The sequence below is a fragment of the Mugil cephalus genome, chromosome 11 (assembly GCF_022458985.1).
Source record: "Mugil cephalus isolate CIBA_MC_2020 chromosome 11, CIBA_Mcephalus_1.1, whole genome shotgun sequence".
In the NCBI taxonomy this organism is placed as follows: Eukaryota; Metazoa; Chordata; class Actinopteri; order Mugiliformes; family Mugilidae; genus Mugil; species Mugil cephalus.
In genome coordinates, this window is record NC_061780.1 from 19442353 (window position 1) to 19586531 (window position 144179).

At 41.8% G+C, this 144179-nt stretch overlaps 5 protein-coding genes across 5 annotated transcripts in view; 2 read left to right on the plus strand and 3 right to left on the minus strand.

Annotated features, from left to right (window-relative positions):
• The first annotated feature begins 1043 nt into the window (after positions 1 to 1043).
• On the plus strand, positions 1044 to 75578 carry me1 (malic enzyme 1, NADP(+)-dependent, cytosolic). Its single transcript, XM_047599316.1, has 14 exons — positions 1044 to 1260; positions 28271 to 28404; positions 31898 to 32047; positions 53324 to 53399; positions 55028 to 55189; positions 62574 to 62677; positions 71657 to 71766; positions 72715 to 72812; positions 73139 to 73252; positions 73456 to 73561; positions 73668 to 73810; positions 73886 to 74059; positions 74657 to 74755; positions 74831 to 75578. Exons 1-14 carry the CDS (start codon positions 1132 to 1134, stop codon positions 74996 to 74998), a joined length of 1767 nt encoding a protein of 588 aa, XP_047455272.1. The 5' UTR covers positions 1044 to 1131; the 3' UTR covers positions 74999 to 75578.
• A 41867-nt stretch (positions 75579 to 117445) lies between these two features.
• prdm13 (PR domain containing 13) lies at positions 117446 to 122935 on the minus strand. Its single transcript, XM_047598233.1, has 4 exons — positions 122917 to 122935; positions 122588 to 122784; positions 122338 to 122458; positions 117446 to 120243 (listed from the first exon to the last, which is right to left on the minus strand). The coding sequence occupies exons 1-4, from the start codon at positions 122933 to 122935 to the stop codon at positions 118757 to 118759; spliced, it is 1824 nt and encodes a 607-aa protein (XP_047454189.1). The 3' UTR covers positions 117446 to 118756.
• Positions 122936 to 130265: 7330 nt separating this feature from the next.
• On the minus strand, positions 130266 to 134548 carry zgc:172323 (uncharacterized protein LOC564165 homolog). Its single transcript, XM_047598873.1, has 11 exons — positions 134198 to 134548; positions 133930 to 134089; positions 133608 to 133757; positions 133171 to 133290; positions 132979 to 133074; positions 132753 to 132887; positions 132539 to 132649; positions 132347 to 132457; positions 132130 to 132254; positions 131856 to 132033; positions 130266 to 130633 (listed from the first exon to the last, which is right to left on the minus strand). Exons 1-11 carry the CDS (start codon positions 134419 to 134421, stop codon positions 130625 to 130627), a joined length of 1419 nt encoding a protein of 472 aa, XP_047454829.1. The 5' UTR covers positions 134422 to 134548; the 3' UTR covers positions 130266 to 130624.
• Positions 134549 to 136483: 1935 nt separating this feature from the next.
• Positions 136484 to 139316, minus strand: tstd3 (thiosulfate sulfurtransferase like domain containing 3). Its single transcript, XM_047599875.1, has 4 exons — positions 139033 to 139316; positions 138779 to 138946; positions 137856 to 138015; positions 136484 to 137514 (listed from the first exon to the last, which is right to left on the minus strand). The coding sequence occupies exons 1-4, from the start codon at positions 139169 to 139171 to the stop codon at positions 137457 to 137459; spliced, it is 525 nt and encodes a 174-aa protein (XP_047455831.1). The 5' UTR covers positions 139172 to 139316; the 3' UTR covers positions 136484 to 137456.
• Positions 139317 to 139933: 617 nt separating this feature from the next.
• The window catches only part of usp45 (ubiquitin specific peptidase 45), a 27818-nt gene continuing 23572 nt past the window's right edge, over positions 139934 to 144179 (plus strand). The window contains exons 1-5 of the mRNA XM_047599586.1: positions 139934 to 140237; positions 141270 to 141380; positions 141683 to 141852; positions 142518 to 142618; positions 142993 to 143093. Coding sequence (XP_047455542.1) covers positions 141278 to 141380; positions 141683 to 141852; positions 142518 to 142618; positions 142993 to 143093 — 475 coding nt within the window. The 5' untranslated portion in view covers positions 139934 to 140237; positions 141270 to 141277. The remainder of the gene's footprint in view (positions 140238 to 141269; positions 141381 to 141682; positions 141853 to 142517; positions 142619 to 142992; positions 143094 to 144179) is intronic.

Consider the following 144179-nt stretch of genomic DNA (forward strand, 5'->3'; position numbering starts at 1 on the left):
TACAGTCTCATTTCTTACCCATGCTAACTGCTATCAATACCATTCTTCAGGGAAATATTATAGATTATAAACACTGATCAGACATAACATTATGACCACCCTCCTAATATTGTGTAGGTTGCCGCTTGTGCCTCCAAACTGTTTTGACTGGAGGTTGAAAACATTTCCAAAGCTTTTTTCTTTCTTTCTTCACAGTTGTGACTCATCAGAGAATAGACACAGGCCTTCTGAGGGTGTCCTGTGGTGTCTGGCAACAGAACGTTATTAGTGGTGGCCTTTGGGTCTCATTGGTTTAAGTGATGGGCCTCTGTGGATCAGGCTCGTTCCAGTGCTTGATTAGTCTGGGATTTAGGGAATTTGGTGCGTGTCCGTGTCAGGCTGCATCCTGCTGGGGATGGCTGCTGCCTTCAAGGAGTATAATTGCTAATTGCTAGGGTGGGGTGGGGGGTGCCTGGTCTGGTCTAGGTGGGTGGTACATCCACGAAAATGTCAGGTTCAAATGCAGAACACTGAATTGTCACACGATGGTCGATTTTATTTACTTGATTATTTTATTTACTACTGAGTAGTTTGTGGCTGATTGGTGTATATTACCTGTAGCATTTCATGTTATTTGTGTCCCTGAAATTAACAATATTAATCAGCTTGCCTGAACACTATGAACAATGTACTAGTTTGTATAAATAGTTACATATAAGATTGTTCAAATTCACTTTAGCTTTTCTTTTATTAAATATTAAAAATTATTATTTTTTAATAATGGAAATGCTCCATTGTGGATATTATATAAACAACATTATAAATCTCAGTTTGAGAGAAAAATAAATAAATAACTACCCTGGGTAAAAGGGTAAAAACCTAATGTTAACCAAGGTATTTATAGGTATGACGGGATTAACTGATATGTTTTTGTTTGGTCAGTAATTATGTTCCAAGAACTTGTTGCCAGGTCATATTGCAATGAGGAACTTTGCTCGTGTCAAGGCGGCGCGGTGAATCCTAATGAAGCAACCTGACTGATAAGGAGGCTCATCTTATAAACGGAGCGGCTCCTCGAGCGGACCTGCGCATCCACTTGTTGAGTTTACGACAGCTCACCGCCGCAGCCGCACTATTTAAAGAGGCAACGACATGGCACACGGGCTGGTCAGACGGGAGTCGGTGGAAACGGAGATGCACAAGTCCGAGGAAAAGGGGAAAAACTTCGTTTACACGAAGAAGAGGGGCTATGAAGTCACCCGAAACCCCCTCCTGAACAAGGTGAGTGTAGGTGCAGCGCGCGTCCGAGTTTTTTCAGCTCGTTTCCACTGAACGAGGTTGAGGAGTTAGCTGATGCCTTCAGGCGCTGTGGGAAATTTTAAACTCTGAGTACACCGGCTTAGTTAGTCTACTCTTCGGTTATCATTTTAATAGGCTAAAATGGTCACATCCTGTTACATAATTCCCAGAGTTTGGAGGTAGCTCTCAGAGATTAGCTGCTGGCCCATAACAATCTGCGACTGACCGATGACTGACTGCAGCGCTAATGGAAAAAAATTCACACCTGAACAAAAACATGACTGAAGTTTTTGACACATGCTGATTAATGGGCTTCTTTAAGTGCGCACACACAAAGCAACAACTAAATATATTAGAGTTATGAAGCATATATTTGATCATGTAAGGCTCCTTGTTTTGAATCTGGACCCCCGATGGACTCATAGAGGAGCAAGTGAACGTAGCATTAGCCAGGAGCTTTAGGTATCCGCTTTAGACGCGGTTATATTTAGATTTAAAGAGGCGCTGCTGCCCCACAGAGAGGGGCTTTTGTTAATATTGCCATGCCACCTATTGTTTTATACAGACAGCAAAGGCAGTGGGGTATAAAAAAAAAAGAAAAAAATGATGACTCAGGCTCTATGAATATTTAATATTGTTATTGTTTTATGTCTTTTACTTTCCTTTCTTAAATGAGGAACGGGCTCCAGTTGGAAAGTGCCTAATCATGCAAAAAATAATGCTGAGTTGCTTCCTTGTAGATCAGGAGACAGTGGGCTGACCGTGCATGTTGTTGTGTGGAAAATCCAAATTTTAAATATTATTTGCATGACCAGCATTTCCTGTTGCATTAACTTGTTGTGTTGATTCCCATGCCTCCCTAAACAATAAGCCTTTTTAGCCCTTCCAGTGTTTTCTCCCATTTTTTTTTTTTTTTTTTTTTTTGAACGGTTGGGGCCTCAGGGGTCAGGCTGTGGTGACAGGGTCTCTGTCCATGGTGCTGATTGACCTTCAAAACAACTGAATTCAGGGGTGTTCATATACCAAGTATGCTCTGAAAACACAGAGTATCAACCAGCTCCTCTGTGTCGGAGTCGACGTCATCTTAGAACTCTTGTACTCTTTATTTTTTGGCCCCTCTGGTCTTTTTTTTTTTTCTGTCACAGATGTTTCAGTTTTGCAAACTACACGACATTATTGACAAATTTAGACTTATTACAAGGCCAGTTCTCATTTATTTGACTATGTCCAAAATAGGCATCCAGGGAGCTATTCACTTTCTTAGAGTGAAAGTTGTCCCTGACTGATAAAGCTTGCAGTCAGCTGAAGGAGCCTGCCTGCCTGGGGGCTGATAAGTGAGATAGCGGAGTTCAAACAGGCCAGTGTCTGTGGGGTGAGGAGTGGTGAGATGGTTGCTGCACAGTGGCCTGTTTGTTTGGCAGGTTAATGACTCCACTCCTTGGAGCACCAAATTGAGCGCATGAACCCACGTGTGTTTGCTCTTCTGTGTGCAAGTGTGTCTGGTGTACCAGGCCGAGGTGTGTTCGGACACAGTGTGACCATTGAGAGCAAATTAGGGCAACCTTTGTAATGCAGATGTATCCGACCAGAGATTTAAATGTCACGTTTTGTTGTACAGAATTTGTGAAAGCTTGAATTCGAAATGCATTGTGTTAGTTCAAACAGTTAAATAAATGCCCTGTGTGTAACATCAGTTTTCCTCTGCTTTGACTTTTATGCTTAGTCACACTTAGTGGGCAGTTAGTGCAAAGAGGAAGGAGGAATGATGCAACGTCCAGCAAATAATAGGGAAATGTGACCCTGGAGACACAGCCCTGCAACAGTGCATTGTCAATATTTTACAGCTTTCCTAATAATGACTTTTCTTGAAGAACCTGCTGGCTCAACAATGACATATTTTGAATATCCATCTTATCTTGATGCTTGTTTTACCTGCAAGGCAGCCTTAGACAACATATCTGGCCACATCCATGTCTGTGATGTCTTTGTCTTTTACCTCTAAAGCTGCCTTTCGCCTCTAGTTGTTGTCCCACTTGTCATTATGTTCAACTAGTGTGTGCATTCTCTTCTACTTAGCGTGTCAATTTCTTGTTCAAATGCAATCACGGAGCGTCATTACTAGGCATTTTATTTCATGCTAGGTTCAAACCTTACCCAGTAGAATGTTATCTGCATCTCCTGTCAGTAGGATAATGTTGTGGCTGATCTGTATATCAGTGGTTCAGAAGCAGGGGCTGTTCATTTCGCAGACCGATTCATACCAGCTTATCCTCAGCGGAAAAGCGACTGTACTTGTTGTCAGTCTAAGTGTGTAGACGAAGTCTTGCAACTGAACCGGGGACTTTTCGCCACGGTCGCGAAGAAAAACACCAAAAGAAAGAAACTTGTTAGAGAAAGGAGAAGTTTCCTTGAAGCATGTGTTAAACATTGTGAAAGAGTTTACTTGAACCCAAGCCGTGATTTTGTTTCTCTATCTGACTAAGCGGTTTCGTTGCCCAAACCCAACCAAACAGTGACTGAAAACAAAAACAACACTCCAAAAAGAAAACGGCGATCCGTTCCAGGAAACAAAGTTTCTTGGGTGAAAGCAATGGAAATGGCCCTCCACCACTCCTCCTTCTAAGAATGAAATCCCTCTTTATACTTCATTGCATTGTGTCAATTGACCGATTACATCATTTACTTATGAGCTCATGTCAATTCATTACAAATTTTCCACGGGCACATATGCCCAAAAATACCTATCCCATTCCTGCAAGCACATTTATGCTTCCAAGTTTTTACACCAATGTGCATTGGCATCTTTTCCACTGTTTAGCCAGGTGAAAGCATGTCACTTCAAGACTTTTTAGATGGTTGCTGGACTGAACGGAGTAAGTTCAGGTGTACAAAGGGATATTTTTACAGGAAAGCTGTTTTCATAGTCTTACAGCTCCTTTTCCAGTGACTGTGTTTGGGGAGAAAAAGGCTTTTGGGTCATGTGAGGAGCCCAGTGTAGTAACACAACACAGATGCTTCACAGTTCCTTGGATCTTTGTTAATTCCAGCTGCCATCGTTTTCTGTTACGGTAATTTGAAGAGATTGAAATGCCTCGCTGGTTTGATTTGAAATACTTTTTTTTTTCTTTATACTCGAGAGCAGATTGTCCGTCTGACGTAGAGGTCAGTCTGGAGGCCTGTAGCTCTGGCGCTGAGTCCTGGCCTAGTAAACTGTTTGTTTACATCTCAATTTACACCTTTGGGCCTTGAATGGACCCAGTGTACAGCAGGGGTCTTATAAGGGCTAGATAGCTTGACCTAAATTCACGTGGAAGCTAAACCCTGCCTGCCACTTAAAGACGTTGCACCACGTTTTGTCTGTTTTGACCAAAGTTTGTTATAAGCCACCCCTCAAATATTCAAATCCATGACCTTTATTTTGGAGGACTGAATCTTTGGATGAACACTTTGGATGAATGCATTTCTTCCTCTTTCTGCACATTCTTTCTTCTGAGCGGTGTTGGGACTCACTGTTACGACTTGCGCCGCCCTTTGTTCTTCACTTTACAGTGCAGCTTTTCATCTCGCTCACAAGTTGGGCGTCTTTAAATGAGCTCGGTATGTGTTGTTTTGGAACAAAGTGTGGTCTAATAAGATTCATTAGGAGCCTTCTGTGACCGTTTATACTCAGCTGTTTTTATCTGGCCGCTGTAAACTAAAAGATATTTTAACCAAAAGTGAAATTGTAGAATCTTCAGCAATTTTATGTTATTAAAAATGTATTTTTGTGGTTTGAGGTGATGCGAGGACAAATATATTCCAGAGTGTAGCGTTGTAGTTAATAAAAGTTGTTGGTTGTGTCTGGTAGACTTGACATCAGTTTGCTAAAGTGAGCCTGGACAGGTTGGAGTAATAGCAGAAAAAAAGGTTTATTATGCTGCGAGGCTAACCATTCACTCTCGGGCCCTTACATGAGCTAGGGAAGGAAATTGGAGGAGAAGGTAGGAAGTGACGGCTAAAGCGTGTTAGTGGCCACGGCACAGGCAGGCTTCTGTGGCTCTGGCAGCGGCTCGTTGTTGCTTTCCTTCTGATTTCAGCGAGCCCCCTGGGCACGAGGTGTGTTTACCCCCCTCAGCTGGCCCACTTCACCTCTAACAGGAGCCAGTCACAGCACAGCCCTGCTAATTGATACTGAGGGATCCAGCGGTGAAAGCGGCCTGTCCTCACGTCGACGGGCTTCGATTTCCTTTTAATCTCTCCACACATGCGCGTGTACCTGTGCGGCAGATGTGTGGACACACAAAGCTTCACCTTAACTCTTAACTCTCCCCTCCTCCCTGTCCAGAGGTGGAACCGGATATTATAGGTGTGTTTTGTGCACTCGCCGTTGCAATAAAGAGATGGAGTGGGGTGCGCGGCGTAGAAAGGGTCCTCTGTGGCGCGAAGAGAGCGCTGGCCACGCTCCACAGAAGTCCTCTGTCTCTCTGTTTGATCGCACCTTAATGAGGCATCTGTGTGAATCTCTGTCCTCAGTGCGTCCCTCTGACGCTGGTTCCGCCTGCTGCTGCTGCTGCCGCTGCCTTGAAAAGCAACAACAACAACAACAAACTCCTTAAAAAACGCTCTCGGCACCCGATCGGGGATGCTGTTTCACCTCAAACACTGAACTGTGCTGCCGGTGTGTCAGCGCCCCAACAGACGCCCATTCAGCGGCTCAGCACCGTAGGTGACGGCGACTGTAACAAGTGCAGTCGGTCGTAAAGTTCGAGGGTGATAAGAACCGCAGCTCTTGTCTGACTTTTTTCTCTTTCAGTCTCTTGCATAACACCAGTCACGCGCCGACAGTTTGTACAACCTTCAAATGCAAGAGACTGTGCCGCTGAGTGACAAATGTTGTTGTCATTCATGCTTTTCAGTTCTATAAACTCAAGTCGATCCCCTTGATTTTGTTTATTGAGGTCTGCAAAATCACGATCACGCTTCATTTAAGCATTTGAGTGGCGAGTGAAATGAAGATCCTAACTCCAGACAGCTCCACAACTGGATGCCCCACTTCTAACCACAGGCTCCAGACATGACATTGCAATATGGCCTTTCAGATGAAAGGAAACGAAAATTAAGAAATTGTGCTTTTGGCAGGCTCTGAACAGCAGTGTATCAGATTGGGCAGTGAGGATGTGCTGGTATGCCGAATGGTGATGATCCTGATAAACCCCACAAGCAACTGGAAGCCATTAGGCTCTCACGTGGGGTTTACTTCGGTTTGGCCGCTACACTCTGCAACTTTTGCTCCCAGACACTTTCACCCCTCTTGCCAGGTTTTTGTTTAATGGGGAACGACGCAAATAAATTTAGTGACAAACAAAGCAATGGTAGCAAATATTGCTGGTTTAAATTCTGTTCTCTCATTTGGCTGTATGTCGTGCTTTAGTTGGTTTCCTCTGTGCGAACGTTCTCGGTTTTTCGTGTGAAACACAATGTGCTCCAGCTGGTCTGTGTCTACATCAGGCCTGGTAAGACTTTTATGAGAATGCACGCTCTCTAAATGAATTATGTCACACCCTTGAAAAGAGTGCCAGCGCCAAAACACTGTGATGACCTGATTAGCAATGTAGAGTCTTGATTCCTACTGAGTCAAGTGTCAGCATGACACAAGGTTATTTTATGGACATCCTTGTGCGTAAAAAAAGCTTGTTCTCACAGTTGTCTGTGTCGGTGAAGTATTACAGCAATGCTGTGTTTGTGCGGCGGGCCCATGTTCCCATGGGCATCATTTTCTGCATTTATCATTCTTAATCACTAATCTAAACATGCTAATTTGGACAAATGTCACATTTTTCACCCAACAATGCTTAAACACTTCAACATGATGAAAAATACGTCTGTTTCTTTCTTGTTTCTTGGGAGTTAGATGAGTGGATTGATTCCCCACTCGGGTATGTGTGAGGGGATCTGGAGAGGGTTGACTGTTAGCCTAGCTTAGCATAGTGACTGTAAAAAGTGTCTGGAAACAAGACTCGAGAAAGTAGCTGCAATCACTGCAATCTTTGATTTGATTTGATCAAAAAATGAACTTTAGAGATACATTTAGCTACATTTGGTTAAGCTATATTTGGTTTTCCTCTAGTTGTTGCTTCTAGTGGTAATGGTGGCTGCGGGTTTAATGTAGTAAGCCTAAACTCTGGCTTCATATTTGTCATATAGACAGAAGAGCTCTATCAATCTGCTAATCTCATTCTGGGCAAGAGAGAAAAGAAGCATCTTTCCCCAAATCTTTGCAGTTCCTCTTAACTGCAAACGTTTAAATCTCAAAATCTTCAAGACCTTTAAATAATTAAAGATCTGGAGCTTGATAGCACTGTGCAAAAAAACATTAGCCACATTGCTAGTCACGTTTTTTCAATCTGATGAGCATGTGAGTCTTCCAAATACAATTGCATATGAGGTACTTAATTTAATTTCATCTCCTCTATCTTGCCCCTGTAAGACAGTGGTTAGGTGACGTTGGACTGCCTGATGTTGGCAGTCAGATTAGAAGCTATCGTTTAACTGAGACTTCACGGACAACAGCTGCACTCGTCAACCCCCTCGAGGATGTGGACCACAGGGTTCTATGGATATGTGTGTGTCATATATTTATGCACGTGTGTGGGTTTTGCCAGGTGCGGGCAGGTGCTTCAGGTCGACCACACGCAACGCTAGCGACCAGACATTCCTCCGACAGACTGGAGTGGATCGGCCAGACGGAGGAGAGAAAATGCGGCCTCGTTCCCCTCCCGTGACCAACCTGCAAACCCGAGCTTCGCACACACACAGAATCATTGTTAACCTGCTGCCCCATAAGTGGTTTTATCAGTGTTTTCTTCGGTGCTGGCCCAAAATAAACTGAGTGTAACACGATCAGATTGTCAGTTCAACAGTCCGCACACGCACTTCTGATGTTTGTTCAGCCGCAGATCCTTCACGACAACCCCTCCCTCCTCAGCTCACTTTTGTGTTTTTCTGGTGAGATGGGTCCTCATTCATGTGAGTACAACGGAGAAGCCATTAACTTGTCCCAGACAGAAAGAGGGGGACTGTCTGAGCCTCATCACCTTCCTATGAAGCACATCTCAAGCATCCCACCTCCTTCAGCATGCCACTTTCCCCTCCTCTCCTCCTCAATGCTGCTTTTGTGCGTTATATTAGTGCAGTGTCATGTCTTAGCGAAGGTACATCACAGAGAATTTAAAGGCAGTATTTTGTTTCAGTGTTCTTCAGAATGTGGATGCGTGGCCATTATATGCAAATGTTTTTTTTTTTTTTTTTTTTTCTTTTCAGGAGAGATGGCTATCACTGTGAATGATCCAGTGCAGACTGACAGGTTATGTGAAGTGGAAGCAGAAAAAAAGAGTGGGTCCGTATTAATGGGCTCCAGTTAAAAGGCTAAAGGCCCGGTCACGTCTGCATTCAGACAGCTGAGACTGTGCAGCAAAATCCCTTTGTGCCTGGTGAATAGCTCTGATCAGTGGATTTGCTTGGAAGGAAACAAAATGTTCTTGTTGTTGGGTCCAACTTTGATTAACTGAACTCAAATTTGAACTGACCAATAATAGCGTGCTGTCTTTTGAGGGGAATACAGAGGGAAGCTATTAACAGTGCTGCACTGACCGCCTTTATTTGACCTCATCTGTGTTAGTATAAAGTGCTCCACAAATGGAAAAGCGTACATATATCACATGGACTTTTAACCTATTAAGGTATGCAAATGTGAGATTTCGATAGCTTTACATTTAGGCATACCATACAGCTAAATGACGATTGGTAAGCTCGCTATCTTAAAAAAAAAAAAAAAAAAGATTAAAACAAAACGCTCTTGTCTTAATTATAGGAAATGATGATTAATAGCAGAGACAAAATAGCACGACGTTTGGAAAACTGTTATGGCTGCCATTAGCGCTCACCTGGCAGCCTAGTGCAGCAGTACTTACCTTGCCAGTATATTCTAGCGCTTCCATCCATCACGTCCAAAACACATTTAGGATATAGATTTTTCTTTTTTCTTTTAAGTGAGAGGCCGTGACATTTACTGGAGCATGCCTGCTCAGTGAGGATACAAGCTTTTTTCATCCCCCCACCCCCCACTTTTTTTTTTTCCTTTCACGGTGCATTCACACGCCTGGCCGCTAAGTAGGTGGTCATTTGGACAGCGCAGATTTCTGTCATCACAGAAACTAGCAGGGGCAACAGGGAAAACCCATTTCACCGTAAGGCTTGACATTTGTACGACAGGTCGGTGCTGAACAGAAGTTGCAGACAGAGGTGGGAGAGGCCTGTTCGCTCCTTGTGGACACAGTGCGGAAAGAGCAATGGTGCAAAGTCGGATTTAAAAATGCCCTTCTGGGCATTGACACCAGTATTAGCTGGGTATTTTGAGACGGCTTTTGAAATTGGATTGGCTCTCTGTGGGACTACAAAGAGATTAATTGGAGATTTCCTGTTCTGTTAAGGCAGTTCAGCCAGTGGACGCTTCACTGTCTAAGTAGACATCTGTCTTATCAATGCAGCTCGTGGCTGGTTGTTATTTTACTTGGATGACTGGATGAAGGATTACTTTAAATTGTGTCTTTTGTCATGGACCCTTTCCACATGACACAGCTGTGGAATATTACTTGTTGGTACAGAAAATGGCTATGCGAATCAGATTTCAATGAAAGAGAGTCACAAACTTCTGTCAAGTCGGACATGACTGTCAAAGCCCAGTGCTGTTACCCAAAACATGGTAGAGTAATGCTGAGGCCTTACTAGCCAAAAGCGAATGTTTGTATCCCCGGTTTCACAGACTGCTGATTTCTAAAGGGCCTTGGACATTTTCCCGGCAACACTCAGGCTCCTAAGGGACCTGGACTGTGGAGAATGAAAAGGGCTGCCTCAAGGGAACTGGATGTGTTTGAAGAGCCCTACATGTCTGCTACCTCCACCCACTTTAAGGCTGCCCTCCCTAAGTCAACAGCAGCTCGGTTTTCAAGGCTGTTGGACCAACAAGTGTGTCTGTACATTCACTAGTTGACACCTCCTGATTTAAGAAGCCCTGCGCTTCGAATGTTTGCTCGAGAGGAGGAATTTAAGACGATCTTTTTGGTCAGTCTCAGAACTCGGAGTTGGGAGTTGAGCTCGTGACTTATGAAAGTGAGTTGTGAATTGACGGCATAGTTTTTTTTTTTTTTTTTACGCTCTCGAAGTGCAGAGACTTGAAACTCTCTTTGAGTCATCTTTGTTTCTTGTTATTCCAAGACTTTCACTGCCATCATTGAAATTGAAATGTACAGTAATCCTTTAATGAAATAAATTAAGTCAAATAAAGTGGTCAAAGTACGGCAATGCCTGGTTAGTGTTACATAGTTTGTCGTTTGTGGACGCAGCGAAAGAACGATCACTCCACTGGTTGAGGTACAAACAGTTAGGTGAGCGTTCTTTTGCTGTCGCTGCTCCCAGACCGTGCAACAAACTGCCCCCCAACATTTGCACCGATACTGATCCCAGTGTTTTTAAATCAAAGCTGAAGACCTATTTTTTTTTTATTTTAGAGTGATGTTTAATTCTGACTAGGACAGTACTTTGTCTGTTTTACTTCTGGAAAGCTTTTAATATTCTCCAGCACTGTAGCACTTTTCAACTGTGGTTTTATGTATTGTTTTATGGCTTTATTGTAAAGTCATATAGTTTGTTCAAAAGCCATGTTTGTTCATTGTAAAGGGCTATACAAACAAAAATTGATTGATTGATTGATTGATTGATTGAATGATTTGGCCTTGGTTTTACTTTACAATTAATCTTTCTTGGAACTCTGAATGCTTTGTAGTCATACAGGAGCATTTAAATAAGAAGGAGTTCATGTCTTTTGTTTTATGCGTTTTTTTTTTTTTTTTAGCCCTTTAAAGTGATCTGAATCCTGAATCTAAGTATACACCAATCACCCACGACATTATAACTTTAAACCATTGAAACATAATACTGCGTAGGTCTCCCCTGTGGCTTTGAAACAGTTGTGACTCATCAGAGAACGGACATGGCCCTTGTGAGGGTGTCCTGTGGATCAGGTTTGTTCCAGTTCCTCCCACAGATACTTGAGTTGGTTGGGATCTAGGTCAACACCTTGTGTTGTGTTTCATGTTTTTTGGAGTTGCTCCTAAACCGTTTTTGTGTGTGTGCCTGTGTCAGGCTGCATCCTGCTGGGGATGGCTGCTGCTGCCATCAAGACGTGTCATTGCTTATGTGATGCAGATGCCTTGTCTGGTCTAGGTGGGGGATACGTGTCTAATTAGCATCCACATGAACGCCAGGTCCAAAATTGTCCCAGCAGAACATTATAGTGTCACAAGATGGTTAATGTTATTTACTTCTCTTGTCAGTGACTTTAATGTTGTGTCTGTGTTTGGTGTCAGGTTGTACATTAGCCAAAAAGCTCATGTTGTTTATACAGAGGCAATAGCACTCACTCCTCGAAAGTAGTGTTAACATCAACATCTGACTCAAAAGCAGGTGGTTCAGTCGTGAATGTCTCGAGGATGAAGTCACTGATCATTTTTTTCTCATTGCTTTTATCTGATTGCAATATTAGGAGCACAGTACAGCACCAACCCTAGTCACCCTTCTGATTGATGCGTTTGGCCCTCTGAACAAAGTCTGACTGCTAATGACCAAATTTGTTTTGGAATGTGAGTACACATGGTGACCTGACACGGCACATTTGCTGGGAGGTATTCATTGGGAAGAGCTTAGTCAGGCCGTAGGATCCTGAGAGGAGACGTGTGGAAGCTGATGGCTGCTCTTTCTCTTCCTCCTGAGAGGAAGGGATGGATTTACAGGGCTTTATTCTTAGGGCAGTCCTGCTGAACCCTGCTACGGCTGCCATTTTAGCAGGAAACAGATGGGGAGAGGGGGCATCTGGCCTTCGCTGAAAAAATCTAGAGGCTTTGGACACAATAGAGAAAGCGGCTACGCTGAACCATATTCAAAAGAGGGAGCTTAAACGGCTACAAAAAACAAAAACAAAAGAGACCCCACTGACAGCATTGCCAGTTAGCTTCACATCTAATTATATTATTATCACGCTTTGTACTTTATTCGGTACAATTTTCCTTTAGATATTTAGAACCTTTACCTCCTCTACAGACGTACATAGATTAGCCTTTAGATTACATATCAGCTGTATGAAGTCTCAGGGGCAAATATTTGTCGAACTCACTGACCCATTTTACTTCTTTACATTGACGTCGTTTCCGTTCTGCTCTACAAATTATTAACGGCCTCTTTGTGTGTTTTATGTGACACCTATGCCCCGTACATTCTTGCATTTTTTCTTGCAAATTGTGAAAGGCGGACACATGCCAAATGTAAAGATTAGACATGGAGTATAAATTCCAGCCTTCCTACCGCAAACTACTGGAAGAAACTTGCAGCTAAGGGTGGACAAAGTTCAAAACATGTGATTAACTGTAGGTGCATGGGGATTTATTTATTTTTTTCAATCCATCCCTGCATCTAACATTTCAATATGCACTCTTAGACATCCCTGGTTGTTGTCTCATGTCTTGCATTGAATGAGCCATTTGTGTAGCGCTTCGTACAGGTGGTCTGGTCTTTCTCCCTCTGGCAGGTTTATTAGGCTTGTCGTGTGCTGCTGTCTGTCACCGATCTGATTGGAGAGGAGAAAGACGAGAGATAATGAGTTGTCACCGATTGCCTGTAAACCCACCACAGGCTGTCAGTCTGTGTCAGTGCAACAGGAAAAGCAAGTTGAACGGAAGTGCAGTAGGAGCCCGTGATATTAATCTATGGACAATCACGTACCCTGACCAATGACCCACATGGCGTTGGTGTGGTAGTTCATCAAAACACGTGACCTTATATCAAACCGCAGTTTTAAAAAGTTGTTTAAACCTACCGGTCATGCACAGGAAGAGGTGCACTGGATCAAGTGTTTACATGGCTTTTTGGCACGAGTCTAGTTTGAGATAGCCAGGCCAACTTTTCAGACTGCACAGGGCATGTTGAGAAGATAAACTTGCACAGAACGCCCCCGCACACAGAGCGGCATCTATTATTTCATCCCGACAGATTTCTGGAACACAAACTCGGGGCCGCTGCAGCATAAAGTACAGACTGCAGTAGAAGGAAAACCATTCAGAACATGCAGAAACCTAAACTGGGCTTTTGTCAAAAGGATAAACACGTATTCCAGAATGGACAGAGAGAAGGATAACAACAAGAGGAAACACTGTCATCCCCTTCGTGGTCATTCGCCAACCCTCGTCATGTTTCAGAAGGGAGGGGAGCCACCCACACTTGTGCTAACTTGTGCTGTCTGTTTGAGACATGTTGGACATGTATTAGATTATACAGATGTTATTTGGCTTTTGGGAGCGTACTCTCAACATGTAAACAAGTACAACTGGCGTATGCATCTCCATTACTGCAATTGGTGACACGTGGGTCTCTGGTCTGTTTAGGGAGGCCTGAAGGAATTACAATACTTTGATGTGGTGTATGTGTTTTAAATGGAACTGCTTTTGAAAGTCACATTTGCATGGGGTGAAATGCCGCTCAGATCTGTGTGAGCATTGCGACTTGAGTCAGTGAACTGGGTATATGCAGGGCTGGGCAGTTTATCGGCTCATACAGAATATCAGTATTTTTTTTTCATTATGATATGAATTTTTAATAAACTGGTAAATATTTAATTTAACACACGTGGTGCGACTGCATCACTGTGAGGCGTGGTGAAGATGGAAAGGTCCAAAAATGAGGTGGCAGGACAGGATGACCAGATGTTCCCAATTTCTCGGGGACAGTTTTGGATGACCTGTCAACCCGGCTATAACTGTCCCCGAAAATGTCCCCAATTTTAGCTTTTTATGAATGAGAAAAAAAAAATGTTGCACGCAGACTACAATTATTACGGTAGCCTGTCACGCTGCTATTGACATTGCAGACACAACAGTTTTAATATGATTAAATATGAATAAACATGTAAAAATAAATAGCAAATGTTTCTCCATTTCTTCTTGATAAAACTTAATTCTTAAAATAGTCTTAAAATAGTAAAATAGTCCATCCTTAGTCAATCTACTGCATTAATTCCTCTCAACCAGTAGAAAATGTTGTGAACATGTGATTATGCATGAGAAAAATACTGTAATATACCGTCATACTGTCATAATTTTGAGAAATACTGTGATATTAATTTTTGGTCATACCACCCAGCCCTAGGTATACAAGCAAGAGAGAAGAGATGACAAATATGGTGGCTGTAGGCAGTAGGTAGAGTGGGTTTGATCACCGAGTGTGCCACATCCCGAAGTGTCATTGAGTGCAGTGTGAGTGAATGCGCAAACTTGTCTGTGACTGTGAAGTCTTTTGAGTACCAATGGGTAGAAAGACGCCATGCAAAAACAAGGCCATTTACCAAAAAACAGATGGAAATCTTGCTGGAGCTCACTTTTGTCACTGAACAAGTTAAAGTTGGGACATATAAGATGGTGTTTTATACTGTTGGTATTTGGTATATTATAATGTCTCCACCTTTGCTTGAGGAAATGTTCTCAAGTTAGTCATATATTAATTTTAATCCGTTACCCCATCACTAGGCCCCCCAGCCGTATGCAAGAAGAGCTAAAATAATCTTTTGTAAAATAAAGAATGAAAATCTAAACTCTGGGTCCCGTTATGCTTTTTTATTGGAAATTTTGCTTTAGCTGCTTCGGATTCTTGGTATAGTTTCCCCAAACTGTCCTGAAGACCTTTAATAGACCAAACGTAAAAATCGATGTTCCACATTTTGTCTTGTATCTGTAGATAAATGTTCTTTCAACCATTACCAGAGTGCAGCAGCTTTTAAAATTACTTAAAAAACACTGAAACTCGAACTTCTCTTTGGGGCCTGTGGTGGGAACACAGTACTTCACCAAATCCCCAATCTCCCATGTTCCTCCACAGAACATCCACGCAGGTTAAAGGCATTTAATGAATAGCAGAAGCAGAAATGTCATCTTTCTCTCTCCATGTGGTGCTCTTTATGGCACTTGTGCTAACATTAGTGTTGCTGTGAAGTCGTTACAGGAGATTGATTGTGGCCATTTGTCGTGGAATTTCCACTAAAAAAAGGGAACTTCCACCTTTGACACAGTGTACGGTGGCCTCAAGGTAGGTCTGGAGTGCTTCAAGATCCCCCTCAGTTTGCCAAGTGGACGCAGGCGTTCCCTCTCACTTTCACTTAGGTGCATGCCAATTCGTGCACGAGCACACAAGCACGCACATGCAGGCGGATTTCGACCGGGCTGAGCGGGGTTTTCCATTAATCAATGCTACATCTACAAGCACAAGGCAGAACCCATAAGTAAATATCCAATTTGCACTCTGGGTACAATTTGCACCATTTAAGAAACCCCTCTAACCTTTCAGAGAAAAAAACTCAAGGTGGCCATTATGATCTTGTTACTGTGTTGTTAGTTTTAGGTCAGGTGTCTGTCACCCTGATGACAAACTGCTAAGGGCCGAGGTGCTAGAAGAGTGGTTTCTAGGGAGGAACTTGTGCACCTGTCATGTGTTGAACAGAAAAACAGTCATATTTATCCGAGTGCCGGCAAGCACACAGTTGTCTGGCATGTGTGGAGCTCTGAGACGACGGGGGTTGAACCGGGGAGAAAGAGTCATTTGACCGTTGTTTTGTTTGTTTTTCTTTCAAACGTGTCAGTGCTTCAGATCTATTAGAAATAAGCAGAGACATATATATTTTGGACTTAGTTTGACAAGTTTAGCTTGCCATGTTTCTCTAAATGAAATATACTGAAGGAAACCTAATATATTAAAGCCTAACCTATTGGGCCTTTGGCATATTCAGTACATTCTCTGTAATTTACAAGTGGTTTGGTGCTTATATATTCTTTTGATTCACTTCCAGTGACATGCTATGTGTCATAAATGTTCTGGAAAGGAAACTTCTTAACCTCTGACAATGCCAAGGCTCTGCAACTTGGCTGCAACATTTGAATTTTCCTTTGAGAAATTAAAGCAACCCTAATGCATGTGGACAATAAAAAGCTGGATTCAGTGATACCTAACCCTGTCTTTTGCACACATGAATTATATGTATTCAGAGTACATAAATCTCTGCAGCTGCAAATGTGTAAGGTGTTGCTATTTAAGTGGTCACAGGATGCCCACTGGATTTATCCAGTTTGGAAAATGCATCTTTCAGATGATTTACTTCAAGTTAGTTTCAGCCTGCTATCCGATAAAAATGATTACGTACAGAAACCTTGCACACTGAGTTTGATTGATTTATTGCTCCGTTATTGCTTCATTTAAAGATCACAATTTTGTGGTCTTCTCTCACCTGGAAAGTAGGATAAAGAAACGACAGAAAATTTACACTATGGATAGATTAAAGTTTCGGGGTCAGTGCGTAAAGATGTCATTTCTTAACTTGTGATAGTTTTGGGTTTTAAATATGGACTCCTTAAATGATTAGATACAAATTTATGGTATGTTTTGTGTGTTTCATAAGATGCTCATTTCCAGTGGCAGTGACAGCTTGGCTGGTTTTGTTTTGACCCTTTGAGTCAAGATTTATTCCTCCCTCACAAATTTGTGTGATAATATTCTCAAATTAACCTTATAAGTTAAAGCATTGTGGTTTCGAGTTTATCTTGGAGAATGAAAACAGAAAACACAAACACCCATATCAATGAACTACTGGCAATGACGACCTAACAACTCCTGTGTGCCCTAGCCCAAAAAAGTTAAACTTGAACCTCTGAGAAGAAATGACTCTCCACACCAGCAGGTGGCATTAGTCTGTATTCATCATTTAAAAAGGGATGTACTAGGGTTGTACTCTCTAGAGGTGGCCTCTCCCAAATCAAACAGATCAGTGTGTTTAGTGAGATATTTGCAGATTTGAATGTTCAGATGAGATGAAGATGTAAAGTTAGATGGACTGTCTGTGGACATTGTGGTTTGCTTACTTTTGTCACTTTAGTTTCTCTTCTTGTGCATGAGTTTTGCTGAAAGGTTGTTGCATCGTTACTCAGCATAAGCCAAGTTCTGGATAGAGTCGGTATGTGGTATGATGTCGAGACGTAGCCTATCTCACATTACTCTGAGAGCATCTGGTAGGTGGTGGCCTCCAGCCACAGCAGGATGACTCTGGCCTTCTGATTCTGCTGCTGTTTCCACTTGATTGCCGATGCCTATACAATACACAGTGAGTGCACTGATGCCATTAGACGTGCTTCCTCAAAATCAGGAAATGCATTCCTGTGAAGTGTGGGCCCAATATGTAGCTGGTTTAAGTTTACCATGAAACCTGCAGATGTTGAAACCCAAGAACACTTGCGGGCCGACTCCACATGGGTGTACAATATAAATGATTGACACAGGCCCTGATCCTGAGTGCCCCCCCACCACGAGAGATATCCCATAATTCAGAGCAGCAACTGCATGATTGACAGTCGTGCTCTCGAGCGTGCGTGCACACACACACACACACTGCCTTCTTCCCTTTCTTTCTGAGTGGTTCCTCGAAATGAGAGAGGGGACGGATGGAAGGTTAGGGAGAATTTATGAGTGAGGACGACTAATGTTTCTGCGGAACCTGGAGAGAGTTGAAGGGAACGGGTCATTAGTTTGAGCATGAGGGCCGCTGTTTGTGTTGGACAAGGACCAGTCCAGCGTTCACCTCTGTTAAGACTCACGGCCACTGTATGTTTTGCAGAGAGTGTGCATGAACCAGCACCGCTCACTGGCATGAATGAATCCATTCTTCTGCACCTTCACTCCCTCTTACACTTTTCCTTTCATTTTATCACTCGTCCAACACACATGCGACCAACTTATGTACATGAGAACACGTCAACCATGCCTAAACCTGGTTGGTCTTTCGCCTCCGCTGAGCACTGGAAACCACTAAAGAGCGTACTATAGAGGTTTAACACCTGCGTTTGTTCGCTCTCTTTCCAGCTCCATAAGAGTGACACAGATCGGCACCGAAGGCCAACACTAACATTTTGGATTTTAACTGCTAAACAAAAAAAAAAAAAAAAAAGAATCAGAAAGGTTAATTAATAAAGCATGTTGAATCAGACTAGAGTTTGCATGGGGTGAACCGGGGGTGACTCATGTGATGCTTTTGCAGATTGCAGCAGTTTTCTGCGTTCTTGTGGTTTTCTTTGAATTTTGGATTTTCCTGCCGCCCGCAGCGCCTTAAGTTCTGTTTATTAAATACTTTTATATCAGAACCTCGGCCCCCGTCGCATTTTCGTCCTGCATTTGGGTCCACATGACCCTCACCCATCTCATGACAAACTTAACCTTAACATTTTCACAAAGTAAAAGCGATATTTTTGAAAATTTCAATACAGTAGAACTGCGCTTTGTACGTGTTTCCATTGAAAGGTGTTTTGCTAATGAGCTGTAACTCTCATTAAGTCTCATGATATGTCATGATTCTTGTCACGCTGGCATCCCTTTGAGGAAGGTGGTCTTTAAATGAACAAAAGTGTTTCCATTGCACTTTTGCGACAAACTGTTATATCGATATGTCTGAAAAAGCACCTCATGAGAGCATAAAAATTTTGCTGTTACCATCACCTGTTTGCGATATTTAACTTTCGCGCATGTCTAGGGGTAATGGAAATGCAGAAAATGACTGTTTTGTCAAAGCCTATTTTTGTAAAATACCATCAGTGAGAATGCAAGGTTACTTTGCTCAAAAACACTGGGAAAGACTGATATACGGTCTTATGCTTAAGCTTCTCTCTAAATATAGCAAATCTCATGCAATGAAAAGAAGAAAAGAATGAAAACCCCCTTTTTTTCCCCTTATTTGTTTTTATTTTTCATTCCACAGTCCTTCCAATTTTCTCTCATGGTCTCTGAAGGCTCTCTTCTCACCCACTCTTTCACACTCATGCCTCTTTGCTTTGTCAACTCTCGCCTCTCCAAAGCTGCCATGATGGAAACAAAACAAAAAGAAAACCCTTAAAAACATTTTTTATTTTTTTATGCAATCTGTCAGGGGTTGTGCTCCCTGCTGTGACTGTGGGAAAACAGAGATGGTGGAGCGTTGAGCTGGCTGATGTGGTGGAAACACTTCTGAGGAGGCAGTGGGAGTTGGATCTGGTTGGTGTCGAGTGTCCAGTAAAACTCCCCCGGGCCTTTGTAATATACATTCATTCATCAATTATTGAAATCTCTGAACGTTTTAGTAGTCTTCGTTGACTGTTGATAGAAACCAGACACTCTGAAAAAGGGGCTGCGCTAAAAAAGCTCCACGATAAATTAAGCTTTAATTTTGCAGTAAGTCAGTTCAACCCCCACCACATCCTGATCTCATTCCACTTGTGATAGCTATGCAGAACAACACTAAACACGTACAGTTAGTGACAACACAGCTTTTCCGAAGTGTCATGAAAAACGACCTGGCCTCCAAAATCCCTAAATCCCAAACTGATCAAGTATGTGTGGGATGATCCACAGAGACCCCTCCCCTCAACCCATCGGACCCAAAAGCCCCCCATTTACAACAGTCTCACCACAGGACACCCTCAGAAGGCCCATGTCCATTCTCTGTTGAGTCAGAACTCTTCTGGAGGCACGAGCCTCCACACAATATTGGTCATAACGTTATCTCTGATCGGAACCAGTCCTCTTATCCACTGTATGAAAGGTATGAAAGTTACTAAACTATAATGAAGTTGAAAGGTAGTGAAGAGGTTCAGCTAAGAGGTTGAGGGCTCATGTTGCTTTTATTTTACCAAACAGCCTCGCAGGGCTCGGCTTTAAATGACTCAGCTCGGAGCACTCTCCAGCTCTGCATGGTAGGTCTTTCCCTTTCGCTCTACGTGGCAGCGCCACAGAGAGCCTGAGCAGAGTGTGGTGTTGGTGCGAGGTTTGGTATAATTGCTGTTATATAACGAGCCGGGTTGGCTGCCTGTCTGCGTCGCCAGCCAGACGCTGGCTGCCAGATCAACTCGTCTTTGTCTTCATAAAAGAGTCTCCCCGCTTCCCACTTTTCCTTTTTCTCCTCTTTTCTTTGTTTTTGTCACTCTTCACCCTCGTTTTTCTCCTCGCTGGGTTCTGTGCTCTAATCCCAGCTATGATAACTGTGGGATAAATCTGTCATTCCTCTGGGACGTTCACTCTCTTGCCCCCACCAGCTGTTTTTACAGCGTCTAGACACACATGGCACTATTGATAAAACAAGAAGACAGCGCGTTGTGCTGCTGGACAATGAGGATGTTGTGGAGTGTGGTTCTCCTCTTGTGGTGGGATTAAGCAGACCCTCCATTCATATTTTTGTTGTGCGTGTATTCTGCCTTGTCCCTGCGTGTCCACTGCATTGTCTGATTGCATGCATAAGCAAACCGCGGTGTGTGTTTTATGAGCACTTCACTTAAATCTGCGATATCATCACTATTTTAGCCTCCTGTCTAGCCTATATGTGTCCATGCGTGGACTGTATATGTGTTTATAAACACTGCAGCGGTGATGAAGACAAGGAGGCCTGTGACTCAGTCTTTCCTCCAGCTGTTGGCCAGAGTCTTCTCTCAAGTGCAGGTCACCGTCGGCCAACCCAATGAACTCATCAAAAGGCTTCCTGCGATAGCGTGTTTCTAATTCAGTTTCTGCAGACTCTCAGTGTTTACCACTCTCCCGCATGTGCTTAGTTTCAAAATGGGCTTACTTTGCACGTCTGGGGCTCACATCGTGTTCAGGGTTAAGAATAAAGATGTTTACGTGTGCACGTCTGAACCCTCAAGCCAAGAGACGCTTTCAAGTCCAAATCCCTATCTTATTGTTTGCATCTTTGGCCGGCGTACACAGCATTTCTTTCCCGCCGAATGCACGCATCGATCCGGTTAACTGAAGTGCTACTGTATGCGGCGCGTCTAAATGTAGCAGTCCCGGTTGCAGCGCGGGGAGAACACGTGGCGGTAATAGCGGGGTAGAGTAGATGGCGCTGATGGTGGTGTTTATGGGAACGACCTCAGCGGTCCTCTGCTCCCTGTTTGGTCAGCTGCAGGGAGGCTGCTGGTCCGAGGAGCTTTGACATCACCGGCAAAACTGAATCCAGATACTCTGGTGTAGCAACAGTGCTGCAGAAGACTTTCTCACAGTCCTGTTAAATGTTACTCAAATGTAACCCCCCTCAACTTTTGTCTTGGCAGACCATCGAAGAATTGCTTCATTTCACTTCCAGTCCACTTAAGTCTCCAAGTCAGAGTAGTGCAAAGGACTGATAAACAAATGAAGCTAAGTGAATTCATTAGTAGCGCAGTCTTCTTTAAAGAAGACTGACCCATTAGTTTACAAAAATTAGAGGAAGTAAAAGGATGTAGGTGATGGTTTAGGTTGGTCAAATCTGTTTTGCTAGCAGGCTACAGCTGTACTCCAGTGTTATGCTCACTTTGTACATAACGTTCATTACTTTTTTTGTTTTGGATTTTGCGTTGCTTTTGGTTAAGATAATAGCTAAAATGCAATATAAAGAAAATAATATTAAAACTAAGCTGGAGACCTCTGGGCCCACGTCAGCTGAATGTGGGGTCCACTCTCCAGCCACTTGGAACGAATAATGCAAGTTTCCTTCAAAAGATCCATAATTGCAGTTCTTTTAAGATTCTGAATCAATACAGACTTGGCGTCTCTTTTGTTGACTCTGGACTTTGTGGGTTTGAGAATTGCAAATCGAGATGACTTTGTCTCACTTATGCTAAAGTATCAGCCTCACAGTTGGTGTTTCCTGTTGAATAAAGACCTGCATTAGCACCTTTAAAAACCTCTTTATTGCTTTCATAGCTTCACAGTGTGATCACTGCGCTTTACCTGCTTCGGTGTGCACGACTGTTGACGTTGTGTGTGTTCTGGTTTTTACCTCATGGAACATCGTGGAGGACTTTTTTGTTGCCTCATTAGTACGGTTGACTCGAGATAAATCGCTCAACATTCAGAAAAATATTTTCTCAAAAGATTCCGCATGAATGCAGGACAGATAAATGAGAAGAAGCAGGGTTAAGATGCCTTTCAGTGTACATCTGTTTCATCAAGTGGGTTAACTGATAAACACGTTGTACAAGAAGGCCATATTGTGTGGTGCTCTGCTTTCCTTCCTATGAAAAGAGAGCTCTCGCTCTCCCACACAGCGCTGAATAGAGAAGTGCTCTGTGGCCACACACATCTCTGCCAGGTCGTATCTCAGTGCCAAACATTTGAGCCCTCTCCCTGCTGAAGGCCTTTGGGCTTTTGTCTCCGTGTCTGATCTGCGACTGCGGTTGAGAGAGGCTCAATGGGGGAAGGCCTCCCTATCGTGTTAAGCTCAGGTCTCTCTCAATAGGGGTTGTTTCTCCCAGAGCAGAGGGCATTTCCATTGAAGCCCGGGGAAAGAAGTGAGTGGAGTGAGGCAACATCCAGATATTATTCGGTAATAGGTTTTGTGTGTTGGAGGGTAGATGGCTGTGAGATTAAGAGTCCCCTACTCCCGTCTTATCTCGGAATCTGACAAGCAGAATCAATCATGGCTTTGTTTGGAATTACATCACTGGGAAGTTTTCCCAGGATGTTTCAAGGGTTTTGAGGGTTTAAATTCTTGTTTTTTTTTGTCAGCACATTGCCAATTTGCCAATCTAGGATGAAGGAAAATAATGTTTCATCTACTTCCACTTTCGGCCATTTCTGTGCTTTACCGCCACCTATCTCAAGAAGACATTTGTAAAGATTTTAATCACTGGTAAAAGTTATTGGGTAGATTAAGATTAATTAAACTTTTTGTCTCCTCTAATGTTTGTCATTTATCACTGCTTGGTGCTGGAAAATTCCTGAAATGTGTAACAACATATCGCAGGAATATGTGTGAGAAGTGCTTCACAACAGTGTTATTATTATGATAAGGAGCTCTCCACTGGTGGCATTAAGGAATTTCTAGATGAGGACAAACCTGAGTTCTATTGCAGGGCGTGGGTTTACTGTCAGCCTCCTTACAAGCTCGCCGTCGGACAGAACGCTGTGTGGTTATGGCCATGGGGGGAAATTAAAAGGTTGAGGTAAAAGAATGTTTAAGTTTCTAAATCTCGAAGAAGTTGCACCGAACCCAGGCTTTGAACTCCCTGGGAAGGGTTAGAAAGGCATTTTATCAGTTTCAAAGAATTTGCGCTTTCATCTTTCTTGTTTGGCTATTGGGTGAACTAATTAGCTGTTTCCTCTCTGCGCTGAGTGCTTTGGGGTGGGCATGGCAGCCGTCCAAGGTTAAGGGTTGGCGCTGCCCGGTGGGTGGATTATAGGTTTAGGTTGTTACCACGGCTTCTGGAACATGGAGCTGTGGGCATCACATGTGTTGGCACCGGGTGCGGGCACTTCAGATGTGGTCGGGGACATGTGGAAGCTTTCTAGGGTTTATCCTGCCCATCCCAGTTTAGGACTCTCGATGGGGACCGAGAACAGGCATTTACAGCAGTCAAACTTTAAGAAACCTGTATTCAGACAAACAAACATAGGGATGGTTTGTGTATATACATGAGTCTGTGTGCATGTGTGTCCACATTTGCGAGGTTTTGGCTTTTGATGGGTATGCGTTATTGTCACTTCACTATACTTTGAAGAACATAAACCCATATATATATTTCAGCACAGTGCATGTTCGCCTCATTCCGATTACAAGCCAACCAGGGGCTGTAATGAGAATTAACAAGCAGTCAAAACTACATTTAATTTATATGAGTGTCAGGTTGGAAATTTATGCCTGCTTTCTGCCGAGCTAACAGCGAGAACACACCAGCGTTTGTATGCTCTGGTTTACGTATTCTTGGTGTGTACTCTTAAGTTTTCGACAGCAAGATGAAAGCTTTCCTCGCGCTGTCTTGGATCGCCATTCTTGCAGTTTATTTACCCTGGCTTGTGTTGAGAGAGAGAGGGTGTCTTTATGCTCCAAAAGGTCAACCAACAAATGCTGACTCAAAGACAAACAGACCTTTGAATTGAAGAGATTCCCACTTCTATTTATATGCCGAAAACAAGGGTGTTAAAGCCAATATTTAATTCAAAAGTCAAAGGGGTGTCCAAACTGGCAGAACAGGGTTCCCACGCTTTTCCGGTCAAAGTCTGTGAACCATGCGCTGCTAATCTCCTTTGCCGTGAACTAACCCGCTAACCCACCCCTGCCCTTTTCTGACTTTTCGCCAGCGCCTTCTCCTTGACCCAACCAACCGCATCTTCAGTCACAAAGTCTGTTTTTATAAGTCTGTACGGTTCAAGTTGCCTCCTTTGTTGATGATGTTAATTGGTAATTTTTGGCCATACTCCACTAAGTCTGTTTTTATAGTTGGACTTCAAGTTGTTGTTGTGGTTAATTTTTTTGGGACCAACTATGATTGATGTCTGTTTCATATGTGAGATTGGCAGCCTTCGAGTTGTGCTGGTAATTATTCTAAATGAGGCACGGCACGCTTTAATGCCTGCTTTCATTCAAGTCAGCTGTGATTGACTGTTTGGTGTGTTTTCATTCCTGTCTTACATATTTTCTCATTCTGTTGTTGTCTGCTGCAAACTACCTGACCTAAAGTGAACTGATTCGCACAAACTGATTTATGAGACAAGGCGGCAACAGCTGTTTGGCAAAGCATCTGCCTAATATTTGATTTAGCTGCCTTCTCATTCATCCAAAGAGGGAGCCTATCCCTTCTGTCATGGGTGCAAATGGTGGGGTGAAACATGGAGTGGTTGCTGGTCTGTCACCGGGGGTAACACTGACAAACAAACATTCACATCCATACCTTTGGCGTGTCCAAACGTGAAAATGTGTCCAAACTTTTGACTGGTAGTGTAGGGTAAGGGACTGAGCGTAAAGTGCACGTGTGCAAGCTTATGATTGTAAATTAATACAGATTCCTATGAATACAGCAATAACACTGTGGGTCTGTTCCAAGTCCCCCCGTCATATCACAGTGGTTTGGTCCATGAGGTCTTCACCTAGTCTCCTTTTTGCACCATGCTAGCTAAGGGGACAACCTTAGGAGGTTGGGGAGGCCGGGGAGCCCCAGAAAGAGAGAGTCATTTGGAGGAATTTGTTGGTAAAAACAAAGTTAGCTGGCAGACAAAGGTTCCCAGTGTTCAGCCACACTTTGAATTTTGTCAATAGAGCAAACCACTGTGAGTTACGGTATTAAAATACACCATACGACAAAATACTACCAAATGTGCATTTGACTCAATAAGACATAAATCATTACATGTGCAGTAAATCATTTCATTACACTTCTCGGTGCTAGTCGTCCATGAATCTGTGTCATGTGTGTAACACCATCGATACCGTGTCTCCATTGCAGGAGGGGTGAAAATTAAATTTAAAAGGGCATATAACAAAATTAAGATGTATGTGCAAAATAGTGAGTGTTAATTACAAAGCTTCACACATGCAAATCTGTTTAGTTAATCCATGTAAGTGGTGCAGCCACACTGCTGGTCCCAAAGGAAAGTGAAGGGAAGTGAAAGTCAAAATGAAGTGTCTCTGCTAATTAAAGGCTCCTGCGTGTATCTGTTTATGTGGGTCTCTCGTTTTAGCGTCCAACTGAGATGTGTCAGAAATGGCTTCCCCTCCTGCAGAAAAAGCACACAAAGTCAGCGTGTAGCAAGTCCTACTGCGGGTGTATCTCAGCTAATGAGAGAGCAGTGTGAGGAACGAATCTCAGTTTACAGCCTCATTTTAAGCTCACTTTGCCTCGTATATTTTAAGACTCGCTTCTCCCATATAGCCTTAATGGTCAGCTGCTGCAGACGGCAGAGCAGCGGTGCATCGCAGGCCAGCTGCTGCTCCGAGCGCACAGCCTTACGCGAACCGCTGGCTCCCGGAAAAATAGAAAATCTTTTTTGATTATCGGGTAGGTTGTAATTCAGAGCTGCTTCTGTCTATTTGAGGTCCGTTAAGTACAGTCGGCATCAAGCCTCAGCTAACAACAGATGGGGTTTGTGTCTAAGTAACTGATGCCATTTTTCAGTCATGTCACAAAATGACTAAGATTGTTTGTGTGAACTGATGTTTACATGTAATCTTATATAATTGTATACCGTACCTCCTACAAGCATGTAGACTGCAAGAAAACTAATTTCTTTCAGATCTCCTGCCAAAAGGGAAATAAAGAGTTTGTGCTTGTTTCCTTCACTTCATTACCTTGACCAGTAACTCAGATTAAATATACAAAATAAATCAACTGTTCGTGATCGGTGTGTTTCTTTCATCTGTAAGAAGCCTACAAGTGTCTGTGTTTAGCACTGATGGTTCAGTGGATGTCAAATTAATTTCAGATCTCTCACTAAAAGCTTTTATGCTCCCCTAGTTGTCTCATGATACCAGGTACACAGAAAAGTGCTGGTGGCTTGAAAAGACTCTTAATGATGGTGGTCAGGGCATGGCATGCATGGACAGAATCCAAAGCAGAGACGTTTACAACCCCGGCTTCATTTCAGTCTCACTAGCCGCCGGCATTAGCTGCCAAGTTGAGGCTGAGGTTTCACTGGGCCGATGCACTTATGTGGATGGAGAAAGGATTAAAAATGCCCACCATATAATGCCTCACTTGCAAAGAATAGTGCATACGTTGGTTCCAGTTTTTAAATATGGACTTGCTTTATGCCTCAGTCCCACCCTGGCACCAAAAAGCACTCACAGCACTCATCTTTGGGATGACGTCCCGAGTCACAGGTCGGGCTCCGCAGGTTTGCAACCTCGACACCGCACGTGCACGTTTTTCAATATTACCCGTGCAGAGGTCGGGGGTGAGAAAGATAAAAGCAGAGGCAGAGGAGGGGGTCAGAGTGAAGTAGAGCAGGGTTGTTTGTCTGGGTCGTGTGTGTGTTTGAGCATGTGCGTTGCAGAAAGTGAACGTCAAGGCAGAATGTGAGCTAGCAGCAGGTCTCTTTGAACACAGACTAGTGGCAAAAGGAGCCCCTCTGAGAACAAACGCAGAAAACATGTCTGACATGCCACCTCTCATCACTCTGGAATGTTTTGACAGGAACGACTGGCAAATGTTTTCTTGGATATTGTTCAGAGTTCAAACTAAATGCCACGATTACAGCATGAGCGAACATAATTTGTACTCCTTCACTTTTTATAAATCTTTCATTTACAAAATATGCATAATTTTACAAGCTTTTCTAGCATGGCTCGTTTTGTATTTATCACCCTCACTTTTGCTTTCAGAGGTGATGTACTGCTTATGTTTCGCCAAAATGTGAGCAAATAATCTATGCTTTGGTTAAAATACGTTTTGGAGGTTGTGTGCTAGACCTCTCTGGTCCGAGTGCCCTGAAATTCCTTAGGAAAATTCCACAGTGTTGTTATATCGACCTGTCAGTCATGGGGAGTCAGATGTCAAAGGTTTAGTAAAACAAGCTTGTGCGAGCCTGCAGGAGTTTGGACAACAGAGTCCCCAGTGTGCGGCTTATAATGGCTTTGAACATATTAGGGATCTGATACTTACATGAGCACAAAAAAATTAGTAAACATATCCCTGGTTACTTATTACTGCATAATGTTGGAAATTTTACTTTATTGTTGTTAAAATGGTCTCCCATAAGTGTTCTGCACACTTAAAGATTCAGCCTATCCATGCTTCTTCCCATTATTTCTACATTGCTCTAAAAGTGGTTATTTCAGCAGTCCATGTGCTGTACTGAAACCTGGATACACTGCACCAGTATCCCACCTTTCCCAGCAGCTAGCATATAAAGTGTCAAAATCAGGACAAAGCCTTATCAAGGGACTCGCGGTGACTATACTCATGTCCATGTAAACACAGGGAGCGGTTACATGCTTGACATAGGATCATCCTGCAAAGACACAGTGGGGAGTCCAGAGAATCACCGGTTGTTTATGCTCTCTTGAAGAAAACATTTATCCAACGGCTTTTGCATCGCTGTATGAGGTATTGTGGGGGTGGATACTGGAGGCTGACAGCTCTTTGTGTGTGTTCTCTTACAGGGCATGGCTTTCTCCCTGGAGGAGCGTCTCCAGCTGGGAATCCACGGCCTTCTGCCTCCCTGCTTCGTCAGCCAGGACGTCCAGCTGCTCAGAGTGCTCAAAAACTATGACATGAAGAGGGATGACCTGGACAGGTGAGGATTACATCCAAACTTAAACAGAAATCTCTTTGCTTTGCTCCCACATTGACTTACAGTAGTATCCTCAAGTCAGTAGCACATATAAAGAAAATTTCAGCTAATCCCCTGAGAATTCCTAAACCTCTCTGCATGCAGAGAGATCTCACATCTGGAGGCCTTCAAAGTGCAAGTGGCACATCATCCCTCTGAGATCTACAACCATCTCCTAACACTACAGATCTTACTTAGAAAATCCCATTTCTACACCTCCCCCTCCATCTGCTTGTTTTTATAACTTGCAAAGCAGCCAAATAAAAATGTCACCTAAGATTTCCATGCTACATCAGACTTGTAGCTATTAGCCTTGGGTGTGTGTCTCATGCCTGTATTTCAATTTGACTGATGGTCTTCAGTTTTGAATGATGTTTTTGAATGATCTGCAGCGTGCTGGAGTTTATCTGTCTGTGAAATTGCGTCGAGTCCCTGGCGCCATCTCTCAGTCAACCGTTCCATCAGCTGTCACTCCTCATGTCAAGCGTGAGTGATTTTGGCCCGTGAGATAGGATTCGGGGTCGAAAGGAACAGGACACCTTCATTTTTACCCCATAGCAACATCACGGCATCAACATCTAAAAACAGTCTTTACAGGCTTCTCATTGCCATTCCCATGCCCCATCGATGTCATTGACGATCTGTCTCCGGGGCGCAAGTGCGTTCCAGCTTTGGGCTTTGGTCCCGTGGATTAAGGACTGCCCTTCCTCAAGCCTGCTGTGTTTACATACAGTCTGCTCCCCAACTCTCAATCCTCCTTTGGTATTTACCGGCAGACCCTGTCGTTTATTTCTTTTACAGCAATAACTCAAAACTTGACTACTTCCCAATCTATTTTAATCAGCTGTCCAGATTTCCACTCTTTTATTTCCATGGAACTCGCCTTGGATTTGAATTTTTGGGACGAAAGATGGCAAAGAGAGCAAGCACATGGGTTTATGATCTGAGATGATGGAGGGACTTAAGTATCCGACGTGACTGTGCCGTCAACAGAGGAAATGGGTGTTCAAACGCTTGGCCAACAAAAATACTGCAGTATATAAAACGGTACATCTAAAGGGAAACCTCCCATCTAATGAGGTTGTTAGAAAGCGGTAACAGGCTTAAAATGCGCCAGACAGAGCAGAACTGGTTGATCACTCATGCTAAGATAGATTAAAATGGAGATGGATGACGCCCTGGCTGCCTTACTGTGTTGACTTTAAAGGGAACTCGGCAGTCAGTAAGACAGCAGGAATATAGCTTTATAAAGCTTTGTGTACTGTAAATACTCCCGTTTCCTGGGTGTGGGCAAGGTCCTCACCTTTTAAGGATACAGATGGGGAAAGAAATGTTCCGTAATGTTTGCCAGCGGTAAATCAAGCGATAGCACACTGCAGCGATATGTTGGGATTTGCCGAGGAGATTTAATTATAGTTTTGTATGACGAGCAATGGTGATGAGTGAAGTCACCTGCAACAGCAAAAAAAGAGCTGAGCTGAAACTCACTGTCAAGACACTTGGTAAATATGACTTCACTCTGCCTGTGAGTGCACGTTGTACAAATGATGATTGTATCATATCTCACTTATGTATGTCTCTAAATCCCCAAACAGTTTATTATAATTTAAGAAGTGGAGAAAATGGCTCATTTACGAAATGCTTGCTTGAGAAACTGATAAATAGTTTCACCTTTGTTAATCGGTTCATTAAATCGGTGCCAAATCTGAAAGATTTACACATTCTCTGCGTAACTAAACTACTCATCAAATGTTGAGTTTCTTCATAGATCCCTTCATGGCCTGTATCAGATAAGATAAGATATAATGCATCATCAGTTTCAGCCTGGATGACCTTATGGGTTAGACTAAATTGTAACTGAAAATGTTCGTTAAGTTCATAATTTGGGGGATTCTTGTTACGTGTTAATGCTAATGCTAAACATTAGCTAACGGCTAACCCTCCACAGTGGTTTTGCTTACTTCTTGTAGTATCTTTGATGATCTCTCTCGGAGAGTGAGCGTATTAGTATATTCTCTAAAACATATGTTTTCCTCATCCATTCTTACCAAAACAGGGGTTTACAAGCTATAGTTTTTGAGATGTTTTGCCTCCAGTTAAGCCCTGCCCCTCAAAAAAACATCACATTATTTACAAACTGTGGAGGAGTCTATAGAAACTGCCAGCTCTGAAAAGGGTAGACTCGACCATTAATCAGTTTCTTCCCTAAGAACACTGTACCTGGAGATACTACCTACTAGCTTGACAAGTATGCAAGGTATATATGGATCAGCTGCATCCTGCCTCAGGTGTGATGGAATTGCATCACATGGTCTACCTGTGTGATAAGTCGACATGTCATGTCAGACGTGCTCTCATTACTACAAATGCTGTATTTGATTTCAGGAAGGTATGCTCCTGAGTTGATCATGCAAAAAGCAGGACATGAAGCGTATTACCCTTAAACAGAAGTTCCCGAAGTTCAGTTTGTCCTCAGTTCTGTAAAATAGCTTTTTTCTGCACCCTCAGATGTTTGAGGTTTCTCCCAAAACCACTGGTACTAAATAACACAATGTCACAACCCCAACACGGCGCTGTAAAGCCCATTTAATGTTCGTTTCAGCTGACTTCCACATGCGTATTCTCACAACTCCTCCGTGTAATGTCTAAATATGTGAGAGGCCTGTGAACCTAATCGACTTGAGTTCATATGAGAGAACAGCTAGAGAAATACCGTCTCTTGATGAGCCTGACATGTGGTTGAAAGCTCTGGAAAAAGACAGTGGACCTGCTTCAAAACTGAAATCAGTTTCACTGCAGTATCATACTGCATACAGAGGGAATCGTCTTGTGATATATTGCTTGTGGCAGAAGCTAATTTTGAAGCTAACGGCTCCTTTCACAAGCAGCTGTCACCGCCACGTATTGTGCAGCTGCTGTGGTCTAACCTATAGAGAGGGCGTGCATGCTTTGTAAGCCCTCAACAAGAGGCACCTTGTGCGCTTGGCTTTATGGAAACTTCAATGATTAGGAAAAGAGCCCTTTGTGAAGTACTCGCCGTAATTTGGGTCATATGCAAACCCTTCAGTTCTCGGTCAATCTACAACCAGAACAAAGAGCTTGTGTCGGCTATCTGCGCGCTGATCTTTCTTCTGGGTGTTTTTTCAGTCATTTGGAACATAAGCAAAAATGTCTTTACAAATAGTTATTATACTACAGAATAATGTTTTTCTTCTGTTCCTGCTTTTACTCTCGGAGGTTTTCACTGTATTTTATCATAATACAGTATCCATATGGGCGTACTCATGCACTAAAAGCCGCAACCTCTGGACTCCTTCATCTCTCTCGTGCATCTCGTTTGCAAACCTCCAGCATTTAACATCTGACTTCAATAAACTGCTCTTCAGTTCAGCAGGTATCAGTCTTCAAGACGTTTAAGATTAACGTCCTTTGCTTTCCTCCCTGCTGTCATTCCCAGATATGTGTTCTTGATGGGGCTCCAGGACCGCAACGAGAAACTCTTCTATCGGGTGCTAATGGCCGATATCGAAAGGTTTATGCCCATCATTTATACTCCCACTGTGGGCCTGGCCTGCCAGCAGTACGGCCTCATATTCAGAAGGCCGAGGTGAGTCACGCTCAAACTTTTTTTTTTTCATCTTGAGTTATGAAACAGTACATTCTAAAGTAAGTGCAGCCCAGCAGATATTAAGCGCAGTTTCAGCTTCACTGCTGCAAACTAACCCGAAAGGAAACGGATTATGCTCTTTTCACTTCTCCGTTTCTGGTCCGTCAATCTTCCACCGCTCAGTTATTAAGTGTTTTATGGTATTGGTTTTGTTGCAGCGTTTTGTATCGGCCAGCTGTGTGGCATCAATATTCCACTGCTTGAGGCTGCAGTTTCTCACATGGAGTCCACTGGAAAGAAATTAACGTTCACAGGTTTCACTAAGCCCAGCTGTTGAAGTAACACAAACATGTTTTACACTTGACCGAAGTGGGAAAGTTGGTATATTGACAAAAACAAAAATGGAGAATGGAAAGTTTTTTGAAGCGTGTGATTTAGTCATCTATTGTAGACTAAAAAATAATGGCAGAGATTCCAAGACACTAAATTGCAATTCCACATGTATTATAAAAACCTTCAACAGAGAGTGTCTGTAAAAGTCAAATTAACAACTGATATGGATTTTTAGTAAATATTAACATGAGCTAAAGTCGAGCTTCCACCATCGAAAACATTAATTCATTTATTCTTGTAACCGCTTGTCCTCTGTAACCCAGCTACATGTGAGCATCTCCAATGGAAGAGAGTTGCATGGACAATAGCAGTGACTTAATTTATTAGTCTACTTATAATTACAATTTACATTCAACCTGGGCATGGGGTTGGTCAGAATCTAGCCACAAATAACATTGTGTTCTTTTTATTTCTTTTGTTAATTTTCTCACTTTTTGTTCGATTTGTAACTACTCTCCCACTACTTTGCATATGAATGCTTCCTGAATGATATGTGCACAGAGCTGGGGCATGATCACTTGAGATGCCAAATGGGAACCTGATGGAATGATGCACATAACACAAAATACTTTTATTAATTTTATTATTATTGTTTGTCAGCTACAACAGACTGATTAGATTTTCAGTCAAAGAGGCTTTTGAGGAATTTCTACAACTATGTCAATGAGAAATTTCACAAAAATGTCTAAAGCTCAACAGGCTTAAGGTGTTTTAAAATCCTACTCTGTTTTTAAATTGTTAAAAATTTAACTTCCTAACACAGGTACTCTTTTCTCTGATCCCAAACTTGCATATGCTACAAGATTTGAAAAGTATAGCCCTAGAAATCTGGTTTGTCAGCTGTCAATCAAACACAAAGAACAGCAACAACTTGGTGTAACTTGGTAAGAGGAAAAAAGGATAAAGTGATTAAATGAACGCAGATCCAAAAATGCTTCAGGAGATGCCGTCAGCATGATGTCTTTTCTTCAGTGAGACCTAGAGGGGAGACTTTATCAGTTTTAATATTTGTCAACAGTAGTACGCTGGCTAACATTAGCCTCAAGGGCTAGAATGAACCTCCACTGGAAAGTACTGACTTAATCATCCAGAATTTAAATCCTAAATGGCAAACGTGTTTTATGTTAATGGAAACAGCCCTAATAAATCTGAAAGTGGTTCTGGAGGTTTAAGAGCAGATCTGTAATCCTTCACATTACCAGAAAATCTTGGCTGAACGCCCTCAGTTTCTGAACAAGGTCCAAAGAGGATTGAAAGAGGAGTCATGAATTGGGGAGTAAAGTTTGAGCCCAATCTAACAGGACAAAATGATCAAGTGATGACAGTTTATATCCAAAAGGTCAAAGGTCAACTTTACTGTGTTCCACAAAAATGGACAACACACTTTATTCAGAGCTGTAATGTGAGTCTGAACTGTTGAAGAAAGTTGCCTACCCGGAGAGTTGCGAATTCAGAGTTAAACCAGAACAGCTTATACTGCACAGTTAAAGCCCCTATTGACATAGGTTCACGTAAACAGTTGCATTATCGCTGTGACACCGGAACATACTGACCCCTTTCTCATCCACATATCTTAACACTTCAGAGAAAACTTTAAACAATTCTCAGGACGACATCGGAACAACATGTTCACATGTTATCAGAGTTTATTTAAAGACACCAGACTCTCTGGCTCATATGTATTGGTGAAAAATTATACATAGTTGTACAATATACATGAGTATAAAAAGGTGATGTTATAGAAGTCACAAATGTATAAACAAACTTAGATTAAAACAGTGATTCTCAACCAGGGGTCTGCAGACCCCTAGTGGTCTGTGATGTAATTGCAAAGGGTTAAATAAATAAAATAAAATATCCTTTAAAAAAACATTATGTGACATTTATAGAAACAGGATTATTTTACTCAAATGTGACTGAGACCTTTATCTGCCTAAACTACAGAGGGTAACAGGACTTTGTTTCTCTAATTACATCTGTTTCACAATTGACTGTATTTTATTAAGAGATCTTGCTGCCGGTTGCATTGTTCAAAGTTACTGCATGACACTGTTAATACCAATCAGCATCCGTTTCAAATTATGAGGCCCCTACTGTTTCAGTGGGCATCCACCATTCATTTCTTAACAATACTGTTGTGGGAAGCTTATTAGCTTGCATGTTCAGGTTAACGCTTGAAATTAAGATAAACTAATTTTTGATCTACCCTGAGGGGGATGGGGTCCTCTGGGTAGATCAAAAATATACAGGGGGTCCAGGACTCCAAAAAGGTTTAAGAGGTTTGGATTAAGAGATTTACAGATGTAAAGTCCATCTTGACTGCTTGGCAGCAACTGTGAGGAGTTAATTTTACTTAATAGCATTGTTTTTATTTTAAACTGGTCAAACTAAAAACCAGACATTTCAGGAACTCTTAACTCATGTCGTAATGGAACTGGGCGATTTGACCAAACATGGACGTTGCATGATGTGTGTTGCTAGATAGCCCAGTTTGAAGCAAACCATTGTTGGCTGTTGAGATCAGCCCACGGTTTACCTTGAGTGGCTATGGCTCTGATCCTAGCAGGCAGATGTTCACTGGTTTCCTTTCCTCTTCTGTAAACACACTTTCACTCTTACTCTCATCTCTTTATCTGGTTTCTCTCAAATAGGTTCATCAAGTCCAAGCCTCTCGCTGTCTGACAGCAAATCTCCCAGCGTAGCCAATTGATATTGAGCTGAAAGTGTTTTCATCCTCACTGTAATGCACAAAGTGAGGCAGGCAAACCTTAGTGAGGCAGTTACAACTGTTGGGGTTTGTTTTCACTCTGATAGACCTGATAGGGCAAAGACCACCCTAGTTAACTGCCTGTTGGATGTACTGTTAAGCTCTCTTACTGCTGTTGTATGTTTACCGACTAAGCTAAAAATGATGCAGTCCACAAATAAGTTTGCCAGATTTCCACAAACAAACTGAAAATGTTGACAGATAGAATGGTTTAATACGGAAAACGTATTCTTAAAACGGTTTGGAAGTGCAGCAGAAGGATGGTTGCCCAAGTGGTGATGGGAATATATGCTTCTATCAAGCATGTACTCTGCAGCAAAACCAGATTTTTTTCCTTCATTCAGGGATGGTTTCATTTATATTCCCTCATTAGAGCCTTTGATTAGCTGTTAAAGAAGCCATTTTATTACAAACACGTACCTTGGGTCCATTTAAAGACGTTTGGAAACCCAAATTCTCAATTTCTCCCACAAATAACCGTTTTTTTTTTTTTTTTAACCCAATGGTTCTTAATTTTCCTTTGTCCCTGAAGAACTATGTGGAAACTATTCATAGTGTGCTTCCACTCTTCTCACACAGAGTTGGCTGGAGAATTCATTTTATACACTCCCAGTTTCTTACAGCACAGTGGGCCTTGACCTGCAGCCAGAGCCCCAAGGTTAGGATTCTTGTAAATGTGCATCAGGGGTCATTTATAAGGATACAGCTAGTACAAATCCAATAGTCTTTAAATAGATTAGGGTTTTTAGCCAAGATGTTTCTCTGGGCTAACAACTCCTGAGAAAAATACAATGATAAACAAAAATGTATTGGCATTATCAACTTGGAAGGATTCTCGACTCCTGCTTTGGTGTATTAAAATGATTCTCCGTGACCCTGCCTTCTGTGAGCCCTTCAGTTTTTGTTCTTGTGCCATGGTTTTGGAAGCTCAACAGCCAATCAGAGTCACCAACTCATTCTGCCGCCGACTCAACACATTGAATTGATTGAAAAGCTGGAAATAGGTACCAACGGTGCAGGGCAACCAGAAGAATCAGGGTCACAGACGCTGACCAATGGCCTAGGATTGGCCATGGATTCTTCATGATTGACATTTCCAAGTATTTGTGTAGTTTTTGTGTAGTGCCTCATGGAACAGCTCTTATAAAGTGGTACATTTGTCAAGTCAGTGCCTAATAATCTGAATGACATACAAAAAAATCAACACCTTCTCCAGCTGCATCTACTCATGTTGGTAATGAAATATAGTGTTAAACACTTATATTTTTACGTTTTATCCAATCCCATCTCCATGATGGTCGGCCCTAACCCCATGTGTGTGTGTTTGCACTGCATGCATCCATAGCTAGGCATGCGTGTCCTTCAGCCAGACCACCATAGCAGTAGATTAGGTCTCTAATCACTGCCTCTCAGGTATAAAGACTTTCTGTGTGGAAGCAGCACCGTCCCCTTGTCTTGCCTGACTTTTACCAGCTAATCTGCCTCGTGGAGAATAAACACTCCGACACCAACCTCAGCACCAGACACCAGAGGCCAAAGGTCAAGTGTCATTAAGTGTCAAAACAAGACTGATTCACTGATCTTTAGTTGGGGCCGAGGCAGGAAGGAGGGCCGGAGAAAGGAACACATTCACATCTCCAGAAGATTAGTGGACATGCTTACTTTTGTTGGGTTTGTAAGCTTATGAGCGGATGCAGTGTTTAGCAGAGAAAGTTGGTTTGTCTTCCTCACAGTTTGTTTCTGTTTTCACCGTAAATGTAGGTTGTGTGCTTTGACAACTGAAAGAACTCACTGTGATAAATGATACGGTTTTGTAGCATAAAAATGCTCCAAAGCACAGCCTGAAACCACGTTGCGTTTTCCAGTGTCACTGGATACACTGCTATGGGGTGTCTAAATAAACTGGACCTGTTTAAACGGAGAATTCGCCTGTCCAAAGGTTTCTTATAGCAAGTCACATGAGCCGATCCGTCTTGCTTATGGAGACAGATGATCTGCGGCCGTCTAGCAGCAGGTTCTTGGTTGAGCGTTAGGGTTAAGGGTCAGGAACTCTACAGCTTTCTGTCAGGAGATGGGAAGTAAGACATAGGCATTCTTAAACTCCCTAAAGCCAAGGGTGCAGGCCAGATGCTGTCTTATTTTTCTTCCACTTCTATGTGAAAGTCACGGATCTTACTGCCAGTGTGACAGTAAACAGAGGCCCCATTGCTGCTTTAAAGGGATTTATGGACATACAGGCCTGTTTGTGGTTCCGATACAGAGGTAGGTAGAGATGTATTAGAGACAGAAGATGTAATAGGGTTAGGGTTACCTCCCCCAAATGACTTTGGTGTTTATTTGCATACATGGCACAAAACTGAGGTCGGATCTCAAATGCTGGCTGGGGACACATGTTAATGCTGGGATTTATTGACAGTACCAATGGGACTAAGGTTCTACAGTCATGCTAGCAGTTCTCTGAGGCTTAAAGGCTTAAACAATACTAACATTTACTATGATAATGTCAGAAAAATAATTTTTTTAATCACTTTTTAGTATGCTAATATTTGCTAATTAGTATTCCATAGAAAACCAGAGCTTATGGAGGCACTGTCACTAGTTTCGTAGATATTTGGTTATGAATTAAACTAGTAGCCAAATTGAAAATGTGTCACAATGCGAGATTCATCCTCTGGAGAAAATGAATAACTTTTGAGTAGAATTTATCACCCACAAACTGTAAAGATATCTAAACAAAATTTGGTGCCGATCCATCAAGTAGATGTTGAGGTACTTACTTGTTGAGGTAAGACAATCTGCTAGCAAAAGGAAAAGCCAGAGCCTTACACAAGCCATCATGAATCCTGCTAGACCCCTCTCTTATTCCTCTCATATTTCTCCTGGGAAATTGTATAATTTCCCTCTATCCCTGAAGTTTTTTTTTGTTTTTTTTTATGTGAGCTTTGCTTGGTAATTGGCATGTTTGTTTATGCAGATGCTAATTTTTTCATTAAACCATGGCCAATTCAGTCATAACCTTGAAAAGTGAGAAGTGAGCGAACCTTGAACACCTACAGTGTGTCTCCAGTGAACTGTATCACACAGCCTTCAGCGATTAGAGCACTGTCAAGCACTACCACATGGCCTATGCTGACTACTTTCTGAAATTCTAAACTTCAGTTGAAAGTTCTTTAGACTTTCAAAGCAATGGTCTGTATCAGCAATCATTAATCTGACCAGACGAGGGTAGGTTTACATGTTTACTGATAAATATTACAAAATTAAATTGCAGACTACATGGCAGACGTGTATATGCTATGACACACCAAGGTGGTGTTTTTATAGGACATTGGTAGGCATTTATGACCTTAATTCTTCCTGTTTCCGGCTTTTCACGCGATTCTGGGTGTTGAGTCTATAGCTGAACAAACTGGTGACTCCGATTTGCTGAAGAACTTCCAAAAGCATGGCACAAGAAGAAAATCTGAAGTGACCAAGTGATCGATGCAATTTGCTTACCCAGTCAAAGGTAAAGTGAGGTGACATTGTTGTCGGCTTCATATCATTTGAGTGCAATAATGCTAAGGTCTCGATAGTCTTGCCGACTGAGCTGCAGGAGGCTATAAAGAAAGGCTTAATGAAAGGCATCAGCTGAAGGCGCCTCGGCCACCTCTAAAGTGGCACGTGCTGGATGATGAGGTGTTCCAGCCTTGCATATTAGGGGCCTTTGAGCTGTGATCTCACACTATTCTGGCCCACACACAGTGTTACCCTCAAGCGTGTGAGGGGAGCTATTTCATTAGGATTGATGAGCATCTACGGCAAGTAAAAAGCCCCCTCTCCTTCTGGGTCATTAATCCAGACAGAACCATTGAACTACGATACCCGGCTTACAACCATGAACAAGAAACAACCCCACTTTTTCTGCATACCTTGTGTCCAGGTTCCTGATTATGACTGATGGCAAGCCTTTTTGCTGATGTATTTGTTTACTGCATTTCTACTCTTTGGTGGACCATGAGAGAGTCTAAGAACATGCTTTGTTTGAATTGGAGAAGTAGTCAGGAGGAGAGAAATGGTCTGGAATTACACTGACCTCATGACGAGTGTGGCATACCAGAACTGCCCCTTGTCTAACAAAGTCATTCAGGCAAGTTTTATGGCTTGTGAGGGCAAAGAAATTTTAGGGTACGATGAGTTTAACTTCCATCTTCCAATAGTATCCCTTAGTATAAATGATGATTCATTCAATACCAAACCTAAGTCCGAAGTAGTGTTACAATTCACTGTGTAAACATGGAAAAGTAATCAAACTAAATATATGTTTTGAATAACTGTCCCCGCCAGTAAGACTACCTGACTGATTTGTCGGCGACCAGCAGTATCATGGACCGTTGCTAATTCAAACTGCTATAACTTTCCATGACTGAGTGTGTTTTAGTCTGCCTGGAGTACTAGGTAGCTGAATTTGACTGTTGAGGACAAAATCCAACTAGACCAACATGAAATCACTGCAAACACATTCATTTAGGGTTTTCAACAAGTCAACTAAACCCTAGCCCAAAGATGTCTTTTGATGCCTCTGTTGGTTTTTAAGATTTCTGGCATTCCCTCTTTATTGAGGTAACTACAGTATGTACCCTAACCACTCCATGTCTTTTGGTTTTCCTCCTTTCTCTAGGTTCTTGTATCACTGTAGTCTTATAGTCCATCATGTCTCTTTTCTTTTTAGCCTGTCAGCTTGCAGCCCATCAAACATGTACAACAGCCAACCCCAACAGAATGACACAAAATGAACATTTCTAATACTTTCCTAGAGAACTTTTTTTCTTTCTTTTTTTCAATAATATGATTTCTTTGCCAGAGCTGCTGAATGACGCATGGATGCAGGACTCTCCATCTGCACTCAAGGCAAAATTATAGAGCACAGTGATTTTTGGTTTTTATCCCCAAATTGTCTTCTTTGGTCACATTTCGGTGCACATAATATTTCACCAGCCCACACTGGAAAATACGACTCTCCAGTCATCCCACGAAACTTATCTGATACTCTGTGTGAAATTGCTCTCTGCCTGGAGTGTAGTTTAAAAGCAGCACACAGCAGAGAATTCGTTCACCATGTGTCGCGCAAGTTGGCAACAAGGTCGGATATCTTCTAATGGCTTTAACGTGAATTTCACAGAGCGTTGCGACAAGAGGAAAAAGATGATTCGAAAGAGATGCAACCATAGGCATTCTGCTCAACCTTTGCATCTATTAGAAATACCAGAAGTGCCAAGCATACCGTCATACTAGCACAGAATGTGTCTTTCCTCTTGCCTCGAGAAACCGTAAAACTCAAAAGTGTGAGCGCTAAATACGATGCCCTGTGGAATACCCCCTATGTTTGCAAACATTGGCCACTTCCACCACTTTGTACAAATGCACGCTGTATGTTTTTATAATGTTTTCTTTTCTCCACAGTCACTGGTGCAGGCCCCCTATAAACCCACAAAGAGACTGCAAATAAATTGAAACACAGCTATATTATTTCTTTATTACACCTGTCAAGGCTGGAATGTGTGTGTGTTGCTTGGATGCCAGAACAGAGGGTCGGAGGTGGGTTTTCCCAAGCTAGCGTAGGAGGGTTGCCAGGGGCCTCTGCAGAGTCATTTCACACCACTGACCTTAACTGGCCTCATTCCTGTATGACATGTAATGGCCAGATGGGTATGTGTGATGCAATACAGTACATGCATGCAATCCATGTATGTATGCATGTGGGGGCATTTAAAGAGCAGATCTTGGACATTTCAGGGAAGATTTATTGAAACGGTCTGGGTATCTTCAACAGTATCAATACAGCATAGTTGCCGTTCCCCTAGTGGTGGACAAATTGTTTTCCTGACGCAATAATTCCCAAATCATATATGTTAAAAAATACAACATGAATTCCCTCACATTCAACGCACATAGAGTCAGAGGACAGGGTGTGTTGCGTAACACTGAAATTTGCAGAGATCAGTTTTACATTTCAGTTCTGACACATGCAAGCCATTTGCCATCAAGCATGAAAAAGTGCCTGAGTAGTTCGCCGAATCCACTTTTGTTTCCCTTGGATCGAGGGAAAACTCCAAACCAGCATTTCCCGGAGTCACTTTGTCATATTTGATCTCTGTTCGGGTGAAAACCCCACATTGGGCCCGAATGGAAAAGATACAAATACTGTGAAACACACCAACCCCTTTAGATGCATAATGTTTAGAGTGTGCGAATTAATGAAGATAATGGAGCTTGACGGTTTGCGGTCACCGAGCCCAACTGTCCATTTGATTCACTGTGACGCCTGTTTTTCCAGGTGTAGCACTGAAGAGTTTCAGTTACAGATGCAGCTCTGCTTCTTTTTCTGTGTTGCTAAGGGTTACTATGGAAATGTGGATGCCAAGCACAAAGTGAGGGACACATCTCACAGAATGTCAGAACTGGTGTAGTGGTAAATGACAATAAAAAGAATGAAATCTGATCTTGATGGTCAACGTCATAAAGCAAACCAACAGATATACAGTACACGCTCATGTTCATACTGTTTTTACCCATGTTTCCTCACTTATATCAGGATGTAAGGTTTATTCTCTCACAGTAGCGCAGGACAAGTAGGTGACTATCATAAGTTAGCTGGAAGCAGGTGGAGGTATTTGCCAAAGCTGGCCCTCTACAAAGTTAAAGATTTTTTTGTTAACATACAGTATATGAAGAGATGAGCTGGCCCATATGTATTCTTGCCTGACAGTAACCAAATTAGATTCCTGTCAGAATATAAGTCTGGTATTTAGAGTTCCTCATGGAGCCCTGCTTATGTAGAATCTTGACTTAGTGCAGTGCAGCCCATGTCTGAAACTGGGTCAGCCTCACGTTGACACGGGACACTCCTCATTGCCGATAAGAGCTAAATCAACAGATCCCTCATTAATCACCACTTTTATATCTGCACTTCAAATGAAACTATTTGTGTTTAAAATATATTAGAACATATTTTCAGACACTGAGGTCTGAAACTGATCTGCTTCTTATCTATGTATATGATAATTTCTCATTGTCTTGGCTCCGTCTGTCTCAGTTCAGCTTAGATTGATAAAAGGCCTGGCCCAAGATTAGGAACCGAAAATGTCCATCTGCAGCAATGTCCTGCGTTAGATGTCATAGCAGCCAAACACACGTTGAACATGTAGAAATTAAGTCGCACACATTTTAGAGCGGTGTGAAATATTTAATAAAGCAGTTGAAAACGTGCAAGACGGGTTATTTGGTCAGTGGGAAACCTCTCTGCAAGAATGCATGCACGTGCACCGCCTCTGGGAACTGTCCGTGTTAGTTCCTGTGATGCTTATATTGGAGAGCATTGCACTTTACTTAATGTAAACGCAGCCTTAAATTCAGCTCTTGGGAAATCAAATCAAGTCATTTCAATGACCTGTGTCTGCACGAGGCCTGATGTAATGTCCGCTGATACTTCAAAGCAGTGGAAATCTGAGAGGGTTTAATGACTCGATGCAGTCAATTTATAAAGCGTGGAAATCAGGACATTATAAATGTGTCATTTACTGTGAACCTAATGGACTGTAAGTGTAAAAAAAAAAATCTATTGCATGATAATTATTATTACTACTAATCCAATAAGAAGGAATTGTGGTGATTATTCTAAATCTAGTGCACAGCGATTCAAAACACACAATGGGTTTCCTCAGCAGAGAGTTAATGTTTTACAGTGCTGCAACAAACATATCGCACAGTTTTCTTTTCTTCTATAAACAGATGATGACAGCAAGAGTGATTAACTTTTAAATGAAAACCCAGTTAAACTTGTCTTGCTTAAAAATATGATCCCAGCCAATGTTTTGTGCTACTATTGTATATTACATGATTCAAGTAGAGTGTACTTTGGCCGGGGTTCTCCGAATGTCAGACCTCTGACATTGTCCTGCTGTTAAATAGCATTTGTGTTTGTCCTTGTGCGTGTCTTTAGCCAAATTTTGAACTTCTGCCCTTCTTGCAGAAGGAGAAAACCCTTCTCGTATAATTTTTTGATGTAGGCCTTTGTATATGGTCTTGGTGAGTGTGCTGGGCTTTGTTTGTCTGGTAGCAAATTTAATGGCACATTGACCGTCAGGTTATTATGATGTTTTCATTGTGACATTGCTGGTCCTGGTGGTGGTTGCAGACTAACCCTTCTGCACCCTGACTGAACTCAGTAGATGACTCCAGATGACTTTCCCTTTTGACCCTCTTTGACTGTTTTCATTCAGCGAGTGGCACCCAGAACATTCACTGTGATTTAGGGCTCACCGCTGCATCAGCCAGAGCTGCAGCTCTAGTGTCTTTGTTGAAAAATGTCACCTTAGGGATGCTTCACAGTGAACCTATTCTCCTGCCATGAATTACAGTGAGAATCAATTTACCACTGTCTATCACCATTATGTCTGTTCTTAATGGAGTTGATTGTTATTTAAATGTTAAATTACACAGATCAAAAAGTGCTGAGTGACAAAAATAACTTACACAAAATCCCCCAAATTATGGAATAAATTTGATCTGATAACAATAAATATATTCTTGGTTTGAGTGCTGTGGTGTGTACTCACTAGGTTACACATTTTAAGACCTTAGGGAATTAAGTTTCTTTCCTTGTAGTTGTTCTTGTTGTGTGGACATGGATTGACCTGTAGAAATTTCCAGATGGTGGGAGTTCAAACAGGCCTTGTGGTATCTTGGCTATGGTGATCACTACTTGTGAAAAAGCGCTGGAGAGAATTATTTCTATATAGTGTTCACACCGTGTTAATTTTTTATATCTAGTATAAAAATGTATCATGTATGATGACATTTGTTTCACTTTGTTCCACTGATATTTTGCTTTGCACGAACCCGCCTACTTAAAGCTGGCGACCTGAGCATGCTGCTGCGCGCACACTGAAGTCATGGCTGGAAATGAAAGTAATTTTTTCACATTGAAAAACAGTCTTAAACAAACTGCGTAAAATGAAACAGGTTGCAGCATAGAAAACTCTGTGATTACACTCTTTCCACTGAATGTAGTAAATACACTGTAATAGACATACAAATGTCATTTAGATGCAAATTTGCCTGAGAAAAAGAGAAATGTTGGTCTTATTGACATTGTCAGATAACCCTAGATAGTAGATATCACTGTAAAATGGAAATGCTTTGGGTCTGAAAATATGCTTAAATGGGCTTGAGTTTATAAACATGTAGAAGAACTTTAGCTACTGTGTTTAACAAAATATAATCCGTCAGTCATGCTGCAGTAGGCCTAGGTAGCTGGGGGACGGTGCGCTGAGCACAAGTCCTCTACTCTCTTCTTAGACTTAGACAGACTTAGACGTAGACAGATTTTAATGATCCACAAGGGAAATTAATTGATCATAGCAGCTTAATTGACACAAAAAAATGAGGTGTTATACAGCTGGATAGAATATGGAATAAAAGAAGTTCTGTAGCGTTCGCTATGGCAGTGGAGCTGAAACAGTTTGATCACCGATCGCACCAAGCTCCTGTCCTTTAATTTATTATCTAATTTCTTCTCTATTACTGCCCACACAACCCTTCACTTGATACCCTACACTAGCAGCTAGCCTGCTACCTGCGTAGACACCCCTGAAATGAAATCCACATTTTTCTGTGACTGTGAAAGAGAACACAGAGGGCCATAAATCACTGTCATCCATGTAGTTCTCAATGATTTTTCAGTATTCTCTTCACTTGTTCCCAGCATCGGTGAGCTGTACGTCTGTTTCTAATGAATGAGATTACCTACGTGAATTTTTCCTGTTTGTGCGTTGTGTGATGTGTTGCTAACACGAAGCAGCGTTTGCAAATAAACACAGCTCAGCAAGTCTTTGTTTTCTCTGGTTTAAGCACAACTAACGGGCTTGCGACTGAGCCTTTGCATCCCACGCTGAACGTCAGTGGCGTGCCTCAAATGCCGCGTGTGAAGACGACAAAGGAATGGAAAAGCAGAGTTCATCTGGTCTGCGTCTCTGATTCCTTTAGCAGGGACTTTGTGCTGGAACGGACCTTTTCCTGCTGTTTCTTGACCCATGAGTTATGCAAGGCTGAATGAAAGAGAAACCGGACATCCATGACAGCTAACTCCCACTTACCCCTCACCTGGGCAGCTACAGTGCCCAACAAGCTGTGTGAATTCAGAGCCTCTTTCTCTCAAGATCCTATTTTTATCATCTGCAGTTTGGCCTTTTCCAAATATTCTTTTTTGTTCTTGTGTGTGTTTTGCCTCGACCCGTTACATGACTAAACTGTGTTAATTTTGGCTTCAAATTCTTGAGATTTACCCGCCCTCTCCAAGTCTGGAAAAACTTCCCTTTGGAAGATTAGCTTTTGGGCTGAATTCAGTGGGCTGCAGTGGAATGAGGTGGGGGCGGGTTCCGCTTTTTCTGGGGCCAGAAGGGCCTGAAACTGGCTCTCGTCTGCAAACGAGAAGAAAAGAAGAGACGGGTGTCAAAAACTCGTATTGTGATGGAGCCTTGTCAAAGTCTGAGCGTGCCATGGAGCGTGGGAGGCAGACGAAAAAGAAGAAGAAGAAGAGTTCATTGTCTTTGCAGAGTTAAGCTGAGCAGAAAGAGAAGGGTGTGAAGGGAAAGGGAAGAGAACATTCTTACCCGTCAAATTTTGCTTCCAAGTGATGAGAGGTCTGAGTACTGTTCTCTTCCGTCTGTGATAAAGTCAGCCCTCCCCTTGCTCATTGATTCAGAGTACTTATTTTATTCTGATTGAAAAACAACAGGGCTTACGTGTGCACACGTAGATGGAGCGATGGATAGTTGTTGAGTCGATCCATTATCTGGATCCCGTTGTTATTTCCGTTCATTTACGGAGCATTTTTGCCTCTACCCAGAGCTCCGTTGCATATTTATTTTCATTGATGATCACATTTTCCGTCGTAATTAGGTATTTTTAAAGCGGGCAGTGTTTGCGTCATCTCAGGCTGCTGCAGGAACATGTTTATTGATCGGAGCCTCCAGGACCCCTGTTCTCACCGAGTTTTCTCCTTCTGCTCCATTGCTTTAGTCAGTTGCTTGGCTCCTCCACGTGCTGAAGCATGAGTGTGTTATTGTGTTTGTTTTGCCAACAGCTAGACTCCTTTGGCTTTACTTACTTAATTGCCTTGAAAATGACCAGTATGAGCAAAACCAACCGCGCCACCTACGCAAGTAGAAAAGAACAGAGTTGCTTCCCTGTTACAGTGTATAGACTCAGCAGTTACCTTACATTTGGATGCTAACCACGTAGTTTGTCAGAAAGTATACTTTAGCCTCTGCTTTACAATAATCTATTCTGCGGGGGGAAAAGGCTACATTCTCTTCTCTTTCCGTGGAGTCATTAGCTTATTAAATGCCTCTCAGCAAAGGAAGCAAGAAAGCTGAAACCAGTGGTCTCATAGCCTAAATATGGTGCTGTCAGTCCTTTTTTATAACGCCTGCGGTCAGATACCACATCCAGTCATAGCAATGACTCTGTCTCCTTAAGAGTGTACTGCATGTCTGTGTTCATGGTGAGGATGCTGCGCTCCCTTCAGTAGGATGATACTGTGTGTATTTTAACCTCTCACTGATGCCTCAGGCTGAAATGTTTGGTGAATCAAATGCGGCATAGACGAGCTGAAGTCTTAAATCCCTCAACAGGCAGAACACTGTTATTTTTCCCTCCTCTAGTCGTTGGGAAACCAAAGTGTAGCCTAAGTGTTGGTTGTTGTTCTGCATAGTATTATGCAACTATCACAATTTAAGGGAGAATTGCCCTGAGGCGTTTCAGCGCTAAGTCTTGTTTCAGCATTCCTTTGTTTGATGGATTTTAATACGACATGCATACATTCAGCCAATCCATGTGGAATGGATCGAATATAAGTCATATGCAAACAGTGTTTTCCATCCAAGTTCTGACCTTAACTGAAACGGTCTACCGCAGCAGCTCACATGCTTTGCACAAGCATCTCAGCGGAGAAGTTCCGCCAGCTTGCATGGATTAAAATGGCATGAACAATTTCTCATCCCAGGCAGTCGTTTGAACAGCTTAAGATGCAAGTCCCAACACATTTCCGATATCAAATCATGGCATATTAAAAACCTGCGGTGTACTGGTGTGCTTTTAACTCTTTGGCTGTGCTTCTGACCATTTGAACCCGGACCGACTGGCCAGTTGATTCATCTGATGTAATGAAAAGTCAACCCCGTGTTATTGGAAACAGTGTGCTTTTCTTTCTGGCTGTTGAACTTCCCAGCTTTAATAAAAATGATACCTCAAATACCCCAGCAGGGCGTCCTGCACTAGGATCCAGTGTGTTAATTTTGGAGTGATGCTCCTGTTTGAACCTGTTATGAGAAGCCAGTGATCTCCATGAGGGAGTTCTGCCGTTGAATAAATCTGTTTCTTTTACTGTTAAAAGCGAGCTGTGTCTTGGATATCTCTCTGCTCTTATATACCAAATACAGTACACGAAAGCGACAGTTGAACCAATAATGAATAGCTAGTTCATGTATACATCTCTGTGATGTAAATAGCCCTGTTACAGAGTACGACAGTGACATGTGGTAACATCACTCAGACAGCTGAAAGTGTCCTACTGCCAGTCTGGGACCGTTGGTGTACAGTTACCGTACACATGCAGCTTCACAAGTCTTACATAACCATAGTCATTACATAACCCTTAAGATTCAGCATGGTTGTAATGTGCATAAATGTGAAAGTTATTAGTGTCATAGTGTTGTGGGCCCACTGAAGACTCCAGCTGGCCGATGACTGGACATGGCTGGATAAAGTAAACATCACGGTTAATAGTAATGTTTAAATATTCATTGTATACAATGCAATGGATCTGTGTAAAATGAACAGTACAAATCTTTATATCATGCTTCCATTACGCAGTTTGGTCTATTAGTCCTATCAAAAATGTTAAAATATGCCAATCAGCCACAACATTAAAACCACTGAACAATCTTGTGACAATTCAGTGTTCTGCTGGGAAACTTTTAGGGCCTGGCATTCATTCATGTGGATGTTACTTAGACATGTAGCACCCACCGAGACCAGACCAGGCTAATAATAATAATGCTCGTCCCCACTGTTTACCAGACATTAGAAATTGTACTTTGGGGATTTTATTTCAAAGTGCCTTTTTTTAGTGTAAAACACTGCTGACTTTCACCTCTCTTGGCCTATGAATGTTCTTATAAATAAACAGTTCTTTAGCTCTGCTTACAGGCCAAACTCTGAAAGTCTAATCATTCAATACTTTAAACCATTCTCTCAACAGAGGGAGGATACTAAAAATGGGGTAAATGAAAGACATGTAGGTTTTTATGTAAACCCAGTATTTTGTAGCTTAGGTTTTTAGCTCCTTAAAAACATTGACTCTGTGTCAAAATGACATTTTACAAGCTTTGATTAATTCCCAAGCGTTTGTTTTTCAGTGGAAAAAGTTCCAGTTCTGTAATAAAACAGGAATTGTCTGCTTTGCTTATTTGGTATGTACCTCCTCTCCCTCTGAGATGTGGGCTTCATTTTGCTCTAATTGGGTCCTTTCAAACAAATTCTGAATTTGTTTTGTGGCCTTTCAAACTAATTCAAAGTAGAAGATTCTGTCATGTTTTTTTTATTTTTTTATTTCATTTTATTTATTTTTTTCAGGGCAAACCCCCAAACTAACCATGAAAACATGTCGACTGTGGCAGACCTGAAGCTTAATTAGTTGGTGAAATGTCATCGTGCATGACGGCGACCTTTGGCACCATTTTCACACTCTTTTCTCTGTGATTTGTGTCCATTGTGTCAGCTGAACCTTGGCTCGCTAACCAAAGTCATCCAGCGCAGTGAAGATTGAGGTTACCGGGGTGAAGAATGGTGACTGGTGGTGTTTTGTGTGGACATGGGTCAATGACTGGAGGCTGCTTCCCTTGTGTGGGGCGCAGAGCGTGTTTTGGGGTCAGGGTGTGGAGAGCAACTTTTTCTCCTTCCCAGCTTCCAGCAGCCTTGTCCGCGGTCCCTGGTTGTGTGTTTTTTGTCAGGCTTCAGGTCAGCAGTGGCGCTGTTTCGGGGGCCACCTGGTTGTTTTCTTTACCCTCTGTGATCTCCCCACACTCTCTTGCAGGAGGTGCCTCACATGGCGGCTCAGCGCTTTGTGGCCCTCCTCTCATCTAGAAAATGAGGCCTCTGCTATTCATTGTAGTTATATCATCAGCAGCGGTCGGACACATGCACACACGCAAACACATGCCTGATTCGTCTGCACGGAGAATAAATGCAATGGAATGAAAAAGAAACAAGCTAAAAGTCATTTTCAATGGAAGCTGAAAATATCGGACAGTAATGCAGCTCATGTAAAAACTATTCATCAAAGAAGAAAGTAGTAAACTAATTGTAAGTATTAAATAGTTTGATGAAAATATCTAAGTAGGCCAAATGAAGGACTAACAGTAAATCCACAGCGGCAAAATGATGAATAGTCATGGATAACTAGTAAAATATACATACACACAGTGGAGAAATGCTTATGGGTGGGCAAATGTTCATAAATATTTCATAACGTAAGGAAGATCATTCCAGATGCCACACATAGCGAGACACAACTCATAATCAGTCAACAAACAACTCATACAGCAGTGGTTGGAAAAGCCCAGTGACACATAAATAGCTAAAAGTTTTGTTTGTACCCATAAAGAGGTATTGGGTTCATCTGTGGGTTTAGAGCAGCGGGCTTAGGGCAGTGGGTTTATGTCTCACAAAATGAGGCTGGAACCATTGTTTCACCGCACTCTTTCCTTCAACAGCAGTCTTAATAGAATGGAAATGATGCAGGGCATGTTCTGGTTTTCCTTTTTTGATGTTGACCGAACAACTGAGAGAGTATTCCGAGGGTGGGATTTTCTTTTGACCGCAAACTAGCTGTCACCCATTGGAAGAGATCCATTGACATCAATGCATCCCCTAGCTCCTTACTCTACTTACCCATCTCAAATAAAATGCTTACCATTAACCCAACCTTAACCCAACTGTATCCTTCACCCATGAACCTCGAAGGCTTAACCGGTTTATCCCTCAAAGTCGTGGGGCCCCGAAAAATTAATCTACAACACTGGATATTCCACAAGAGTTTGGCCTCCCACAATTGACAACTACAAACAAGCACACACACATGGTGTACTGTAGTGTGCACTGACTCATATGGATTGTGGCCAAAGCCTCTCATATGATGTACATTTGCTGTACTTTGTAATGTTAATGATCCGTTGGGAAATTCTTCCTCTGAAAGGGTCATTATTTTAATAGACAGTGATGATGGACTTAAAACGGCACGACTCCTGTTATCATGAGATATTGCAGATTATTTCTTTGCTGGTCTGTGTAACACAGTCCCTCTCAAACCCCATCTACTGCTATTTTGTATCTGCGTCTGCACGGAGTGAACTGTATCAGCTGCCAAGTCCAAAAGGACTCGAACACATGTGCAGCTCCATTCTAGGCACAATTCAAAGTATGTGTGGAAACCGTGAATTGGTCCCGAGGAGCACCTCAGGGTCAAAGGCCACGAGGTCACAGCCTTCCCTTGTAAGTACAGAGGCAGAAAACGAGGCCAGGAGGAGAGGTACAGTGGAAAAGTGACGAGGCAGAGAGTCTTTTGGTTGCCTTCAAGTTGACAAAGATGAGGAATTAATGCCCATCTGGCCGTCTGCTTTGATTCATCGTGCAAAGGTGTTTTCCGACAGTCATGTCGATTGGTCAACCTTTCAGCTTCAATGCCATTTTTTCCCCACTCGCATTCCTCATAATGCTGTTGTTGACGGTGGCTCACATCCCCCTGACTTCAGATAAACACACACAGCAGGCCTCTGCTTCTAAAGCTGCAGACATTTTTCAGATTGTTTAACCTTCATACCCTGATAAGGAAAAGGAAAAGTGTCCTTTTCCATTTATTTTTTTGATAACTCAGTGGTAGTTATGCTTTTTACTATCATATTTGGTGAAGGTCTGTATTTTTTTTTTTAGCAGAATTTTATATTTCAAACTGACATCCCATAATGCTCCATTTTTACACAAACTAATGTAGGATTAACTAATGTTGTTACGATTAAGGGACAATTGTGTCCTCTTCAAAAACACCCTAAAAATAGCATATGTTAATATTTTTTTCTACTTTTTTTTTAATACACTTCAGTTCTATCACACTATCACAAATACCAAAAAGTTTGATTAATTTCTGACTTTTAACCCTTTATATGCCAGTGTTTGTGATGGCATCATTTTTTTTTAATTTTTTTTTTTGGAATAAAGTGGATTTTTCTGATTTTTCTTGGGTGGATTTTTACAGCCGTGGACATGTCGATGATTAGTGGCAACATTGATTTTGATGGGTTTTATTATATTTTTATTGTTTTGTAGTGGGTGATCTTGTTGTTTTTGTGACTTAGCTCAGTCACACTCTATTCATTTACCTTTTATCCATTCATCCAACCCGTTCTTTTTTCTAATGTAGGGCTATAGCTTAAGATAAATTTCATAATTTTGCCCGTTTGGACAGTTTAGTTCGTTAAATGCAAGATAAAAGCCAGATTTTTACATTAGTCTGATAAAAGTTAAGGCCGGAAGTGATCCTGGAGAAGCTGATACTAAAGAATGACTGTACACTTTAATTAATAATTAAGAAATATATCATAAAATCAATCAAGACAATAATATAAGCAGCTTTTATTTTCAGATTTTTTGTCTTATCATGCAAAAACAGTAAAACTACTACTTCTACTACTAATCATCATCAAATCTCTTGTCGTGTTTAGTCAATACCTAATTTACAAACTATTCTTCCAGTCCTCCAAAGGCTTGTCTCTCAGTAACAGATTCCACATGTTCCAAGGTGTATGACTGTGGCGCCACATTTAGGAGTTCTTCCTAATGGAGTCCCCATCATGAAGGCACATCAAGTACACATCAGACTGGGACTTCCAGTGTATGAGCCCAGCCAAATCAATTAGAGCTTAGAAAGGACACATAGTTTACCCCGGAGAGCAAATAAACAGAGCCCTGGGGCCCACTGACGTTGGGTGAAATGTGTGGACTCCTCTTCCATTTACCAGAGACATGTGGCGATCACCTAAACGGCTGACACACAGACTTCAGCTGAGAAAGTTTTCCAAAGTCTTTCCTAAATGCTTTAGGTTTAATTTGGTGTTCGATAAGTTATTTTAAGGCTCTTCTTTATGTATACATCTGAGCTGGAAATGGAAACCCATGTCAACAGTGGCTCTGCTTCATGTTGAAGTTATCAAAGCATATTTATGTGACACTTTTATGTCTTTCTCTTACGTTCAACAGTGTATTATACTGTTTACATTTACTGTTTCCATACTGTTTTATTCCACCAGCACTCACCTGGGATCATTCTTTTTTCTTTTTTTTACTTTATGAGCAGTTTGTAACAAATGTTTTTACCGTCGTTGGCACATAGAGAACGTGTGTTGCCTTCCCTACTTTACTATAACCAGATGCGTCCGCTGGGTAGGAGAGATGCTGCAGCTGGACCCCACACGTCGAAATTATCTCTATCCTAGGATTGTCCTGGAGCGATGGCCGCCGATGTCATGTCAGCAGTGAAAGAAAGAAAAGTGTAGGGGCTTTGGTAGGAGCGGAATGATACTTAGATGAATGACTACTTGGGGCGCCTCACGGGTTTAAAGCAAAGTCAGTGCAGAGACCCTTGGCTTTGAGGCTCAAAATTAAAGACAGGCGACATCAGTGTTCAATAAAGATTTGAATAAAGCTAGGCAGAAAAGAAACAGCAGCTTAAACTGTCTCTGGGCTACAGCTTAAAGTGGTTTCAAAAACCCTTTTAAACTCACACAAGGCTATTAATGTGCTATTACCTTTGTTTTGACTGTAGAAAATATCCGCACACTGGCAGAAGCTCCTATTTAAACTTTTATTGTCATGACGTTTCGGGCCAGCAGGCCCTTCTTCAGATTAATTAAAAGGGAAGCCGGCATGCCCTGTGCTGTTCAACTGTCTATTGTGTAATACGTAAAAAGTGCTTCCTCATTCATACACAACTCAAGTTGGTCTGTGTTTCTGTGTTCCAGGGGGCTGTTCATCACCATCCATGACCGTGGCCACATTGCCTCAATACTCCAGAACTGGCCGGAAAAAGACGTCAAGGTAGAATATACTACCCCACCAGTGGCAACAGCTCTTTTTACTTGATAGTATTACATTTGTTATACCACTATTACGTTAGAAAAGTCCTTGGAACTGACATCAGAAAACATCCATACCTGCCAGAAGTTTACTCATTCGCCTTTGGGTGAATCATATTTCATTGATAAAGGAACATATTAATGCAAGTATCTCAGGGCAGTTGTTGGTCCCGGGGGTTCCAGTAAAGATAGCCCTGTGAAAAGATGCACAAATGTGTTATCAGGAAGCCTTTGCATCGGGTTACATTACACTGACAGCTGCACTGTATTATATAAATACATGCAAACTTTCTCCCATTTTCATGTTGCGTTTGCAAAAGTCTACAGTCTTAGGAAATTCCTGTGGTGGTATTAGTTCTCTCAGTGACCCACTTTTTGAAAATGAATATTGAAAATAGCTAACTATGCAAAGGATTTGGCCTATTTCCCAAAACCCTGAACTATTTCTTTAATCCTGCGCACGGCGCAGCTATTTGCAAGTCATAATCTAGTCATATTTCGCATGACGACACCAGCGAGCATTCTTGGCATGTCGGATATACCTGCGGACTCAGCCACCTGTTCAGGGCTGTCAACAGCAGGGCATTTACCTCAGCACTGCGATGCCGCCTCCCATTGTCGGGGTGGTCGTATCATAGCTCACCTAATGTGCCCTACTTTTAACATTGCAGTTGAGAGAGGGCAAATGGGAGTCATCCACTAGCAGGGCTTTACAGGTTTTCTGCCACACATTAATAAATGATATAGAGAAATGTCAGCTGCTACCAGTGTAGTGTCTTAACTTTAGGTACTTTAACTTTGCACTCTTCCCCTCCATTGTGGAGGTTGAGGGAAATGTGGAGTCGCACAAAAGAGCATGTGACAATTCTAGCTGGCTTTGGCATGAATAATTTTAAGGGTTTGTCCATCCACGACACATTTTAATCAACCAAGTTAAGCGCAATGGTGGATGACATTTATTCACAGCCTCAAACATGTGAACTAACAACTATCAACGGAAGAATTTGTCTGCGATTAGCTCAGCTGGCAAAACCACACCTTTAAAAAAAAAAAAAAAAAGCATATAAAAACACAGCAGCCGCATTCATGGGAAATACGCCATTGAAATAAATGTCTAAGAATGCTTTTTAAAATTTTTAAGTGACAAAACCAATGCCTCTGTCAGATTGTGGGAGGAACACGGCTATTAAATCTCTGTGCCAGAGCTATCTGCGTCACGCCAGTGGTGGAAAAAGAAATCACTCTGAATTAGGAACGTTTTGCATTAAACTCTTCTGCTGTTGATGTTAACTGTTACACAACTCATGCTGTGGAATCAGCCCAGAGGAACTAGTCACTTAATGAGTAAAGTGATTGGTGAGTGGAAAGCCAGGAGTGCCTGGCTCACGGTGAAGGAAAATACCATGTTTGTTGGTAGTGCGCAATGAGATTGTTCTCGATGAAACGGGGTTGAGTCGTTGTTGTTGAGTTGTTTGTGATGCAATTAAATCTAATGTCATGATTTAAATGTGACATCTAAATGTGAAAGATTATTTTGGGGTTGCTGCTGAAACCACACTGATTAAGACTCGATGACTCTTGTATCAACAGGCCGTGTGCGTGACGGATGGAGAGAGGATCCTGGGCCTGGGAGACCTGGGCTGCCATGGTATGGGCATCCCAGTTGGCAAGCTGGCCCTCTACACAGCCTGTGGAGGGATGCCACCACAACAGTGTCTGCCTGTCACGCTGGACGTGGGCACAGACAATGAGGTAAGATCTGAGCTCTAAATATAAGATACAGGGCGATGAAGAGCTTACAGTAGGTTTTGTTGTTAGTTTTAAAGCTGAAAAGTAACTATTGGGGAAAAAAAATCTTTTATTTTAATATAGAAGTTGGCAAAATTTATCTAATCTAAAAACCAGATTTGTGTGTTACTTAACGCGCACGTACCCCAGGTGTAAATATAATGGCAATTCAACCTCAAAACCTCCCACTGCACCTGTGCAATAGTGAGCGCACAGTCAACAAAAAGGTTTGGTTCAAGGACCAAGGTTTCAAGAAGGAAAAGCTGTAGTCCGACTTTCTATGTGAGACTGCCTGATACCACAATAAGTAAAGTTATAAGAGTTGCAGCTCAGAAATTTTAGAAAAGGTTTAACATCTCCAGTTCCACTGAGTGATTGTTATCAGGGTGTCTTTTTCTCACAAATAGAAAATTTTCATTGGGCAGACGTTTCTGCTGGTGATGGAGACAAGGGGCTTTTTGTATTTCACAATTCTCTCACTTTTTCATGACATTCAAGGTTGTTAATTTTGGCCTTACAGTTGTGGAGTTGGTGCTGATTGAATTAGTGTGTTTTCTTAGGCAGGAAGCAAAAAAAAAAAAAAAAAAAAATTAAAAAAATACAATACATTTCTGATGTGGTTCATCCACTGTAGGTAGGTTGTGCATCAGAAAGTCGCCAAGAAAAATAGAACAAACCTCACACTTTATGACCAGGAAACACTCTTTACATAAGTCAAGTGTGCTGAATGCTAGTTGGGAAAGCACCTCTCCCCTCTGCCAGACCATGAGGGGAGTCGCCAGCAGAGCTGGAGCCATTTACCTATGGTTCCTGTTCATCTCTGAAAGATGATCCACACGCTGGGCAGGGCAGCACGTGTGTCTTTTGCCTTAAACAGACTAAGAATAGCCTGTGTCCACTTCTATATATACACACAACTCCTGGCCTCGGCGAAGGGTGCGGCAGCCTCAGATGCCTGTGTGCCCAACACAGCTGAAACTTGGTCTGTCAGGAGCCGTCTGTCATTTTCCAAGACGGCCTTCAGATGAGTCAGTCTCCAGAGATCTGTTTCACTCTAAGCAGCTGTTTAGACCTGAGTTTGCAATAGAATGAAACAAAAGTAGCCACAATGATTTGGAAGAGTAGTTACAGGGGATAGAGAGTTCATGCAGGTGATGGGGACTTTCTGGCAGCTCAAATACACACTTTTTTAAAGGGCTTACTCTTGCAGCAGACTTTTTGGAGCATTTTAACAAAAGAAAATGTCTTCCCAGAAAACTCATCCATTACTCAACCATTACATGGCGACATCAGCCCATTGCAGCTGGACAAAGAGAAAAATCGTCTCCTACTCTGCCAAGTCTTTCACCTCAGAAATCATGGAGATGCCAGTACAGGCTGAGGTCAAAAGGTAGCACTATAGCAAGTAGGCATATAAAGATAAAAAAGTTTCCACATTGAGTCTGCTCATTCTGTGTGAATGAGTTTGTTTTAGTGTGATAATACCATCTGCAGATTCTTGGGAGCACATCAGCAGTGTTGGACATTTATAGGCATCACAACACAACTTTTGCAAGCTGCATCAGAGTCTCCATATTCATGAGTAATTGGCCCAATAACTGGAATAAAAAAACTGTTTTGGACCTTTAATCATGAATGAGGCGGTCAAAGATGAACAGCCTGTAGCGACTGCAGGAACACAATTAGACCGAAGCTTAACTTAAAAGATGTAAAAATTCTTCAGACAGTTTGAGGAGAAGCTCAAAACCACTCACATTTCTGTGTTAAGAGAGGAGCTGGAACAGAAAGGCCTGTAGCTTGGCTTTTTATGAAGAGTGGGACCAGCTGGGATCTATAGACCCCTTCATGGCCTACATCACTCTGATGGCACAATGCTAACTGGAGGCAAAACAGAGGGAAGCTTGAGGTGAACACTGTCACTGTCGACCATGAAAGTGTCGTCTTGCTTTATTTTTAGCTGCTAAAGCCGAGAAATCCAAAACACTAACTTGGAAGTTACCAGCCACTGCAAGTCGTGGGCAACTTTGGCTTGGCTTTGGCGATTAGATGAAAGAATTGGAGTGAGACAATCATCAACTTGCACACTTCATATTAGGTCAGATTAATATGTAATGCATCATCAGTTTCAGCCTGGATAACGTTATGGGTTAGACTAAATCCTGACTGAAATTATGATAAGTTAGCAGTTCTGCTTTCTTCTTGTAATATCTTTGTTGGAAAGGCTTCAATTGATAAAGACAGCCCTTCTGTGTTCATATGGACAAAAGTCATTGTTCAGATTCTTCTAGTGCGCAGTTTGATCAAGACATTGTTATAGGCGTCTAACGATTTGTATGCCTTCAATTTTTCTTTTGTGTAGATGCTGAGTTTTCTCAGTTAGGTACATGTAAATTCAAATGTAAATCTTTGCTGGAGAGGCTTCACTTGATAAAGACAGACCAGACTTCGTCCCCTCTGTGTCTTTGGTCAATCCAGTGAGAAGGGGTCGGTGAATGTAGTCTCATCAGTTAGAGTCATCTTTTTAAAATAAAACTCAGGTTCTCGGTGAGTGAGTGTATTAGTGCATTCTCTAAAATATGCATTTTCCTCGTCCATTCTTGCCAGAACAGTCTGTTGAAATATACTAACTGTCGTTTACAGGCTATAGTGTTTAAGATGTATTGCCTCCAGTTAAGCCCCGCCCCTCAAAAAATGTTGCATAGTTTACAAACCGTGAAGGGGTCTATCCAGACATGCTTGTATGATCAGAAATAGTTAAAGCACATATCTCACTATAACATGTGATTTTAACATTTCTGTTTAAACAAATACGTGTTAATTATTTACATTTTGACGTTCATAGGTTTATTTTTGAGCTCATCAACATCATTGCTGTTTTCTTCAGCTTCCATTAATTTCCTGTGTTGGGTTAATCTAAGCTCTCAGATATGGGAATTAAGGTAGTGATGCATTACTATGCAAGGAATAGTTCAAAATACTGTAACTACTGTAGTTATATTGTATATTATATATTATCTTTTTAGGTAGAGTTTAGGCTGTGCATATAAATAAATACTACACGCATATGTATATATATGCAGGCTTGACTTTCTTCCAGTCACACACTCTACTACTTACGCAACTTATAAATGGCTATAAAGGAGACTTTAATGTAGTCTGCCTGACTGTGGGCGACTTTTCCATTTTTCTATTATTCTAAAGAGATGACAGGCTAAATGAGTTGTAATGGGATAAATGGTTGTGTGTGTACATGTGTAGTTCTTCCTGGACCAGATTCATATGAGAGGCAGGCTCGCCCGCTGCCCCTCGTAAACCCACTTCACCCTGCAGCCCTGACTGTGAAGGCATGATGGCAACAGATGGGGGTGGGAGGCTATGAGGTAGCGGTAGCTAATTATTAAAATGACTGTTATTATCGGATTATAGTTGTCCTTGAGTGCATGTGCGGGTAGAAGGAGGCAAGCAGACATCCCACGGCTGAGACATACTTTGTTTTTTTTTTCTCTTTTGACCAATAGTTTGACGTATTGAGACTTAAGCCTTTTCGTTTTCTTTCTAAGAATTGCAAGAAGAGATTGATACCGCTCCTGCATCATTACAGTAAATATGAAACGAGAGTCAACTTAGCCTACCACAACCAGAACAATCCATTCAAATCAGCGCTCCAGGACATTTAACCTCCTGAGACCTGAACTTTTGTTTGCTATGCATTTTTAATTTCTCCAAGGTATTTGGGATTATTAGGACCTAAGAAGTATAAAAAACGAAGCATCATCTTTGAACAGGAAGTAGGTTTTGGAAAAAATGATGTCCTGATATGTGGACACAGGGATCATTTCACTGTAACAAATTATAAAACTGAAGACGGCTGTGCAAAGACACAACTGCAAATAATGAACGTGTATTTGCTAATTAGTATTTGTTGCTATTGATAGAATATATTACATATGTGTGTCACATTAAACTAGAAAAGTCAATAAGCATAAATAAACAAGTTTCAGCTGCAAAATTTGGTGAGGTTTTGCACATCGTTGCACTTTTGTCCCGTGGTTGGCTGCAGAACAAATTCACTATCATGTTTTTCAGGAGTATGGTATGATCTCAGGAGGTTAAATCTCACTATTTCTTAAGTCTTATAATACAGTCTTGTAATACCAGAATCAAAGAGTAAATATTACACATTGTCACTGTTTCGAGTTCTTGTGCTAGGTTAACCTGCCTCGGGCATGTCATGCAAACGTGAGGCTGAGACATATTAATCCTTTCACTTAACTGTTGGCAAGAAAGCAAACAAACAAAACAAAATTTTGACCATACCTTTTTCCACAGTGGAAGGTGATAGCTATGTCATTTTGTGTGAGAATCAGCAATAATACCTCGCTCCCACAGCTTCCCTTATCTCTTTGTTGCATATAGTGCAGAGGGAGGTCACCTTCAGATAATCCAAGCCTTTATGTTTCTTTGGGTCTTGATCTTTCCTGATGTAACTTCAGCACACACACACACACACACACACACACACACACACACACACACACCGTCTTAAGCTGAAGTGAGAGTACAATGTCATCTTGGGCGATATGCTGTTTGTGTGTGTCCTGGGTGGGCCGCCACAAGTTCAGACAGGTCTAGACTGCTATGACGTGTGGCCTTGTTCAGGTTCTGATGCACAAAAGCACTAGAACGGTTGAATACAGCTGTATGTTGCTGTCCTGAAGTTCAGCAGTCTTCACTTTGCAAACGGAGATGAGTCTCTAGTCATCAGGAACTACAATGCCATAATCATGACTAATCCAATCAGCAGCTGACAATCTGGAACACAAAGACAACTCATGTCAATAGTTCAGCGGTCACACCACTGTGAAAATCACCCAGGACTTCTTCTCTTTCACCTTTTTAAATGCAGTTTTACCACAGTTTCTAAAAGAACTACAGAGAAGTGTTGCGTCATTCAATGACAATTACCACCAAAACCACCTTCCTGATATCTGTCATCGTCCCCGTGGGATGACATTAAGGTTGTTTTGGTTACAGTTGAACTTGGACACCTCCAGCAAATTACCATCCATTAAGGGCTTACCAGGAAAAGAGTTGTCAACTTCAAATAAATCCTGCCTTGAATAAATAAGCTTTTTCAGCTGCTCTTGGAGATGGCGGCTTTTTGACCCTGCCCCGGAAAGGTGGCACGGTTCCTTCTCCGGGCCGCGCTCATCTCAGTGGCACCCTCTAATTATCCATCTCCTGAAGTAAAGGTCATCTGTCAGGGTGAGGTATGTCTACGCGGCAGATCAGCTCCCCGACCTTTGAGTTCAAGATTCTCCTAAAGTTGGCGTATATAAAGATAGCAGCACATTTAGATTTGGTTACGAACCTATCTTTTAATATGTTAAGATGCTGTATGATTTGTACACAATGTCAAAGATCAGGTGAAATATGTGATGACTTCATAACAGTCTCACTTTCTTATCGACTCTTAATTTTCTCGCCATAATGTTGGCGTGTGAAAGGTGAAAGCTCACTCCCTCATCCCCTTAGGCTGAAGTTTTCCTTTGATGAGCGTTTCAGCTGATGTAAATTTGGAAAACATTTGGTTTCCTGTCGCCCACATAACTCAGTTGTGTACATTATTCATTCTCATGCTCTTGAACTTCTATTCGGGACAAAAGGGCGGCAGGATTGATTCATAGAAATGTTTTTTCTGGGACTGTGTAAACTGGCTCTTATATAACATGGATGGTTGTACAGTATCACCTGGGGCTTGGCAATAATAACCTCACTCCTTAAATCGTGACCACATTTGTTTGACCACGGGGTAAGGGCTGGCTGTACGCGGAGATGCGTCTGCAGCTTTCCGTGAAATGACTTGACAGCAGGGGTTTCTCATCACATGTAGGATATTAACATGTGGATCACATTATAGCGAATGTCTAAGGGCTACAGAGATGCAGGTGTGTGTATGTGGGAGAAATCCTTCACATACTCTACATACTGCTCCACTCACACCTCAGTTTTTTTAGGAAAAAGGACACATGCGATCAATCACAGTATCTCTGTTGCTTCTGGTACAGTGATGCACTTAAGCATACACCGATCAGGCATAACATTATGACCACCATCTTAATATCGTGTAGGTCTCCCTTGTACCTCTTAAACAGTTGTGACTCATCAGAGAATGGACATGGGTCTTCTGAGGGTGCCCCTAGTGTTGTTAGTGGGGGCCTTTGGGTCCTATGGGTTGAGGGGAGGGGCCTCTGTACTTGATCAGTTTGGGATCTAGTGAATTCGGAGGCCAGATCAACACCTTGTGCTGTTCTTCATGTTTTGTTTCTTGAGTTGTTCCTAAACGATTTTTGTGTGTGTACCTGTGTCAGGTGGTGTGTACATTATAATCCCTGTTACATATTTTAGTCCCAGGTCAGCCCTGAATTGTTTTCACAGCTTACAGAAGAAACGTTAGGGGCTGGTGAGTCTTTCTCTCTGAATGATGTCACCACAGGTTGTTTCACAATAAAGCGTTAACAGATATTCTGTGTCATATACAGAGGTCAGTTTTCATTGGCTCTTTGCAGCCCCCTGCCAAAGTCTGACCAAACATAGTAAAAGGACAGCTTTTATCCATGTCCAGGCAATTTTTTTTACGCATGAAGAGCATATGTATGAATCATCTTTCCATGTGGAGGGTGTTTCTGGAAGTTTAAATAAACAAACCTGAGTATTGACTCTAAAAGACACAATTTTGGGACATTAACTAAACCACATTACAGTGTTTCTCATTCACTCACACACTGTCATGCCACACCAATGGTGGCGCTGCCACCATGCAACACCCTCGCCTGCCGTCAGGAGCCAAAAGGTCACCTGGGCATGAGAATGGGCCAGTGATCCAACCGTTAACCCTGTGATTAGTGGATAACCTGCTCTACCACAATGGTCAAAGTGACAGATTTGGTGTATTTGGAGCTTGCCCTGTACTAGGAAGTAAAATTCAGGACATTAGACGTTTTTAAATTCAGTCGTAAATTGTTTACACTTGAATTTATAGGTTTTTCTGTTTCAAAATCAAGTTTCCTAGCAGAAAAACTATTTAGTGAGTGCAGTGTTGGTAGTGTACTTTGATAATATTTCAGACTTACTGATAATTAAAAGGTACATTCTACTGCTTTTACACATGGAAAAAAAGCAGAAAATAAGTTTGTCTAATACATGACAGGAATGAAGGGTAAGAAAAAACATTTCTGGATCGGCATCAGTTTTTGTGTACGGACAAAAATGTTCTTGTCGTTGGCAGCTTCACTTCCCGTTAGCGTTCTATGCTCTTCTCTCACCTGCCCCTCTGTCCTCTCTGCAGGCGCTACTGAAGGACCCTCTCTACATTGGGCTGAGACATAAGAGAGTGCGGGGTCAGGCCTATGACGACCTGCTGGATGAATTCATGAAGGCCGTGGCGGACAGGTATGACCGCGCTTATCTTCAGTTCATCGCTTGCCCACTTCCTTTACAAGTCTGCTAGCATCGTTTCCGCCCAGGCACCGCAAGGTGCTCTTAAAAGAAATATGTTAAGCAGTTTAGCATGATCAGTGCATGCAGCGGTACGGGACAAACTTTGTGGGGTTCAGGGGTCTGGAATTTAAGTCATTGACTTCTACCTTCTCTGATGTTTTGTTTGCAAAGAAATAATAATCAAACCTCTCACTGGCCGACTGACAACGTTGGCTCATTGAAAATCGATCACAGCCTGCGCATTGAAGTCATTGAGCCAGTTCGTTTTCTTTTTTTCCCAGAGATGATGGGATGCCTGTTTTGTTAGTTGCACAAGTGACGATTTTCTAAATATTAGTCTGAATGTTTAGGAGATATGATTGAGCATGTAAACAGATGTGATTACAAAAATTTTGGACGTCTTCTGGTTTATGGAGGAATGTGTTTGCTCCATTAATCCAGCCCATATTAATGTATCTGGTCACATCATCCGCAATCAAAGAGAACACTTTATTTGGAGTGGCAGGGTCACGTTGACATGCTAGATTGTGTTAGTCGTGGGGACACGAGGCGAGGCTTTGACGTATCTGAACTTTATTCCTCCTTTCTGGGCTGACATTAGGTGAGGCCTATTGCTTCCTGTTCTGTTGGGACTGGTACCTTGTGTGTTTACTGCAGCCCTGTCCTTGATTCAGACTTTTTTTTATACCTTTTTGTTGCATGCATGCTAAAATATCCATGGAGCCATCGCAGCCTAACACACACACACACACACACACACAGGCCTGGTTAAGCCTCAACCTAACTCCAAGAGAACAAAGGCCAACGGAAGAAGTCTGGGTCTGGGGCCCCTCCAGCTGGCAACAGGAAGCCGTGACTCTAATAACCGGTTAGCTTCCCAACTACAGGGAACAGCGATGCCTTTTCCCCAAAGCAGCCAGAATGGCGGAAAATGAATAATTATGGGCTCCGAGATTCAATGAATGATTACAGCTCTGAAGTCTTTTAAGTAATATTCATGTGTAGTTTTCTAAGAAACTAAACATGAACCAAAATACTCCACAATGACTCATCATCAATAAGCAGAAGCCTGGAGGGATTTTTTTTTTTTTTAAATGCACCATTTAAAAATACTTCTTAGTTGAAGGCAAATTGTCTGTGATGCAACCCAGCGTTTTAATTCTGAGCCAGACCCCCACCCCCCCTCCCTCCCTCTCCGGAGAAGCATAAACTGCTGCTGAACAATCAGCAGTTCTTTTGTCTTCGGGCACGATGAAAGAAATTATCTCATAATCTCACCGCTCCTGCACACACGCTCACTGCGAAAACAAACCGAGCCTCTGTTGCGGTTCCAAATTCTGAGCTGTATATTTTCTGTCAAAGTAACACTCACCGCTTTGTCACATTTAATTCCTGAAAGCAAAGAGTTTTCTCGGTGCGCGATTTTCACACGGCGGCAATGCATTTTCCTCTTCTAAACGGGGCCCTGGCAGCATTTTTTATTAAAAACTTAGCAAATGCCATTGGCTCTCATTTTGGATGCTTCGATTATGACGCTATAGTGCATGAATTCTAGTACGGTGGTGGTGTTTCAAACATAACTCAGCAAGTTATCTTCTCACAGAAAATGACCAGATGATATAACAGGCTGATGCAAGCTGCTTTATTTTGCAGTAACAGCTCATTACAGACTCGTTTACGGAACTGATTAAAACACACAGATGACTCCAGTGCACTACAACATTTGTATGGTTCCAATCGCTTCTGCACACTTCTAAATTGATATAAATACTGTATTTGATATAAAATTAATACATATTCTGCTCTTTAATCCAGGCTAATATCCTGTAACTCTCAGTAAATGGGCATTAATATTATCGAAGCTGGACGTATTTGTAATTTCTTTGTCATTGGTGATTTGGTTGACCTTAAGAAAAGTATATGACATCACAATAATCATATTTATTCTTTAAAGTATCTCTACACTGTGGATAAATGAAATTCAGCAAAATTGCATTTTGGGTGCCAAAAATACTCACACGCAAAATGTTTTCTAATACAACAGCTGTACTAAACCCCTCTTCGTGACTGTTATAAGTTTATTTTGAGCACTGTAATTTAACTGGACCTGAACTGGATGTTAAACTGGACTGAATTAAATTTGTGCTCACATCACCGATGGTTGACAGGAATGCCTCGGGCCACTTTAAACTTTTGCCACTGACCGAATAAGGCTGGATGGATGATCGGAGCAACGGAGGAGACGGGAAAGAATGCATCTTTCCATCTTTCTTTAATGACGGCTCAGGGATTTGAGAAATAATGTGTGCTGAGAGATGCTGGCTCTCCAGAGAAGGGGAGGGGGGCTGGGGATTTATTAAGGCCTCGGCCACAAAGCCCCGTAGGGGCCGAGTTAACAGACGGCCTGTGTGTATGTGTGTGTGTGTGTGTGTGTGCGTACGCGTGTGCGTGCGTGTTTACACAAACGCACACATATACACACACAGGTTCGACAGCTGTGTTTGGACAGAGCACCCTTGTCTGTGACCTTCTGCGTCGAGGTCCTCCGCGGCCCTCATGAACGCACGCCAACTAAAAGAATCACTTCAGACCTTCTCCTCTGCTTTTAGTCTCCCGCCCCGAAAATGGAAGTATGTACGACATCCTCCACCTCCGTCCTCTTAGCTGGAGATTCAGGTTTCATCAAGCCTCGAATGAAGTCAGGTTGTGTTTCCCCGAAAGGAGCTGGGTCACTCGTTAACTCTCCGGCCCTACAGACACCGCACCGAACGTCTGAACGATTCACCACACGATGTAGCGTCTGTTGTCTCACACGCGCAGCAAAATAAAAGTTTTAAACACAAAAGAGCCCTGTGTTTTCCTAGTAGACTGGCTCAGATGTCTTAGACAGGTTTGTAACAGGAAAGGCTGAACTGCCGTCTCGTCTACCTGTCTGGTTGTTTTTGTCTTTAGAGGTCTCCACTGCTTAGGTTGATAGAAACACTTGTTTTCACAGGATCATGTAAGTCAAACAATAATGTAAAACTGCTGCATGCATGGCGGCCACATGCCGCGCCGCGCTACTCGCAACCACGAGTGAATGTTCAACGGGCAACACCGCAGTGAAATTAGCCACGACGATGAAAAGAGAGAAAAAACAGACTGAAAACAGTGGTTAATTGTGACATCCCTTGGATAACCTCTGAACACAAATCCACCATCTGTCTATATTTAAAGGCTGCCCCCTGCCACGTAGTCAGCTCGACTCCTCTCTACCACCTTAATTTAGAGAGGCGACAGAGGTGTGAGGGTGAAGGAAGTGCGGTCGTGTAGTGTGTGACACGGTGGGTCCGGATCCTGCGGGATAGCGGACAGACCACAATTGGGTGTTAGAGACAGAAATTATGACTTAAAGTGCACTTCAAAGGTTTGTAGTTGCTGTTTACGTTGTTGTTGACTCTTTTAAGATAAAAAAAAAAAAAAATGTTGGTTGCATCAATGCTTTGAATGTCTTTGTCACCTTTAAGGTGAGATCCGTGATGGTGATGAGTCAGTTAGTGGTGAAAATTAGGCGTTAGTTCATTCATGCTCTGAATACCTCTGCTCAGTGGACGGAGACACAAAGCAGGCAGGATGCGCTCACGTCCAGAGAATCTGCCATCAGACCGTCTGTGACTCTTCCTGAAAGACGGGGAAGAGCCGCGACAGTCACTAATTAGAGAATCACAGTGTGGCCACCTGTGCTGTAGCAAAGCTGACTCACTCCTCCTCGAGGGGTCAGACCCAAGCCTGGTGCTTATGTTAACGTTATCTCAGCTATGTGAGAGAACTGCTGATAGCTGACCCCACAGAGACGCCGTGTCTAATGTGACAGACACATTTTGTTGATGGATGTCAGATTTGTTGTAATCACTGACCTTCGTTCTTTGCTTTTCCGCAACTCTCTCTCGCAAACAGGGAAACCAGACAGGCCATATCTAGGGCTGGGTGTTCTACCTGTTCATGCCGAATACCGGTATTTGTTTTCATTATGATAAGAATTTTTAATACACTGGTATAACGGTGTATTTGATTACACAGCATCCAAGACGCTGCACGACGAGACACTGCTTCAGACCGGATCATTTTCAATGTAGCGCTTTGACTGTGTCACTGCGTTGTGTGGCAAAGATGGAAAGGTCCGCAAAAGGAAGCAGCGGAAGAGAAGACTTGTGCCAGTAGTTGGTCGGTTAGTTGGGTTGTTTTTAAGGTGACCCTGATTGCTGGGGACGTTCCCCGTTTTGGATGACCCTGTCCCCCGGGTCAAGCTGTCCCCAAAAATGTCCCCAATTTTAGCTTTTTATTAATGATAAAGATTTGTTGCGTGCAGTCTACATTTATAATGGTAGCTGGTCGCGCTGCTATCAGACATAACAGTTTAAATATGTCGAAGTAGATGAAACTGTAATTGTCCCTGTTTTTTCATTTCATCTTGAGAACATTTAACTTTTTTTTTTTATCTCCGAGGTGTAAATGTCCACATTTCCACATCTGCAGTCAGTGCTAACATGGATATATGCAAACCTGATTTACTACTAGTGTGGGATTATTCTACAATATTTACTCATCATCACAGTAAAATAGTCCACCCTCAGTCAATCTACTGCATTAATTCCTCTCTCAACCATTAGAAACTAAAAACTAAAAAATACCGTGATATACATTTTTGGTCTTACCGCCCAGCCCTAGTCATATCAGAATGAATTCTTAAGCAGGTGTAAGACGTATTTTTAACTGCCTCTTCCTTTATTTTGATTCGCTTCCCCAGTGAGCTCCCACAGCTCTCTGGACAGACACTGCTGTTGACAGAGCACCAGACAAAAAGGGATAGAACTTGATCTCGCTGCCAGATCCAGATGGAGGGTTTCCACAGTCTCTGTTGTCGTGAACCTTCTTGGCAGAGCTGCTCATTTAAATGATGAGTCTCAAGTCCCAAGACTTACCAACAAGTCCTGATCTTTGTTTTAAGTTTTAAGGACGGATTTCAAAATATTTCAGAAAATTATTAACTAAAACATAACAAATATGACAAACTCCTTTGTCTCTGGGTTGTTGCCCAGTTACAGCCTGTGGGGAAAAAAAAAAAAAAACATGCAATTCATCCCCATCATGTCACCACATATTTCCCTAAACTTGTACTTTTATTGGCCAGTTGTTCAGCATGGGTTCACAGTCAGTGTTTCACTGACCGACCTTATGTAACTTTTAAGTACAAACAGTTATTAACTAACTTTAACAAATAATAAGATTAATCTCATTCAGTTCAAAGAAATAAAGTTCCCAGTGGAAACATCTGCATATTGTTTATTGCAATTCTGTGTTGTTTTCCCTGCAATTGCTGCATCTTTCTCCTCTGCTGCTGACAGATTAATGCTTTTTTTGCACAGCACAGTCAGGAATATTGTCAGTGTTTTTTTCATTTCCTGGGTGTGCCCAGACGGGCTTAAGTTACTGCTCTTGACACTCAAACACAGCCACAAAAGCAGATCCCGCCTTTCTTCATTTTTACATATACATTTATTTTATTCAGCTTGCATGGAGGTGCACTGTCAGATTTTACCGTTGCATTCCAATCAGAGGGTCGTCAAGGGAGGACGACTACCAAGCAGAATAGGGACAGTGCATGCAAATAGCCTTCAGCCAGAGCTTTGTTGTAGGCAAACACACACACACACATCATTATTGGCCAGGCCACAGACCAAAGATCTTTCTGCGGTGGGGTAGATGCTCCTTTCTTTCTGCAACACCCCAGCCACAGACAGTCACTCCACAGCTTACGGTCACGTGTTGTCCTTTTTCAGATGCGTGTCGGACGCCTCTCAAAAGATCTTCCTCGATTGTGTGATCAAAAAAAGGAATTCAGTGTTTGTTAGACATTTTTTAACTAATACCGGGAATAGTATGTGTGACACTCATCTTGCAGACTACACTACAAATACCCTTCCCTGGATCCAATACGTGACCGTCTTGTTTTGCGTGAACTCGTGTGACCTCCCTGGTAGCGAGATGCACCAGAGGGCGCTGCGCTGGCGAACGGGCAAGGCCACATCTATCCTCGCCTGTCTCCGTCTGGTGAAGCCCAAGCACAATGAAAAGTTTATAGCTCCCTTCTTGGCCTCATTATTCCTCCCTTTCGCGCAGGCTCTCGGTGCTCTGGTGCTGCTCGCTGCTTGATAGGAAACACATTTCTCCCCTCAACACTATTGTAGCATTGGCAGGAAGTCAGCCGTGCTGTCAGTCAGTGTGCTTGCAGTGTGGCAGAAGGAAGGAAACACACCTACCCAGCGATGGATTCCTCTCATAAGGACATCAGCTTTTATTACAGCTGAACTCGGGTTCCTTCTCATCCTGCGTTTTTTTTTTTTTTTTTTTTTATAGCCCTATTTCCTCTCAGCCTCCTCCTCCTCCTCCTCCTTTCTGAAAATCTAAGCAGTTTTGCAGCCACCGTGACAAGTGGGAACCAACTTTAGAGAGTTGTACAATAACAGTGCAAACAAGGATAATTTTCCTTACAAGGCATGAGGTGGGGTTTAATGAAACGACTAAAAAAGAAAGTAGAAAGCTGAAAGAAAAGCAGACGGAAAGGAGGAAAAGAAGCAAGAAACTTCAACTGTGGAAAAGCAAGTGTTTTGAGGAAAGATTATTTAAAAACATAGTTGCCCTCAGCACCTCTCATTGTTCTGTTAGCAGACAGAGCTGCAGGTGTTGAAGGGCGACTTGCTCGACCTGTCCTTTATTTCCTCCTCCATTCACTTTCTGAAACACAAGCTCTGGTGTTTCTTAAGCAGCTTTAAAACGACCTCACCACATCCTCTTCTTGTTTGTAGCTGTGAAATTGACTTATTTATTTACTTACTTCCACTGCTGTTTATTTATTCAGTTCCAGCCTATCACATCAGTTGTTTTTCTTTAGTTATCACACGTATCCTGTGATTTTAAATCTATTAAAGTGAAGCCAATACAGAGTCTTAATTGTAACTTAGACTTAAAGAATGTTCCTATGGGGGGGAAAGTGATTTACACATTTCCCCACAGCATTCATGTAGTCTGAGTGATGTGATACCAGATGCTGGTTTGTTTTGTGTTCAGTTGAACTGCTAAAATCTCTAATGCAAACAAAAGCTTAGTGTTGTATTTTAAGGAAATGGTCGGATTAAACTAAATTTGCACTCTAGCAACTCCAGAGCTTTGAAAGCTGCAAGCAGTCAGTATAGCTGGCCATGTGGTAATCATCTCTGTGGATGGTTCCTTCCATCTTTGCAAAGAATATTCATAGGATTGACCGTCCTCATACCTAAAATACAACTCTGTGGATCAGCCACAAGTGCATGATGCTGAATTCGAACTCCATAGCGCATTAACTCAGGGTTAATGTGCTATGGAAGGTCTCATCTTACATTTTTCTTTCTGTGATTTGTTTACTTATTCCTTTAGCGTGACCCTGCAATGCAAGAACAATGCTGTGTTTTTTATTGACATGTCTTCATCTAGGATCACAGGTGAGGGTGGTAACTCACTCCCTAAGGACAGGTTGCCCATTTATAGATAGAGCACTTTTGTCCAGTAAATCCATCCAGCTGATTACATTTGGTAGCTCCTTTTAAAATGTATTTTGAATGGTTAACCTGTCTACAACTAAGCATCATCTTTGAACAGGAAGTAGTAGTTCTCATGTGTGGACACTGGGATTATTTCATTATTTATATTATAAAGAAGTCACCAACGTGTGACATAATATAAAATGTTTATTTTAATACATAAACATGGCTGTGCAATGACAAAATTGCAAACAATGAAGTCCCAATGTCCTCAAACGAGTACTTGCTAATTAGCAAACATTGCTAATTTGTTAAACTTGTGTGTCATAGAAATGTTAATAAGCATAAATAAGCTTTAACCTTTGCTACTACTAGATGGCAGACTATAGCATCCACTGATGAGGACAATGGGTTTAAATGAAGCAGAATAAGCTGCATAAAACCAAAAACATAATGTCCTCAGGTGGGGAGGTTAAAGGTGGCATGAAAGGTGACTGAGACCATCAGAAGATCCACAGACCAATAGTTGATTTTCATTGGAGGTTTGCCACAAATTGCTTTTTAAAACTAAATATTATAAAACGTGAGTCAACCAACAAAATCTCAAATAAAATGTCGTCCTTCAGTTTGTTAGCTTTGTTTTCCTTCACACCGTCAATAGGCTGTTCTTTCCTTTCCTTTCCTCCTACAGTTGAAAACCTTTTTCATCTGAGCGCAGCCTCTGTCGCTCTGCAAAACATCTTGAACAAAAGTCTGTTTGAAAGGCACGGGAACTTATGTGTCCTTTTTGTTGCCTCTAAACTCAATTCACTGCCTCATAACGCTGGCCTTATTTTTGGTTGTATGGTGCTTTTGAAAGGCGCTAACCGGCGCAGGCTCTTGTGCTTGTGTTGTATTGAGCGTGTATGATAGGTGGTCTGAGCAACACCTTGTTAAACGGAGCACTGCTGCTTTACTGCGTGGCCTCCGCGGTCTTTTCCTTCAAATTCTGCTCCTTTAATAGATGTTTGACCTCCCTCACTGAAACACGTTGTGAGGTACGGCTGTAAAACCGGGGAAGCAGGTGCCAGTTTGTCACGTCGCTATTAAACACGACATTATAAAGTAGTTTCTTCAATTTTCGGTGGAGTCACGGTTGCTTCTCAATTTAGAACATAAGGATTTCTATAAAATAAACCTTGAACTGTGCAAATTCAGTTGAATTCATTGTTATAATGAATGTTACAATGTGGCAAATGTTTGCATATCTTGTATAGTGAGAAACCTGGAAAAAAATAATCCTGTCTGGATGCAGTCCCAGCCAAATGGTATACAACTGTTCCCTCTATTTCACATTCCCTGCTGAGAATATTCACAGCAGCTCTTCTGCTTCCAGGTATGGAATGGACTGTCTGATTCAGTTTGAGGACTTTGCAAATATCAACGCCTTCCGCCTGCTGAGCAAGTACCGCAACAAGTACTGCACATTCAACGACGACATCCAAGGTAACTCAACTCAACAAACACACAGAAATGGACATCCACCTCTGCACGTTTAAATGCACAGACTCACTCATTCCACACACTGTCAGACCAATAAAGCAGGCACACGGAGATTCAGGTCCTTCTTGCAATGGAGCAGTGAGCACACAGAGTGGGTTTATTCTTGATGCCGTCCCTTTGAAGTTAACGTAGCATTTTGAAAGCAGCAATAGTAATGTAGGAGTTACTTCCTCTCTGATCAAATACCTAGTAAAACCTAAACTGGTATTACACTTAAGTGTTGTGTGCAAAAGCTTAAAGTGTTGAGAATAGGAAACTCCCAGGCGTCTGGTCTGAAGTGCTGCTTCTGAGAATCATCTACAAGCTGTTACAGATACCCGGGGCAAAAATCTTATTGATCTCAAAACTATGGATTAATCCTCTCAAAATAAAATTGGTAGATTTGGAGAGGAGAGAAACTGGCAAGCTACGTAGATTATCTAGAATACCATTTTTTTCACTGATTGAGTGACCACTTGGGATCAGATCTTATTTTGTAATGGTGAACAACAATGCTTGTTGTATGTGCGCTGAATGTGGACCTTAATGAGAAGTTAAGTTTATTTATTTAACTTGGCCGTGACTTTTTAAGCATCAGTACTGAGAGAAATGTCTTAACCAAGGAACCCCGGCAATAAGAGTAAATAAAGTAATTGTTGAGGAAAATGCTACTACACGGCCACTCCGAATACGTCAACATGAAACCCACGGCTAATTAACCAAATGCCTCTGTTCTGACAACTGATATAAATCCACACAACACGTGTGGATGAATTGATGAAATGGTGAAGAAATATGTGGCTCCGTAGGCTGTCATTTTTCGAAATTTGCTGTTAGTATCGCCATCATTTTAGAATATTCTCTCTGCAGTTTCAGTTTTTATCTCTTATGCGTTGACGTTATGTTCCTCAGGTACTGCTGCAGTGGCCGTAGCCGGACTCCTGGCCGCCCTTCGCGTCACCAAGAGCAAGATGTGCGACCACACTATTGTGTTCCAAGGGGCAGGGGAGGTAGGTGCAGTATTCTTTAAACCGCCAAAAAATGTGTAATAAAATGATAAGATGAAATTAATATTGTACACATGGAACAGAGCAATGGTTGTATTTTAATTTAGAAGAGGATGTATAATCTTAATTATGAAGAGAGTCAGACCAATAATGGTTTCATAACAGAACAGAAGACTGACTGACTTTCAGATATTCTTTTGAGAGATTGATGAGATGGACTGTGTGAGGTTGCCATGTGAACCCAAACCTGCTAAAGCTGGTGTGATGCTGTCATTAAGCAACTTTCCTATTCCCTCGTCTTTTATCCCCAACTTGTGTCTTGCTCCCAGGCAGCGATGGGAATTGCTGAACTGATAAGCATGTCCATGGAGAAGGAAGGCCTCTCGAAGGAAGAGAGCCTGAAGAAGATCTGGATGGTCGATTCCAAGGGTCTCATTGTCAAGGTGCCTCACTAAAATCATGTTCTCGCAGGCAAAAATACACTTGTCTACTGTAATCTGATCTAATGATAGGTGAGCGAATGGTCTGATAATGCTTTATTTGCCACGGTCTTTTAAGGACGTAATGTAGAAACAGGTCAGACAGACAAAAGCAGCTCTGCACCTTAGAAATCAGCCATGGATTTTGTGGTGTTTCAACTCCTTAGGGTCGGGACAACCTCACTCATGAGAAGGAGAGGTTTGCTCACAAGCACCCGCAGATGAAGCACCTGGAGGATGTAGTCCGGGAGCTTAAACCTACAGCTATCATTGGTAAAAACAACAAGCAGTCATGTTCGATACAGTGGTTAGACATGAGATCTGCTGTCTTTAAAACCATTTAAAATACTGCAGACTGATTGATTGCTTAATGTTTCAGGTGTGGCAGCTGTTGCTGGAGCCTTCACCGAGCAGATCATCAAGGACATGGCCTCCTTCAATGACCGGCCCATCATCTTTGCCCTCAGCAACCCCACCAGCAAAGCCGAATGTACAGCAGAGCAGTGCTACAAGCTGACAGAGGTGCACCGAGATCGTGCTCTTACATTCCCCTACGTTGCTGGCGAATGATTTTTACTGAATCACTTTGTGCTGCAGGGCCGTGGCATCTTTGCCAGTGGGAGTCCATTTGACCCCGTCACTCTCCCTGATGGCAGGACATTCTACCCCGGTCAGGGAAACAACGCCTACATCTTCCCTGGGGTGGGATTGGCTGTCACTGCATGTGCCTTGAGACATATTCCTGAGGAGATCTTTCTCACTGCAGCAGAGGTGACACGCTGACATATGCACTGTATATTTCACCGTCTACAACAATCTGGCATAACATTATGACCACCGATAGGTGACGTGAATACCATTGACCATCTTGTGACAATTCAATGTTCTGCTGGGAAGCTTTTGGACCTAGCATTCGTGTGGATGTTACTTAAACATGTACCAACCACCTAGGCTAGACCAGACACCCCAACCCCATAGCAATGACACTCCTTGACACATGACACACACACACACAAAAAAGATTCAATAAAAGATAAAGAACAGCACACGGTGCTGATCAACTACGTGGGATACACTGGAACAAGCCTGATCCACAGAGGCCCCTCTTCTCAACCCATAGGACCCCAAGGCCCCCACTAACAACATCCTGTTGCCAGACACCAGAGGGCACCCTTAGAAGGTCTATGTCTATTCTCTGATGAGTTGCATCAGTTTTGGAGGCCCACACAATATTAGGAAGGTGGTCGTAATGTTATGCTTGATCGGTGTCGAAGCATACATGCTCAGATACTAAAATTAATGCTGAAAAAGTTTTTAACCGTGTTATTAAATGTACATATCTTGAGCTGTTCCTTCACTATTTCTCAGGCTCTTGCTCACATGGTGACAGAGAAGGACCTGGCAGAGGGACGACTGTATCCTCCCCTCAGCTCTATTAGAGAAGTCTCTTTAAAACTAGCGGCCAAGGTGAGAGCCCAGTATGCAGCAGATGCATCTTATCGTGTCTTGGTCCAGTCGTTTGATTTCGCTTTGCGTTCACAGATCATGGAGTACGCCTACAAGCACAAAATGGCCACGCTTCGCCCAGAGCCGTCCGACAAAGATGCACATGTGCGCTCACTCTGCTATAGCACCGACTACGAGGAGTTTGTTGTTGACTCATACCGCTGGCCAGAGGACAGTATGGCCGTGCAGTCATGCAAACTTTAATGCACTGGACAGAGAAACAGAATCAGCCCCGGGAGGGAAGTGGTAACTACTGACGTGCAATTTCATCACAAGATGTGATGTTGGGTATGAAAGAAACTGGGCGTAGAATTTTCTAATTAATATAAATTACTGTGAAGTAAATGGTCATGGCACATGTGATATAATAATAACAGGGTAATTTAAATAGTTTATTGTTGGGTAAAATACTGAAAAAGGGCTGATGTCGTCAACTGGGAAACTGAGGGGTTTGCAGAATGTATGGCGTATTTAACCGATGGTTGTTATTGGTTGTTGCTTTAAAATAACATATTTGGGGAGGATTCTTCGAGAGTTGTGCTGTAATAGGCAGTCACGTTGTGACGGTGTCAGCTAAAGTACCAAAAATCTCTTTGTCAAATAAAAAGGATGTTTTTGAAGTAGAGTCTCAGTATGTTTACATGGACAACGTGACTGGAATTATTCTCATGAGAGATGCCAAAGCATCTTCCAGGTCCAAAAATATTACTTACGTCTATACTTTGGAGCATTAAATCAGAAATGTAATAGACTTAAATTACAACAATAAATTCATTCAACAGAAGATGATGAAGACATTCTTCTTAAAACTTTTTGTTTGTTATCATCAGATAATAGAATAATAAAAGCAGAAACACACACTTTTTTTTTGCCAATTTTGTTTGCACATAATGGGTTTAATTTAGTTTCATCACTTGTAAGTTACTTTCAAATGCTGCTGTGAGTTGTTACTCAGATGTATGTTATGGTTCTCTGGCTCCTCCCGCAGGCCATCTAAAGCCAATGCACCACAGCAGGCCCCAAGTCTTGGCTTTACAGTACAGTCAGCTCTTTACGCTTGTTTGTTTTTGCTAATCACATCAATAGATGTTATCAATGAATAAAAGAAAAAAAAACACTATTGAACAATTTAGAACCTTAATCACTTATTGTAATATTGCAATTCTAAAATGATTATGCTGCACAGTGTAACCACAATAAAAGCAGCAGGTGAATCTGTTTACTATTTCATGATCCAGCAGCGTAATCTGTGTCAATCTGCTGCTCTCTAAATTAAACTGAGGGCGATTTTACATTAATGAATCAATCACTAGCCAGACAGTCAGTACCAGAGGCCTTGGCTGGCCCGCTGCCCATCCCAGTCTGAAATCAATAGAGAAGCAGCCAGACCAGCCAGCGTCGAGTGTTGAGCGTCCCACCCCGGGCGTGATTCTGAGGGACAATCGTTTGTCTCCCTCTCTTTCCTTGCGTCACCCTCCCTACAAACCCCCCTAATCAGCCCTGGGCAACTACCGCTCTGACCTGACGATCAATATGTCTCAATGTCAACACCATCCCGTTGTCAGTTTAGCGGTCTGGGCCATAGAAAATATATATATCATACCAACACATGAGGCAGGTTTCACTTGGTTGTGCAGCTATCTGGACAAATATATCAACATTTGGGGGATTTGATCTCAGAAAGGTACAAGCTTGCAACATCAATACATCAGTTTTGGTGTCAAAAGTGGCAGTTGTGAAATTTATTTTTTTATAACCACTGTCAATCTGTTTCCCGATGTGTCCATTTGAACAGAGTTGAAAAATCAAGCATATCAAGTATGTAAAAGTCACAGATCAACCATCGATTTTTTTTAATATTTGGTCAAGTTTAACTTCTTAACCATTTATCCATGAACTGTGTCAATGTAGCAGTCTGATTCGACCATTCTCACCTATATCTGTAATTTAGAAAGTTAGAAGTGATTTGCATTCTCTTAGTTATATTTAAAAACACATTATTCATTATCTTTAATAAGTATTTAATTTCTCACTGTGATTTTCAATGTGTTTTTTTTGGCTTGTTCACCATTAAATACCTTTAGTTAACCACTTCAGCTTTTACTTTTAGCTGTTTCAACCACTCCTTACATTTGTCATTTGTCTACTTTAGCATCACTTTTTTTTTTTTTTTTTTTTTTTTTCTTTAGCATCACTTTAGCGCATTACTTTTAGCGAACTGAACCGTTTTAGCCACTTTTACGGTTATGTTTACATTATTTTCAGTCAGAAGCTGCTACTATCATATTTCATCATTTATCTAATATTTCAACCACTTATTGTTATTTTATTTTTCATATATTTATCTTGTCTCATCAGAGCATTTCTCTATATTTTAGCCAATAACATTCTTTTAGCTTAGCTTTTAGCTAACTATTTCAGCCATTTTTGTTCGTTTTAGCCGATCATTTTTATCTATCTATCTATCTATCTATCTATCTATCTATCTATCTATCTATCTATCTATCTATCTATCTATCTATCTATCTATCTATCTATCTATCTATCTATCTATCTATCCTCAAGGTATTCCAGCTGATTTAATAGGTGCATATTCTAATTTCTTTAATCAGTGGACTACCTTTTGCTAATGCTGACTTTCATCACTCCCACTTAAATCACTGTCTGCCTGTTTCACATCCCCACCTCACCCTGGGGCCCTGCATGGCACCTTACTGGTCACGGACAGGCTGTTGGCAGCTGTAACATCCCTTTGACCTTGTTCACGGTCTCACATTAAATGACACCTTACTAAGACCTTTTGATCAGTGCCAATCAGTAAAACCCACCCCGAGGGAAAGTCGCCTGTGTGAGTCCGTCGGCCCATCCTCCCAGTCGCCTGTTTGACATTTTGCCTAAAACCCCTCTTTCATCTGCACGTCATCTACTCTCCAGCTTGATAAAAACTAGAAAGGTTTGACGGATTTCTTTGTTGATGAACATAGGTAAAGTATTTCAAATGACTTTATTATTATTATTTTAATAAAAGAAACTGTTTTATTGTCTTACAATGACATTTTCAGTGCGAACACTAATTACAGACCAGTAGAGGGCGCTCCTATATATTTTTTGGGGGGCAGAGATCAGTAAAGGGTTTAAGAGGCCTCTGTTGCGCAACTATTATCAACCCATCTAACCCTCATGTTGTCGTCTGTCATTACATTATCCTGTATGTCTACTTATACGCCCAGCACGACAGTTTAATGACACAAGATAATGACATATATAAATGCACTAATACCTCAGTTTTTAAATCACTGTGTCTACTCTGGACTAATTTCACCAGCCAGGTTCTCATATACATATAATCATGGTGAATATACTCCTACATTGTATTGTTCCTGCTCTGTAGGGTCAGTGGATGAGCGCTATAGACTGAATAATGGCCTGAGACGGTGATGGTGGATAAATGATTCATAATCACCTGAATGGAACACGTTGCATTATGCTAGCATATTATCTATCGCAGGTCTTACCACCAAGATGAATGCCTTTTCAGATTCATATATTCAGTCTATATTTAGACGCATTGGGAGCTTTTCAGGACATTTGACAGTTTAGATTTTTTTTTTTTTTTAAATACAATTCTTCTTAGATCAACAGCAGGAGTCCTTATAGTCTGGTGTAGTTTCATGATGTATAGTATAATGTTTTATTTTTATGATTCCCATTGCTCAAATCTTAAAGATTTATGCATATTGCATTTTGTAAGGAAGAGAATGTAAAGGCAGAGACAAACAATGTATGCATTAGACATTGACTCTAAAGAAAGTCTTGAGTATTTGGAGGTTCTTTAAAACCTGTTTTTGTTTCAGTTACCTAACATCTGATATTTAAATTGCAAAGCAGCAGCCGTAGTCCACCGGGCATCTGTTTACACTTCAAGGATGTCATACTCACAAATATGTGTCACTCTTTGTCCTCACTCACAAAGATTAATATGTGTATCCGTGCTGAAGGTAGCCGGAAGTTGAAGCCGATTTGAGAGTGCAACCAGTGAATGCAAATGGAATAAAACCAACATGCAACTTTTTCTATGCCCTTTTGAAATAACATTATAAACTGTATTGAAAGGTTCACTTTCAGTCTGGCCTTTTCAGAAATCCTTTAAGTTTGCGTTTGGCTGCTTGTTTAACGGTCAACAAAAGTCAGCACACTAACGCATGTTGGCGTAATAACAGCCACTGGCACCTGCATATTGACAGAACTGTATGGAAACCAGTGGTAATCACAGATTTGTATAAGTGTATTTGCTGTTACTGCTTTGTGTGAAGAGTGGGGGTTATTGTGCAGTATTTTGTGAAATTAGTTATTATTTATTAAATCATAAATCATTAATTTTTTTCACATTAATTAAATAAATAAATAAGGGCTGACAATAAACGTGCCTTTCTACCACCTATCTGCCTTCCTTCCTTTCCATTTCAGTCATTTGCACGCTTCCATTATTGTGGCGTTACCAAGAGAAGGCAAGATATTAAATATACTGTCTACTTCCTCATAGGTCTTTCTTAAATCATAGCTTGTGACTCAAAGTATGATTAATAGCTCAGGGAGGCACAGTTTGGATAAAAACCTGAGTGCATGATTAGCATTCACCTTGATCTCTGACCAACCTAAAGAGATGGACCTGGATCAATATTACTCACACCATCCTCTATAATAGTATAATGTTTGTTTTACACAAAATGGCCCAATAGAAGCCTTGCTACTGTTTTGTTGTGTGTGACACCACAAGTTGCTGCACAGAGCAAATCCAGTGCCCTGCCTGGCTGGTGTTAGACTGAATGAGGCCTACTATCAAGGAACCACCTCTGCTCTGCTCTGCTCAGCAGCTTCCTGCCGCTCGGTCGTCCGCTCGTTAATGATTCTGTGAGTGATTCGGAAAGACGTCTCCGTTTCGCAGTCAGTTCGTGAGGCCTGCACGTCGCACAGGTTTTAGCCTGAGAGGCAGTGGTGGGCGCAGGTTTCAGACAGCCTGTTGTTTCTCGGGCGGGTACCACGCGCAGATACCAAGCAGGAGCGCCAACGCCTTGACAACTTTTCCATAATTAGATGAGGCCTCGCGCTCAGCGTGGGGATTCTTGCGCTGAAATCTAACTTGACATGTGTGATCACGACCCAAAGTCGTGTTTAATTAATTCTTGTTATAACACACTGCACAGACATCATTCCCTGCAGCGATCACCACTGAAAAAATGACAGTGTTCTACTAAAATAGGCCACTTTGTAGCTTTTCTGAGCAATTGTGTGTCGGTTTGTTACGTAGGACCTGTATTTTAGGCCAAATTCAACAAGTGATAGGTGCAGAGTTTTGATTGTTAGGACAAGGACGCTGTTCATCTATGAATACAGCAAACGTAACATGTTTTAACCTATTTTAGTTAAGCTTCTCCAGAGCACGTCGCCTTTAGCGTTTGTGCATGTCTTTGCCGCCTTTTGAATGTCGGCACATGCAGGCCAGGCTTGTGCTTATTATTCTGCTGCAAGCTCCAGATGGATCAACACATGCTGAAAATATTACAAGCAAGACATTTGCATGTGACCTAAATCCCTCACTTCTGCTCCACCATGCAAACCATCATGTCCATCAAGTCCAAACACATGATTTAACTAAGAATATTTGCATCAAACGACATATATTCCCAAGTAACATTAAAATTTGGTTTCAGTTTAACAATCCGGTTGTACATATAAATAGGTGTGGTTGAAGTTCAGTTCGCTTTTAGGAGAATTTGTAGAGATCTCTCAGGTGGCATTTAGTTTGTACAAATATGGGCCCGTTCCAAAATAAATCAGACTGATTAACAAAGAAACGTAAGCCCACCATCACACTTGATTCACTCGTGACCAGTAACAGAGGCCTGATAATAAGCCTGAATCCACTCTGAGGGACACTGCTGGCTGAAATCACATTTAACATGCATGCATTTATGGACATTAACATGCATGTATTTGCAACAATAGCCTTTGCTATTGTTTTCTGGATCTTCATTAATTCTGTAATTGTTTGCTGCCAGTGATTTACTGCCAAGTTTTGTGAACATCAAAGCGTGTTCCCTTTTTTTCTGAAACCAGACATAACCCATTAAATTAACATGCATATTGCATCTTGAGCTCAATAAGTTGCCTAATTATTTGTGAGGGGCAACAACAGCTTCTGGTTGTTATAGAAAGTAGATTGTCCCTCACGGGCTTGTGTGGTTATGGGGCGTGCTGCTTCGTGTATGTTCAGTGTGTATATGTGTGTGTGTGTATGTGTGTGTGTTGCTGTTTTGTGAATGAGGACAGCGAGGTGTATGTGATGGTAATGCAGGCTCCAGTGCTCTCTTTGCCCATTAATAACCAGGTTCCCTTTGATGTGGCCACCGTGAGTGAGGTGGCCCCTTTTTTGCATCAGTTGCGGCATGTAAATCCGCTTGCTGTGTTATCTCCTTAACTGCTCAAGGGTCCACCTGAGTTTGTCCACCTGATGGATAGAATAAAGAAGCTACAGAAGCGGTGTTTTCTTCTTTTTGATCAAAACGTCGCAGCCGCGTACCAAGCCAGTATCCCTCACTTCTGACAGTTATGGTGCACAGGTGGGCTCAGATTACACGTCAGATGGCTGTTCTGCTATTCTGTAAACGAAGATTTTGAAGATTGTTTGTCTTGTTTTAATGGTTGGTTGCATGTTAAATTGTTACTCTTGTTTTACCGCAATTTGCACATGGTAATCAGGCTGAAATGTTCCACTGTTTAGTCTCGGTAAAGTCCTCACTATAATCACTATATCACTATAATCCTGATGGTTTCGTAGATCCTTCAGATTATGCTGGAACCTTAGATATACCGTGAATGCACATTTGATGCAAAAACAACACAGCATGTGATCAAAACAACATGTGCAAACTCCATGGTGGAGAAAGGTGGTATCAGCATCATGAATGCTGCTAGAAAGCTGTAAATGCTGTAAAGAGACTTTTTACCTTTGAGCATGACGGGCGTCCAAGGCTGTTTATAGAGCTTTTTATACTGAATGTCACGCCATTACAGAACATTTCCAGTAGATATTGTACCTTATGGTCCAATGCCCTTCACTGAAGTCACGTGTCAATGTGGCCACACTAACACATGACACACTGGAGCTAAAGATCCAGCCGGAAATATGGCAGCAACAGAGATGTCTATTTGGTCACAAATATATAAACGAGATGTATAAAATAGATACAGAGTCAGTTTAATTTAATTATCTAGTTGATTAGTTTAATGAACTGTATTGGTTGACGTGTAGTTGCATATCCCATCACTTTGCACCTACTGTTGTTGGCTAGGCTAGTTAGTTGGTGTCTTCTTCTTGGTTGTTAGTTGGTAGCTAACTGCTAGCCTGCTGGTCGGTTTTTCAGTCAGACTGGGTGTCTAAATTATTTGACTCTGATCTTGGCAGGCTAGAGAAGTGTTGGTTAACATGTAGTTGCATATCCCATCACTTCTTACCTACTGTTGTTGGCTAGGCTAGTCAGCTCGTGTCTTCTTGTTAGTTGCTCATTGGTAGCTGACGGCTAGCCTGTTGGACTGGGCTTCTAAATGTGTTTTACCTCAGATCTTGGCACAAGGGATTGTAACATCTTATCCGGTGTAATAATGAATGTCACAAGATGGTAAATTTGATTTACAGTTTGAATTGTGTCAAAGTGGTTGCTAGCTACAATGAACAGACAGAGATTTATTATTTAATCTCAAACTAGGAACAAGCTTGCTGAACAGCCAGCACCATCAGCAGAGAGATGAAACTGGCAAGTGAACTGGAGCCAGATAGAAAATTGATATCGACAATTACTTATCAGATGACCACTATCATAGAGCCTAACAGTGTTGTCACCTGTTTGCGATACAGCTGCAGTCTCTAAACTGTACATCCCTCAAATGTAATCTACAACTGTACCGCCTCGGATATATCCATTTATTTGTACAGAGTACGTTTTTTAAAGTAGACATCTGTTGTGCCAGTTGAATGTCTCACAGGCCTGTAAAGAGCACCTGATCAGGCTCTTGACCTTGTGTCGCCCTCTGTGCTTCCCTCCACTCCAGACCCAAACCCTCAGAGAAAGTAACTCAGGTCACATTATTTCACGGCAGGAAATAAACACAAGCAGAAGAGATCAATCAATAAAAAGTGTGGACAATACTGGCTGAGTGTTTGTGTCCCTGTATAAGTAAAATCATACAGTGTGTATTTGTATGTGTGCGTTTGTGTGTGTGTACATGAATTAGTGTGTCCATCTTCTGCCGACTGCATATGGGTGGATAGCTCATTATCTATTGTGGCCAGGCACAATGGCCTGGAGGCCAGGCTACACCGGCACAGCAGCCCCAAACACAAGCAGCCCCAAACACAATACCTGTAAACAGCGAGTAACTAATTGAAAACACAGTCTAGCATGACCATTTTGTCTCACAATGACAATGCTGATGAAAAGGTTTTTTTAAAAAAAAGATATTATTGAAAATAAAAAAGCTGTTTAGAGGTGGGGATATGTCCCGAAACTGATGATTGCAGTGAAAGTATCGAATGGAGAACATGTCAGCTTTTTTTAACTGGTTCCCAAACTGCAGGTGCTCTAATTTTCAAAGTGAATGTATTAACACCACTAACTTTAGATAACATTCACGATTAGATAAGGAACATATCTAACCTGATTACACACAGCACCGAGTGAAGCTTTTAAAATGTTATGCATCAGCTCACTAATGCATTTAACCCCATGTTGATACACCAATGTGCCCCTAATATGAGCCCCAAGGCGTTGGATTCAGAAGTAAAATAATCCTATATCTTCCAAATGAGTCCTCTGCTGGGTGACAAGTGTGGAATCGCCCTTCATATAGGTCACTGAGTCTACATCCATCCATCACCTCCACCCACTGGGATCTTAAACACAACAAGAAACAAGAGTGAAAAAAAAAAAAAAAAAAAAAAGCCTCACATTACTTGTGCTTCATTGTGTGTGGTCTAAGTAATCAGATAAAAGACTAGTCAACATACAAGTTTTGCCGGATATTTCAGCCGCTATTCGCCCACCACAAATTCACTAGTTCCCTGTCAGCCCGTTGGCTTTCATTATGCTGAGCTCTGATGTCGTGGACCTAATTCTTTTGACGCCGTCTTTAAGTGAGTTTTGTGATTAGCCTCAGATATGTGTCTCTGTTTCCTCTCATGCGCAATAAAGAGCCTCAGCCGCGTCTCGCTTGCGTTCTCTGCCTCCATACTCCCTCGATATATCTTTTCACCAAGTGGCTCCGACAGTTGTTCTTGTACTTTTAAGAGACAGTCTGCGTTCAAAGCTATAGGTTGACTGGAAGATTGGTGAAATGGACATCACGTGTTATGAGAGCAACTGAAAGCTGAAAATAAACAGGCCTTCTATTTTACTCGGGTTGTACCAGTAATTAGCTTTTTAAGATTGGGATGAGCTTAACCTCCTGAGACCTGAGCTGTTGTTTATTATGCATCATGCATTATTATGCATCATCTTTGAACAGGAAGTCGTTTTTTGAAAAAATTATGTCCTTGTGTGTGGACACAGGAGTGATTTAATATAATAATATAAATATCGTATTGATATTATAATGAAGTCACCAATACATAAAAATATATAAAACTGTTATTTGTCATGTCTGAACATGACTGTGCAAAAGCAAAATTGCAAATAATGAAGTCCCTATGTCCTCATTTGAGTACTTGCTAATTAGTGAAGTTATAGCTTGATCAGCTGCAGAATGAATCCACTAAATGTTTTTACCCCAAGTATATCTAGTTAAGAGGATAAAAGTTTAAATGAAGCAGAATAAGCTGCCACAAACCTGAAACTTGATGTCCCCATATGAGGAGGCAGGGTCTCAGGAGGTTAAGTAGGAATAGTTTCCATGAAACAACTCTCCTGTGATGGACTGGTGATCTGTCCAGGGTTTACCCGCTTCTCTCTGAATGACAACTAGGATAGACCCTGTCCTCCAGAGGACGAGCGGTTACAGAAAATGAATGAATAAATGAATAAAATCAGCTCTCTGCTTGGTCTTGGAGACTTGATATTCATAAACAAATCGTCATTATTAACTGAGACTGTGGAGTTTAAAAACACACTGGCAGACGCAACTCTCGAGCTGTGGAGGAAACATGCTGGGTGACAGTACCGGGCAGTCATCCTATCCACCCAAATAATCCTGAAGTTGCTCCAATGAAGATGAGTGCATTTTGGGAATTGTAAGATGGTAGTTTATGGAAAGACATTTGGTTTCAATTAAATTCAAATAATTTATATAGCATCAATAATAATACAAATCTGCTCAAGATGATTTACAAAGTCCGGCCTGAAACCTCAAGAGCAAGCCTGAAGGCAATGCTGGCAAGGAAAACCCCCCTACTCATCCTTTCTGTGAAAGCTGAAAATAAGTTATGTTGGAACAAAAATGTGCTGCACTTCAAGGATCTCCAGGGTGTGAGTATGTGTTGTCTCAGACATGTATGATAAATCTAGCCTCTGTTATTTAGTGTTGTATCTTGTAAGTATCTAACTGTCTACGTCTGGCACCCAAAAAAAAGGAACTTAATGTTATCTGCCATTGTTCTCTTTGAAAATGCATACGTCCTTTGCTTGGATGCAGAGTTAACTGAGGAGGCCGAGCATGGAAATGAACGGTTGACAGGTTAACTAAACTGTCGCGGCCAATAAATGTGTGGATTTTGTTATTTTTCTCCATTATGAGGCCATCTAAACAGAACTGCATCCAAAAAACAGATATTTATATTTATCTGTGTATCTCCCCATGTGTTTCATGGTCTCTATTTTGTTCTCTTCCTTTGTTGACCGGCTCTATTTTTCTTCAAAGACGTGATCCTTGCTGCTCACTGTGATGCCCTCCAGATGTTCTGTGGTTCAGATTTTCGCCCATAGAAAACCAGGATGTATCATCATGTGAACCATCATGTGTCAGGGCCATGCTGTCTTTTCTGGGTCGGTCATCCTCTCTCAGTCCCTCTCGACTGCTGCTGTTTCAGTTCCTTCAGGCCATGGAGGCTGGTCAGTGCAGCCACAGGACCCGAGGCTATGGGTAAACTCAGGCAGGTCTTGGGTCCAGGGGTGCCGCCTCAGATTTGTAGTTAGTCGGTGTGAAGAGTCCCCGTGATGAGCCTGGATGTGATCGAATCCGAGTAGCACTAATACGCTGGACTGGTTGGCGCGGGTTGGGACTCTGGTGTCCCATTAAGTTTAGCCAGAAAGATCATAAGGTTAAAATTTCAGGGTCTGAACTAGCCCTGGGTAATGCAAGCCGAAAGTCCTCAGCACAGAGATATTTGTAAGACTAGCAGGGAGTAGAAGAGCTATCCGATTATAGGGCTGGGGAAAGGCAGGGCTCTTCAGGCATAGAAGTGGAAATACAGCACAGAATTATTCTTAGAAATTTCCACACTCAACAACTGTGGTGTTAGTTGATTCAGAATGTGCATGATTTTAGGTAACTCATATTCACTTGAGAAATAACTTTTTTGGAACAAGTAAGACAGTCATTTCCATTAGTAAAAGAAACAATTCCACATAATAAAAATAGACTCTTAGTGCTTTGAAATGGGGCCATGTTTACCAGACTGACAAGAAGAGATCATATGAGTAGCTCCCTCTTGTGGTATTTACAACCTAAAAATTTCAAGAGTTGTGATGCATTTACTGATGAAATGGCAGAGGTGGATGGTAAGAATATAATACGACTTAGTAGTACACTGGTTTCTTTGTGATTTTACATCTGAGAAAAATATTAATTTGTCCAACTGCCTCGTCTTTTCATTTTGCTTTTTGCACGAATTTTGTGTACTCATTAGCTAGCGGAACTGCTTTCAGATTTGAATGAACTTGAACTTTTTGTATTTTTCCATCTTTTCAGCTGAGAGCAGGATATTTACAGGTGTGGAGTTCCTGTTCAGAGACTGTTTAGTTATTTGGCCCTTTTCATAAATTAAAGTGCATACAGAACCTACAAGACAAACTCATACCCTCTGGGCGTCATTGCCCAAATTATAACTGATGCGATCAGACTCAATTATGTCTTGAGGAAACGTCCTTGTTAGCTCCTTTTTTTTTCTTTCTTGTGTTTGAGGGTTGAGCTACATGATATTAATTGGCTCCCATCCCAGCCCACTTTATTGGACATGACACTGGCAAACCTTGTCTTTATATCTAAAAACAAGGAGACAGGTGAAGGAATGAGAAGTGAAAAAACTTAATAATGGAAACTAAATTACTGACCAGTTAATTTGGCAATTATGGTAAATTAGTCAGCATGTGTAGAAGTGCGAAATATACAGCAGGCCATGATCTTCAAATGAGCATTTTGACACTGTGACCTGTTTCAGCCTTCGGGGCTATTTTGGAGCAATGTGTGGTGTGTTCAGGGGTCTTCTTTTTGCCATCACAGTGCACACACACTTACATCACTCTACAACATCTTAATTTAACTGCAGATGTGATTATTATGAACCACAAACCGTCATACTGACATTTTACTTACAAATTACTGGAAAGTTAGAAAATACATACACTTTGCATGCAAGGTTTGAACCTTGCATGCAAGTGTACATGCAAAAAAACGACTGAGTTGGGATTCTCATGAGGAAACGAATAAGATAAGCCTTACATACCCAAACCTCCAACAGAACTTTTGCTGGCTGCCTTATTGTGGGTGATGTAGGCTCCAGGGTTTCACCAGGTACAATATTTTTAGTTTTGAAAACTAATGCTGCTTTTGCCAGCATTTAACTACTTTAATCTAAACCTAAATATCCTAACAACTGTTTGATGGAAATTAAATTCAGGGTGCTTTCACACTTACAGTAAGTTCCAATTCCAGGGCTGGTTGACACACTATTATCAGAATGTTGCATTTAACCTTTTGATATGATTTGTGTTTGCAGAGCAATTGGGGATAAGATTTATTCTGACACGGCCTCAACACTAAGCTCTTGCTTCATGGTTGGTTGTATTTTTTTTCCGTTTTGCATGGCCTGTCCCCTGGCCAAAACTGCTCTCGATTTTAGCGTTTTGTGAATGAAGATAAATAAATAAATAAAATGTTAAGCGCAGACAGTTATTACGGTAGCCGCACGCTCAACATAGCAGTTTGAACATTAATAAATATATCACAATAAACAGTAATTGTCCCTGTTTCTTCATTTCATAAACAACAACATATAACAATAACATTTATTTATTTATTTATTTGTTTATTTATTTAATCCCCGAGCTGGAAAAGTCCCCGGTTTTAATGACGTTTGAGATCCATTTGAATTCTGGGTAATTGAGGAAGACGAACAATAAGGTCATGGTGAGGTACACACAAGGGTTGATGAAAATAAATTGTTTATTTATTTTTTTAAATATTTTGTTGATTTGCCATTTGTTTAATTAAGCTGGAACATTTTACTTGTAAGTGTGATCCGATTCCTAAAAGTTTTGTGACTTTTTTTTTTTTTTTTTTTTTAGCTAGCTAGCTTAGATAAGTGGCCGCCATTTTGGCTTTCAGTTTGGACGAGAGAGAGAAAAACTACAGTCTTCAGGAGGAGGAGCTGTTTCTGCTTTTCATCGTTGCCATGTTTCTTCGGAGTGACGTGGAAGGAGAAGTCGCTACTAGACTGGTAGGAGCTGGGTTCAATGGAGGCGTCATGGTGCCATATCTTCCTCCGTGAGCTCCAACGATAAGCGCGTGAGACAACAACTAAACAAAGTGCACTCAGTAGAACAATCTAATCTTGGGTCTGTGTGTGCTTTTATTTCCGAGTAACTGCTGTAAAATGGATGTAGATAGATTTATCTTTATTGTCAATGTACAAGTACAGTGAAATGCAGAGGAAGCAACTCCATTAAATGCATGGGTCCAAAAAAAATAGAAATAGTTAAAATAGACTTTAAATAAAGTCCTGTTGGGAGTTGAATGATTACGAAAACCATATATTATTTTTAATCAAAGCATCTAATGATTATTCGAAATGAGAGTGAGAGTCATTCTTTTCCCTACCTGTTTGTTATACAATGAGATGTCCCTTCCACCAATTTATTAATCACTTTAGTTAATACTTGATTAAGTACTGCATCTGAGGTTTTATGTCACAAGCCTGGGGTGAAATCAGTTATATGCAAGTAAACATTTGTAAGGGGTGCAGAGACACCTTTTAATGGACTCAGCTCAATTGATTTGCCCAATTGCCCAATTTCCCACTTGTTGTGTTCTGAAGTGAAACGACTTGTTGGGGAAAGCTCCCACTTTTGGATTAACGACCTAGGTGTGAAAGCACCCTGAGGGTCAGTACAGATCTTGCATTAACAAACACCTACGTCAGCGTAGATTTGTCTCATTCATTTACCAGAAAACATACACCCACTACAGTCATGTTGATGTATTTTATGAGGAGCTGTGTGTAGTTAAGTTACATATTTCCTTATTTACCGATGTCTTTATTTACATTTATTACTGGAGATTACAGTTTTTAAGAAACTTCCAGGGTTGGAGTTGTAATCTGAGTTTTGTGCAGATCCAAGTATCGTCAGGCCGGACGGAGATCAGTAAATAATAACTTAATGTGTGCCCAAGTCATGACTCACACACATTAAACAGCACTGTTGTCTGTTCTGGAGCAGCTCTAGTGATCCATCAGAGATCCATCAGCTGTTTCAGTATCCTAGATGATGTTGGGGTTTATTTGCATACGGAGCCAGTTAATACCAGGTCTGAGCACAGGTACCTAAAGCTGGTCACTTGCAATCAGATAGCCCAGATCAGATCTTAATGCAAAGTCTGGACAGATCCTTAGATGCACATGTTCTCCGTGAGATTTGTGGCTGTTATCAGCGATGCATTTGCTGGCTCCCGTTGTACTCTGACTTGTCAGGTGGTGGAATGTATTTGTTGTGTTTCTGTCCTTAGCCATTATCTTTTTTTTTTTTTTGCAAATCTTGCATATAGGGCAAGTTTGTTCCACATCCACCTTATGATAACCCAGCCACAGGTGAGCTATGGCAGCGAGTTTGTCGAGCCTACATCATCAACTTGTGTTTATCGCACTTATGGCAAGATGGCAAATTCTCATCGTAGGGATTGTTTTTCACGTTGCGTACAATAAGTTATTGCGCATTCCTGATCAGCACGTCAAAAGAATATCTTATGTGTTGTGATATTAAAAAAAAAATTAAAAAAAAAAAAGAACAGTCAGATGTTCATGGGTCCAAGGATATGAATCCTGAAGAATTTGATAGTTTTTTTTCTCAATATGTTAGAATTTCGGTTGCCAAGTACTATGGTTTCATGAGGAAATACAACAAAACTAAGATCATTTTTTTAAACTAATGTCAGCATGCTAACAACTGAGCTAGGATAACCATACTTGAATAATTCCAGCATGCTTGCATTATCACTGTGAGCAGCATTTAGCTCAAAGCACCATGGTTTGTGTTTCATAGAGCCCTGTGTAAAGTTACTACTTTGTCTTGATCCATACGGTGTTAGGTGTAGAATTATGCACATTTCTGGCTGGTTCATTAACATGCACAGAAAAAATAATCGTTCCCAACTGTTAAAAATAAAACTGGTTACCTTTCCAAAATGTCTCATCACACTTAAGTCCAGGACTCACAAAGTCTTTGTGTTATTTATTTCTGCTGGAGAGTAAAACAACCTGCCGTGAGAGAGCATAGTGGCGCTCGTGCTGTGCTCTGTTCCAAACATAACCGCTTTCGTATGGCTCAGAGGTTATTGAAGGGATGAATGTTATCTGCTTCACTTCCCCCAGTAATAAGCAACGCTAAATAGTCGCAGACGAGCCGATGATCCAAATGAAAGCCTGTTTCAAAAGGAAAGGCCAGCGTATTCATTCCTGCTGGTGATGGGAGCAGTTTTGTTTGACGCCATGTTTATTCCTCACATGTCGGAAGGACCAGTGGACAGATGAAGTGTTATCCCGTCCCATGTAAGGAGAATACATTATGTCTTCCTCCGCTTTCCTGAGAGGAGTGAAGTCAACCATAACTGTACATCTTGTTAGGGCACAGCCAGCGTTATCTCATCAGCAGACATCTGAGGCAGCAGGAACATTGAGTGTGACACCAGCAATGTAGAGAAGAAGATAAATCTGTCTTTCTGTGCTGCGGCCCTTTGTTCTTCTATTTACACCCATTTACCAGTTTCCTCCTTTCTACAAACTCAGAGGTGTGTGGATGCACGGTAGATCAGTAAAAGATCTTCTTCTGTCTCCTCGTCTGAGTTGACTTTTCAATTGTGTATATTTGGAGAAAAGAGTCGGAGAGTGTGGCTAAATGGCTGGAAAGAATCCTATACAGCAGCAACCCTTCCAACTCTTCACAGCCGCCACATATGTTTCCATGGTCCACCTCTGCGCCTCTCACCTTTATCATGCCTACATACTTGTTGCAAGTGCTGCCAGGTTAATTGCTAAAATCTTTGGCTGTGGTCAAAAGTATCTGAATTTGCCCTTGTTGCAGTTTCCTCCACTGGAAATTTTGTAGCGGCACAAACCTTGAAGCGGTGGTGGGCTTTATTTGCAGTTAGATAAAGGAAGACTTGTATCCCAAGACCACAGTATGACCTCCTTCATAGCTCATGAATTGATTTTATTCAGAAGTGGAGAATTAGCAAGGCCAGTATATTTCAATTTTTTGGAAAAGTTCTTTGAGGGAGAGCAGAAAAATAATCAAAATAGCCCATTTACCTTACAGTTTCTTAATTCTTAAGGCAATTTCTCCATACCACTATACAATGCCCTTTATGGCACTCTTCAATAGGGATGAATGTGTTTACATGATTTGGAGTGCTCCGGAGGTCGTTTGCATTACTTGGAGTTGTTCCTGTCTGTTTTCGGCTCTGGAAGATTCTGTATTTGTTCTGACAAGTCATGTGATTTAGTGATTTGTAAGGCCAAGCCGTCTGGTTCCTCGTCAGGCGAGGTGTCGATGAGTGGGGATGCGTTGACGGGCGCCCCTCTCCTAGGCCTCGTTAGAGTGGGCGACCCTGCACGTCCTGACCTTTGTGACCTTAAGCTGTGCAACCCAGAGGCAATGTGCAATCTATAGCAACACTTTCTGTGGTGACGCGGTGCACGGTATCAGTTTGGATTACAATACTTATAGTATTAATATTATATCTGGCTGTCCGACGCCACACAGTCACAGTGTTTTAATGACTATTATTCCTGCAGTTACATTTATTTTCATTAGTTTCTGTTTTTTCTATTCAGATCATTAGCTTAACCATTGTTTTTGGTGATATGAAAATTTTATGTAAAATGCACTAAAGCGATAACTATGGTTTACTAAAGGTTTGCTTAATGAATATGCAGATACGGGGCTTTTCTGTCAGGACACGCAAAATGTTGGGGGAAGAAGATGCAAATAGAAGTCGAAACTGAGTGCGGTGACTGTTTTTTTTTTTTTTTTTACACGTTTGAAAGCCAAGTCTTAACTGGCACAGCTGTGGCATAAATGGCTGCTGTTATTGTCGTGAGGAGTAGGCGTAGGGACAACGAAAGGCAACGGAGAGAATGAGTTTTTTCTGCTCGCGTCAACATTTTTGGAATGACAGAAGTGAAAATAATTGAGAGTTATCACCTATCGGGCAATGCCATTGTGGAATTTTATTATGAGCGATTTCTTTCTTTGTTTTTCTTCTTATGTCTTGGCCATCTTCTCCTAATTTCACCCAGTGTTCTTCTTGTTTTCCCCGCAGCATTGACCTTGTCTATATTACGTTTCTCCTGGTTATGTTAATATTTCTTTGCTTAAACTTCAAAATACGTTCATTTGCCTCTTGCACCAACACCTCCAATTCCATGACTGCAGATTTCATTTTGAGTTTCTGTTCAGTTTGCTCTCACATCATTTTAATAGTGCTGTCCTGTTATCTTAGTAGATGACTCACAACACGCAAACTAACAACACACGCAATCTATAAGCTTGTGCACGAAATCAGGACCGCTCATTTGTGAACTTAGTAAATCACCTACATGTTGTGAAAGAAGATTAATAATTTAAACTGAACAATTTTCTATTACCAAATATGTGAAATCTGAGCGACTCAAATGAGTCAACCTCCTTGACTTTGTGTGAATTAATGTGGGAATTAATTCAGTTGCTTTGAAATGTGTGGCAATAGTATGAGCAGTCTTCTATAAGTTGCCATCTGGGCATCACTGTCCTCCAGTCAGATCCACAAAAGAGCCAATTAGAGTGATGAGACACAGGTTGCAAAGCAGGTTAAAGTTAGTTCGAATTGTAAGCTGTCGTGTTTTCAAAATCCTGCAAGGGAAAAGAAAGCTAGCAAACCAATTACGATAACAAGGATACTTCCTCAGGAAGGTAATGGGAATAATGAAACCGAGGCTTTCTGTAGCTCTGTTCTGCTTGATTTGGTTGCCTTGCAAGGCCAAGATATTCAAAAACAGCACTTATAGCCTTAAGCAGCATTATTAATTCATAATAAAAAGAGGGAGAAAGCGGGAGCGCACGGGAGGCATAGCAGTAGGAAGACATTACTACGAGCGTGCACTTGAATTCAGTCCGATGCGCTTTTGCACAGTGCAGCATGCCTGTCTGAGTTCACAAGCCAATCCTCCCTCCAGGTTGGAAAACGGCACTGGCCTCGACGCAGACCCCAAGGCGAGGCATTCGCATATGAGCCGAGACGCATATTAGACACATATGGTGCCGAAACAGATTTAAGAAATAAGCTGTCATCAAATAATCAAATCATTCATGTTTCAGAGAGCAATAACGGAGGTACGAGAGCGGTCCGGAGCCTTTCCCTAGTGGGATGCCTTTGTGTGAGCTTGGTGCGCCTGTGGACAAAAGGCTTGTTACAGTTTCTTCTCCTCCCTTCGTCATGGTCACACACACGAACGCAAATGTAAACCAGAGTTAATCAGATAATTGCAGAAATCTTACTCCTTCTAACGAGAATGCAAGCGGATAGAAATTAGATCCATTTTGTGGCCACATTATATCCATTTCTGTTTCTTTTAGTGCAGAAATGATTTCACAAAAGCAGAACCGAGGAAGATGTTAATAGTGCTCCGTCTGACTTGGTGCTTTCGCGCAGTTTATTCATCGCATGTCCTAGTTGTGTCATCTGTTGTGAAGCACTTTGTATATACGTGATCGGTTATGAGACTTCCTCTTCAGACAAAATAAACAGAAAAAGTTCACTAATCCCGATTTTAGGTCTCAGTGTGACCACATTTTAAAATAAAATTCACATGCTCTTAGTTTCTCTTTCAAACACGGGATTTGTTCCCGACATCGTGCTAGACTACAAGTGTTGGATGTGCGTTTTTCTTCACTTGTGCCACTGATAAGACGGCTGCTGATCAATTCCCACTGGTCCAAATAGGCACCTAAATGAATTAATTAGAGCCTTATCCAAGCAGCGGCTGGATATGATGCACACTATGCAAGCACTAGAAAAGACAAGCCGTGCTCCCTGTACCCTGTCTGCACTCATCCCATCAACGTCAACAGATCGCAGCATCCTCGCTGAGAAAACAAGCCGGCACAGAGGAAGAGGGGATGGGGTGGGAGGGGAGGGGAGGAGGGGGGGGGGGACATGCACCACTCCGCCCACCAAACCCCAGGCTCTGCTTTTTTTAACCCGCGCCTCCGCTTCAGACCGTGCTGCGCCCGCCTCGCCTGCCGTGCCCCCACCTCCTCCATCGCCCACCCTCCACTTGCAACCCAAGGCCATGCGTCCAGGCTGTGCATGACAGCTCGCAACATCCCCTGCCACAAATGCTTTCCCAAAGCATCCACTTCTGTGACCCTAGCAGCAGATAAAACCTCCCCGCAAACCTCTGATGGAGTGTGCCTCTCACTTTTTTTGAATGCGTCAACAATTTCTGGCTGGCTGGCCAGACACCGCGTCCTGGCAATGTCTGCTCTCTCTCTCTCTCTCTGTGTGTGTGTGTGCGTGTGTTTGTGTATGTATATTTGAATATGTTTACGTCTTTGTGTTTTGTCGTTCTACATGAAGCACGGAGAAAGAGGAAAAAAAAAAAAAAAAAAACGGCCATGTCATTCTTCCACAACTTAATCAGGGGCTACACACAGGAGAGGGCTGCTGCAGCATAGACCTCCCTGATCATGTTAATGAGGTCCCCTGGCTATGTAGTCATTGAAGTATAATTGACTTGTTCGTCTCTTATCTTCCTAATAGACACTCTGACCCAGAGCACGTTTATTTCGCTATGAGAAATGTCAAGAAGGATTGGAAGTTTCCTCAGTGTGCCCATTAAAACTGAAGGCATGCCACCCTGTCTCCGGCCAGTCAGGGCTGCCATTGGCTCCCTGCCTCATTATGCAGATGCCAAACGTAAATAAATGATTTGCAGATCACCGCTGCCCCCACCATTCTCCCCCCTGCCCTCACCCTGTCCGTCCATCCCAAACTCTGGTTTTCTCGCTTCTCCCCCGGACGGGAAAGAAGGAAGGACGGAGGGAGGGAGGAAAGGAAGACACGTAACCGTCCAGGGAGCACCGCAGCCATTTGTCTCTCTGGAGCAAAATAAATAATACATAGGTAGTAATTATAATAAGACATGTCCCTGACTTGAAAACCTGGCGAAGCGCATTGATGTTGTTACAGCTACGTATGTCTCCTGGCTTTCAGGACCCATCAGAATCAAAGACGGTCGTGTGTAATGCGGAGGGACCAAGAGGCAAGATGCGTAAGCGGGCGTCAGGCGAGGGTGAACCAGTGACTGTGGTCACACGCTTGTAGATATGAGGGGGAACATCTGTGCGTATCAGCAGCCTACCGTCCCTGCGTATCCACCACGTCTTCTCGGGCCAGTCGTAAAGTCACAGAAATCGCTTTTGGTCACAAAGCATTGTTTGCTGAAAACTGTCTTCCCTTCCTCTACATTCATTTTAATTTCTGCTCCTGCAGAACTTAACAGGATTTTGTGAAACCCCAAAAGCAAAACTGTTCATTTAGGTAGTCTGAATAACTTATAAGAAAAATAAAAATCAATAAATAAGTCACCTGTTCCTGTATAAGTGCTCCTGTAAAAATCAAAAAAGAGGAAGAATATTTGCAATTAGATTCTTCTTCTTTAATGCATGTTTCACTACAAACTAAAGACCAATACACTCAACAATTAATGTTAATAATTTAAGGACACCACTATCTGCACATACTCTTATACAAAAAAGCTTAATTCTAAGTATTATTTAAGAAACAGCAGATTGTTAAAGTCGAAATAAAATAAATTAACTTGAAATATGCTAAAGGTGCTAAGATAAAAATATATTCCGTGTTCACATCTCCACCACAGGACTCCCTCTTTCCACGGTTCACTTATTAACTATTGAACAGTATTTGCAAATTTCTGTTTGATGATTTCTCAGTATTTGAAGATCTCTAAGGCTTAATATAACGTATAAACAACATCCGCCCAATAAAAGGAGGCGCATCCAAACTATATGACTACTTGAGTCAACTAGAGATCTAGAGAAAGACATTACAGAAGAAACAGAAACAGATTCACAGCTCCTCAGACTATCTAAGACCCAGTTGAAGGTAGTACATTGTCTGCAAAATATTTCCAGATATGAACCATTCATCCACCAGCATCATTAGGTCACATGTTCTGGAGCTGTCAGAGGACATCAGATTATTGTAGAAATATTTTCCCGCCTTGGTGTTTTTGTTTGAATATGTTCAAAAATTACTAAATTTAATTCAGGTGAAATCATATGTGTGACTGACAGATGAAAACAGAACCTCAGAGTCATTGTAAACTGCTTAAATGTAGCAAGTATTGATTAGTTTTTTTTCCAGCATGTAACAATCCAATCAAAATAAATCAGAACACAGCTGTCTGTCTCACTTCATATTAGCCGAAAGCCAAACGGCATCTCCCTGACATGCCTCCTTATTAGCGTGTATTAATGGGTTGATTGTTGCTGCCGTGTGTGCCCCCTGAAATTTAGATTTTCTGATCAGCTTCTGTGTGATTGCAGCACTGGCTCTGCCTTGACTTGGAGACATCATTATAGTAATTACCACAAGCTCTAGTAGTTGCAGGCAAATAATTCTGCCGGGTTCAATTTTTTTTTCTTCTTCTTCTTTTTTTTTTTTTTTCTCCCCTTGCTGCCGCTTCAGAGAGGAGGGGAAATTACATTTTTCACCAAGCCTCTCTGTTGTCTGTATTGTGACAGCGGTCATACTCCATCACATACTCCCTTTCTCGGCTATGAGTATCCCACAATCGGAGTAATAGTGAATAAAGGGGGGAGGGAGGGGCAGAGCAAGCAGCCTATTTACTCTACAGTCCCATACCAAAGAAGAATGGGTGTAGTTCAGTGACTACATTTCATTTGCATTCAGCTCAGTGGTGATTCATTTTTAATCTTATGAATCTGGATTGAGGGTACCTGGTTAATCTTTTGCAATGTTGGTGTGGACAGCACGTGAACATTTCTTAATTTGTCCTATTCGGAAATTCAGAATCTTTTATATGACGGTTTATATTTCATAATGCGAGAAAAAGCTTCAAGCAGGGAGACTTGGGTGACCTGTATCCGTTTGTTCTGTGCCCTGTGAGCCCATTTATAAACCCAGAGAAGGCCTCCAGTAACACAATGGGTAAAGTTTCCATAGAAGTCCTTTATTTAATTATTTAATTATTTTTTTCTATGTATATATATATATATATAAATATATATATATATATATATATACACACATATATTTATAGTTGTTTTTTTTTATTCTACATGTGGAAACAATGAAAGAAACCATGTCTGTTGTGCTGTACTCTGACTTGCACAGAAAACATCCCTGCTGCTGCAGACCTCTTGACCTTTGGAGGCGAGGCGCTGTGGAGACGCATGAGAGGTTTGAGGTGCTGCAGGTTGGTTTAGTCTGAAAAAAGCTTTTTATTTTTCTTTCTTGGCCCACACGCGTCTATTCTCCCTCACGTCCTCAAGATCCATAATGTTTTCTGAAAAAGGAAAAACAGGATAGAGAAAGTCAACATGCTGCTGAGAATTGAAATGTAAATTTATACTCCGTTTTTTTCTCCCCTCTGTTACGTGTCTGTTTTCAGTGCACAACTCTGTCGTCTTTTTTGTCCCTCAGCGACCAGCATGTCTAAACCAATTGTTTAGTGTGTAATAACAAACACAATTAGCATATCTTTTATTTTTAAAATGATTTTTGATTAAGCACTAAAAACTACACTTTGTCACCGTGCTGAAGTGTACTTGAGTGTTAGCTTGTGTGCAACATTTCTGAAGTGCCATTGTCCTTCCGCACTTGTTGTCCGCCGTACTAACTCTCTGTTTAACAGACGAACAATTAAGAGAGATGCAATTAATGCAAAATAGATAAAGGAGAACTGGTGAAAAGAAACGCATAAAGAAAACAGGGACAATGGCGGGATGTTATTGGATGAAAAACACATTATATGGATCTCAATATCAGCATCCACTTCACACACGGATACACAAGCTCAGGAGGGACTGAAGAGCATGTCTTACATCAGCTGCTTAAAATATACAAACCCATAGTCTGTCCATTCAAATCACCAGGGTGAGAGTTAATTTAGTTTGTTAATTTTGGGGCTGTAATTTGAAGAGAGAACTGGGCTTCTTCTTCTTTTTTCTTTTTTTTTTCCGGTATTCAGACCAAGGCCATGCTGGTCACTGTCTATGTCTCCTGTTATAATTAGCCAAAATTGAACAATTAGTTTCTCCTTTTAACTCCCCAAATCATCCCTTAATCTGCTAGTCATTTACAATCAGGGGAGAGACGGCAAATGACACTAATGAGGCTCCTACTGCTCCTGTTCATAAGTGCAACAGAAATAAATTATTCTATTGATAACAGATTCGTAGTTAATGGTCGAAGTGTGGCCCCTCATGATATCATCATTCCCTGTGAACACACTGCTTTATGCTGCGATTTGTCTCACTGCACTTCACTGTAGCTGAGTCTCAAATTATCACTTTGTATTCTCATAAAACGCACTCCACCACGTTCTGAAATAAAATACATTTCTGATGCGTACTGACATCTCGTCAGTTTTCCGATGTAAATGTGCCGCCTAGTCAAAACACATTAGTCATGGGGAAATGGGACAAAGCTCGTTTCATTTTTTCTTTTGCTGGAGGAACTGTGAGATGACAGACCTTGGAAATAGCGTACACATAAATAAAATTTAATTTGCTATTATAAAGTATGAAGAAAACAGAGGTGACATTTGTAGCACGTCTAACAGAAAATTACTGTAAAACTCAAAACTTGTCAAGTAAGTTTTGAAACAATTCTTCTGTGTCTGAAAGTTATGTAAATAAATTAAATTGAATATAAAAGCAGACTGCTCTAACGTTAAAATGTCGGCTGTCGGGGTTTGGCAGGAACTGGAGCTGTTCTGTACTGTGGGGTGGGCACAGATAACACACTGGCATTTACAGTGGCACTATTTAAAATGGATCCACAGTTTTTTTTTTTGTTTTTTTTTGATAAACACCTTGGTTACATTCACCCGGCTCTTCATCCCGAGAGACATTCATCTCCCTGTTCCTCAGTTATCCAGCCTCGTTTGCAGTGCCCGTAAAATTTAAATTATGCGTCCAACAATGATAAGTTTAATTCAGTCTTTTTGTCAAGGTTACTGTAGTCTGCGCTTCGGAAGAGTCAGTAAAAAATGTCGTTATAACATGTATTGGATTAAGTGAAACATGCCTACCCTATTGATTGGGTTGCTGGTCTTTCTGCTTTCTTTATCTGGCTTCCAATGACCATGAAGTTTTTTTTTATTTTACTCAATTAGTGGCAACACCAAGCACATTCATAATTTACAATTCTAGTGTTTTTTTCCTGTAATATAAGGTGGGTTATTGTTGGAGGCTGCATTGACAAAATAACCTTGGCTAGTGCCTTTACTTTCTTTTATTTACTTAAAGCACTATTTGATTACTACACTATTCAGGTATTACTATTCATTACTGTTCAGTAATGATGTATGTTGCTTCCTACTCTAATTTCTGAAAATCTTGCGCTTGTGCAGACTCTGAAAACCAAAAGAGTGGCGGTTAGTTATTTAGAACCAGACTTAGGTTATTTAAAAAAGCAGATTGGAAACAACTATAGTCATTGTATTAAATGTGACTGACGTGTGTGTGACAGTGACCTTTGCCCTGTCATTGATAACTATTGAATATTACCACTGGTGTTGGTAATCACTGCCTGGACCTTCTGCAAGTGTCTCTGTGTAAAGTGTGTGTCTGTTTTCTTTTTGTGCATCTGTGTTAGTGTGTTTTGATTTGTGTATGAATAGATTATGACAGTGGGGGTGCACGTGTCCTTGAGAGCTTGTGTGTGTCTGTGTGTGTGTGTGTGTAGGTTGTGTGGCCGTGTGTGAGTGGCAGCGCGTGTTGAACATGTGCTGGCGTTCTCAGAGGAACAGCAGGGCTCTAATAAGGACTAGTCCTGGATGGCAGCTGGTAAACTCTGTCCTCAGAATAGGTGTCTTTTATTCGGGCACAAAGGAATGCAAATTAGTCCCAGTGCCGAGTGGACACTGAGAACCGATCCACATGGCACGCACGCTCACTCTCGAACGCGAGCTGAGAGTTGCACCGCAATGCAACTTCCCTCAATCAAAAGGAAAACAAGCAGGACTAATGACGCGGCCCACCCGCACATCTGTTTTGTTTGTTTGTGTGAGAGAGGGCGTGTGCATGCGTGTGAGTCTAAGCACATGTGGTCACCAAGGGTCCTTTTCTGCTATGACAAAAAAAAAAAAGAAAGTCTTGTAGAATTCTCAAGAGCACAAACCCCCTGCACACACAAACACACACACACACACACAGAGCCGTGCGTACAATCAAAGCACTTCATCTTAAAACTCCACCTGAGAGCTAAGTATGGAGTGCCTACTGGTGACCTCATTGCGCTTGTGTTATTTTTCAAATACCTCTCATGCTTCTTTTTTTTTTCCCTCCACCACAGCAGCTCTAAGATGGCAGATAAATATCTTTTATAAGTTCAAACAATTAAACTTTAGCCCCTTCAGCTTGATTTTCAATTTTATATACATATCAAGTGTGCATCTTTCCTGATAGGTCATACTATGTAGATCTTCAAGCAGCATTCAAACTGTTTTCATTTTCTAATAATTCTGAGCTGTGTTACAGTAATTTAATCAAAGTTGTCAGGGTCTACTGAGGCCTTGAAAACTGTCAGAGCTCAGATGAAAGTAATCAAATGCACGACAAGGAGGGCAGAAGGAGGGCAGGTCGGAATTAGAAATGGCAAGTTTTAATCACAAGGTAAAGAATCAACTGCTTAAAAACTAAGACATGTGGCCCAAAAAATCTGGCAAATGAGTTGAGATAAACTTGGGGTATAGAATATATACTGTATGTCAGGGCTGAGCTGATTAGTGAAGTGAGTACTAGCCAACGCTGGGGAATATCGAGTGGGAGGACAAATGAGTCCCAACTGTTTTGGAGGTGGTCATAATGTTATGCCTGATCCGTGTATATCAAACCAATAATGGGTCTGAGGAATTGTTGATATTCTCAGTGGCAGCACCAGTCCTCTAAAGACTACATGCATTTTGCGTATACGTATGTCTTCCTGTGATGTTATGCAACGTCTCATTATTGAATTATAGAGTGTGTGTTAATATATCTATTCAGTGATTTATTAATTTTCAGTCTTGCAATCTAATACTCACCTAGCTAATTAAAAATAATGGATTCAGTGATTATATATTTAGTGTGCATCACTTTTAAGCAAAAAAATTTCACACTGAGCCCATTTTTTTTGTGTTTTTTCGTGGCTAACAATGTCAATAGTTCTGGTTCACTCTACCTAGTTTCCAACGGCAGCAGTCAGGTAGTTGTTGCCACCTTCCAGTGAAGTGTGTGAAGATTAAAACGGAGCTAAAAGTGACAACTGTCAAATGTCCATTGCATGTGTAAACAGGTAACCTGTTAGCTACTAACTTGTTAGCTAGTTGTTTACCGTAATACTTTTCATGGTTGTTGTTTCTCTTTTTCCACATAATAATCTCTTGATTCTTTCCTCGGGAGTTTAGCCAGTCCGTGTAACCTGTGGTCTGTTTGCACCATTAGACTACCGATCATATCATTACTTGTTTCTTCCAATGTTGCATATAAAAACCGTGTTTTATTAGCATAAAAGGCTACTAGGATTTTCGTGGTGGCTACAGTAACAGGTGTCCCACTGGGCCAAATGGACAAAGCATTTTGGTTACGTTGGACCCTGTGTGAGAGTGAGGTATCTCTAGGTGTTACGAAGCAGCGCAGGAAGCCCAAGATGAGTATTTGTAACATGGTGCCGTATAGAAAATGATTTCAGTGTCCTGAGACTAGCATGAATAGATACCCTGTCAGATGCAGCAGTGATGGTAACCCAGTGCGAGGCCAGTCAGACATCAAAGGGTGCCAGCTGTTTTCTCAAACTGAGAGGGGGGGTGGAATAGAAGAACAAGTGGGATTGAAGAGGAAGATTGAGATGACACGTCGGATCTCCAGGAGTGTCACTTTGTGTAATAGGTGAGTGGCGGGTATTCATCTGCCTCGAGAGAAAGAGAGGAAGAATACTCCACATGGACTTCAATGAGACTTCAGTAATTACTTATTACTGCACATATGGATGAGATGGGCCATGAGAGGACTTGAGGCGTGCGTAGCTCTTCCTCCATCTGAAAACCACCTTCGGGGTGACTTCAAGAACATCCCTATAATGCTCCAAGACAAAAGTCTCATTACAGGTAATTATGGATTGCCTATATCGGCCCCCCGCGACCCTCCCCTTTCTGCAAAAGCCCTCTGCCTCACCCTCACTACTTTTATCCTCTCGTGGAGAAGCAGCCTGGGAGAGGAAAGAGGGGGGGAGGGGGAAAGGGGCTATTACCTGGGAACAGACGCTGATCATGGCCGCTGACGCTTTACTGCACTTTCATTCATGTGGAGTGGCTCACTTGTGGGCAGCAATTACCGACCAAATGATCCAAACTGGGCCTTGTGAAGAAGAGACTGGACTGACTAAGAGACTAGCTGCACTATTCTTCTCCGCTTGTGTGCAGGGCGTTGTCCTGTAGGCTCGTAAACACAGGACGACTAGTGTGTCAGCGCCGTACATATGCATATGCACTGTGAGCGTGTAGTGAAAACATTTCATTTTTTAAAGAGTGTGAAGTATTTTTGAGACAGTTATAGGTAAAACAAATGTAACGTAAAAGATATTTCATAGAGTGGAAATTTAGAAGGAAAAGCAGAGCAGAAGAGTTTTTGGACACTGCTGATAGAATAAAAGAAACATTGGGTTTATAAATTCAGCCTTGAGAGGATTAAATGAAGGACTATATTATATTTGCAGTTAGAGTTCCTCAAATTCATGAAATTACCAAAAATATAATAGGAGTCCAGTATATTGTTGGTTTCTGCTACGTCCATGCAAGGTGCCAACAGTACAGGTAGCATTTGGGAACATTTATTGCAAAGAAACTAAAATGAAGGTGTGATTATTGTTGGGCAGCTAATGTAGTTGGGTAAATAACGGAAATATTGGGGTTGGGAGTAAAATAAGGTAAAAACATTAAAAATCTTGATGGTCAGGCTTCGTCTTATTCCACACACATATTCGCTGACTCTCATCTTCTAAGACTCTCACATCTCTCTTGTATGTCCTATGTTTTCAGCTAACACTAGAAGGTGACAAAGCCTCTGCAGATCCACTAGATCTGGCTCGCCCGAAGTCCGACTTTCATTAACTGGCCTCTTTCTCACACTACAATCCTTCATCAAATTTTGGTCACACAAAAAGTGTGTTTAGTTTGTGCTTTAAATTCATTTTTATTACCTAATATTAACAACTGGTCAGCTGGATAAAATTGATATGTGTTGCACAGAATTGTCCAGCATGAATGTGAGCTCTTGGGGAAAAAAAAAAAAATGAAAATTCAGGTAGAAATAATTAAAGAATATGCTATTTTGCAGACAATAACGTGTATTGTGCATGTGTTTTGGAGCTTTCTATTGTGTTCAGATTTTCTGAGCACTTTAAGGACATCTTGACCACACTGACTAAAGAGTGATGAAAACCTGTGATGTGACTGAGAGCTTCAGAAACCTACAAAAAAAAAAAGGAAAAGTTTTAATTTGAATTCTTGTAAATGTTATCTTTCAGATTTTTGTTCTGTAAAAGAAAAGATGTCCGTCATGTTGCTTGTAGCCTGGTTTTCAGTAGAGAGCTGCTGCACACATTGACCCAGCAGACCCAGATGTCCCGGTGTTGGTGCTTCACTCCTGAAGCCCACACTGGTCGAACCGGAGCCTGTTCGTACACGTCCCTGCACACACGTTCCTGCTCCCCTCTCACCATGAGATCGCCTATGTGGAGCTGGTGCAACAGGCAGGGCTGTCATCCACAGATCAGAGGCAACAATGGCGCCTTCCCCGGCCGCCTTTGAATATGTCACTGTGGGAACAGCATAATCAACCCCATGTCACCACCAGCTGCTCCATCCAGACCGCTTGAGAATAAACAACAAGCAGGGAAGAAGCAAAGGTATAAAGGGAGGAGATGAGTGGGTATGGAAGACGGCAATGCACTTGTCTGCCACCAATGGAAAGATGATATTGTTTTGGGTTATTTGGCCCCGTGTCAGTGCCGTGCTCCATCTGTGGCCAGGAAGCACAACTTGAACTGTCGACTGAAGGGAGGGAGAGATCTAAATAACCTCCTCTGTTTGTGTGTTTAGTGAACCGCAACCTTTAACAGCAGAAACTGGACATGCCATGTTCAGGAATAGTCTTAATATTTTATATCTGAGCTCTCCCTCGCAGCATCTTAAGTTTGTGCAGGCTTTCCCTCACGCAGCTGCCCTCATGTTGAGATGCACTTTTTGTCATGTTTTGGAAAAATGTGTGGCAGCAGCTTGTTTAGTGTAGCGCCACAAAATTTTACCAGCATTTACTTGAATTTAAATTAACACAGAAGGCAAGAAAAAGCTCGATAAAAATGGAAATAGCCCAAGCACCGTGACCACAAGAGCTGCCATTGTTCTTTATAATGAAAGATTGCATTTCAGGCAGAGATATGTTTGACAACAATGGCGCGTCCTTGGAAAACTCAGGCAGAATATGAATGGAGGTTTTGTCATCATCTTTGACAAAGGACCAGCACTACCTGTACAGAGGAGGCTATGCTTCCAATTTCTCTGAGGTCAAATACATGTCATCCTCAAACAGGACAAAATGGAAGATTCTTAAGCGAGGCTGCTCCAAATACTCTTAAAGTCAAAATGTGTGGAAGTTGTCTTTGGCAAATATTTAGGGACGAACATCATCCGCCACCATTTCCCATATGCTGAAAATTACATTAAATATAGGTTGCGTAATGCGCGTCGCCCCCTATTCATCCTCTTTGAAGTGCCCTCTCACTAGCAAAGATCTCTTCTCATCTCCAGTACCTGTGAATTATACAAAATGATGCGTTCGCCATTGATTTTATCAGTCCAGTGTAGTCGCTAGTAATCCCATTATAACATGTCTGTTAGTACAATAGCCAGATATGGCCTGAATAAAGGAAGCCTTTCTTTGCCTTGTCAAAGGTAGGCTGTCTTCCAAATTACTTCTTCAGAAGTTAAAAGGCCCACTGCCTAATCAGTCTATTATACCGGACTAATAGATGACCAGTAATTGCAACTAATAACTTATTACTCATCTACACAAATATTCTAATAGCTTGTATTTAGAAGCCAATTTTTTCAATGGACATAGTGAGAAGGAGGGTGGGGGGGTCCTATTCAAGAGCCAGACAGACAGACACACAAAGAAATACTCCCACAAAGGAAGCTTAGAAAGCAACCTGTAGCATGTTTTTTCTTCTCTTAGCTGGATTAATATCTAACCTTATTCACGGGGATGTGAAACCTCAGCTTCGTCTTCATCTCCGGAGCTGTCTAGCAGAGCAGGCCTTTGTTTGGTGCCCGGGCCCCTTTTTGAGAAAGAGAGGGAGACAGCACGGGGAATTATAGATAATGTCCTCTATCTTCTCCCGTGCTAGCCTGCGAGGCCTCAGACACAGAGCTCTCAGTGGGGACCAGTGAGGTGGACACACTGTACATGATTTGAGCTCTAGCTGCCATTGTGGTCCCGACGGGGCTCACAGGTGGAAGCGCATTCAGTCACAGCCAGGCGGCGAGGAACCACCTTCTTGACATAATAATAAAGTGTGCAGTACGTGGTTACATTCCTATTGTTCGCATGTCTGTTGTGTAAATTAAAAATCAAGAGTCACATTTTTAGATCATAATGAATTTGCAGTGTTACTTTATTTTTTGTTGTTCTGCACAGCTATACCGAAGGTCCATTTAGTCAACCTAAGAGCCTCGGCTCAAACACCCCCCTCATTTCTATCTAATGAAAATTTTCTGTTAATCTAATATAGTGGCATAACACAAAAAAAGATCACCACATGTAATCCCATGCACTGGTAGCAGTTATAAGGAATGTCATAAACGAATAAAAGAAACTGTCTGCACATTTTAACTTGTCAGGGCTTTATTGTGAATTTATTTATTTCTGTGTTTAAGTTCTTCTTAATCTGAAAGAAGCTATCGTTCCCCTCCAACACAATCTACATGAACCTTGCTTTGCACGGCATTGCTTGCAAAAAGAAGTTCAATTGTACCAAATGTGTAAGAAATCACACCTGAGCCTCATTCACTATAGCCCTAATGAGTTCAGCATGATGTTAATTTTGCACAATATGGTCATGGAGTTAAACAGACAATAAATCAGGGTATGCTGTAGACCGTGGCTGTCCTTGGGCTTGAGAAGTTGCCACTGTATGACCATGGTCTCTTGTACCCCGTCAGATCACTTCTAGTCCCGGTAGGAAAAAAAAAAAATGCAGATGGATGGAAACTCAACCCCAAACTTATGGTAGTTACATCCAGTGTTTATATTTTATATTTTGTGATTTTAACCGATAATGTAAATTACTGAAATTTCATAATATTAAATAATGTGGGACAGTGAGTCCAGTTCCTTATCTATTTAAGTTTGTAGGTTTTTGCATACACGCGACGGCCCGTAATAAATGGACATACTTTAGACTGGGAGGAAGCATCATTAACAAATATGTTTATTAACCGCACTGCAGTGAGGATTCAATGGGCAGAGTACAATGGGGGTAGTTAAAGGGGCAGGACGCACAAAAACCCACTTGGAGTATATAGCCCCCGTTGATCAATGACCTCATCCAGAGTCAGTTTCTCTTTCAAAGGCGGCGAGACCAAAGAGCACCGGGGCTTTTTCAGCCTCACAGATAACAAACCAACACCAGACACCCAATAAAGAGACTTCCACTTCATTTAAAAGCAATTAATATTCTTGGCCGACCGGCGTGATCCCTTTGGTGTGGCAGGTCGGTACACGCCCCCTGCACTGTAACGGAGTTGACTGGTTAACTCTGAGTCTGTGGCCACAGTGCTGGCTGCCCGGGTGAGAGCGCTGATGCGCAGTGGGACACAGTGTTTAGATCAGAGTGAATGGACCTGTCTCACAGCCCACTGCACCCCAAAAGAGCCTCCTCTTCTCCATCTCTTTCTCTAGCCCATTCTCAATCTTTCCGTTTCTTACTCTGTCTTTCTCGTCCTCTTTCTCTCGTCCACGTTCTCTCAGAGTCTGTGTCGGCCTTTGTTTCCTTCTTCTCTTGCCTTTCATTCTTTTTCGAGTTTTCTTCTTCAGAATTGGCTTTCAATAGGAGCAAGGGTTTAAATAGTTTTCCTTTGTAAAGTTTGGTAATGATTGTCTCCTGAGGATCTGAAAGACAGACTGGAGGAAAAAATATTTAGCTCCTTTAAGCACACCCACGCACACTCATCCATGAGCTTATTAAGGAAGACAAATGGTTCGGTGAGAAAGTTCCTCATGTTTAGACGGATGTATTGTGCTCCTGTTCCTTTACATTGACTGTAATTCAAAATGTGGCAAAAATATGGTGATGCAATGCATTGCAGCCTTGTGAAACCATTTTATGTGAAACCAAGATTATGGACCTGTCTAACAGAGTCAATTTGCACAGTTTTTACTCCAGTTGCTGCTTTTATGTGAAAAACTGAACAGAAATATTGTAATAGGAGTATAAACTAAGCTTAAGAGACAAGCTAAGAAAAACAGTAACGACTATCTGCTTAGGTTTCTGCGTAACATCTGAACTGGTCACATTTCGTCAGGCTAACTCACTTGACACAATATATGAAACACAATAAATATTTGATTACAATTTTTTCTACATAACCAATCGTATCATTTTGACCACAGTCATATTTTTGGGCAGAAAACCTTAATCCTAACTCTTAGCCTCTTATGTAGCTGCTTAAAATCTAAATGGGTCATTTTTATCAAGCTAACGTTACAGTAAATGTTTAATTGCGTCCTAGTTTTACATAAAACGTTGCATTGTTGACAACAGAACTAAAAAATGCACAAATTTTTTTCTAAGCTTGTTAATAGCATCTATTTAACCATTAGCTTATGAAACGTAAACTTGGAGAGGTGGACGTGTTGTCTGTATTCACATGCAGTGAATCATAAATCAAGGTGTAGCGGTAAAAGAGGTTTTTAATTGTCTTTTCAACCATATATAGCAGGATTAGCACATACTGAGGTGTAAGAATGTTCCTCCAAGACCGTGGAGCTGCATGAAGCTATAGGACTAAGTGCAGTACAAAGAAATGAGTATAAAGCGTGCGTGTGCAGACAATACAAAACAGTACAAACAGTGCAAAGACAAAGAATACAGTTCAGACAGTACAGAAAACTTGAGAGTCAATGCCCTTAATAAAGAGAGTAGTGCTAACTAACAAGTAGACTAACTGTATGATAACAGCATGTACTGTAGGATAATACGTAAAAGAAATAACTTTATATAAAGTTGCCGCATCAGAAGTTTTCAAAGGAATTGATAAAGCACACGACAGAAATTATTTACTGAAATGTTTGTGATTGCTTAAAAACTGAAAATATATTTTACAATTGGAATAACAAATTGTTGATGCATTGGCCCTGAAAGGTCAATAGACGGCAACTACAGAAAACGCAAATGATAACACACAAGGAAACAAATAAATGCTCTTCACCAATCACGGCAAACTCAAGAAAATGCTTGAAAGTGCGAAAACACTGGCAAATACAATAGCGTATGTACCGTACATATACATACAGCATAAATGTGTGTTGACGTCAACTTTCTTTGTTTGCGTTTGTTTTCTCTGTTCTTTCTTTCTTAGGTTGTGTTTCATGGAGTTTGTCGTGGACGGGAACGCAAAATGAAACACAGGTCCACTGTTGAAGTTAGCTTTGACTAGATGTGAAACCTCTATTGTCATCCTGCAATGTAAACTTTGTACACATACAGTACACAACAACGCAGCATTGAATGCCCTTGGGCACTGAAGGGAAAAGTTTGCCTTGAGAGACCTTGCCCAGCGTGCTGAATGGTAATGACTAGTGCATTAGCAGTCGCCTGGTTGTTTAGTAGGCTGAGGGTAATGAGAAAATCAATGGACCACATTCAACACATCTTTAGAGCTTTTCCAGCAGTACAGCTTATTCATTACCAACTTTGTGAACATCTCTTCGGGAGTCACGTACCAAACACACGGCACAGAATAAGTTAGGTTTTAACTCACAGCTCGGCCACGTCAACAAGGACGATAGGTTGTCAAGTTACTCTCTTATAGACTGGCCAAAGGAGCCTATCAATCGCTAGCTTGTTGTAGCCTGTGGGCTTCAATTAAATCTAACAATTTACCCGCCAGTTAGTCGATAAGACCTAGACCTGCTACTTTTACGCCTCACACTTGTTTACCATCAGTTTCGCATTCACTCACGAGCACATTGTATGATGGTACGGATCGGCCTCACACTATTCGGAATTCCTTAAAGTAATTTTGATGTGAAAGATGGCTTCTTGTTTCAGGTTTTGTCAGGACTTTTTATGTGAATTTTTATGTGGTCACAGGATGATTGTGCCCGTCTCAAATAGGTTTTTGGACATGTGCAAGGCAAGATTGTTTTGTAATTTGAATCGATTTACAGACAGCTTGGTTACGGCTGAGTATAAAACAGGATTACTGTCAATTATGGCGTCTTAGGTTTTATTTATTTATTTTTATTAAACAAAAATCAAAGCGATTCATATGTGTCGGTGAAAATTTAGCATAATTTTTGTCAGTCATCTCGATTTAATGTATCCGCCGTTGTCATCTTTTCAGGCACTGTGTTTTTCATTTTTATTCACATGTGATTCGCAAGTGACTCTACTACAGACTAATTCAGTAAATGTTGTTATTTCTGCTCACACAGCATTTGCATCATCGCCACACGGTGAACCTGACTCAGTCAGAAGCTCACTTCTGTTTAAAATGCTCTTCACTGTCTGGGCTCGGTTTGAGAGGAGAAACCTGATCATCATATAATGTGATTACAGATGTTTTCTCAGTTAGGATTTAAATTGAGTGCTGCCTTTAATCCCTGAACTGTCACTCCTTCCTTTTCTTGTCTAATTCTTTGATAACGTTAGCCCATGAATCGTCTTCTTCCTTCCTATCTGCTGTGCCTTAACACATACCAGGATGTCAGTGGCAATAATATGACGCACTATGTTAGTATGTGTTAGCTCTAGCTGTCATCCATCGGTTTTACTGCAGAAAGCCGACAGCTATTGGAGTAAGAGCCTTTGTTATATTAGCACATTAAACAATGTACTTGGTGCATGTCTGCACCGTATGTCTGTCTGTGGGCAATCAGTCCTGCAGAGACAAGGATTCATTTAAATGTCTTTTTTGTGTAGAACAGGTTCTTGGGTAAAAAAAAAAAAATGAATAGGGAAAGGTCATTATTTGGCTTAAAGTGTTTATTCATTGTTCATATTCACCTTATGCTTCGTTCAAATAAGTAGGATATGTTTTCATGCTATTTGTACATGTCTCTGTCTGGTTTACCCCTTCAGGACAACCTTCACATGTCCATTATCGCCAGGAGGACCCCACCTCTACAAGACATGGATTCTTTGCATACTGAGCTGCTGAAAGTACCTTGAAGTAGCTACGTTCATCTGCAACATCTGCATTTACTTCACAGAATCTGTCATTAATGTGTGGACTTGAATGGTGCGTATTTGTAACTTGGACATGAATAGACTCTTGAGCTCACAGACCTGACTGCTTGATGTGACAACCCTAAACAAAGGGCATTATAGTTTTCAGAAACCTGCGCAAATGAAAATTCGTCCCCATTATTCGTGACATCAAACGGCGCTGGGGCCCAGAGCAGGCTCATTTGCAGCTGAATGTGGGAGGCAGTGGAGACAGTGGCCTGTTTAGCATGTGTTTGTGTTGCAGAGGTGGTGGAGGGATGGAGGAGGAGAGGGTACCAGTGGGCCACAGCTGGTGTGCCACAGTCTAAACCTTTTACCTGCTGCTATCACAACTGACAGGCCGGGCCACGAACTGGGACTAACAGTCTCTCTCTGAAGTTGGAGGAAGTGGACTCTGCCCACGCACCGACCTCATTACCTTCATGTCTGCTTCTGTCTCTCCCTAAGATGTCGGCTTGCCTCTCTTGCTGCGTACTTCATGCATGTCCATCTTTCTGATTACTACTTGTGTCCCTCCTCTTACCTCGTTCTCCCTACAGTTATGTTCGTACATGCCAACACGCATCAGTTTCCCGTCATGCTCCTCTGTGCTTTTCCTCTTATAGCTGTGTATTTCATGTCTCTCTGCAGCTCTGTGAAACCAGCTGCGTGTGTTTACTCTACCTGGTTTACCTGCTCCAGGAGACCACGCTGCCAGCAGCAGCCCCATCACTTCACATCCACTCTGACGTGCTCCCATCACCACCAGGAGGACTGCCTGTCTGCCACACGAGTGGCTGGGCGTACAGCTAAGTAGTGTGTATGCGCATCCGTGCAGGCCGTGTGCACACAAAGCCATTTGTTCCATCTCTTTCAAGCTCTAACTGAGCAGTTGTGCATGTTGACTCTACCTGCGTTCATTTCCTGGTCTACCTGCTCCAGGAGAAGAGGCAGCCAGCAGCGGAGTAGTCACACAACATCAGCCTTGTCAGGTTTAGAGCGAGCAGGGAAAACAGTACTCTTGTCTTCTTTGAGAAAGACGTGTTTTGTTTTACCAGCCACGACTGATCACAAACCACAGTTAACTAAGAAATGCAGCTGCGTAGTAAACACAGTTTTAGTGCTGCATGCTTAAAAAGCCTCATATGTGTGTGTGTGTGTGTGTGTGCGTTCGTGCGTGTGTGTGTGAGTGCGTGGACTATGGCCTTGAAGGAAAAACATAATAACATCGCATTATGTTTACTATTTCTTCCTCCCCCCTTGTGTCTTCTTCATTGTAAGAGAGGCAGGTGCTGCAGTAACCTGAAAAATTCATTAATGGTTCAGAACAAGAACTATTTCTATTCTGCCTACTTCCAAATATTCAATAACACATGACATTGTATACTCTTCATCTGTGATTCTCTGAGGCCAGGGTGCTTTTAATTGTCTGTACTGACATCTAGTTTCAATCATTCACCTGCTGTACCAACTCAAATCACTGACGAGAAGCCTGAAGTGAGAAGCTGATGGCTCTTGAATTTATTATCACATCTGAACCATTTCTCGTAATATTTATTCCTTCATCTTTTTTTCCCCTGCAGCCATTAAATGGCATCCCTTCCTCCACAGCATTAAACTCGAATATGGGATTCACAAGAAAAAATACTAACAGTTTATTTCTTATCCTGTTTGATCAGAACAGCTGTACAAATTATATTTTCTGTAACCAGTACCAATAAATATTATAAACGTAATGTGTTTTCACCTAAACCTAAAACTTAAAGACGTCTTTAAACTTGCTCAAAATTTGCTGGTGCGTTCAACAATATTCAGTATTATATTATAATCAGTATAATACTGTATATTCCTGTATTCAGGGTTTTTGATATAACCAGAAACAAATGGTGTGGTGGAATAATTCCCGTTTTGGATCGCTGGTTCTTCAGAACCCAAAAAAAAAATAAATAAAAAAATCACATATTAACATGGTGAATGTGTTGAAGATGCAAGCAATGTGTTATCAGTCATATCAGTTCACCGCTTTAGCATACTTGTTCACTTCAAGGGGAAATGAAACGTACGTATTGGTCCTTGAACTGTGAACTATATCCGAACTATATTTCGTTATCCGATTAAAATACCCACACAACGCGGTTGGAAATCGATTTTCTCCCACATGTGTGCACCTTAATTGGACTTTAACTGGACAACGTGTGCGCACATGCTCCACAGCCGCTGCACTGCTGTATGACCCCGGAACAAAAACATCCAAGAAAGCAGGTCGCACAAGAAGAAGAAGGTAAACAGAGTCAGTAGAAGAACCACTTGAGGGATAGCGTGCATCCTATCTGCACCATAAGTAGCACGCACATTATGTGCAAAGTTAAAGAAGCTGTACATTTATCCATGTTGTTGTTGTTGTCTGAAATGCCGGTGTGTTGCATTAGACTCCGGTTGTTCATTGTATGACGTGATAGTTCAGCCCGAAAGGGGGCCGGATTACCCTGCTGAAAAGACACATATCGCCACCTAGCGTGGAGGAGGAGGACATGTTCCCGTAAGTTATTTGATTTTCTCCATTGCACGGGAACTGAGACGAGGACCACATTCAGACAGTCGAATTTCGCGCAGACACTTCGAACCAAATGTTTTTCACTAGCATAAGAACTTTACTTTTAATGTTCATGTAATTGGGGAAAAGAATAGATAGACTTTAAAACCATTTTCTAATATAGTTTAATATCAATGACCCATTTAAACTATTTAAACAAGGTATTTATTTTGAGGATATCAAAATAGGAGGTACAGCCAGTCATCTTTTTTACAGTAATCATTTATGTGTTTCTGAAAGGAACATTAACTCAAACGTGCCTTCAAATTAATTTCTAAAAGAAGTTCTTTAATATCAAAGCTGCGTCTTCAGGGTTTTTTTTCCTCATTTTGAACGGTGTTTGTTGAATAATGCAACAAGAGGCTTTCTTCAGATCTTTACAAGACTCCTCTGAACAGCTTTAGCCGAACAAATTCTTCAATGAAACATTCACATTTCTGCTTTACAGCGTCAACCTTTTACAGTTCACAATTATCAATGCTGTGCATACAGTGTGCTACTATTTTACAGGAATGAAAGGCTGAATAAATGAGACATCGCTGACCTACTGCTCTTCTTTGATGAAACTTAATAATGTTCAGTCCTATCATACATTTTTTAACGTTTTCTCTTATGTTTTTTTGGTCTTTGTAATCATAGAATTTTTTTCTGTGCACAACTATTGATTGGATTACCACTGATGATTAGCGTTCATTTAACAAAAGCTTGGTGTTCAAACTTTTGCACTGAAGGAATATTTTAAAGGCTGTGAGATAAGATTTGCTTTCAAAGTGACTAAAGGCCATTTGTTAAAAATCGTTATAGCAATCATGGACCCATCCTCGCCAATGCACTGAATAGCATATTTTATGGTTTCAAACCTGAATGTGAAGCTTTAGTAGTCACTATGTTTTTTTGTTTTTTTTCCATCTATTGCTTGGTCATTTGAAACGGATTCCTGTGATCAAGGATACTCACACCAGGCTTCAGAGGAGATTCAGTCGTAGCCTGGAAACAAGTCAGGCCTGGTGTGGTGTTTGGCTTGCGGGTGAAGTCAAGCTTTGGATCAAACTCTAGGCCGGGAGTCAAACTCTCTCAATCAAACTTTTTTTTTTTTTAATACCTCCCTCCCCCCCCAATGTTCCCACTAATGAACGGCACTAATTGATTGAAAACGCTGGTGGGAGGGGATGAGCGAGCAGGGTGTTATAGTGTGAGAGAGTGAAGGGTATTTGAACGCAAACGGTGTCTGGATGTGGTCCAGACTGATGCAGGGGCCCACAGTGGAGAGCTCAGTGTATTGTACATTGAAGAGAGAATATAATAGAGGGTACAGTGAACACAAGTGAGCGGGCACATAAAGGGACAGTCGGCTCCGACCCTCTAAAGCCACACCCCTGCTGAGAGTGAAAACACTTTGTTGTAAATTACAATAATTCCTGTGGGTTGAATCGTGGCGTGTTTTTGTGGCTGCTTATAATGAGAATGCATGTTTGGTATAGATTCTGGTGAATGATTTCTTGTGTATCACACTGCCCTTTTGTCCTCCTTGTCTTAAACTCAGAGCCTGCAAGGGAATACGTTTACTGAGAGGGGCACATTAAATCTAACCACATAGTGCTGCATTTTTTTTTTTTTTTTTTTTTTTTTTTTTTTCAAGACGGCCCCTTATAACCCAGCACTCACTGAATTCCCCTGTAGTACAAGCGTGGTGTTTCCCTTTGGAAAAACCTAATTTGATCGCCTGTATGTGCGATCGCATTCTTCCCAACGCCATGCAACGCTTGTGACCAGTAGGTGAACAAAGATCATCCAGCCAGTTTAAAAGCTTCGCTTTGTTGTTCACTTGTACCTTTACCACCGCAGGGACGTGACTCCCACTCAACCCCACCATCCATGTCACCCTGACTAATAGAAAAAAAACCTCAAGATACCTAGCGCCGCTCTGCCTGGGGCCTCTGTTTACTGGATGGAAAAGCCAAATTTTTCTGAGAGAGAGTCAGACCTTTCTCTCACCACTATTGAAGCCTGACAGACACCGTTTCAATTGGTGTGGTCGATATGGAGTACCAGCATGTTAGGTTCCTGCCTGTTGTTCAGTTGTATGTACTGAAGGTATGGTTACTACAGTTGCATTAATGTCATTGCTTTTTAGCTACTGCACACAGTAAATTGAGTAATGCTCTGTTACATCAACAGTGTGAACAGTAAATATGATCCTGGGCTGTTGTCCCATGTCTTTGTTTGTGTGTTTAATGCAGAGAGTGTTGCACATGTTTGTAAAGGATGCAGAACTTTTAACTAAGTAAGTTAGAAATAACACAACTACTATTAGTGCTAGCTACTTCAACTCTTATTAAAATATTTACTTCGTAATATAAAATATGTCGCTAAATTTTCTAACTTGTCAACCACTGATCACTAATAGTTACCAGTAATCTGTGCCCACAAAGGAGTCATTCTTGCACCGAACTGCTTGTGTGTTTTGCAGGTTGCTGGTTTATTTTATTCCTCTCTTCAGACACTGCTTCAAGAAATATAGAATTTAAAAAATATATCCTCAAAATACTTGCGGCACATTAGCTGCACACTCTCGAAACGAAACTGGAAAGAGGTGGGACAGCATCCAGTTTTACACGTGCATCCTAACAGTGCATTTGCAAGTTGCTTGGTCCCTGACACAGGTCAATCAGGCAGAGAATCGCATCTCTCATTACTGCCTTTACATAAGACAACCATTCACCAGCAGCAAGTGTTTGTGTCAGATTTTTGCTTCTATTTTTCCCAGCTCCAGGTTTGCTACAGTGAAACCGCGCCTGAGGGAACTATGTTCACAAAAAAGCCCATGCGTAGTTGTAGGGTGAAAGAAACACTGTGACATCTGAGGTGGCAGCACCTTCTGCACAACCCAGGTCCTTGGAAGCTCATGATTCCAACACAAAATCCTTGGGTTTTATAGGTGAGTTACTGCATTTTTACATGCAAACCTCTTAATCTTCATCTCTGCCTCTCTGACTCAACATATATAAATGATCTATTAGGACAGTTTTCAGTAAAGCTGCACAAAACGTCGTTGGCAATGATTTTATTATTCTTAAAATAACCCACGTGTGTGGGCTGTATTTTTACTGTTAAATGAGACAGCATTATTTTATTCCATTTTTAGACGTTTGTTTAACCAAGATTTAAATACGGCGAAATTTTATATATGACACGAAATATTTCACACAACATACGCTGCACTGTTTAATCTACACGCAAGAAAATATAAAATAATTCAAATGAACGAGTTTATTGTGAAATGTACCTCAGCGCCATTGATGATCTAGTGATATCTAACAACGTGACAATCACGGGAGACATTTTTTTTTGTAGTTTTCTGAAAAAAAAAAAAAAAAAAAAAAAAGCATTACCTTTATTTCTCACCTTTAGGACTTTTTTTTTTTTTTTTTTAAATGTAATTAAAACATTTACATCCAGAGCCTAAATGGTCTGAGTGAATCTTCTCAATACGTATCCACACGATAAGATGTGTTTCATGTTTAAACCACGGACAAAATCAACCACTTCCCTCATGAATCAATTTAATTAAAATGTGAAAAGGACAGGAACGAGAGAACAACAATTGCGCATTTCTGTCCTATAGGACTGGAGGCCCGACTGCCAGCGCTTTTTTTTTTTTCGCAGGAGCCCTGCAAGAAGGAAGAAATAAAAGGAATAAATTAATCACAAACGGAAGGTGAATTATTTTTATGAGGTAAATTCCTGCATAACTATTTATTTACCAAATATATTTAGAAAGAAAGTTTCAAGACCACACCTTTTTTTTGATACTTAAATTAAATTTATTCAAAAACCAACGACTTAATTAACAGGAGTATAATATTGTCCCCACAGACAATGCCACTTATATACAAACAACACTTCTCCACTGAAATGCGAAATATCATACTTTACAACTTCTTTACATTTACATAGGCTATAACTGCAATCAGTACATTTTCTTTCTCTCTTTCTAGAATTAATTCCTTAAATAAACTGGACGCTGCTGGCTGCTTCTTTGAGAACAGCGGGCCTCGGCAGGAAAGTGCAAATTTAAAGTAGTACAGTGTGTTACTCGGTAAATGCGCAGAGGGGTGGTGGGGAGTTAAGTTCCATTACCATGATCATTTTTTGCAACCGCTTGGTCGAGATGAAATGCCCATTGCTGTTTTTAAAGTGCAACTGACTGTTTACGGGAGCGTGGGGATATTATCCACTACATTAAAAAAAAAGCAAAATACAAAAGATTTGTTTTCTTTTGAAGCTCGTAATGTGTCCTCAACCAGTCTGATGGCATGCAGTGCACTCTCTTTTTCCATCAGGCCTATAGCTGAGCTTTTTTTTTCCAAACCCATAAATCCTTTCTGGGGGAAACACAAAAGATAGTCGTGTTACTTTTGTTTTTTGTTTTTCTTTTTTTTTTTTTCTTCCTTTACACTGCGAAGATGTTCTTGAAGTCGTGTCGTCTCGTATTCGGCGCTGACAGCTTTTGTTTTTGCTGTGTGAGGCTGCGTCATTGTTCTTCGTTTTGTGTGCGGCGACTTGATGGAGATTTTTTTTCCTTTTTTTTCGGACGCAGTGAACAAAGACAGTTTTTCTCTTTTTCTCTCTCCCCGTTCAATTCAAAGAAGAATGGGGGCAATTTGCTTTAGAAACTAACGAAAATGACTGCAACACCACTGACAGGCGTTATCGTTGGTGTTTACTACCGCTGTTTGGTTGAGTGTGCCCAAAACGCATCAGCCACAATTTATTCATTTTTTTCTCTGCAAAGGTGTCCTTGAGCAAGACACTGAACATTTGCCTGCCTATTTATTGAGGCTAACAACCAAAAGTCTTTTTTCCCCCAACGCATATGTGTATGCCCAAATTGGATCTCTTTTTTTTTTCACCGAATATGCCATGGAAATATATTTATTTGGAGGCCAAAAAGCAATATTTCAACTGATCTAAACGTGAAAAGTGATCACAGCGTTTGGAGATCTTGGAGGCATTCAGACGCTTGGCTAAAAACTTAAGATACAAGGCTTCATACAAGACTAAATGACTCGTTTACAGGTGAACAGTCTCTCTGCGAGTATGAAAACGTCTCAGTCATTGTTTTTGCTCGACTCTTGGTCGCTCTGGTCGTCGGTGAAGCACACGTCCACGTCGCTGTCATTGTCGCTCTTTTGCTCCGCGTCCTCAAACAGCCCCCCCGGTTTGTCGTCCAGTTTCTTGACGGTCTGGCCGGGGTGTCTGGACTTGACGTGCCTCTCCAGGTCCCGCCTGCGCACCAGCACCTTTCCGCAGAAGTCGCACCTGTAGGGCGTGTTTCCCTCGGCGTGGAGCCGGATGTGTTTGTTCAGGTTGCTGGGGTCCCCGAACGGCCTGAAGCACACCTTGCACTTGAGCGGCTTGTAACCTGTGTGAGTCCTCATGTGGATTTTCAGGCCGTATTTCCTCGAGTACAGTTTGCCACAATACAAACACAGGTGTCCCTTTTTGGGTTTCCCAGACCCGGTGTTGCTGGCGCTCCCGGTGGGCATGGTGTCCAGCCTCGTCCGGTTCTTCTCCGCGGCGATTTCAGACAGCTGTTGCGTGTGCATGGCGATCTCCCGGTCGATGTTTGTGATTGAGCCCAGGTCTTGGCTCAGGGAAGGAGCGCCGAAGTAGGACATGGATTCTGGGTACTTGAGGAGGTTACTAAAGTGGAATTTCAGTGGATAATAGGGAGAGCTATATAAAAGCTCCCCGTTATAGACCGTGAATGGCATCAGTGGGATGTTACAGTCGCCACCATAAGTCTTGACACCGTCGAAGTGAGGGATTGAGAACCTTTCAAAATGGAGACCGGGTGCCATCTGGGGGTAGCGAGACGGGGACAGACCTGAGTGCATCCGGCTCTCGACGTGCTTAAACGCTGAAGTCTCCTCCACGTGTGGAAGCAACGGGAACCCTCGGATAGCGTTTGTGCATGGCACCATCGGAGAGGTGGAGTCCATAATTGCGGGTGCGCACTTGGGAGGCACGCTCCCTCCACCGTTAAGGCCCTCGCCAACGCCGCGAATTGGTTTCATGTTCCCAATGAGTTTGCTGAAACCGAGGCCGCTCAGCTTCCCGTTGGCTTCCTCTCTGGATGCGTCCGAGCCCGGCACTTTGGAGACGCCGGTCGGTTTAAAGGCAGAGCGCACACCCGGATGAAATCCCATGCTGCTCAGCACTGACGATGTGGCGCCCAGACTAAGGAGATGTCCCTGATTTCTGGCAGAGGTAACGCTCATATCGAGGGCCCTGTCCTGCTCCTCGGAGCTGCCTTTCTTAGACAGTCCCGACTTGTTTAAAAATGGCGAGGAAGACACTGCCCTCCTGCCAGAGTCTGAAATGGAGTTACTGTGACTGCTCCTCGGAGAGGTGGAGGTGTTGGGGATGTCTCCAGATTTTGGTGACCTGCTGAATGTCTCGGTGCCTCTGGCCTGCTCGCTGTTCACAAACCCCCTCCCGTTGCTCAGGGCGCAGTGGAAGTGGACGTGGGCCTTGAGTGTATTCGGGTATTTGAATATTCTCCAGCAGTACCAGCAGATATAACGCTCCTCACCTGTGGAGATAACGTCAAAGGCGACTTTAATAATGAGAATGCTGTGCATCATAAAGTCACACAACACAGCGTTAAGAAATACGTACAAAATTGCACTTAATTCCTTGGCGCGCATATCAGGAACGTGCGTAAAATGTGCGTAAAATGTTTATAAGAGGTTTCATCACCTGTAGAAAAAAGAGCGTCTGCACAGAGACGTAAAACCCCGCACACAATTTAACAAGTACATGCACTGAAACGATTAAAATTTAAAATAATAATAGTAATTTGTCATATTTCCCGTGTTTTACAGTATGAACTGTCATATTAAAGAACACAATGTGATGAAAGTGTCCTATTAAAGATCAATATTTAGATCAGTCACTGCTGCACATCAACTGGAATTTAAATTCAGGCCTAATGGATGTGATCCGCTTTCTAAGATCTGGTGCCAAATGGTAATGGACACAGGGTGCCATCTTAATGACCCCCAGTCGAACACTCGGAGGTTAATATAGATGTAATGATTTTGTAATCCTCATACGGGCCATTGTGTATGATCACCATCAAAAGAGCAAACGCCCTGCCCAATCTGGCGCTCTGAAACCGATGCATTGAATGCGGGACTTTCCCTCTCTGTGCTCTTTCCCGTGGAAGTGACAGCAGCTGTTGCTTGAAATCGCAAGTCTCCAGAAACAATGGCGGCGGCCCATCTGTTGACGCCTAATAATGGGAGCGAGCGTATGTCCAGGAGCGCACACGGTGTGTTGGGCCGGAGAATCAGGGCAATATACACCCCACATAAAAGTTAGCATTCATTAGGCCACAATACCTTAATGCGCCCACCTAATTCACCGTGAAGCACTTGTTTTTGAATTTATTTGCTTTTGAATACATGAATATTAATGACGGCATGACATTTGTTAACCTCCGTCTCGCGACTGTATCACCAGCCTCTTTTTCTTCCATGGTCGCCCCAACGCGTCAATTTCTGTTTTTAATTGCTTTTTTTTATTCTCTGTTTCAGGCGCGGTAATAACTATACGGCAGTTTTATTTTTCTCCACCCAGGTTTATTATCATTTCAAGCTTCTCTATTTTCCTTTTACAAATCAGTTAAGAGGCCCTTAACGCTCGAAATAAAACTGTGTAATTCCTAATGGTCGTCTATTGAAGGAATGTCCTGCAAAGTATCTGTTGATAATCCTTATTTTTTTATTAATTTATTTTAAACGGATTAGTTCCTGTTGAGCCGCTATTTCCTCTAAGATTAGACTTTAATCCCCAAGCGCAAAACGACCCCTACTAGCCCAAACAAACGGATTAAAAGTCTGAACACTGGCTAATAATAAAAACTCACCCAAACTGAAACATCACTGTATTCGATAGAAAATATGTCTCAAAATGAATGGTGACATTGAGCGTTTTTAGCCTTAATTGTGGTCTCTTTTTTTCTTGTCATATGAATTCATTTTTGTCCTTCCAAAAAAAAGAAAAAAAAAGAAAAAAAATCTCTTCCAATTATACGCTATATTTCATAACGGATATTTATTTGTTCTTCAGGCTTTTAGAATTAAATAAATATCGAACTTGCAAACGACTAAACAATTTCTCCACTTACAGGTGTGTGTTTTTGTTTCAGGTAGACTAGGCCAAAATGACGTTCAATGACACAAATTATTTTTAAATGTTTTTTTTTTTTTTTTTTTTTTCTCTCGGCGTTTATTTTTATTTTGCACGATGGATTCTACATTAAATTTAAAAAAGCTGCCTGTGGGGGGAGAAGAAAAACAACAACATCCTATTGATTTCCATCTCTGAGCGACGGAGCAGTGACATCCCGGGTATTGGCAACCATTTAACTGTGCACTGATGGACCCTTCAACATGTCGATGTGTTAAGCTGAGGGCGTGCTCACAGTTTAATGTATTTGTTGCATCACGTCATTAGAAAGAGCGAAAAAAAAAATGTCTTGATCATTATTATTATCGAAAATCCCAAGGGCTCACCCTTTTCCAATTTTTCTACCGTTTTGTTACAGCTCCTGGTTATAATTGAATGGTAAAGGCCGCTAACCCCCTCACCCAAATGACCCATTATTAGCAGTCTCGTTTACCTTTCTCGTCGTGCGTGGGAGTGGCCGTGGTGGGTACGTCGTACCACTGGGCCAGGGCGTTGGAGTACCAGACAGTGAGCTCCTCTCCGGCTGGGATTTCTCTCAGGACGCGGTAGAAAATCTCCAAGAAAAGTAGAAAGTTGTGCGTTAACCGAGGAGTCCGGTAAAAACAAAACAAAACAAAAAAAATAATAATCGAGAGACTTCACTAGGTCTACATAGTGGGAGGTGTGATGGGGTGTAAATTCACCTGTCCGCCAGGTAAGTCCGACACGGCCTCCAGGTTTTGCTCTTGGCTGTTCCTGGCGGCGCGGATGAACCCGATCCAGTCTGGAACGGGGCAGCCTGACTCATCCACGAACTCTCCACGAACCAAGCGGATCTGAGGGAGAAAAAAAAAGGGAAATATGAGGATGAGGGTGTTGGGAGGAATGCACGCCGAAGGCCCTCCATACAAAACGAAAGCAAATGCATGAAGAAATGAAAATATACGCAGCTTTTTCAGCTCTCCCCCATGCGTTTGCGAATTGTGATTTTATCGTTTGCACACATTTATTTGTCCTTTTCCGTTTTACAAACAGATTTCCGTGGCCAACATCTTCGCCAGATACGACTGGTGACTGAGGTGCTGCGGCCACGCATGACCAAAACGCGTTTAATGCGTCTTTATCCGCTCTGCTGATAATTCACTAAAGAGAATGACACTCGGGCCTAATTGAGTTGATATGGGAAACGGATTTGAGGAGTGTCAGAGCGTTTCTAAACTGTTCAAGGACATTAAAGATCGAAGCGTGACATTTGACACAGAGATTGCACCTGATGAACGCCCGCACCCCGGGGCCACGCATTTAGACGCATCAATCACAACCGCTGACAGCTTCAACAATAACAGGGCGCAGTTATAGATGCAGTTAGATTGGAAAAGTCTTCACTCCTGTGCTTTTTTTTTTTTTTTTTTTTTAATGTATTTGAAGGTATTTTGGACTTTAAAAAATATATTATTTATGTTGTATTATTATTTATATTATTTTATTCTTTGCACCTCCGGACTCTAAATATTATTACCAGCACACAGCTTTTCACCAGAATTATCCAGTCCACCAAAACAAACTCGTGTGTGTTTATATTTATCTTTTTAACACTGTTGTTGTTAATATTACTCCTCAGCCCCAGGCGTAGGTCCTGGTCTCAGTGGCATCTTTCTGTGGCCGGATTACATTAAAATTAAACGGCTCATCGGGATAACAGGCCCGCCAGGCAGTGAAATGTGAGGCGGCTCAGGGCATGAAATCCTACACAGCGGAGCCGGGTCGCCCATTAGGCCGGTTAAGTAGAAGCACAGACTGACAAGTCGGCCACTAATGGAGCTCAATTATTTCTAACTTGACAGGCCAAACCAATTAATAACTCCTGGCCCGATAGAGTTTGACAATGGAGCTTAAAAAAATTCAAACCTTTTATAAGAAGAAGAAAACAGAGGATATTATATCTACTATGTTTTGGGAGAAAAGATAAAAATAAATGGAAAGAAAAAAGAATTTTTCTGATAAATATTTTCGATTTTTTAAATTAATATATATATAAAATATATATAAAGTAAGCTATAGCCATTTTAATCAGAGAAAATTTTGCACATTTCGAAATAAAATTTTTTCTCCTGTTTCAGACAAAACATAAAAGTCTAATTCATAACTTACAGAAAACATTTCTTTTATCCAACATCAGCCCAGCTTACCTTTTTAGGTCCATTCTAGGTCCGACATACTCCACTTGAGACGCCGGCCGTCATCGGAGCCGCGTGATGCTGCATCGCAACACACTGACGTGGTGACGCCCGTGCTGCATGGTGGGTGAGACAGAACCAGGAAGACTATGGAGCCGGACGTGGGAAGCGCAGGAGAGAAGAGTCGAGGAAGAGACCAGGTGAGGACAGCGATGTCGCCTCAAGTGACGCGGTGGCGTTATGTCTCCGGCTGTTTCTAGTGATGGAGCAGGAAATGTAGACCCACCCCACCCAGGAACTCAGGGGAAGGAGGAAGAGGAGGAGGAAGAGACCAGGATGAGGACAGCCCGATGTCCGCCCTCAAAGTGACGCGGTGGCGTTATGCTCTCCGGCTTTTCTAGTGATGGAGCAGGGTAAGGTAGACCCCCACACCCACCCACCCACCCCCCAACTTCTCTATCTGGGGATGCAAGTGTGTGCAGCTACGGGAGGAGGAGGAGGAGGAGGAGGAGGGGGGTCGCAGAGAAGTGATGCTGTGCTGTAAGTTTGTGAGGGGGGAGAGGAGGAGGAGCGGTCCTGAGTTTGCAGCAGCGCTGAGTGTGTGAGTGAGTGTGAGAGAGTTGGGCTCTCCCAGCAGCTGTGTGGAGAGGGAAAACGGGCCGGCCTGGTCACATGGAGACTTTCCCTCACCCTGCCGCATAATGAATTGCTCCAAAACGGTCAAGAGACACAAAGGGCCAGGCGACCTTCCCATCCCCGAAATCCAATTTGTCAAGGGCAGAGAAAAGAGGGTGCAGAATCAAAGGTCCACAGCGACCATTAATCCTCAGCATGTGGCTTTGTCCTCCAGACAGTTCCGATATTTTAACTGACAAATCCACTGTATAATTTCTCCATAAATCCTCGCCCTTTTCCATTCTTCCTTTTCAGGCCAGGTTTTTGGAAATCAGTGGCTACTTTAAATCTACTTGGCTGGCATTCTTCGGGTCCTGCATACTTCAAAGGGCTTTCTTCTCCCTCCTTTGTGTCCTCAGTTGAACAAAAGGAGCAGGAAAGTTTAGAGGACTTGTTAACTTCTATTGACTCTCGGCGTGTGCCGGGTTGAGATCAGGCAGGTACTGAAAAGGGAGAACCACCAGCAGGAAGAGAGAGAAAGAGGGAGAGAAGCACAAAAAATAAAAAAAAAAAATAACCACCACCATCTTCCCAGCGCACACACACTTGTGGTGTTCTCATCCTGCCGGATTTAATGTTTAATCTACTTGATTGCATTTTTTTATATATTGTATCATTTGTACTGTATATATACCTTTAAGTTTTTCTTCTACGGTTAAAAAAAAATATATTCAGTATTACATTTGAAAAGAAACAAGAAAATATTAAATTATATTTGAAGATAATACATAAAAACGATTATATGGCAATAAAATACAATATGTATGATGAAATATAAATAATTTTTTAATACGGCCTATAGCTTAAATATTATCAAATATGAAAAAAGAGGATGGATTCAAAGTATTTTTTTTTATCGACTCTGCTTGACTGATTGATCGACTGCTAGACTGATTAATCGGTTGATTGCGCGATATGGTGTTGTAATTAAAATACTTCCCCAAAAAACAAACAAACAAAAACTAACATTACAGACCATGTATCTGCAAAAAATCCAAAGACTAGGCCTGCAGGATTTTCTAGATTTCTGGATTTTTTTTCTGCCTGCTGGATTTTTGACCAGCGTGTGATCGTTTGAGTTTAAAATATGTTAAGGAGACTGAAATGGAAACTCACGATGAGTCTCTGTGCGGCAGGTTGTTAGGAGGATTTTTTTTGTTTTGTTTTGCTGAGTCTGGTGGTGAGTCTGAACACAGAGGAAGACGAACAAGGACCTGTGGGCGATCAGACCAGACCAGACCATGAACATGTTGACCTCTGACCACATCGGACTCTCCCTCTCCGTCTCTGACTGTGCATCACATAATAACACATCGCTTACAGCTAAAATATCCTCTAAAGGACTGCTAATGAATAAGGTTAAGAATATTTAAAGATCGTGGGCACGCAGTGAGAGATGCATTCTGAAAATAATGGATCAAATAGCCAGAAAAAAAGCAACAATAGAATCTAGTTTTCAGCCCAGATCAAGGCGCAAATTCATTTTCAGTAGGTAGATTATTTTCCTCTAAACACATTTCAACATTACTAAAAGAACTGCCACACATGAAACTCTCTCTCCCTCTCTCTCTCTCTCTGCAGGCATCCCGTGTTGCTCCTCTCTCCCTTCTCTCTTCCCTGCGCTTCTCCACAGTCCGTCAAAGAGCCTGAACGACACGCGAACAATCTCATCAATGGGCGCAATGTTTGCGCCCGGCTGTGCGGAGAGGTTATTTATTAACGCCTCGCCTTTTGCGACTGGTTCCCATCCACCCTTGCACTGCATTAAAGCCCCGCACTTCTCCACAGTGAAATTAATTATCCTCCGAGGAAGGGAGGGGGTGAGGTGGGGGCCTGGAGAAAAAGAGGCGAAGACGTTTCCTTTCTTGCGCAGGAGTCGCTGGTGAATCCCCCGCGCCACTGTGCGCTCTTAAGCCCTGAATCGCAGTCAAAAGGCTCGATGTCAGAGTGAAGGCAGTGTTGGAAGCAAATGGGATGGAAAATTAAATGAAATTAAATGGCTTGACCGGCGCTATTGTCCCTCCTACTTTTTTTAAAGAAAGAAAAAAAAGACACATTAATTACATGGTTGGATCTTTATACTAGGACAATATCGCGTAGTCAGTCAACAGAATTCCGCGAGTGCGCTTCTCTTAAATGAACTCCCCATCTCTTTAATGAACTTAAACAACGACCTGAGAAGAATCGGAGCTTGGAAGAGGAGGGAGACGTTTTTTTTTTTTTTTTTTTTATGGGCGGCTCTGCCTGGCTCTTGCCAGCCTTCTTTTGGATCTTAGCTGTCTAAACGGTGGGGCTCTCTGATTTAACTGGTTGGCCATTAATGAGCCATGAATATAGAGGAACAACCTGTCTGCAAAGCAACGCGGTAAATACAGAGAGCAATGCCCCACCAGGGATCTCCATTCATGCTCCCCGACTATACTTCAGGGGTGCCAAGGGTTCACCACCACCTCTCCTGGACTGGTTTCAATGGCCTACCATTTAAGACCCCTCTGAGCTCAGAAGAAAACACATTTTTTATGTCGACCCATAAACTTTGTTTGGGTCTATTCAGCAGAGCCCAATCATTGTCCCACTTAGCAATGTGGCCTATTTCTCACAGATTCCCACGTTTTAGAAATGACTTTGTGTTTGTCCAGCAATATTTATTTCTACACATGTAATCCCACATCTCGTGTACCCCCTCACATTAATTTGGTCACACTTGTTTTAATTGAGAAAAAAATGTCACTCATTCTTGTTTTTAGGTCAGGTTATTATTATTCCTTTCAGAGAGTCTACTCTCTCACAGAAAAAAGAGCAGCCTCATACGGGGTAATTTACCTTTTTTTTTTTCTTTCCGTTATTTAAAACGAGTCCCAGTCATATTTTAAGGCGTCTGATTCTCTCACAAACCTGGGGAAAGGTGCCGGCTGCACCATGGCCAGACCAGCTGCCTTTATGCGGGTGGGACATTTGAGACGCGTTTGAATAGTAATTGCTTGTATGGGACTCCCACCAGATGACATGATTGGGATTTTAACCCAGACTAATATTCAAAATCGCATTAGAGAGGAGCAGAATAAACGGCACCCGATTGAGCGCAGTTCATGCGTGATTTCATTCAAAATGCCTCCTCTCTTTCTTCCTTCTCGAAGTGGGCCGCACCGGTTTGGTATTCAAAGTCTCAACAAAGTTTTTTTTTTTTTTTTTTTTTTTTTGCGCCGGGCTTTTTCAGGCCACATTTCCCCGACTTAAACTCACTTTGTCTCGCATGAGGGGACGCGGATAAAGGCGTGTGAAGTTGCGTGAATTGATATGTTTCGGTGTACCTTATAAATTCATACCTTTTCTCACTCGAGCGCCTCAGAATGAAAGTGTCACTCAGGCCGATTCTCTCTGCTGTCCAACGCATTTAGCAGGAGATCTATTTGAGGAGTTCATTCCTAGGCAAATGTATGCAGGCAGGGCCCTGCGTGAATAGAGCAGCGTGTCAGCCGACCCTAATTGGGATTTAGCCACCCAAAGCATATGCACAAAGTGACAGAAAATCGCAGGTTTCAAAGAAAGTCACAACTTTTGCCCTTCTCGGTGAATACCAGCAGCTCTTTCCCTCGGCTCTATGGAGTAACTGGAACGGCAGTTTTCTCATAGGATGAAGGTTGGTGACCCAGCTGGCAGTGCGGCTTGTTTCTGCAAAATAAAAAGTGTGAACAAAACAACTATAATGGCAAAGTGCAGGTTTAAACACACGCAACCTTGACTCGGCCGCGCGGCTGAATGCGGCCGGGTGGTTTAGTCGATGTCATGGTTATTATCCGAATAATAATAATAATAAAAATAATCATAGCGCTTTCTTCCCGTTTTATTTATTTATTTTTGGTGTGGGGGGGGGGGGGGGGGGGGGGGGGGGGGAATCTCATTTAACGTTTAAAAATGGAAAATGGAGCCAGCCACAAACTACTACAAATAATATTGGTAACAATAACAAGAATCATAGTCAGGTTTTGAGAAATGGCATTTTAAAGATATGCATTTTGCTTTATCTTTGTTTGTTTTGTAAAATATAGATTTACGTATACAGTTGAAGAAAAACCTTATTTATTTTTCCCAAATACGTCAGTTTGAAGACGAAGCACCATGGAGAGCTCCTCACACACACACACACACCCACACACACTTTCTCCTTTGTCTGCTAATTATATCGATAATAAATTCTGTCCCATCACATACGTACAGCTTATACCGAGCTTAAACCTATACGCTCCTCCATACAGCCTTTCGGGTTGGGTGCACTTTAATAATTCGCTGGAGCAAACTGTGGTCTAATGACATGACCGTCCCGCCGCTCCTCATTATACCGGCCCTCCGACTGACAGTTCTGGGTTCAAACTAATTGTCTGCTGAGTGTTCGGGTGGGATGAGCTTGTGGAAGTGATGTCCCGGAGAAATATTGATTACTTTTATCGCGAGTTTTTCATAATAATTCATCGCGCGCTTGTATTGCAGTGATGCTGATCTAAAGCAGGTGCGTTGGCTCTGAAACAACAAGATGGACTTGAGAGAATTACAAATTTCTTGTTTTTCTTTCATTTATCTTATTTTGTTTTACTATGTTTGACTTAATCCTATTTTGTATTTATTCATCCTTTCTCAGGGGTCTAGTCATATTTTATGTTGGATATGACGGCAAAATTGAGGTCTATACATGGAGCTGGCAGAAAGAAAGACGGTGCTCATTATTGGTATGCTTATTATTATCTATAACTCAGAATGCAATAGCAAACGTGCCTATTGTGAAGCAGTAACTAAACTGTCTTGGCATGTCTCTTTTATGTCACTTGAGCTGCCTCAAACATATTTTGAGTATATGTTGTATTTCAAGTTTTTTTTTTTAGAAATAAATTGTTCATGCGAAGCACGAAACATTAAAGCAATGAAAATCTTTCAATAGCAAAACTCCTGACTATTCCACTGTGTTCCGTCTACTGTTGAAGCATGTCATTGTGAAATCACAATCATGTCTCTCTGTGTTTTTGTGCCTTTACATACATTATAATAATAGTCATACTGTAATGTTATTGCTGCCATCACAGCACTGCTCCTTCCTTTGTTGCAGTTTCCGTCTGACGAATGGTGTGCTGTTGCATGTCTCCACTCTCTGCTGCTGAGCAGGACGCTGAGTGTGTTTGGCATCTGCTGGCCAGATCCAATCTCCCCCAATCAGCAGCAAGAGGAAAAGGTGTGGATGTGGATGGAATGAGGACAGACAACGGCTGTGTGCCGTCACTATGTAGCAAGAGAGAATTTGACTGACGGATTTCGGAGCCCTCGAGAAAGTGTGAGGACGGCTGCTTCAACCCTCAGGTGACTGTGTTCCTCTCTCTCTGTTTTGCTGCTCTATCAAGACCACTTCTCATTTTTCACTCTTTATCACTGCAAGGCAAAGCCATGATCACAAGAAACATCTTTCTCAGAAGAGCAAAAATATAGTTTCATCATGAAAACAACCCCAAACCCCTGAAGTAGACGATAGAGAAAGACAAGGTAATTGAATGCTGATAGCTTTATTTGTGGGATGTGGATAAAAAGGGAAGGGGGAGTGTAAGGCACACAAATGTTTAGACATGTCGAGTGTTCCTGGTAAGGCATATTTAAAGCCTCTGATTTGAAGTCTTCTCTCTGTAGCAAAGGGTCATTCTTGTTCTTCTTGCAGAGGGCAAAGGGCGAAGGTCAGTGCCCAGACATGGGGTTTGGTCAGTGCAAAGCTCAGAGGGGCGTGGAGGTTTAAGGGCGAAAGGAGGTCACTTGGGAATTCATGCTGCGTTGTCGTCGTCAGAGTCATCGGCCGCACCAGTGATGGTGTAGGTCTGTTCTTGGTGGTCCGTCTCCAGCACATCATCCTCATTTTTAACCGTTCTGTAAGGAAGAACAAAAAAATGGTGGGTGCTCAAGTGACCACAAAGACATTTGCTTTCCCTCTGCCACAAAAAATGTCTAGACAGTTTGTGACATTGCTTCTTAATAGTCTGGAATTTTTACTTTCTGAGTTTCAGTGCTGGAATTAACAAAAGCTCTGTTTAAGGTACCTTTACCTAATGAGCACTGTCCTTCTCTCTGTCAGCTCCACCGCCTGCTCTGTGTAGGCCTCAATGTTGCTGTCATATCCATCTGACCTATATCCAGTGCCAGCACCAGTCATGTCTACCTTTCCTCCACCGTTCTTCCCGATTCCACCAGCGCCTGACAGGCCAACATCTACACCATTTCGGCCCATGTCCCCAGTTTCTCCATGGCCTCCGATCCTACTCCCCATCCCAGCAGGACCCATCCCACTGGCATTATTTCTGTCTCCACCTATACCTGCACCAACTCCGTTGCCGTGCACTTCACCCACACCACCATTTCCACCACTGAATCCAATGCCCACACCACCTGAAGTGGTGCCAGTGCCTCCTATGCCACTTGAGGTAGTGCCAGGGCCACCTATGCCACCACCTGAGGCAGCGCCCCCTGAAGCAGTGCCAGTGTCTCCTATGCCACCTGAGGTAGTGCCAGGGCCACCAACGTCACTGAAAGTAGTGCCCCCTGAAGCAGAACCAGTGCCCCCTATGTCACCAGACCCGGTGCCTGTGCGCCCTGTGCCACCCAAACCAGTCCCAGTGCTGCCGATGCCAGCTGAAGCAGTGCCAGTGCCATCTATGGCGCCCAAACCAATGCCAGTGCTACCCAGGCCACCTGAACCTGCAGCTGCAACATCTGCTCCTGTTCCTACACCACCTATGCTAGTGTCACCTTTTCCCCCAGCACTGAATCCCAAATTTCCTACCCCTCCAGCAGTGGTATCCAAACTTCCAGCACCACTACCTACTCCCCCAACAGCAGTATCGGAAGAACTGCGCCCTGAAACCAAGCTGCCAGGACCATGCATTCCTCCAGGACTCAACCCTTCCCTTACATTTCTACCAGTGCCTCCGCCCCCAGCTCCCAATCCATGACCGCCAGTCACATCTACCCCACCTGCCCTACCAGCAGGACCGTTCATGTCATTGGTACCATTAACCATTTTTCCACCCGGGCCACCAGCTCCTAGACCAATGGCTCCTGCAGCTATGCCTCCACCCATTCCTACTCCACTCACCATGCCCCCAACACCTCCACTACTAGCTCCCATCTGTCCAACATTCATTCCACCGACACCGCCCATGCCTCCTCCACTGAAGCTCATCCCAGAACCAATGGCACTCATGCTGCAGCTGGTGAGAGACAAAGTTTGCATCATGCCAGAGAGACGCAGGTCCTCTCCTTCAACCAGTTTCCTGCAACAAAAACACAGAAATACAAAATTAGTCTTTTATTGCTATTAATTCAAACACATGGCAGTAAGTAATTAGTTCTGGTCGTCTGTCCTTCACCTGTAAGTAGTGATCTCAATCTCGAGAGACATCTTAACATTAAGGAGATCCTGGTACTCGCGGAGGTGCAGCGCAATTTTCCCCTTGGTGGTTTTCAGCTCAAGCTGCAAGGCCTCAATCCGAGCCTTTTGGATAAACAGAGTTATGAAATGATTGTGCTATTGGGCAGCTTTTGTGTTTGCATGTATAAAGGTAGATCCTAGGACAACTTGTTTACCTGCAGGTCTTCCAGTTCCTTCCTGTACTTTTCTTGTGTCTCTCTGATCTGGAGTTCAAGAGCTTCGTTCTTGGTCCTCAGGGCATCCAAATCGCGTTCTTTATTTTGGATCTGATGGCATTTTAGCAAGATTATACACATTCTGTATTAATACTTAACCAGTTTTAATTTAGTTTTACTTTTGATACTCACATCCTTCTTGGCACCGGCTATTTCTTCTCTAAAACTGCGAACTTTATCAACATGCCTCGAGGTCTTTTGGGTCAAATCTTCAAATTTGTTTTTGTACCACGAATCCATTTCCTGACAATAAAGAATGTTAGACAGACATGTTTCAATATACTGAGAGGACTTGACTGTATATCCGTTTGTTCTCTGTATGCATTTTTTTTTTTTTTTTTTTTACCTGGAGATTTTTAGCGGCTATGTCGTCATACTGGTTTTGGATTTGTTTCAAAGCTGCAGCCAGATCAGGCATAGTGAATGCACTCTCAGCGGTGGCGTGAGCTGCGTAGATCTGTTTCATGAGCTCATCGATTTCCTAGACAAACACGTATATATTAGGGATCATGGAATCATGGAACTAATGAGGGAACCTAATTTGTTATTCTTTCATAAAAAATGCCATCCACCTGCTGGTGGATCCGTTTCAGGAATTCAATTTCAACTTCCATCTGCTCCAGCTTCTTCTCCAACGCAATGCGTGAAGAGGTAGCCTTGTCGACATCCTGATTAACACACAAAACCATTATGTGTTTGTGCCTGACAATTAATTCGACGGAGATTTTATAAAAGGAGATTTTGGCTAGTAAAATACCACCTACTGGGCGGAAGGCTTCGATGTCTAACTCGGCTTTCTTCCTCTGCTCCATTGCCTCCTCATATTTGATTTTGATTGCCTCTAGTTGAGCAGCTGCGGACTCCTTAGCAGCCAGGGAAAAGTCCTGAAAACCAAGAAGCCATTAGTAATATGCTTGTCTATTAGATGTCAAGGTGAATGCAAGGCTGTGTGCAAACGCATAAGCAAGTCATCTGTGCATAAAACATAGCTGACAACAGCTGTACTCAGTGACACCTAAACACGGTGAGGCACTTCTCCATTTGCCTGCCAGAAATAAGCCTGTTACCAGATAAAGAACCTTGAAAACACCAAGTTGACGTCTTGTACCGTTGCTTGGATGAATCTTCTACACATCAGCGAGGTGTAAATGCCACATATACAGCTTCTAAAATGGTAAAGAAAGGAAAAAAACTGTCTCACCCGCTGAACTCTCATCTGGTCAGCAATCTTTTTCAGCTCCTTCAGCTGTTCCTCGTAAAGCAGGCGCAGACCTGTTGGCTTCTCAAACCGATTCTGGTAGGCCTCAATCTCTGCTTCCAGTAACTTGTTCTGCTGCTCGAGGGATCGAACCTGCAACCACGTACAGTACGTTCCTGGCCTTCAGCAAACACAACATGTTCCCTGTCCGTGTCCTCAGAGACATATGAATGCTTTCCTATTTGTTCATAAAAGACCGTTTTACAGTCGCATTTTACCGAGCTGAAGGACATAAATAAACCTGTACATTTGAAGGCTGCTTTACCTTGTCAATGTACACAGCCAATCTGTCATTGAGGACAATCATCTCCTGCTTTTCACTTTTGCGGGTGCTGAGGAATTCCTGGTTCTCAGCTGCAGCCACATCCAGGTCTATGGCAGGCTGTCCACCAGGTCCAACACACACCATGGCTCCTGCACTCACGCTGAAAACAGACACCAGAGTTTTTGGAGAAAGAACTAACTTTTATATCCACGCTTCAGGAAACTGTTTAATGTTAGTAGTCATAAACTCAACTTCTGACTGAGCTTACCCTCCTCCAATCATGCGGGACTTGCGTGCGGCAGAGACGGTCCTTCGTCCCACTGACTCCATGCGCATGCTGCTGGCCGCAGCTTTGGAGGAGTAGCCGGCGGAGGCATGGCGGGCATCTCTCCTGGTGGGGGATGGGCTGGACACCCTGACCTGGTAGGTCGAGCTGCTGCTGTCCTCAAAGTGACGGCGGTAGGACGAGATCCTTTCTGGGCTGCGACTCATGGTAGCAGTATCCGTGGGGTCACTGGTTCTCTGAAGGGAAATTCTCAAACCTGGGCCTTTTCTGTAGTGTACTGCACTTCACTGCTGCTCCACCTTCCTTGTGTGCACTCCGTGAGTGTCGAGCCAGCCTCAGGTTTTATATGCCCCCTATTGCAAGCCATGCTTCTGCTCTGTACAGGGCAGCCCATTTCATGAGTCAACACCTGTGGAATCTTGAACCTCCGCACCAAAGGAGGCTTGATCTGCTCGTCAGATATCTATCAGTAGCTTGTGAGGAGCAGGGCTGGAAATTGCAGATTACGTCTCAGCCTCTTTTTAATCAAAGTCGTAATCTTGTCGTAATTTTGGCCTGGGCTACAGCACATCCATCACTTTAGTGTGTAGCGCTGGGCCACAGACAGGCCAGCAGGGTCCAGTCACTGCAGCCAGTCGGAGCAGCTCTGATGTGATCTGCTCTGATGGGTCCAGGGACTTTAATTGAACGCTGAGCAGAAGCTAGAGGGTGACCTGATGAGGCCGAGGCTGCAGAGGAACAAAGAGCCCCGGCAAGATTTGACATAAATTAGTACTTATTAGTCTGGTCTGCTTTCAACATATTAAAACTGGAGTATGCAGGGGAAAAAAATGAGGAAAAATGAAAAGGCAGAAGAAAGGGGAGGGGGTGTTCTTGTCTGGAGTTTACGGTTGACATGACACAGTGATTTGAGGGCAGAAAACAGTGGTCAGTCCTGAACGGGAGGATTTTTTATCAACACCTATAGGGTCAAGGGTCAGAAATATTTCACTTTATTTATCCGTGAAGGCTCTCAGTTATCCTCCAGTTGCTTTTGTCTCAGCTCTTTTGGCTTCTCTTCATCTACAAGCAACATTTAGACCTTTACCATACTTTGATTTGACACAGGCAGAATATCACCAAATCATACCCATCCAAACACCTTGATGTTGGTGTTTGTAAGACATAAAATGTGTCCTTAAAACAACCCTGAGGGGGCATCTATTCCTTTTCCTTGACCTCACATCTTGCAGCAACGTGGCACTTTTGGTAAGAGGTGGAATCTTCCAGTCATGTGAACAATCATCTCTCTACTAACCAGCTGTTTGTCTGTGTGCACCCAGATAGCATTGCTCACCGGTATGGTATTTTTCTATTACGGTACCGAGGAGGCCTCGATTCAGCCGCTGACATCCCGACCTCCCGCGTTTTGTTTCATGCCTCGGTGTTGTACCTTTAATTATTTGTGTACTCTAAGTTGTTCATCTGACTTCACTCTAAATAAATAGCAAAATAATGTCTTTGAATACACCAAAATACAGAAATATTTGATACATGGATAAGTGATTGATAAATAAATGTATTCACAAAAATATGTCATGTCTGTATTTTTAGTATGCATTTTATTATTTTTATATTTTATAGCTGTCCCCAGTCTACAGGAACCACAAAACAAACCATGAGGGTTAAGTGGGAGTATATATGACAGGGGCCGGGTACATCCGACGGGCAGTTTTTATACACATAGATCATCTCCTACAATTACATATGAATGTGGAGGGTGTTTAACATGAGCAGAAATAGCATCAACACTTCTGCTCCAGATGATTTACACATTTGAAAAGTCACTTAGAGTTCAGATTCCTTTCGTTGACAGTGACTCAGAATGAATTTATATAAATCCTGACGTATAAGCAGCACGGCAGTTCAGTTATTACGCGACGGTTCTGTGTGGACGTCCAGCTCAAGCGGCAAAACAGGGAATTAAATCAGTCTGTGGTCGAAATGCTGCAGAGGAAGACTTGCTTGTCAGCTGAAAACAAACCCATTCATTATCACAGATGATGAAGGGACCTGTTAATGTTCCCTGGAGGGTCAGTGGCAAATTCATACTGACATATTAGACATGTCCCTTCAATGCAGTAGATCATCTTAATCCCAGATGGTGTCACCTCAGCCAGCCTCTCTGTGCCAACAAAAGATCCCAATGAATGTCCTCTCAGGTCACTTTTATGAGATTTTTATGAGACACAGTATCCAAGACATTTAAAAAAACACACAGAAACTTCATTTTATTGTTGATTAAAACTATAATTTTATTCACAAAATTATTTTGGCAACAACAACATACTAATAAGCTTTTTCATATTTACAATGCTTCAACTTGAAATGTCCTCTGAAGTGGTCATATGAGGTACATTTGCAGCTGGTGTATTAGCTACAGTTTGTGGTGGTCAGCATGATTTTATTAGCCCCCACCCCCCATAACACTGAATCCACACCAGTTTAAGTGTAATATATTCTATATTTGGAATATTACCATGATTTTATTTTGACAGCTTTTTCAGCCAGCAAGCAAAGCCACCAGAGTCCAGAGTCCATGTTAACACCAAAATCCCACAGGAATAATACAAACTAATCGATCACGGCAGGAGCAAACCACACACTAATGTGCTCTGCAGGGTAAAATTATATCTTTAGCAACAAATTAAACAGGAGTTCATTGTTTGGTTTCTGAGTCGGTACTTGTGTCTGCTCATCCTATATCTGGCCGTGCCGACCACCATCCAATTTATGTTACAAGCTGACAATAGATAAGCACCTCATAAAACCCAACTTCAAAGAATATTATGCAATGTAAGACTAAAATTAAACATATAGTCCTTTGCATAATCTGAAAAGGATGTTCTGTACAGGAGGTTAGAATTTTCTATATTTGAGTATTTTAACAGGTTGCAAGGGGCTTATAAATAGTCCTATGCTAAAATGTGTTTAACTTCAAGTAACACTGCAGTAGCTTTTAAATATAAAGCAGCAGGCGTTTTTTTTTTTGTTTTTTGTTTTTTTGTCAAGCCCTTTATTGTCACTCTTTGGGATTCATAGACGGTTTAAAACTTCGATCATGATTTATGAAATCACTTTAAAAAAAAATTAAATTAAATCTACCCATTACAAGACTGCATGTCTTCTAATTGGTCAGATCTGGTGTGATTTAAAAGAAAGAGAAAAAAAAAACAGCTTTAAATATTTACTTAGTAAATTATTAGTTATGTTGCTCATTTTTCACCCAGTCTTGCCATCCACCGGGGTAATGTTGAGCACTGAAATGCAAGAAGAAAAGAAGAAAATTATAATGTACTTATTGTTTAGTGTGTTTAATGATAAGCAGATTTTTTTTTATCTAGTTTTCAAAGAGATATGTTGATGTTTCTACACAAGGTTAGAATTATGCAACCACAGGGCAATAACCTCAAGATATCTTGTGCCGAGCTATAAAACATATGCAAGATTCTCGTAACAGCAGCAGTAGTACTCTGACTTTAATCAAGACTTAAAAATGCTCAACTTTAGCAAGAAATCCCTTACATGACAGCAAATATTCAATAATGTGTGGAGTTAATAAATGACTGTGACGGACGAATGAAAGTGAAACGTGTCTCACTCTTTGTATCCCAGCGATGTTGCTGTGTCGAGCGCATTCTTGCTCCTGACCCCGGCCAAACAAGAGAACACAATGTTATCAGTCTGATGCGGCATTTCACCGCCGTACTTTTCTTTGAACTCATCCGGACTCAGCTGGAGGGCAGTGTTCACTTGTCCCACTGAAATGTCAAAGAAGCAGACAGGTGAAAAGGAAACATGTTTCATTAGATAAACGTGACGGGTTGGGGGTTTTGGGAGTTGTGCATTAGACGTAATGTGGGATCATCTAAGAACATTTACGATCCAGGAAGTCGTCAGGCATAGCCTTCCTCATACCTGGGAGTCTGCAGGTGTCATTCAAATTCAAGATCTTGTTAATTTAACACTGACTGTATAATTAAATTTCTCAGTTAATAAAACTCAATAAAGCCAAGATGACCAAGCAGAAACAACAGAGCTCCATGGGTTCATTAGATATACAATCTGTTTGCATTGCACGACATTTCCTGTCTTGTTGTTAACCTACAGAGTATTCACATGGGTCTCCTTCTAACCCAACACTGTAATATATTTCTCTGTATATATAGTTTTAGATATGTATTAGGGCTGTCAAATTTAACACATTAATGTGGATTATCTGGACGTTGATGACGGGAAAATGCGTAAAAAGTGTTTCCAATGCACTTCTGCAAAAAAGTTTTAGCAGTATTTGAGAGATCAGTAACAGGCCCACATTAATTGATGTAGAGAAATGTTTGTTTACAAAAGAAACGACAAGTTGTTTTGTTGAAACTGCTGAATGCCAAATGGATCGCGATTAAGATTAAAACTGAATTATATTTAATCGTGATTAATCGAAGTTAATCCACAGCAACCATGTGATTAATCTGATTTAAGTTCTTTAATCGTTTGACAGCACTAATACATGTATACATCACTCACAGGGGACGTTAATTGAGCCGGGAATGAATCCATACTCCCTGCGCTCCCAGGGCTCTCTCACATCTATAACTACAGCCTTCCGTCCTGCCAGGAGCTGCTTCAGCTGCTCGTAACTCACATCTGTGCTCGCAGGCTCTGAACTGAACCTGCGGGACTGCAGCTCTGTTTCTGAAAGCAAAACAAAATAACATGCCATGTACTGTCTACGAACAATTTAATAAATGTAATAGCGTGCTGTCGCTTGCAGAACTCACTTTTACAACCGGGGTGAGTGTTGACAAAGCTGGACATAGTGCTTCGCCATAACGGGACGGGAGCCCCGGGCAGGACGCGACTGTTCCATAAAAGCCGCGGGGCAACACCTGCAAACCTCCAACACCTTCTAAGAGCCATGCGTGAGTAGTTAAACCCTATAGGATACTATATATTAACACTCCTTCGACAGAAATCTGCTACTAAGCTGTAAAATTGCGTGGCATAACTCTTAAAAGTCACACCGTTGACGATCTGTGCCAACAATCGTCTGCGCATGCGTATGAATACGGATACCCTAAGGGACAAAAACGCTTTTCCCGTAAGCCTCATCTTGGTTAAACTCAGATAACAAAATGTGTTAAATACAGTGCTGTAAAGGTCGTGCCATTGTCAATAAGTGACATGTCCTACAATTAGTCATTTTAATGTACCAGGAAGTTCTGAAATATAATGAATGCTGCGTTCAGGCCATTGAGGGAAATACCACCACTACACTACAGCAATGTAAAAATGGTCAGGATAAAATGCAGTTAAGAAACAAATAGAAATATAGCAAAAATACAACAAATAGCCAAAAACAAAAGGAAAGGATGCGAGGTTGAAAACGTTCAGGCTTTTACTTATTTTTTACTTCTTGTCACGTTGTGGTTTAAACCTTTTTCAATAGTTTCTGAATAAGACTGCTACACAACACACTCCTTTAAGATGTATCCTTCACGTCTGTCTGATGTCAAAAATAAAATCCATTACATATAAAACAAACAGAAAGACTTGAAGACACGTAATGTAATGCGGGTTGCAATCTGTGTTGCCACCTATTCTTCTTCTCTTGAATGCCACCAGCTGTCGTGTGTCCAATTACACGTGAATGCAGCATTAGGCCAAGCTGAGCCGCCGTAGTGCGTCACATGTTGATGAGTGTTGCCAGTCAATGCTAACGCGAAAGCTTGACATATTTTTACAAAGACAAGGGCAAAAACGGCAAGTTATTGGCATAATCCCACAGCTGCCGTCGCCGCTGTGTACCCGTGCTTGAGATGTATTAACGTCCCCACGTATTGTTAGAATAAAACACGCGTGTCAATGTTTTGTTTCCCCTGACAAGCTAATGTAGCTAGTCTGTTTGCTAGCCCAGGAAGAGTTGACATCTCACTGTTGGCTTCATATTAGCTAACACAGTCAACAGAGAAGATAAGTTAAAGAGGTGAGTTCATACTGCCTTTTATCTCTTTTAATATAGAAAATTGTCTTATTTTTGTAGGAAGTCATTTAGTAAACTATGTGAATGCGTTATTTATTCAACCAAACTACTGTCGGTGCAGACGAGGCCTCTTAACCGTGTTCTTGTCGTTAGTTAGTAGTTATCTCCAACATACTGTCACATTTAATCCCACTGGTTGTATTTGTCAGTGACACATTGTCAGCTCATGAGTATTATAATTAGTTGCGACACTTTATGCAATTTTACTTCAGTGTTGCTTGCTAGTGTTTTAGAAATTGCAGTCTGATTTAATAATAAATAACAATAATACGTTTTGTTTTAGGCGCCCTTCTGGCACTCAAGGGCGCCATACATTGAAAACACGCAATAAAAACAACAAACACTCACGAATAAACAGATTTTTGAACTATTTATTTAATTTGCACCAAGAATGTCGGCTGAATAATGTAGAACCTTTATCACTAATTACATTCATACTTTAGGGCTGCAGGAAAATATGCAATCATGTTCAGTGGAATGATTTTGATACAGCATACACTGCATCTACACTCAGTACAAAGTAAGAAGTGTAGATGCACCCACCTCATACACACACACACACAAACACAAACAAGACGTAAACAAAGCAGCACTACAGGCCTTTGCATAACCTTCAGAGATCGGATCTGCTGACAGACGCAATCTGTGGTCAGTTGTTTATTTATTTATTTATTTGTTTCTTTTGATTTGGAGCTACATGGTTGTCTGGTGCGAATGTGAACATCCTCTAATTAAGTTTGGACATGGCTCATTAAACTGACTGACACTTTGCTTTAAACACTAAATATGTCACTGTAGTTAATTGTTGTTAAGTTTCTTACTGCATCCTACAGTATGTTTTTGACGTTATTTGCAGTCAAAGATGAGTGTAAGCATTTCTGTTTGTTATTGTTGCGTTTACAGCGTTATGTTGGGGGTTAGCTCAAGTGTATGTGCAGCGAAATGTGAGGGTTTGTCCTCCGTCCTCCCTTTCAGAGCTCCAGATGCGGCTAAAGGACCCCTTCTCTTTGAAAGCCGCAGATATGACAAAGCGGACTAATAAACCGAGAAAACCTCGTGATGAGGAGTCATCAGATGAAGTCAGTGGTAAGTCATAGAAACCATACGTGGCACCGGGCTGTGATGGACTGTGAGTTTTGATTTTGAGTCCTGCACAGCATAATGGATAGTCAATGGGAATAACTCTTGAGTTATTCTCAGAAAACTGGCACACATTTAGCATTTATGATACTTTACTGTAGTTCATGACGGTTCAGCGTACATTTATGGAGCTTTATTAACTGTCCTACAAGAGTAGATCATTTATCTTGTAGTGAAATTATTTTATTGGTTTTAATATCTGTATTGGAATAAATATCACTGCAATATACATTGTCTCTTTTTATTAGGACTCACTTGCCAGCATGTGAGTAAAGCAGTGGATCTGAGCTCAGTCAAGAAGTCAGTCCTCTCAAGTGTGTGGTTGGTGTGCTCTGAATGCCTAAAAGAAAGGACAATGATCGATGGAGAGCCAGCTGCATCCCATGACATCCTAGTGTGCCTCAAGTGTGGTCTTCAGGTAAGATTTTGTTTTGTACAACACCTACTGGGACCGAAGTATGCGCTGTATATTTAGTTTATACAAAATGTCATGTAGATACAGGGGCATAAAAATGAATAACATTTGATGAGTAAGAGCCAAGTCATTTTAAATCTGTTGTGTGTGAGAACCATTTATTTACCTTTATGGATATGTGAAAGGAAGATGTTTTGGTTCTTATGTCATTGGTTTGAATAATTACCAATATATTAATCATTGAAACATGTTATTATATTACTATCACAACTATCACACACGCAATGAATAACAAGTGAACTGGACATCTTGTGCTCTTATTTCTTTCAATAAAATAATTATAGATAGATAAATTTATTTTATTCCATAGACTTTTTTTATTCCTGTAATTTATCCCACAGTAGAGTAAATCTTCGGAATTTGCCTAAATTTGATGCTGACTTAAAAATACTATCAAATCTAAAATATTTCATCTTCATTTTTAGTGAATTTGTGTGTGATTTATTTTTTGTTTGACGTGGTCCCTACTTTATATCTGCATGCATCCATGTATAGAATATGCAGTGACTTTCTTTCTTCCTATATAGTTCTAGCTCTACCACATGCAAGTTAGTCTTTACGGAGGTGGAAAACGTAACAAGTAAATATTTAAATGAACTGTCCTACAGGCCTGTAACCAGTCAGGGATCCAGCATGCTGTCAAACACCACCAGGCCCTCCATCCAGAGTCACACTGTATCACCATCAGCTTGAGTACCTGGAAAGCTTGGTAAGTAACCTGAGAGGTTCACGGTGAACTGTTATGATAAAGCAAAGAATGTATGTGTTGTATCAAGCTTACATAGAAAACAAATGGCACCGGCCGTCTCCCTCATCTTTGCTGCTACAGTTTGTTTCTACTACTACGGTTTGTTTCCAAATCTGTAAATTCTTCTTCAAATGTTTAGACGTGTAAAAATATTGTTATTTTTTAAAATGACAGATTTTTCCTGTGTTTTAATTCATAAATAGTTTTTCACTTTAGCCCAGTACTTGGCTGCCAAATAATGGTTCATATCATTATTAGTTCGTTGAGGGTTTTTAAGTTCAGCGGGAGCTTGAAGCCTTTCTGTGTCTCTCTATAACCCGCTCTCTTTGTGACAGGTGTTTTGAATGCAACGAGGAGCTCTCTACTCACTGCAACAAGAAAGCTTTGGCTCAGACCCTGGACTTTCTACAAAAGCACTCTGTCAAGGCAACATCAGGTGAGGTGTTTGGAAACATCCTGGAGGTCTTAACCACGTACTGAGGATGTGTGCTTTGATTAGACAAAGCGCGCACCAAGGTTCAGTCAGTCCACTTCAAGATTCTTCATTCCATCAATCTAGCACCTTGAATACAAGCAACTCACGATGTAGTAATTGTGCAGGTTTTAGCTAAATAACCTCAACAGAGCAGATTTTACACAATGTTTTATGTGCCTTTGCACCTGGATTACAACAGTCATGCAAATGGTACAACACAAAGTGAAGAAGGTCTTCTTTGCACCAGAAACAGATTATTGGTGGCAGTCTTGTGGCCGGATCCACAGCGGTTCAATAAAGTGTCATTCAAATAAACAGTCTTACAGGGTCACAAAAGTTTAAATTTGTTCTTGTTAGTGATAAACCTACATTGCAGGAGTTGACTGCAGTGCACCTGCTCCCCCTGGTGGCGGTGGTCATCTTGAATCGATGGGTTTAACCTGTTCCTCTCAATTTAGAGACACCCCACAGGTGCATCGTTAGCTAATATACTGCAGTGAGATAGATGATACTGTTCTGTATTACAGACTTCATATTAATACCGCTTCATCTGCTTTGTTTCACTAAGCTGATTAAGATTTAAAGTCAGAAAAGTAAAGAGTGACATCGTTGTTACAGTGAAGTAAAAAAAAGGATAAAGCCTATATAGTTAATTTTTCTCAAATACATTCGAAAACCACAGTTTAAGTCGTGTTGCCATAGGTTACGCTCATACTAACACTGCTGCCTGACTTCCTGCGTTCAGGCTTTCATGTCCTTTCACCTCACTCAGACCACCTGAGCCCTCCTTCCCCAGTCAGTCGACCATATACATATCACCCCCCCTCCCCTCCTCACATGCTTACACACACGCATTCTGTTCCTGCTTCCCCGTCCCTCTCCAGCGTTTGTGTTGGCATCCTGCGAGACAATCCTGACAGACCGCAGCTGATCATGGTGGTGGGCATCGCCACTTTTGGTCTCACTGGCTGTCTCGGCAGACCCCCCTGCCCGGTGTCCAGTTGCCAGCGGCCAGAGGCCAGTCGCCCCGGCCCAGTCAGGCTGGTC

Bases quoted from the DNA above. Each gene is read 5' to 3' on its own strand.
- me1 (XM_047599316.1), top strand. From the start codon at position 1,132: ATGGCACACGGGCTGGTCAGACGGGAGTCGGTGGAAACGGAGATGCAC. The intron at 71,767-72,714 runs GTAACTCAACTC...TATGTTCCTCAG, and splicing joins ATTCAACGACGACATCCAAG to GTACTGCTGCAGTGGCCGTA. The intron at 73,811-73,885 runs GTGCACCGAGAT...TTTGTGCTGCAG, and splicing joins AGTGCTACAAGCTGACAGAG to GGCCGTGGCATCTTTGCCAG.
- prdm13 (XM_047598233.1), bottom strand. The intron at 122,459-122,587 runs GTGAATTTACAC...CTTTTCTTGGAG, and splicing joins CGGACTTACCTGGCGGACAG to ATTTTCTACCGCGTCCTGAG. The intron at 120,244-122,337 runs GTAAACGAGACT...TTATCTCCACAG, and splicing joins TCCCACGCACGACGAGAAAG to GTGAGGAGCGTTATATCTGC.
- zgc:172323 (XM_047598873.1), bottom strand. From the start codon at position 134,421: ATGAGTCGCAGCCCAGAAAGGATCTCGTCCTACCGCCGTCACTTTGAG. The intron at 134,090-134,197 runs GTAAGCTCAGTC...GTCTGTTTTCAG, and splicing joins TCCCGCATGATTGGAGGAGG to CGTGAGTGCAGGAGCCATGG. The intron at 133,291-133,607 runs GTGAGACAGTTT...CTTGGTTTTCAG, and splicing joins ACCAGATGAGAGTTCAGCGG to GACTTTTCCCTGGCTGCTAA.
- tstd3 (XM_047599875.1), bottom strand. From the start codon at position 139,171: ATGGCTCTTAGAAGGTGTTGGAGGTTTGCAGGTGTTGCCCCGCGGCTT. The intron at 138,947-139,032 runs GTGAGTTCTGCA...TTTTGCTTTCAG, and splicing joins CACTCACCCCGGTTGTAAAA to AAACAGAGCTGCAGTCCCGC. The intron at 137,515-137,855 runs GTGAGACACGTT...CTTGCATTTCAG, and splicing joins ACATCGCTGGGATACAAAGA to TGCTCAACATTACCCCGGTG.